Genomic DNA, 111,267 nt, shown 5'->3' on the forward strand with positions numbered 1-111,267 from the left:
CTAGGGCATGAACGGGGAAAGGGACATCAACAGGAAGAAGGGGAATCCCTAAAGCTAAACAAAACTTCTTATCAATAAAATTCCCAGCCGCGCCTGAATCTACCAGCGCCTTATGCTGGGAATGAGGTGCTACCTGTGGAAAACTCACAGGCATACAGAAATGTGTAGCAGAGAGCTCTGGGTGAGTGGGGCGCCTACTCACCTGGAAGGAATCCCCAGTGCGGGACCTGTCGTCATCTCCCTTAGGAGGCCATCCCCAGCACCTAGCCGCGGTGTGTCCTCCCCGACCACACTTGGTGCAGGGGATGGACCCCCTAGTAAGCCGACCCCTCCTCTCTCTAGCGCCAGCGCCCCCGAGCTCCATGGGGCACGGCTCGGAGGCGCTGGAGGGTGAAATGGACGGACTCCCCTCGGGACGTCCGCGGGTAGCTAGCAGGTTATCCAGCCTGATGGACATGTCGACCAACTGGTCGAACGTGAGGCTGGTGTCCCTACAGGCCAGCTCCCGACGGACGTCCTCTCGTAGACTACATCTGTAGTGATCGACGAGAGCCCGATCATTCCACCCTGCATCCGCCGCTAGAGTACGAAATTCGAGAGCGAACTCCTGGGCACTCCTCCTCCCCTGCCGGAGGAAGACCAGACGCTCCCCCGCCGCTTTCCCCTCCGGGGGATGGTCAAACACCGCCCTGAAGCGGCGGGAGAACTCGTCGTAGGTTATAGTGTCCGCGTCGATCCTCCTCCCCTCCGCGTTGGCCCATGCCAACGCCTTCCCGGACAGGCAGGAGATCAGGGCGGACACGCTCTCATGTCCCGAGGGCGCCGGGTGCACGGTGGCCAGGTACAGCTCCACCTGGAGAAGGAAACCCTGGCACCCGGCCGCGGTCCCATCGTAAGCCCTCGGGAGCGAGAGTCGGACTCCTCGAGGTTCCGGTGCGGGAATGGGCTGACTGGCCGATGGTGCTGGCAGGGAGGGTGGTGGTGGCGGCGTTCCCCAGCCTCTGATGGTAGTGATCACCTCCTGCAATGCGGTCCCCATCTGCTGGATCTGGTCGCCTTGTTGGAGGACCCTGTCCTCCAGCGTCGCCTGGGCTGCAGCGGCTCCTGCTGATTCCATACTGGGTGTGTTATTCTGTCAAGGTTGGCTGTAGGTGGGTGTATGGGTGGAATCAAGCGCAAGGACACCGAAGTCAATAATCCAAAAGACTTTAGTCAAAATTACCAATAAGGCAAACAGGAAAACTCGCCCGAAGGCGGAACGACGCACGTAGGCGACCAAAACAAAGGCGCACGAAACAGGTGCGTAAATACGCTCCAGCGCAGTGGAGTAGTAAGCTCAACCGAGCGAAATAGTCAAACGACCAGCAACTACGACAGTACACGAAACAATAACACACAACACCTGACAAACACAACGAGAACTAAATAGGACACTAATGACACTAAATGATAACAGGTGTGAAAACAATCAGACAAAAGCAAACGAACATGAAACATACAACGGTGGCTGCTAGTATTCCGGAGACAACGAACGCCGAAGCCTGCCCGAACAAGGAAGAGAGGCAGCCTCGGCCGAAACCGTGACAAACTTGCACAATTGGTGGCTGATAAATAGTTTTTTCCCCCACTGTACTCATCTGCCCTTCTTTGTGAGGCATTGGAAAACCTCCCTAGTTTTTGTGGTTGAATCTGTGTTTGAAATTCACTGCTCGACTGAGGACCTTACAGATAATTGTGGGGTACAGAGATGAGGTAGTGCAACTTATTACATTTACATTTACATTTTAGTCATTTAGCAGACGCTCTTATCCAGAGCGACTTACAGTAGCGAGTGCATACATTTTCATTCGTAATGGTCCCCCATGGGAATCGAATCAACAACCCTGGCGTTGCAAGTGCAATGCTCTACCAACTGAGCCGGACGGGTATATATAATCATGAGCCTTAAAAATACTTGACATTTTGCAAGACAATATGCCTTAACCTTATGCACAGCTTTTTCAAAGACATTCTATAGCTCTACATGCAGTGTACTGTAAGAAATACTATAGGACTGTTACATTTTACTCCAGCTATTTAACCTTCACCAGAATAGCCTTCTGTTAAATCAAGTACTGATTTTCTATAAGTCAACTACAATGTGTGTACTTCAAAATGTCTCTTCAAATAAATAATCTCGTGATACCTGTCAGAATTAAATGAATGGGTGGACGGGATGAGTCTCCATCTCAGGAGTGGATTGAGTGTTGCTCCAGAGGTTGTAGTGCATCAGCACTTGTAGCTTGTGAGGAAGTGGTTCAGTAGGTTTGTTGCATAACCAGTGCTTGCTAGAATTGTCAATGAGACATGAAATCCATATCATTTATCTCTCAGCTCCTCGCTGATGACCATAGCCAGTCTTCACGTTTTCTACCTAAAAAGATGGAAGACCTTGTTAAGCACATTTTTACTCCTGAACTAATTTAGGCTTGCCATAACAAAGAGGTTGAATACTTATTGACAAGACATTTCAGCTTTTTATAAATAAATAACAATTCTAGCCAGTGATAAAAAAAACTACTCAATTTAATCCATTTTAAATTCAGGCTGTAACACAACATGTGGAAAAAGTCAACGGGTGTGAAAACTTTCTGAAGGCACACACACTCTTACTGCACCATATCTTCCTTTGAACATGAGTATGAAAAAAACCTTGACATGCCTTCTCCCCTACCCCCCTCCTCCAGACCAAGGTGAAGATCCTGAAGCAGATGTCGGTGATGCTCCAGAGGGTTTCTAGGACACTTGAAAAAGGAGAGCCTCACACTCTAGGAGCTCAGATGTAATAATTTAATAACCATCAGTGACAACACCACTTCCTGTCCCTCTGACCTATAAGGTCACTCGTTAACCAGTCACTGACCAATCAGAACCTTTACAGCAGGAAAGGAAAACATTTGGTGAAGACTGGGATGGTGATGTTGATTGATGATGATCTTCCTCTCTCTATGGAGTGAGATCAACTGTTTGCTGGTGGGGTTTGGTCAACAGGTGTGTCTACCTGTCAATCCTCTCTGTTCTGTGTGTCTGAACCAGCACAGCTGCCCCTCCGCCCACCAAGCCTCCCCAGCCAAGAGGCCTAAAGCTGGGTCACCTCGCTCCACTCCAGGGTCAAGCTGGAGCCTGGTTCTTTTGGTTTGGGGTTATCAGCCCCCTCCTCAGCCACACTGGTCAAAGAGGAACCTCTGGCTACCCCCCTCTCCCCTCCTCTGCTGCCCAGAAAAAGGAAGTCCAAAACATTCTCTACATGATACGACAGAAGGGGATGGCATCCCTATAGAGATACTGTCCCAATTCTCTCTTCTTCCTCCCAAAGTGTACACTTGTCACTTCCCTTGACTGATTTGAAATGACTGGTCCAAGAAATATGTTGGTAACTCCCACTAGCCCAGTGGTATTCAAACTTTTTTAGCGGGGACACCATTCTTTCAGACAGAATTTCTGTGGACCCCATTTATTTTGCCAGAATTTCTCACGACCCCACCCCAAAATAACCTTAATCGGTGCATTTTGATTTTTACATTAACTATTAACCAATTCATTATACAGTTGAAGTCGGAGGTTTACATACACCTTAGCCAAATACATTTCAACTCAGTTTTTCACAATTCCTGAAATTTAATCCTAGTAAAAAATTCCCTGTCTTAGGTCAGTTAATAATAGAGAGAATGATTTATTTCAGGTTTGATTTCTTTCATCAAATTCCCAGTGGGTCAGAAGTTTACATACACTCAATTAGTGTTTGGTAGCATTGCCTTTCAATTGTTTAACTTGGGTCAAACGTTTTGGGTAGCCTTCCACAAGCTTCCATTCCTCCTGACGGAGCTGGTGTAACTGAGTCAGGTTTGTAGGCCTCCTTGCTCGCACACGCTTTTTCAGTTCGGCCCACACATTTTCTATAGGATTGAGGTCAGGGCTTTGTGATGGCCACTCCAATACCTTGACTTCGTTGTCCTTAAGCCATTTTGCCACAACACCCATTTGCGACCAAGCTTTAACTTCCTGACTGATGTCTTGAGATGTTGCTTCAATATATCCACATCATCTTCCTTCCTCATGATGCCATCTATTTTGTGAAGTGCACCAGTCCCTTCTGAAGCAAAGCACCCCAACAGCATGATGCTGCCACCCCCGTGCTTCACGGTTGGGATGGTGTTCTTCAGCTTGCGAGCATCCCCCTTTTTCCTCCAAACACAACGATGGTCATTATGGCCAAACAGTTCTATTTTTGTTTAATCAGACCAGAGGACATTTCTCCAAAAAGTATGATCTTCAAATCAAATCAAATCGTATTTGTCACATACACGTGTTTAGCAGATGTTATAGCGGGTGTAGCGAAATGCTTGTGCTTCTAGCTCCGACAGTGCAGTAATATCTAACAAGTAATATTTAACAATTCACAACATATACTTATACACACAAAACTAGTAAGGAATGGAATTTAAGAAAATATACATATATGGACAAGCAATGACAGAGCGGCATGGACTAAGATACAGTAGAATATTATAGAATAGAATGCAGTATATACATATGAGATGAGTAGTGCAATATATGTAAACATTATTAAAGTGACTGTAAACATTATTAAAAAGTGACTAGTGTTCCATTTCTTAAAGTGGCCAGTGATTTCAACAGGCAGCAGCAGCCTCTAATGTGCTACTGATGGCTATTTAACAGTCTGATGGCCTTGAGATAGAAGCTGTTTTTCATTCTCTCAGTCCCAGCTTTGATGCACCTGTACTGACCTCGCCTTCTGGATGATAGCGGGGTGAACAGGCAGTGGCTCGGGTGGTTGATGTCCTTGATTATCTTTTTGGCCTTCCTGTGACATCGGGTGCTGTAGGTGTCTTGGAGGGCGGGTAGTTTGCCCCAGATAATGCGTTTCGGCAGACTGCACCACCCTCTGGAGAGCCCTGCGGTTGCGGGCGGTGCAGTTGCCGTACCAGGTGGTGATAAAAGCTTTTCACCTTCTCCACTGCGGTCCCGTTGATGTGGATAGGGGGTTCACCCTCTGCTGTTTCCTGAAGTCCGCAATCATCTCTTTTGTTTTGTTGACGTTGAGTGAGAGGTTATTTTCCTGGCACCACACTCCCAGAGCCCTCACCTCCTCCCTGTAGGCGGTCTCGTCATTGTTGGTAATTAAGCCTACTACTGTTGTGTCGTCTGCAAACTTGATGATTGAGTTGGAGGCGTGCTTGGCCACGCAGTCATGGGTGAACAGGGAGTATAGGAGGGGGCTGAGCACGCACCCTTGTGGGGCCCCAGTGTTGAGGATCAGCAAAGTGGAGATGTTGTTTCCTACCTTCACCACCTGGGTGCGGCCCGTCAGGAAGTCTAGGACCCAGTTGCAGACCCAGGGCCTCGAGCTTGATGATGAGCTTGGAGGGTACTATGGTGTTGAATGCTGAGCTATAGTCAATGAACAGCATTCTCACACAGGTATTCCTCTTGTCCAGATGGGATAGGACAGTGTGATTGCGATTGCATCGTCTGTGGATCTATTGGGACGGTAAGCAAATTGAAGTGGGTCTAGGGTGACAGGTAAGGTAGAGGTGATATGATCCTTGACTAGTCTCTCAAAGCACTTCATGATGACAGAGGTGAGTGCTACAGGGCGATAGTCATTTAGTTCAGTTACCTTTGCTTTCTTGGGTACAGGAACAATGGTGGCCATCTTGAAGCATGTGGGAACAGCAGACAGGGAAAGGGAGAGATTGAATATGTCCATAAACACACCAGCCAGCTGGTCTGCGCATGCTCTGAGGACGCGGCTAGGGATGCCGTCTGGGCCGGCAGCCTTGCGGGGGTTAACATGCTTAAACGGCTGCTTAGGGCGGCAGGTAGCTTAGTGGGTAAGAGCGTTGTGCTAGTAACCGAAAGGTCGCTGGTTCTAATCCTCGAGCTGACTAGGTGAAAAATCTGTCGATGTGCCCTTAAGTAAAGCACTTAACCCTAATTGCTCCTGTAAGTCGCTCTGGATAAGAGCGTCTGCTAAATGACTAAAATATAAAATATATAATATAAACGTCTTAATCACGTCGGCCACGGAGAAGGAGAGGCCACAGTCCTTGGTAGAGGGCCTCGTCAGTGGCACTGTGTGATCCTCAAAGCGGGCGAAGAAGGTGTTTAGCTTGTCTGGAAACGAGGTGTCGGCGACGTGGCTGGTTTTCCTTTTGAAGTCCGTGATTGTCTGTAGACCCTGCCACATACGTCTCGTGTCTGAGCCGTTGAATTGCGACTCCACTTTGTCTCTATACTGATGTTTTTCCAGTTTAATTGCCTTGTGGAGTGAGTAGCCACATTCCTAGTCACCTTGCCATGGTTGAATGCGATGGTTCGCGCTTTCAGATTGGCACGAATGCTGCCATCTATCCACGGTTTCTGGTTAGGGTAGGTTTTAATAGTCACAGTGGGCACAACATCACCTATGCACTTCCTGATAAACTCAGTCACCGTTTCAGTGTATTCGTCTAAATTATTTTCGGAAGCTACCCGGAACATATCCCAGTCCGCGTGTTCAAAACAATCTTGAAGCGTGGATTCCGATTGGTCAGACCAGCGTTAAATAGTCCAAAAAGTACGATCTTTGTCCCCATGTCAGTTGCAAACCGTAGTCTGGCTTTTTTATGGCGGTTTTGGAGCAGTGGCTTCGTCCTTGCTGAGCAGCCTGTTAGGTTATGTCGATATAGAACTTGTTTTACTGTGGATATAGATACTGTTGTACCTGTTTCCTCCACCATCTTCACAAGGTCTTTTGCTGTTGTTCTGGGATTGATTTGCACTTTTCGCACCAAAGTACGTTCATCTCTAGGAGACAGAACGCGTCTCCTTCCTGAGCGGTATGACGGCTGCGTGGTCCCATGGTGTTTATACTTGCATACTATTGTTTGTACAGATGAACGTGGTACCTTCAGGCGTTTGGAAATTGCTCCCAAGGATGAACCAGACTTGTGGAGGTCAACATTTTTTTTTCTGAGGTCTTGGCTGATTTCTTTTGATTTTCCCATGATGTCAAGCAAAGAGGCACTGAGTTTGAAGGTAGGCCTTGAAATACATCCACAGGTACACCTCCAATTGACTCAAATGATGTCAATTAGCCTATCAGAAGCTTCTAAAGCCATGATGTCATTTTCTGTAATTATTCAAGCTGCACAGTCAATTTAGTGTATGTAAACTTCTGACCCACTGGAATTGTGATACAGTGAATTATAAGTGAAATAATCTGTCTAAACAATTGTTGGAAAAATTACTTGTGTCATGCACAAAGTAGATGTCCTAACCGACTTGCCAAAACCATAGTTTGTTAACAAGAAATTTGTGGAGTGGTTGAAAAACAAGTTTTAATGACTAAGTGTATGTAAACTTCCGACTTACATTTAAGTCATTTAGCAGACGCTCTTATCCAGAGCGACTTACAGTTAGTGAATACATGTTTTTTTATACTGGCCCCCCGTGGGAATCGAACCCACAACCCTGGCGTTGCAAACGCCATGCTCTATCAACTGAGCTGCATCCCTGCCGGCCATTCCCTCCCCTACCCTGGACGACGCTGGGCCAATTGTGCGCCGCCCATGAGTCTCCCGGTCGCGGCCGGCTGCGACAGAGCCTGGATTCGAACCAGGATCTCTAGTGGCACAGTTAGCACTGCGATGCAGTGCCTTAGACCACTGCGCCACTCAGGAGAATTCAACTGTATTTTCATATATTCTCAAACTGTAAAGAAACCAATAAATGTACTCCATAAAATTGTATTTTTCAAATGTTCTCAAACACGTTTGTATATTGTCCTATACAATAATCGGCACTTAAATGTTTTGTGCCCAAACCAAATAGCGACCTGACAACACCACTGATGTAATCCTTTCAGATCAACCAGAATGCCTAGGATGTGTAGGGGCCAGAGGTCCATTTGGGATTAACAATGGGAGTGTACGACACCCCTGGGACTCAGCGCCACATGTGATTGAGTACCCCAAGGAGACTACAGGGTGGTTTGTTGACCACTGCATTACTAGATCCAACTGACTGTCACAGTCCTAATCGGAGTTTGAGCTGTTGGATAGAATGCACTTTATCATTCTACCCATAAGTACCACTGAAGTGGGTGTGATATGTATCCATTGATCTTTAATATACTGATCAAAAATATAAATGCAACAACGATTTTACAGTTCAAATAAGGAAACCAGTCAGTTGAAATAAATTAGGCCCTTATCTATGGATTTCACATGACTGGGCAGGGCATAGGCCCAGCCAATCAGAAATACTTTTCCCCCACAAAAAGCCTTTACTACAGACAGAAATACTCCAGTTTCATCAGCTGTTCGGGTGGCTGGTCTCAGACAATCCCGCAGGTGAAGCCACCGGATGTGGAGTTCCTGGGCTGGCGTGGTTACACGTGGTCTGTGGTCGAGGCCGGTTGGCCGTACTGGCAAATTCTCTAAAATGACATTAGACACAGCTTATGGTAGAGAAATGAACATTCAATTCTGGCAACAGCTCGTGTGGACATTGCTGCAGTCAGCATGACAATTGCACGCTCCCTGAAAACTTGACTGTGTTGCGTGCAGGGGCGGTGTGTTCAATAGGGCGATATGGGCGACGCACTGCCAAACGGGAAAAGGAAGGGATTTTTTTTCTAATCAATTATATCACGGCAACAGTAGTTATCAGTGTTGTAATCTAGACGTCTGGTCTGATCTGCCACTAAATGTCCAATCAGGCTAAAGTCGTGCTTCAAATGCCCCCCCCCCCCTTTTGGGGCGATTTCAGTCAGGTTGAAAATCGCCCAGAAGTCTGTCATAGACTCCCATGTAAAATCTATTTTTTTCAAATATCAGAGCTTTCAATACAATCTCTATGGGTTTCTGAGGGCTTGCACTTACGCGCTTTCGTCATACGTAACGTAACCATGAACGTAACTAAGAAAAGAGCGGGTAGCAGCGTCAATCAATTCACGTACTACTGGTAAGATTGCTATAGCGTTCAGTGCAACTCGATTGTCTCTTTGAAATAAGTTACTTTTTGTCGGCGAACAAATCAAGATAAATTGGCAACGAAACAATTAGGACCTCCCAGACCAAATTTAATAATTCAACAGGTTTCTACTAAAGGCGGAAAGTCCTACACCCGAGGATTTTCCAAAAATTAGTACGAACGAAAAACCTGGCTAGCAGGCTGCGATGTAGCTAATGCAGTCTTCTGCTACCCCCCACTCTTTCACCCTGAAGGCGGCACGGCAGACAGCACCGCTTGGACAGCGACTGGTGTGTAACGGACATGCACCATCTTTCAGGAAAGATTAAGAAACATGAGCTGTCAAAGACCCACATGGATAGCTGTTTGAGATGGTCTGCTTTGGGGAGTGAACATTGCCACTCAACTGGATAAGGGATACAGGCTAGCTGTCCGCCGCCACAACGATGAGGTTAGTGTTGATAATCACAAGTTTACTGGAGAACCGAGACCAATTAGAGACTTTGGACAGGGTGGATATGGTATAATAAAGGCAGTTTATTCAGAGGTAAAGATATCTGGAATCGCGTGCACGGACCCGTTCGTTATCTGAAGACAATGTTTCATTGTGTGCAGACATTTTATGCAATAAATGAAGTAAGTTGAATCTAGTAGTTCTGATCTTCTGATTGGTCCTGATGAGTTGGGCGAGGTCACCTCCAGGCTAGTGTCACTGTTGCATTGGCTCTGAGTCGGGTTCTCTGTCTTCAAATGTTCAGCCTAAGAGAGGGGATTTTTGTGTGTGTGTGTGTGTGTGTGTTTAACAGTGATGATGTGTGTGTGTGTGTTTAACAGTGATGATGTGTGTGTGTGTGTGTGTCCTCAGAGAAAGAACTCGTGAGTTGGAAGAACTGAGAGGCCTATGGCGTGGGTGTTGTCCTTGGCCACCTGCTGACAAGGCTGACAAGATAGGACCCTTTTGTCCATTGTTATTGGATAGGAACAGAACTTATAACCAGCTCCTGACCTAAATAGATCTTAGCACAACATTTTACTCAACATATCATATTCCATATTCACTATAACAAATATATTTACTACGACATTAGCAAGAACCGCCACATCCTCAGCCGGCTAATCCAGTGTGTGAAGTTTTGCGGAGTGTTTGAGTTAGCTTTGCGAGGCAAAGATGAAACTGAGGGCTCCACCAACCCTGGTAAGCCAACACTTTTGAGATCAGTCAATAAATGCTTCTGGTATTGACTTATATGCTGCCCCTGTCTTCATGTTGTTGCTGGACATATCTTTTTTAAAATGTGTGTAGGTCACCTAAATCATCAGAAAAATTGCCCCCCCTGAGAATTTTTTCAGGAGCCGCCACTGGTTGCGTGACAAAACTGCACATTTTAGAGTGGCCTTATTGCCCCAAGCACATGGTGTACCTGTAATGATCATTCTCTAATCAGCTTCTTGATATGCCCCACCTGTGAGGTAGATCATCTTGGCAAAGGAGAAATGCTCACTAACAGGGGGTGTAAACAAATGTGCACAAAATGAGAGAAGCTTTGTTTATGGAACATTTCTGGGATCTTTTATTTCAGCTCATGAAACACTTTACATGTTGCGTTTATTTTGGGTCACTATAGTTTAAGAATTCCTGAGCACTGTCCAATCAAGAGGGCTTGTTACATCTTCTCTGAACTAAAGCAGAACATCTGGCATTGTACTGGTCATGAGTCTCAATGCTTTTCACAGCACACTCTTGTTCATAATCCCAGTATGTTTGCATACATTACTTTCATATAGTTTAGTGAGTCGTGTCGTCAACAGGGCTCTATAGTACCCATTGTGTGCGTCTCATGTCGATGGTTCTGTTCATCTAATTGATTTGTGAGGTATGTATGACCACATCTTTCCTGTGGTGTCCACACCATCTAATGGAGATTAAAGACAGGACTCATTCCTTTGGAAGATGTGTTTATATAATTTAGTGGTAAAATGTTCTGAGCCCATTCCCTGATGAGGAATAAAAGAACCTACAGGGGTCCATGACAGACTGCAGAACAGAAAGTGAGAAACCAAAGCTGTGTACAAAATTGAGCGATAACATTTCCACCTTTGTAGAGCTGGCATCCCTGCTTAACAGCAGCTCTCTGGAGGTATAGTTTGTTAACTGAACCCCAATGACATTCTGCTCTGTCCATGAGTTCCCAGTACCCCCTGTGGCAAGGCCAGGTTCCCTCAAGTAGTAGAACCACTGCCTTACAACATTGACCTCAGCACTCACTGCTTATCAGTGTGACAATCTTTAAAACAAACACTCCAGAAAAGGGTTATAATGAAAAACTTTATTTCCAGTTACATCATTTATTTACTTCAGCACTTGAAAAGAGGTCTGAAGGGTTGCAGGTGTGACCTCAATGTCATCTTACAGCTGCAGAAGAGCAAATAAATTAAATGTAACAGACCAGCAATTAGATTAAAGAATACAGGCTCCCAAATCATTTATACTACATGTATAGTTGAGTCAGCTAGAAAATTATTCATCACCAATTATTCTAGATTTAAAAATAGCTCACCAGCTTGGAACTCCTACTTGCAAGGGAAGACATATTCTGTCTCAGCCTGGTCACCTGTAACCATAGTACATGTTAGTCTCAGTAAATGAACACAAGTCGACCAAAAATGTTAGTTAAACCATGGAAAAGGAGGTTTTGGGGCGGGTTAGTAAATCAACTTGCTTGGCTGGTAGTAGTCGTAGATCTTGACCACCGCTGGCTTTAGATTCTGTACTGGGAGCTCCTGTATGATGTCCAGGGTGATGGTGAAAGGAAATAGTGATGTTAACTGTTGGGAGAAAAACAAACATATTGGTCATTAAATGATCTAAGCAGAAGTTACATTTCAGCTTTGCTGACATGTCACCACAAGTACATCTATATATATTATTTTGAAATAACACCCATTATATTATTGCAGAGTGCTATGTGGACCATTTCAAACTGATGGGTGGTTTTCACCTCACCTCTGTCAAGTACGTTAACACATGGTCATCTTTGGTATCAACACGATCCACTTGACTTGAACCCCTCAGCTGTGAAGACAAGCCATTCATATTGCATGGACAAAAACAGTCAGTGTTAGAAAGGGTCACAGATGAGGCAAGACCTCCATGGATAAAGGTCACACAAAAACTCACCCTCCCCAAAGAGTCTGGATCTGGGGAAAACCCAGAGAGCATTTTCAAATCCACTATAATCATATTGGTGGTCAGCTCCTTTCCATGATATCTGTGAAAACAAAGAGATTATTGATAAAGTTGGATTTTGACAAGCGCTTGTAATAATCAAATGAATGGATCCTTGGATTATTTTAGCCATAACCTCTACAGGATCGGTGTCCCTATACTGGGACGGTTGTTGCTAGTGTGACTAGAATGACGTTGTAAGTAACTTTCCAGGACAGACATGTCTTATCTGGTCAGAAAGCTTTACATTATTGTTAATCTGACTGCACTGTCCAATTTATAGTAGCTATTACAGTGACAAAATACCATGCTATGGTTTGAGGAGAGTGCACAACAACTTCACGCAACTTGGATTATTTTAGCCATAAAGACCAGGCTGCCAGATACATCTTATTGTTACTTATCCAAGCCTAGGTATCAACTGGAAGGTCAATAACAATTCATTTGGGTCAAATCCATTCTGTAAGACACGCTCCAAAATAACACTGAACTGTCAACATTTAAAAGAATGCTGTGAAGACAAAACGGGTCCTTCATTCTTACTGAGACTGGAGTTTCAGCGTGACTCTGGGTCGCAAAGACTTGCTGTTGCAGTCTACCTCTGGAGTCACCTGGATACTGAGCGTTGTGCTTTTGGTAGGAGTAGGGATGTTGTAGTGGAGCGCCACCTGGGACAGAGAAGAGGAAGTCAGGGAAACCATCCTGTCCAAAAACAAACATTTTATAAGCTAGAATAAACACATATTTAATGAACTAAAAATCAAGCCAGAAGAAGCTTCTTATAGGTTTGACCTTCCCAATAATGTATATTAAAGCACATCTTACACCACAGGACTGGAAGGAGAGATGTGTATTCACTGACCTGCACTGAGGCACAAGCGCTGCCCTTCACTTCAATGCTGTACTTCCCTTCTGTGTCCTGCAGCGCCCTCTCCTGGTACAGAAGCTTGTTGTTTTGGTTCACATAGAAGAGGTACTGATGCCCACTGGGAGACTGTACTGTCACTGTGCTGGCTCCTCCTCTACTGAACACCCTGGTGGAGTAGAGAGCCAGGGCCTGGAGGGCCACCACCGTGTCCTAAACAGACCACAGGGAAAAATCACTTCAAAATTAAAGAGCCCATTTTACAGAAAGGGTTGATTTTTACATTGAACAGTTCCTAAAGTGACCATTTCCCAATTCCATGGCTCTGTATCAGTGGAAGTTAGCCTCACCAGGCTGGACATGAAGAGCACATGCCTGTGGTCTGATAGAAGTCAAAGTAATAATGTCTCTACTAGTGCACAGCACAGGGTGCCATTTCAGACCAATGTGTTTGGGAAGTCTACCTGTGTGGAGGAGAAGCCTCCGTAGGCGTTCTGCTGCCTCACCAGCCACCTGACGATGCGGGAAGCGTAGCCCAGGTCAGAGGTAGACAGAGGAGAGGCACTGAGGGACGCCAGTAGAACGTAGGCGCTGGTCTCCACCTCAAGGGATGGTGAGGTCTCTGAGGAGGACTGGGACCAGTGCAGGAGACCCCCTGAGGGCCGAGGAGAGCGCACAAGTCAGAATAAGGACTGCTTATTCAGCATAATACAAAGTTCTGACCTCCCCAATTCATTTTATGCCCAAAACAACTGACAGTCAGTTCAAAGTGTATTTTTGTTCTTAAAAACACTTTTACTGGCCGTTTGATTGGGCCTATCTGGAGTGCTAGACGGGCCGAGGGTTTGCACTTTTAGGAGTAATCCATTGTCCAGGCAAGCTCAATCAAGGCAGCACTAACAGATCTTGGACCAGGATATAGCTCACCCTCTTGTAATGAGATGGTGTTGAGGTGCTGCAGAAGCTGGGCCCGTGTCTCCATGTCCCCTGCCAGGGCGAAGGTGTAGGCCAGCAGAGCAGTAGTGTAGGTGTTGGACAAATCACCGGTCGAGTTCTTCAGGCAAGACAAGCTGCGGTCCACAACAGGATGCTGGAGCACAGAATAACAGCAGCACATTGAGACACTTCATAGTAGCATATTGAGTCTAATATCAATAGTAGCAGAACTATACCATTCAGATGTGTTCATGGTAAAGCCCATTCTTTGTCATTTCATAGGCTACTTTCAAAGAAATAACAATTCCCCTGTAACTCACTACATTGTATAATCTGTAAGATGTATACAGACTTCATACAGGAAGCTAAATTAGTAGCCTGTAACAATGTTGCTGGAGTGAGAATCAATGTTTATATGGAGTGAGGTTACTTACCGACACTGACATGTCGAGCTCCAGCATTGAAGCAGTGACGTAAGCAGTCAGTGTGACTTCATCCGTCACGCCACCCTATAAAACAATGTCAAAATACTAACTGTATCTAGCCTGATACAATTGTTGAAATCAAACTTTATGACTGGTCTGCCGAAACAGACTACGTCTAACATCGTTCAGTTTATTAGCAATATAAATACCTTCATTCTGTTGTTAAAGAGTTTCCCCAAAATTCTGAAACAGCCATGTTTGCCTTGTTGACTTTCCAACCAAGTCTTGGATTGCTCCATTTTTGCCGGGTCAATATAGATGAAAGACTGTGCTTTGCCAAAGGATCTCAAGACAAAAGCAGTCAGCCTGAAGAAAGAACTTGATTTAAAAGCAGTCATAATATCCACATAAGATGGTCATAAAAGTGACTTAGAGCTTCACATTACATAGCCATGGTCTCCCTGCCAGAGACGATGCCATTTGATTGGCCACTACTTCAATGAAACAGACAGTTGTTTACAAGCCAAGTACTCACCAAGTGTTCCCCAAGCCTTGTCCAAAGGTGCTGTATGCACCGTCAGCATTCTTGTAGTTCAGCTGCCTTTGGTAACCTGTCGGTGGGTTTTTAGAGTGAACCGTGACCAAGTGGTTTTTATAGTCACTGGGTTTGTGCCCCAAATGGCTCTCTATATCAGGGCTCTTCAACCCTGTTCCTGGAGAGATACCCTCCTGTAGGTTCACACCAACCCAAGTTGTAATTAACCCCATTCAACTCATCAACCAGCTAATTATTTTAAAAAGGTCAGTTAGAGTAGGGTTGAGTGAAGCCTTACAGGACAGTATCTCTCCAGGAACAGGGTTGAGTCCTGCCCTATATAGTGAACTACTTGAGACAGGAAAATAGTGCACTATGTAAGCAATAGGCTGCCATTTGGGACAGAGTGTCAATATTCTACGATCAAATGATTTCAGTGAGAAACCATGTGGAAGTCCCTCCATGTGTTGGGTCAGTGATGTCATCTGTACTGTAGCTCCATCATTTACATGACAACAGGGTCCTAGTCATTAGGGCACACTGGAGAAACCTTTTACTGGACAAATCCAGCCCTGTTTCAGTAAGTTTGTCTATAATAAATATTAGCCAGATTCAAAAGGGACACTCCTACCACTAGTGAGGAACTTGGTTGCCTTGTCTAGGATGGCTGGGGTGAGCTGCCCTGTGTTCCTCAGGTACTCCAGGATGTAGATATTGGGGGAGAGGAGGGCCATATTCTGCTCTCCACACCCATACGGCATCTGCAACAGTCCATCCTGGTGGTTGAGGGCCCGACCCAGGATGTCCCCTACAGAGAAACAAGGGACTTCTGTAAGGCGGTCCTCTTCAGCAAACAGCAGCATTATCACTGGAGAAGGGTTGTCTTCCCACCACTACACCTCTAAACAAACCATAGTTTATTTTACCCAGAACGGTGAGGGAAATTCTATCAGATCCATCCACCACATTCTGGGGGAGTTGCAGTTCCACCTCCTCTGTCAGAGTTTCTCCTGTGGACACAAAGATGATAAGATGAATGGCGAAGAGCACGTCGAACAACCGTGAACATTCATTCATTACTGACCAGTTGGACACAGCAACCAGTTGTAGGTGTCGGTCTTCTCTGTTCCCTCAGCCTGGAGGACAGGAGAGGGATTCTTTTCAGAGGCAGTTACACTAGACAATCTGTGCAACCTAACGGTTAGTTCCCAGCAGCAAACTACATACCGTCACCAGCAGGCTCCGTGTGACTGTGTCAACGCGTCCTCTCTCCGGTACGTTCACAATCTCATGGTCACACGCAGTGTGGGAATGGACAGCCTCTGCACTAACGGACACGTTCAAAACCCCTACACACATTGGCAGACACCACAGGTTACACAACATCCAACACAGTGACAGTACACAACTCAGGTTGACATCCATTCTGCTGTTTGAACGGTTGACGGGAGACTTACCCAGGACAGAGGGAGCCATTGTCCAACTGAAGGTCTTTCGTCCATTGGCACACAAGCATGAGGAGTAGTGGACGTCATTCAAGGGTGTGAGAGTGTAGTCTGGGGAGAGAGCCGGAGTCACAGAAACCTGCCGAAGAGGAACACTTTGTAAGATAACATGGTCTGACAAAAACTAAATACGATCCTGGTGCAGTGCTGTACCATGATGCACTTGGAGAGGTAGTTGAACACAGTGGCCTTCAGCTCAAAGTGCTCTCCCCGGATGACTGAGTAGGGCAGGGTGAGCTCCAGGAAAAACGGCTGGAAGACCGTGAGCTCCACCAGAGGAGCCAGACCAAAGCCACTGGGGGCCAGGCAGAAGACCTCCGTCTCCCAGGTGGTGATGGTGTCTGGGACTGTCAGGGGGACGTCTGCTGATCCAGACTCCCTGGAATACAGAGGTTAGAGTTTAAACAGAAAGCCACCAAGTGTCCAACAGAGCGTGGAGTAGGACTGTACCAATTATATGAACACCGTTTCGAATGCATTTAGCTTTATCTAACCAGGGAGACCCATTGAGGTTAAAGGAGCTCTTTCCTAAGAGAAACCTGGCCTACTCTGTACTACAGTTTAAATAGGTTCAGGTTCCTAATCTAGCTAAGAGGGTTTTCACCCAAGGCTAACCTCACTGTGCAGAGCACTTACCCAACTTCCACAAGATCCCAAATCCATGTCTCAGGGAAGAATGTACGGACCGTCTGTATGGGTGGCGGATGTCTTGGGGCAACTCCACCAGGTATAGCCATTTCAAGTCTAGGACCCGCTGATCCAGGCCAGGCCATAGGTCTGTAAGCTACTAACACAAATCATGCACATTATTCTCAAGTTAAAATGGACTGAATGCTTTGCTCAACAGTGAGCGCATGCAGCGTTCTGACCCCTTTAACCAGGCTGTGTTAGTAATCCATTTCCCAAGATTCATTGAAGACTTCTAGCAATGAGAATAAGGGTTGGTTAGGACATCTCACCATAGGAGCGATAGTACTGGTTCCCCTGGTAACTGAGGCAGGAAGGTATTCTTATATCCAGATTAGTCGCCAGCTTCAGTCCCAGTGCCTATGAAATGCCATCAAATTATTTAAAAAGTTGTATTTGTCACTGTACATGTGTTCTAGCCTCAGGCTATTTTAGCAATGTAACCTGTAAGTTGAACACATCGTAACGGTATGGTGACTGATTCTTCCCAGAGCAATAAAGAGGCTTCAAAAGTTGAGAACAGGGCAGAAGTATTTACCTGAAAAACTGCATAAGGATCATTTGTCTCCCCAGACGTTCCATCTGGGTACGGCATTATGGATCTCCTTGGTCTCACACGGAAACATGCTACTGAATCTTCAAGCTCGTAGGGAATATAGGTTGTCTCCTTGACTGGTAACAAATCAAATATCTGGAATGGGACAATATGGGAAGGAGTGAAATGACATTCTTGGGGACCAAACAGAACAGACTGAAACAGAGAGGGACTACTTGGACTAAGAAGAACCTCCATTTTGTTTCCCCATTGCCAAACGTCTAGAAAAGTGTCCTGATGAACACAACCCAGAATATTACCTCATTATGTAACAATAGTGAGGTGATTTCCAGTCAATAGAAAGAGGGCCTCAAGCCAGAGAATAAGTCCCATTACCTTTGATAAAAGCACACCAAATGACCAACAGTGAACAGACCCATTCCATGTCTGCTGTGGTCAATGGTTCTTCCCCTGAGGCTGGTTGTATTCCCAGCACCACCAAAACAGTCGGTATGGTGGTAGGACTGTTGTTCACGTCAGTGAGCTCTGTTACCTTATCAGCATCCAGCCTCTTCCCTGGCTCCATGATGCCAACACTCTGGTCCACAGTGCTGAGGCCACAGAGGGAACCGGGCTGGGCAGAGAGATGCAGGGTGTTCTCCTCCCCTGGGACCGCATTGGAGGGGGAGAACTCCACCAACACCTGGCATACACATTATACACTTTTACTGCAGGTATGATACAGTATCTATGTGCATGGAAATAATTGACACTTTATACCCAACATAAAATGAGAACAATGTTTGTGATGTGCACACCTTGTTCCTGAAGCATTTCTCAGTGGGGAAGTTCATGCTGTGGGCGATGACAGTCTCACTGGGTAGCATACTGTACACCAGGAGCTGAACCACCGGCGCCATCTCTGGAACCACTGCCAACTTCAAGGTGACTTCACCCTCAGCTACTGCAACGCAAGAGCAGGTCACACTGCCATCAAGCGCCTTCCAGAACGTTCAGAATCACTTAATGAAACTCACTCACCAGGACTGTCCTGCTGCACAGTAACGTTCTTGTGTCCATGCTGAACTATCACCCCTCTGGATAAGGCCTGGAGAGAAAGGGGGAAACAGTGGTCATCAACTCAGAAAGGAGATGATGCAACCTGGACTCAAGGGGTAGACGTGGTAAACAAATCCAGGACACAGTAATTAGTATGATGTTATGTGGATGTCCATCCATTTCGTATAGGTTACGAGATGTATGATATGTTACGAAGTCCAATTTGCTGTGGCTTATGTTATCGAGGTGGCTAATACTAAGGTTTAGGCTGGATGATTAGGAGTTTGTGTTGTATAGGAACATCCTTTTGAAAAGTGCGAGGCTTGGGCAATGTCTGAAATGATCCTGGTCAAAAGTAGTGCAACTAGGAAATATGGTTCCATTTGGGAGCCACCCTGGGTTTGGAAGTTGTCAACTAGTTCCTGGGTTCTACTCACCAGGTAGAGGACATCCACAGAGCCCTTTGGGACGGTCTCCCCTACGATGGCATAGTGGATGGTGATTGACACTTCCTCCCCACATGCCAGTGGTTTCTCCATCTTCTGAATAGCCAGGGAGCTGGAGGGTTTACTGTCAGGGGCAGCGGGCTGGATCAGGGAGAGGACGTGACGCCCTCTGTTGAAATAGGGGACCCTGTATCCTCGGTACTCCACTTGTGGGGTGTCACTTACCTGTAAAGGAACAAGAGGAGGAGTCTAAAGGACCAATCCTAAATCAACCCCTAGACCCGATGTTCTACATACAGTGGTGATATGAGGGGAGGACAGATGTAAGCAATATGGTAACAGATCCACCTTACCCTCTGATAGGCTTGGTGGAAGTTCCACCATGCTAATATTACCAATTCAATCTCCTCAGATCCCCACAAGACCATGATAGGCCTTAGGGTAGCGTTTCCCCAACTCTGTCCTGGGGACCCCAAGCGGTGCACATTTTGTTTTTTGCCCTAGCACTACACAGCTAACTCAAATCTTGATAAAGAGTCAGTTATTTGAAATCAGCCGTGTAGTACTATGGCAAAATTCAAAACATGCACCCCTTGGGGTCCCCAGGACAGTTAGGGAAACGCTGGCGTAGGATCAAGGGCTGAGTTGGTCTTGAGCATAAAGAGGCTGTCAAAACCTAGAAGGAATCATACTTACTATGAGGTTAATATTCTCTTTGGGCATACTGGTTGTGTTTAGGGAGAACCTGGCAATACCACGACTGTCCGTGGTTAGGTTCTGTAGTTGTAGATATGAGGACCAGCCCTTCTCCTCCAACAGGTAGACTAACATGTCAGAGATGGGTGTGTGGTTGAAGTGAACAGCATATATCTGAGGAAAAGGGGGGAGTTGTATGAATGAAGTGACGCTACATGTGATTAACTAACACATACTGGTAGTTCAGCAAGCAGGGCAAAGAACAAATGGCCTCCACAATGCAACAGAAACACTGTATTTGGACTTACCTTGCCCTCAATAATTGATCCATGCTCATAGATTTGGGGCGTGTCGACAAACGAGAGTTCTCCAATCACATAGGAGAGCGCTATGCGTTTTTCCTCTGACCGTGTAATACCTGTCAAAGGAAAATAAATTATAATAGGATGGTATATTTCACAATTACCAGAGCCAACACAATGCACAATGGCAGTTCAAAACGCAGAAACTGAATTGCAGTACAGCAGGATATTATAAACAGACGACAATAAAACAGCCTTCAATAAAACAACGCTGCAGCACCAAAGGTCAAACAGCTCATTCTTGCCAATCTTCATGATCTAACGCAGAGTTCCTCCAACTCAGTCCCGGGGTCCCCCGTGGGTGCATGTTTAGGTTTTTTGCCATAGCACTACAGCGGATTCAAATAATCAAAGCGTCATGATGAGTTGGTTATTTGAGTCAGCTGTGTAGTGCTAGGGCAAAAACCAAAACGTGCACCCAGGGTGGGCCCCAGGACAGAGTTTGGGAAAACCCTGATCTAATGAAACATGCACTAGTTAATTCATGTCATTTACTCAATAAAACACATCATTTGACAGCAATGTTACCAGTGATTGTGATAATACTAACCTGTCCCCTCCTCCTGTACTTCTGCATGGAAACTAAACACGTCTCCCAGCAATTTCTCTCCTAAATTCTTTGTGAAAATTGCCATGTTGAAGACATAGGAAGCACAGCCGGTTTGGTCCATCTGGGAAAAGCAAGCAGAACCAAACACACTGAGAACAGATTTAAATTAATTCAATCAAACATTAAGAACCAAGTTAAATAAATTACAATGTAATATGTTGGTATAAACAGTCCTACTAATGATGGTTTTATGAAAGCATACAGACCTCTATTGACTCTTTGTGGCAGGGAGGTGTGTAATCAGGAACTCCTTGTGGATGTTTCTCATCAATTGTTATCGGTATCACTACATTGTCCCCCAAGAGTCGGCACAACTTTAACCCTGCTTTACCAGGTACAGGCTGTCCATACGTGTACCTGATTTCAATTCATAAGACAAAAAGAATCAAACCATCTCCTACGTCGACAATCACCATCTTAAAAACCTAATACGAGACAAAGGTTTGTGCATACCTGTAGGCTTAAGTCAAGTGTTCAACATGGCCAATGAATCTGGACCCACATTCATTAAGACTCTCAGAAAGGGATCAGTTTGAACTTTAGGATCATAATGAACAAGGTCACATGTCATGGGGGGGGACCGGATCCTAGAGCAGCAATCCCAATCTGGGATGCTTTATGAATACAGAACCAGCTGTTCATGTAAATGCCACTGTAGCAAACGTTTGAAGTGTCAGGGATTAATAGCAGCAGTTCAGGACATTGAGCAGTAGCATTGTAGGTCTTCAATTAGCCTGTGTCATTAGTGAAGACCTGGGTTCAAGTAGCTTACATGCATATTGAAGTATTTGTATTTTAAATCATTATTAATATAATATTATTTTCAAATACTTTCCAAGTGTTTATCCAAATACCTTCAATGACTTTTATTTTCAAAGAAAGAATAACCAAATACTTAAAATCTTTTCACATTTCAAAGTATTACAATTACTTATTAGAACCCAGGTCTGCATTAGCACAATGCGATTATTAGATCATTCCATTTAGTGGAGTTACACATCACCTTGTAACTACAGTGCATTGACATCTCCGTTAGCGTTTACTCACTTGGCACACACTTCCACTTCATACTCTTCTTGAACAATGCTGATCTCGTCGGTGAGGTTCATTTTGATCTCAAACTTTGGCAGAACTACAGATAAAAGAACAGCAGTCAACTCTAGAATGTTCCAGGATTGTGATGCATTGATTCAACTGCCAGAGCCATAACATTACCTAGCATGACAGGTAAAAGAAAAAAGCTCAACCTACCATACTTTTCTACCTTGAAGTTCTGGTATATTTTGTCTTGACCAATCCACACTACAATGGCATAGGATCCTACAGGTGCTTCAGAGTTCAGGGGGTGAGAAAGCTGCAAAATGTTGCCACTGGATGTAGTGTTGAGCCACTGTCCAATCCTGTTCTGATTTACATCCTGTTGGTTCATAGAACAAGATAACAGTATACAGGAGTCAGCTCTTTTCATGACATTTCCATCTGCAACATTGGCCTACTGAAGGGGGCCCAGAACACACACAAAGCTGATTGGAAGTATTTAGCTAACTTCTACAGTAGGTGGAAATTAATGACGCCCTAGCTAGCGGGTGGAGTCCTAATGTTGCAGTATTTACAGTGACAGTCATCATAAAGTTAGACTTGTAAGGGTCTTACCTCAAGTTCCACAATGTTGTACTGTGAAGGGCAAAGACAAGAGATGGTTCATGGTTCATGAATAACTCCAAAACATCAGAGGAGCATAACGGTCTACAACTATAGGAACTAGACAGGTGATTGGCTTAGTGGGACTAATGTCAATTTAGTACATGAATTCAGTCTCAGGAAAAGATGATCCCATACATTCCAATCTGACCTATATGAATGGAAACCCCATGTCCTGACTGGTTGATTGCTGTACCTTGTGTTACATAATACTTGATTGCTATGCCCATCAGTTGTGATACTTCTGTATCCGTATTTTGGTTTGAAATAGTAGACACCGATCTGAAGGACTGTTTTCAATATTACATTTGCAACACTCACCAGCTGATTGACAGGGCTAAAATTGGTATCCAAGGTGACGACTCTAAAATGCACTGTAAAAAGCCGAAGACAAGAAAATGAGAATTTTAGAAGCATCATGTCGGACAACTGAAAATTCCAAGGTTTCCAGAAATCCTGGTTGGAGGATTCCCATCCTGATTCCAGGAATCTTTCACCCGGCATTTCTGGAAAACCAGGGAAACTGGTGAAGTAAGCAGAACTTGTCACAGCTACTCTGGATAATATTTTACACTGTTGGTACTAAGGCCCCAATTCAATCAATTGCAGATGAAGGAAAACTGCACTGCGAGTTCTGAATATATTTACACTATCCAATTATGTCCATGAGAGGAACATCTCGTAACATGTGGCATGTCGGTTCAAACTCCGTTCCAGTGTACATATCCTGAGTGACCCCACAGTGGGTTTTTTCCTGTATCTGCACTCCATTCCTGAATGAAGCTTTTCAGGCGTCCGTTTCCCTCTCCAATGTTCATAAGCCACGCATGACTTGTTAGAACAGAGTGGACAGGACCAGGCCCCAAATCAGACTGGGGGAAGATCATTAACAATGTGTTCTTTTCTACACAGAAGATCATACAACTATTGCCTGATTATCTTCTGAAGTTCCCAATACCTTCCAATCACTTCAAACCATACTCCCTTCAGATTGTAATATACTGTCATAGCCCCAAATAAAGAAAGGGAACATGGTGGGGTCATGGAAAGTTGATATCAAAATGGGGTCTGGGGCCCAAAAAGTTTTGGAACTCCTGGAGTAAACCATTCTAGAACATGACATCACCTAATTGTCCTGTTTCTTAGCAACCAGACTAAAGGTGTCCTGGCTCTAACATCACCTGTTTGTCCTGGGTTATAGATTGGTTTGTCCGTTTGGATGAATGTCATGGGGCGGTAGGGTTTGATCATGACCTTCCTCTCCTCTGTTGATAGAAACGTGTCACCTCGAACCTCCACCTTGAAGTTTTGCACTTTGTCACTCTTCACATGAGGGGCCTGTCAGGGAGGAAGAGCGCAACACTGGTGAACTAATGGACCAACAACATAGGACATTAAGATGTGGTGCCGTGTGGCCCAGTTGGTAAGAGAGTGCCACTAGCAACTTCAAGGTAGAGCGTTTAACTCCTGCAGGGATCACATTATGCACTCCCCTTATTGGAAGTTGCTTTGGAGAAGTGTCATATATCAATTGTCTAGATAGTATATAGTAGCATTCAATCAAAACCTGGTACAAATTTGAGCCTGAATCCCAGAAAAGTTCTGGTAGGCCACCACATTGATATTTCCCATAAACTAAGCTGGCATTGCACCAAGAAACTAAGAGATTCAAAGCTGAGAAGTCCAGTCCACTCTTATTGGAATGGTTGTGGATGTCCACCAGTGCTGGGCTGACCTGAAACTGGAAGCAGCGATGAAACTCTTGGTCAGAACTCTTGTGGAGAAGTATATTGTTCTGCCCGTCGGCCATCAGAGATATGGTCATGACCAGGGTCTCGTTGGGCTGCAGAAGGCTGGCACAAAGCTTGGCCTCTGAGCCTGCCTGGATCACTGCAGGAATGGCTACCATATAAACCCTACAGAGAACACAGGAAAATCAGTACCTAATGAGATGATACCTCTAAACACAAACCTAGGTGAAAAATACTGTGGAGATAAAGATCTGCAGAAAAATTGCTCTAAATCTGCTCCAACAGAGAGAGAGTGTTAAACCAAGACGAGAGACTTAAGTGTGATGACTAAATTCTAACTTCTGTGACTGCAGATTTACTTACGGTCCTGCAGTTTCTTGACAGACACAAATCCAGTGAATGCAGGCAAAGAGTATCCATCTCCAAACCTGAAGCCCAGGAAGAACCATGACTAAAGGAGAAGAATAAACCAAGCCAGTTATGACTCTGTATTCCTCCTGGGAAGACCTCCCTACTGCACTGCCTAGAGGTTGTCTAGCTGGGATACAGATTGTCAATTGACTTTAACTATAAGGTAAAGAGAATTAGGTTAAGGTTAGGAAATTGGTTAGCTAATAAAATAAAAATCTACCGGGGGAGGTGGTACTTAACAACATCTGAAATTATTTCCTGGGGATGCAAACCATCCATTCCTTATCAGAACTGTCCATCCACTGATATACAGGCAGAAGCATCCACAAACAGGCACCAACCTGGTCTCAGAGCATTTCGTATTATTCTGTATGTAAAACCAAGACTCCCCATTAAGTAAATGTTACATTTCGTATGGTATGTATTACATTTGTGGATGTCAGTCATCCATTTTGTATGGTATGTTACAAATTCCAATTTGTTGTGGCCAACGTTAGCTAGATAATGTTAGACAATAAGCTAAGTATGCCCAAAGTAGTAAGTAGTTGAAGTTGCTTATTACCCAAAATGTTAAAGTCATCAGCGTTATACGCCCACCCCAAACATTAACTATTTTGGTTTTGGCTTAAGTAACGGTCAGTCTTATGTAACAGTACCAAACATAACATACTACACTACAGTGTCCCGGATTTACTTTTACTATGTTACATCTAGTCCATGAGACCAGGCTGTAGACACAGGTCGGTAAAAAGGCTCAATTCTATTTAGGTTATTGTTTTACTTCTAGACTGAGATACAATATATCGGTCTAGAAACAGGGCGCCAAACACAGATTGCAGATGTTTGTCTAGCGTGCACATACATAAGCAATTCTGTTGCTAAACCCTTTTGGATTGCATTTGGTATAGCCTGTAAAAGACCAGATGCAAGTAGAAATGTTAGGCACTAACTTTTTAAAACTTAATCGCCGACCTGTTGTTATAGGTATAAGATTGCGCAACAAATTGCCATAACACCTGTGGCCTAGGCATACTCACCACCGCGGATTGTTTGTGGACTCAGTAGAACGGAAATATCGACTGTCGGTCACGTCCCTATAAATATCCTTAGTTCCGGACTTTTTTCTAATTACTAAACGCTCGCACCTGCTGGATATTCAGGGAGTTCGATTAGACTGAACGCCCATTTCAAATGGCGGATCATATTGTCAACAATGCAGCATGGTGCATATTTCAAGAACAACAACATGCTTTTCCATAAAATGTTTGCCTGTATCTTTGTAGTGACTGGGTGTATTAACACACCATCCAAAGTGCAATGAATAACTTCACCATGTTGAAAGGGATATTCATCTACCTACTCATCTGCCCTTCTTTGTGAGGCATTGGAAAAGCTCCCTAGTTTTTGTGGTTGAATCTGTGTTTGAAATTCACTGCTCGACTGAGGACCTTACAGATAATTGTGGGGTACAGAGATGAGGTAGTGCAACTTATTACATTTACATTTACATTTTAGTCATTTAGCAGACGCTCTTATCCAGAGCCACTTACAGTAGCGAGTGCATACATTTTCATTCGTACTGGTCCCCCATGGGAATCGAATCCACAACCCTGGCGTTGCAAGTGCAATGCTCTACCAACTGAGCCGGACGGGTATATATAATCATGAGCCTTAAAAATACTTGACATTTTGCAAGCCAATATGCCTTAACCTTATGCACAGGTTTTTCAAAGACATGCTATAGCTCTACATGCAGTATACTGTAAGAAATACTATAGGACTGTTACATTTTACCTCAGCTATTTAACCTTCACCAGAAAAGCCTTCTGTTAAATCAAGTACTGATTTTCTATAAGTCAACTACAATGTGTGTACACAGTAAATTTTGAAGTGTTAAAGTAACACTTAAAGAGTTAAATTTAACACTATTTCTGAGTGTATATGGTCCCACCCTGAAATAGTGTTAATTTGACTCTTTTCATAGTGTTAACATTTTAGAGTTAAATTAACTCTAAATAGAGTAAAAATTTAACACTCGCTTACACTGAATAGTGTTATTTTAATTTTACACTAAAGGTTAAATAACACTGGAGAGTGTAAATATTACCCTTGGAAGAGTTAATCATTTACTCTTCTAAAATAACAAATCAACTCTGATTGAGTTTGATTCCAGTCCAGTTTAACACTGCATGGAGTTGACACTCAAGGTTAAAATAACTCTGATAAGTGTTGATGTTACACACTATTGTGTTGATAATTGACTATCTTGCAGTGAAAAACAAGCTCAAATAGAGTCAAATTCTAACACCGTATAGTGTCACGGAAATAAATCTCAGCAGTATTCATTTTACACTTTTTTAGTGTCAAATTACACCAAATACTCCATTAAGTGAGTAAAAATCACAACTTACCACAAAATAATGCATTTCAAATTTTTATTAACAGCTCAACTATGTCAGGCTAAAATATATTAAGAATACAAATCCCTTTTTAAAACATTGACCTTAGGTTTCCATAAAATGGCAATAGGGAACAACATACAAGGAGGAATCTGTCGTTCCATACTTCATTTGAACATCAAAAGGTTTAAAGTAACACAGTTCAGTAATGTTGATCACCTTTTGAACCCTGTCTGGATGCATCCTGACCTTAAAGGCATAGTAATGGTAATCAAAACACACTGTTTCCATCAGTTTTCCACAGAGCAATACACAGTCATCTTTCACAGCAATAATTTTGATTTTACAAAATACAGGCATCTCAAATGCTACCTCAGTACAGATAATGAAGTCACGGCGGTACTCTGTACCATGATGTTTGATCCACTTGGCAGAAAACACACTGGTAGACAATACAGACCCAAATTTTAAAGCAATCTCGGGACCTTCTTTGAGCTCACTAAGTGTTACCATCTTCCCCGAACCTAAAGTTAATCTTTCCTTGCTAAAGGACTCTCGATACATTGCCATACAACTTTGGTGCTTTTTGGCTAATGTTTTTGTTACATTTTTAAAGCTTTTTAATTGCTTCTTAAAAAAATTATGTTTAGCTTCATAACGCATGCACCACATGTGCAGAACTGGGCCGATGTTTTTTATATTACGAGGGTAATGAATCATGAAGTGATGCTTTGGTAAGAGATTGATTGCAGGAAACAACTGCTTGAAGAGCTGATGATGATCAATGATTAAATGTTTGAGGTAAATGGTCATGCCTTCTGTAAGGACTGGGGAAAATACAATGTTAACAATGTGTAGAAGCAAAAGTAGAAGATGCCAGTGCTGGTCATCTGACTGTATTAAATCACCAAATAGCAAAGGCATATTACGTAATAAGCACCAAGACTGTATAGCATTCAACCCCAAATCATTACTTCCATCAAACAACTTTACTCTAGGTGGACGGTTTCGCTGCTGATTGTATCCATAGTCAAAAGCATGTATTCTACCAGCCAGTTGTTCAGCATTTAGGAAGTTTTCCTTAATGTACTGCAGGACAAGTTTGACTTCAAACTGAGCAACTCCTTCTAAAATATCGTGCATTATATCTACAGAAAAATTGTTGGCTGTATTAAAATACTGTAGTGAATTCAGCAGACAAATGCGTTTGACACCATAGATATGAGGTAGTGTAGGATCTGTTTGTAAAGTTTGACAGTGCAGTTTGTGCATCTCGATAGTTCGTAGTACAACTTTTGGATCATCTTCACAGAACACAGTTTGAAAACAATCTTTCTCAAGGAGACAGAAACGACAACAATACCTTGCCCCAAATGACTCCACAAAGCCAAATAAACCATGCAACCCAAGATTATCACCAGTGACCTGAACTATGGTACCGTGAATCACATCTTTCAATCTGGGAACTTTAAGTCCCTCTGTCTCGAGTACTTTAAGATCACTGACAAGTGGCTCAAGTATCAAATTAAAACCATAACGCTTGATGTCCTGCGCATGGAAAAGAGCACCCAAATGAATATTTATCAATGATGAATTAAAGATTGGGGGAAAATTCCTTAATGTAAAGTATATAGCACCTAATTTGTGTATACCCTTTTTAGACCCCAAGGGGTTTGCTGTTTCAAAGTCGTCATAAAATAGCTGGATCTGTATGGCATCTTTTTCTATAGAGAATAAGGGACTTTTTTTAAAATAGGCGGCATCTCTCAAGTCTGCATACACACCTTCCTTGGGCATGTGCCTGGGCTTGAACATGTCTGCAAGTTCTGGGTTTTGAAAAATGGCCTTTAGTGTTTCTAAAATAGGAATATATGCAAACTTGTCAGTTACAACGACCTGATCGTATGTCCCAGTTGTTTTGTTTCTTCTGCTGTCAAATCTTGTGCCAAGCACCTTTTCAACAGGTTCTACGATTCCCCATTTCTCTTTGAAGTGTTTATTTCGTTTAGCTTCTGAATTTAAGGGTGTGAAAGGGTTTTCCAACTTTTGCAAAGATTGTTCTATTCTGTTCTTATTTTCAGTTTCCTGTGGAGATAAGCACTGCAAAGCTGCATCTGTAGCTTGACTTTGAATCTCAAAAAACACTTCTTCCATGGAGGAAACAAAACTATTTACAGTAGATTGACTTAATCCAGCTGCTTTTAGTTGTGCAACAGCAGAGGCACACATATCTAGAGTGCTCCTGTTGGACTTTTTCAACAGAGTAGATGTGGCTACCTCGTGTTCATTAACTGTCCGTGACGTTGTAGCTGTCTCCTCTACATTAGTGGTCACTGCCTCTCCAATGCTGCTTAAATAAACATCAGGGTCAACCTGTTGGTCAATATACTCAGTGTGTTTTGTGTTTAAATGTTTCCTAAAACCAGAAAACGTACCAAACGCACAGCCACATCCAGTCTGAGCACATTTAAGCCGGAGATTTTTTCCAGGCAAGTAACCGTGAACTAATCGTAAATGCCTAACAAGCATATTTGAACTCGATAACTCAGCCTGACAAACAAAACACTTCATGTTCGAGGAGAAACTTCAAGCACTAATGAAGTAACCTCGCCCTGATTTCAGCAACACGAGGGCTCTCTTTGACCTTGCCAGCATCGATGCTGTACACTGTAGTTTGGATGAAAGTGTACATGTTGTGGAGCATGGTGTTGTAGGATGTGCCAAACACAAAATGTGCCTTAAGTAGTTCGTCAAAAGCAACAAGAGAAGAGGTTGACCTGCAAGGTATGGCATTCTTGTCGATAATGATGAAGAACTGGTGGATTGCATTCTTCTTAACTCCAACAGCTAGGAGATAGGGCTGAGCGCTAGTAGTGATGGCATCGAGATGCTCTTGAATGTTTGTTCCGGTCTGCGAAGACAAATGAGGGAAAACTGTAGTTAATGGCCAAGTAGTTGTAGAATATGCAGAAAGAGCCAATACACTACTCTTATTGAATATGAATATTGAATGAATACTTGTAGCCTAATATTAGGTGTTCATACCACAAATTAGAAAAAATACAAACCTTCTTGAATACCACAAGATGTTTCTCTGCTTGGGATGCGGAAACCTTTCCTGGTCTCTTCCGACCCTGAGCGGAGGGTGGAATCAGGTGTATAAGCAGTAAAACCGATGACAGATCACTGTCCCAACCTGTAACAACACAAGTTCAATGTTAACACACTTCAGTTACGTTGTTTTCTTTACAAAAGACCCCCCAGACAGACAGCAGTTCTACATCACAAGAAGTTCTCTAACTAAAACATCCACAGGGCTGAGTCAAATCTCAAAAGTTTTGTTCAATATACTGCTACAGAACGTACTCGTAAATCTTTCACAGATCCAGCTTCTTAGTATTATGTTGATATTTAAATGTTTACACATAATGTTGATATTGCAATACAACACAAAAGGTAGGCTTACAAGCATCTTACCAAAGTCAACATCCAATTCAGTGCCATCCTCAGGAGGATCAGCTGCCAGCAAGAGTTCTTCAAGCTCACTTGTGGATGGAAGCTTTCTGCATTGTTTGATGATCTTTTTCTTGAACGTGACCGGCCACCTTTCCAGAAGCTTGCTTGAGGTATCCTCTCCGAACATTAGAACAAAATCCTGTTCAACCTGGAGTGGGGTGGTGTTGGTGACAATTTCAGTTATTTGACAGCCAATCAAATTGTATTGCGTGCTAGTTTAGCTAGCTAGTATCACTACAATGTCTTACAAAACAATTCACTTGTCATAGTATTTTCAAAATAACATAATTACCAAGCTTTTGACGTCTTTAAAACGTGGAAACTCAGACAGTATGTTGCTTGACTGCTGGGGGTCGAGGATCATTTTGCGGCGATACACAGACGTCAGTTCCATTTTCTTCTTGATTGTGTCTGCATCAGCAGAATGTTTCATCAGTGAGATTGCTTTGTTGCACTCATCATCAGTCAGGGCAGTCTCTGGAACAAACTGGGATTCTCGTCTGACAGTCGGTCCTCCAGACATGTCTTCACCAGTTGATCCTTTGGCTGATTCTACACAACACGGGAAAATTTCAATCATGTCAAAAGTTTTAGTAGCCTGGCTAACTTTTAAAGGAAGTACTCCACTGTAAAATATACTTTTTGAGCTGTAAACTAAATGATATGAATGATATGTTTGATGCTAGGGAGTGTGGCAAGCTGGTTTAGCCAAGGCCAAATGGGAAGAAGGCCAAATTACAGGTGTTGGCCATCTGAGGGGCAGAGGACAGCAAAGGGGGGGGGTGGTTACATGATATATATGAATGTATATGGAGCGTGATAAAAAGGTGACCTTGAAATTGTGGCGTTAATGGCGACGCAAGGAAAAAATTTGGGTGCACCTACATTTTGTGCTGGTGCACCTAAATAAAAAAGTTAGGCGCACAAGTGCAACCAAGACAAAAAGTTAGTGTGGAGCCCTGCATCAATGCTGGTGTTAATATTGACATTATTTCTTCACAATTTATGAAATCTGCAGTTTGTGGGTTGAAAAATGTATGAAAATGCCATCTACTGGTTTAAATCACCCTAAAGTTTGCAAGGCCAGTTTGCCAGGGGTTGCCTCGACCAGTCAGTGTCGAGGCAACCCCCCCTTATGTCACAGTCCTTTGTAGGTCTCTGATGCATATTTTCTTTAAATTTGCTAAGAGGGAGGGAGCTAGCAGAATTGAAGGATGTAGTTACACATTATACTATATGTCTGAGAAATAGTGCAACAAATGCAATTATTGATCTAGCAACTGTTTTGTTCCATACATTTTCCAGTATTACCTCCGAATGATGATCGCCTGTCTTTGGCGGTGCCTCTCTGAATAGTTTTAATCCTCCAGGCCAAGTACCCAGTTCCACTCTCGCCATCATAATAATGCTCCTTGAAGGATGAAAGGATAACAAAAATGGATACTTCATTGAAAACAACATGGTCTGGTAGGATTCAAAAACTTCCAATAGCATTTAACATTACAACTATTACTGTGTGCAACTCACATAGCCATTCTTAGAGAATGGGTCACTGAGGTACGGGAATAAGGTCACTATTCCTTTGGCATACATTTCTTTCACCTGTCTGGGTGGAGATGTACTGCAAAATTGAAGAAGAAAGGATTGTGCAGTCATATTCACTTAGATTCAGATTTAGATTTACAGATTGAGAACACAAGGACTATTAACAAATTACCCATTCTTTTCTGTCATGTCAGCTGCCAGCATGTTCACCATTTTGCGTCTTGTTTCATCCGTCAAGGACTTGGTTCGGTTGTATTCATTTATTATACGTTCCCCACCGGTTTTGTTGGTAAGAGCTGATTCCACCAACTTAAAACAAAATGCATAACAATTCTGCATGTTATGTCCACTGCAAATAAACTGGAAATAAACTAATATGATGTCAGAGGATGTCCCGATCCAATCTCAAAGATTGCAAGTGCTACAAAAATCCAATGAAAAAGCCAATAATGGTAAGAAACTCCCTCCAGACAGCGACAATAACTTGAATGTACTCGAAGTGTGCACTGTATTATCAATAAATAAATAAAAGTATCTGATCAGGACTCAATATCAGCAGATACTTTTTTTAATCGGATAGGGCGCTTAAAAAAACTTGATCGGGACATCCCTAATCAGGACTTCAAAAATGTTTTGAAACCATGTAATTTACAATGTATATTAATGTAATTTTAATTCTCTGAGAACAGATTCAAGAACAGAATTTAAAATGTCAGAATTGTCTTACTTGCTTGGCTTCTGTATCCAGCCTCTGGCGTTTTCTGGAGGGGCTATCTGAAATAATGACTGTATCCTCAGAGTCCAAGGTATCAAGGGATGATGGTTGGGATTGCTCAGAAGAGGCCACCATGGAGACAGATTCTAACCATGATTTTTAGAAGAAAAATAATTATATATAGTTCCCTCATAATCTAAGACACTTATTTAATAGACACCATGAACTTCATAAAACAAAGAAATAACGTATTCATTAATTAGTCTAATTAACTGAAACAAACCTGAGTCATATTTGATGGTTAGCACCCCAGTTGAGGGATCCTTTATAATATCCTCAAAAACATCATCATCCAATTCAGTCCCTGAACTGTCAACAATTTTCACACCTTCTGTTACAGCTGGGACACCAAACTTTGCAAATGCTAGAAAAAACAGGGATAAAAGCTTGTGTAAACAAAAGTAAATCATTATTTATATAATAATTTCACTGTGTACACCTACCTTACCCTATAAAATAGGTTTTAAACAAACACTATTAAGTGATTAAAATGTTTTTTTTTGTAGCATCATAACTATACCTTAAGCAATGCATCCACAATTAAAGTGTAGTTACCAAGGGCAAAACAGAAGAAATTTAGACGTACAAAAATGGACCAGTTCCAAAAACCTGAGAACTTAACATGTCCCATCATTTTAGGAATATTCCAGTATATCAATTTTAAACAGCTAAATTCAGACAGTTATTACTAACATTGTCAAATTCTTACCTGCAATCAAAAAGTCTTTCAGATTTGGCTCAGTTATTCTGACAAATTTTTGGACATCTCCAAGTTTAGCTTTAAGCAGCATGCTCCCTGCAAATAGTATCAGTACAATTTCTCACAGTTAAAAAGTTGATGGTCTTATTTTAGCAGTATTTCCTCAAATATAAGAAAAAATATTGTTTCAAGCCACCAAAGTGCTGAGAAATGATCAGCACTTTTGCAGAAATGGCCAGTTAAATTGAAGTTACTGTCAAACACATTAAAAAGGATAACGTCTGATTTTCATCCTTGTAACATTAATGTTACCGCCTTGCCCGCACAATTACTGCAATTGTTGGGTCTTGGTATATTATAGAGTGTGGTCTAGACCTACTCTGTCTGTAAAGTGTCTTGAGATAACTCTTGTTATGATTTGACAATATAAATAACATTGAATTGAATAATGTTAGCTAAACGTTACACCATAAGTGTGTGCTAAGATAGTGCTTAAGTATTTTAACAGTACTGCTGCTGCTTTGAAACCCGAAAGTCATTTTGTATAATATCCAGGAAAAAAATAAAGGCACACCGCTTAAGCAGTGTCCAAGGTTAATGTCTACCCGCCGTTAACATAATAAATCCATGCCACCCGCACATAGTTAGCCAGTCAAGCTAACGTAGCTAACTGTAGCTAGTTTAGCCAACTCCCCTTAGTCTTTGCTATGTTCCTGTAATATCTGAACGTTAACAAGAAGTACACAATCCCCCCTCCACGTTGTATTAACATAACTTACAATAAATCGGGCTGACATTGTCTAGTTTGAACGTTATGTTCGTCAGTTAATGTTAATTAACGTTAGCTTAATACTGCTGGCACATGGACTGGACAGAAGTCAGTCACAACATGTTAACGTTAGCCTTTTTAAAATTCGACATTTTAAGACCTAAAACCAACTAGAGTGCACTGTTAGCAACGATATAAAGTAATTCTTAAATGCTGCTTCTGTTAAAATGACAAATAATGTGTGTATAGTCGCTTAGGACAAACTTACCGCAGTCATTCCACATGAAGAAAATGGCGCCGTGAAAATGTGTGGTCCGTTTGAGACGAGTCGTAGGTGGGCGGAGCTTTCCAGAGTACGTCTGACACTGCGTCTTTTAACAACGTACTTTTTCACCAACACTGGGCGGTATCTTACTCCAACTGTTGTAGTAATAACTCTGTAAGAGTCAATGTACTTTGACACTGCATATTTAACACTATGGAATTTACTGTGTACTTCAAAATGTCTCTTCAAATAAATAATCTCGTGATACCTGTCAGAATTAAATGAATGGGTGGACGGGATAAGTCTCCATCTCAGGAGTGGATTGAGTGTTGCTCCAGAGGTTGTAGTGCATCAGCACTTGTAGCTTGTGAGGAAGTGGTTCAGTAGGTTTGTTGCATAACCAGTGCTTGCTAGAATTGTCAATGAGACATGAAATCCATATCATTTATCTCTCAGCTCCTCGCTGATGACCATAGCCAGTCTTCACGTTTTCTACCTAAAAAGATGGAAGACCTTGTTTAGCACATTTTTACTCCTGAACTAATTTAGGCTTGCTATAACAAAGAGGTTGAATACTTATTGACATGACATTTCAGCTTTTTATAAATAAATAACAATTCTAGCTAGTGATAAAAATAACTACTCAATTTAATCCATTTTAAATTCAGGCTGTAACACAACATGTGGAAAAAGTCAACGGGTGTGAAAACTTTCTGAAGGCGCAGACACTCTTACTGCACCAAGTCTTCCTTTGAACATGAGTATGAAAAAAACCTTGACATGCCTTCTCCCCTACCCCCCTCCTCCAGACCAAGGTGAAGTTCCTTGACATGCCTTCTCCCCTACCCCCTCCTCCAGACCAAGGTGAAGTTCCTTGACATGCCTTCTCCCCTACCCCCCTCCTCCAGACCAAGGTGAAGTTCCTTGACATGCCTTCTCCCCTACCCCCTCCTCCAGACCAAGGTGAAGATCCTTGACATGCCTTCTCCCCTACCCCCCTCCTCCAGACCAAGGTGAAGTTCCTTGACATGCCTTCTCCCCTACCCCCCTCCTCCAGACCAAGGTGAAGCTCCTTGACATGCCTTCTCCCCTACCCCCTCCTCCAGACCAAGGTGAAGTTCCTTGACATGCCTTCTCCCCTACCCCCCTCCTCCAGACCAAGGTGAAGTTCCTTGACATGCCTTCTCCCCTACCCCCCTCCTCCAGACCAAGGTGAAGTTCCTTGACATGCCTTCTCCCCTACCCCCCTCCTCCAGACCAAGGTGAAGTTCCTTGACATGCCTTCTCCCCTACCCCCCTCCTCCAGACCAAGGTGAAGTTCCTTGACATGCCTTCTCCCCTACCCCCCTCCTCCAGACCAAGGTGAAGTTCCTTGACATGCCTTCTCCCCATCCCCCCTCCTCCAGACCAAGGTGAAGTTCCTTGACATGCCTTCTCCCCTACCCCCCTCCTCCAGACCAAGGTGAAGTTCCTTGACATGCCTTCTCCCAAACCCCCCTCCTCCAGACCAAGGTGAAGTTCCTTGACATGCCTTCTCCCCTACCCCCCTCCTCCAGACCAAGGTGAAGATCCTGAAGCAGACGTCGGTGATGCTCCAGAGCGTTTCTAGGACACTTGAAAAAGGAGAACCTCACACTCTAGGAGCTCAGATGTAATAATTTAATAACCATCATTTGGACAGACAAGCTGTCTTCATCAGGGTATGATGACAAACACCGCGGGTCACTCGTTTATATAGTTTGGAAGGACACATAGGTGTCTGTAATCACGGCCGGGTGCCGGCTTGATGTCATTGGTTGTGCATGAATGGATAACATACGATCATAGATACAATTTGGCTACATAGGCCCACAAACAAACAAAATCACAAGAATCACAAGATTGGCTTCAGATCAAAGTCTAGGTTAAATGAAAGATCCATGCCGCCTCTCGTAGGCGTGGACACACACGTCCACCGTATCTCCAACAGGCTGGGATGGATGAGAGGTGGGATCAAGAACCCAGAGGAGACACGCAAGGCCCTGGAAGACTGGTTACCAAGGTGACAACACCACTTCCTGTCCCTCTGACCTATCAGGTCACTCGTTAACCAGTCACTGACCAATCAGATCCTTTACAGCAGGAAAGGAAAACATTTGGTGAAGACTGGGATGGTGATGTTGATCGATGATGATCTTCCTCTCTCACAGGGATCTATGGAGTGAGATCAACTGTTTGCTGGTGGGGTTTGGTCAACAGGTGTGTCTACCTGTCAATCCTCTCTGCTCTGTGTGTCTGAACCAGCACAGCTGCCCCTCCGCCCACCAAGCCTCCCCAGCCAAGAGGCCTAAAGCTGGGTCACCTCGCTCCCCTCCAGGGTCAAGCTGGAGCCTGGTTCTTTTGGTTTGGGGTTATCAGCCCCCTCCTCAGCCACACTGGTCAAAGAGGAACCTCTGGCTACCCCCCTCTCCCCTCCTCTGCGGCCCAGAAAAAGGAAGTCCAAAACATTCTCTACATGATACGACAGAAGGGGATGGCATCCCTATAGAGATACTGTCCCAATTCTCTCTCCTTCCTCCCAAAGTGTACACTTGTCACTTCCCTTGACTGATTTGAAATGACTGGTCCAAGAAATATGTTGGTAACTCCCACTAGCCCAGTGGTATTCAAACCTTTTTAGCGGGGACACCATTTTTTCAGACAGAATTTCTGTGGACCCCATTTATTTTGCCTGAATTTCTCGCGACCCCACCCCAAAATAACCTTAATCTGTATGTAGTATCTGAGGAATTTCTGACTTTGTTAATGTTTGCAAATGGTAGCTTAGAGAATGTTGATTTAGCCCATGGAGACATCTGGGGAGCAGTTTTAGAGGGGCACCCTAAAGCAGAGGAAGTCTGTTAGGTGACCTCCTGGGATTGGTCTGTAGGGGAAACACCCATATCAGATTACATAGGATATATACTTGGTGAAGACAAAGGACGGACAGAACAACTTATTCTTTTGGGTCGCTATTCTCCAGATGCCTGCAGGTATCTGTAAATCGACGCTGAAATCCTTTGTTATGAATAAACCTTTATAATCAAAGTACAGTGTCAGCGGATCTCCTTGTCCTCCACAGCATGATTAGCAACATGGTTTCAGACACAACAGGTACATTTTGATTTTTACATGAACTATTAACCAATTCATTATACAGTTGAAGTCAGAGGTTGTCATACACCTTAGCCAAATACATTGAAACTCCGTTTCACAATTCCTGATATTTAATCCAAGTAAAAATTCCCTGTCTTAGGTCAGTTAGGATCACCACTTTATTTTAAGAATGTGAAATGTCAGAATAATAGTAGAGAGAATGATTTATTTCAGCTTTTATTTCTTTCATCACATTCCCAGTGGGTCAGAAGTTTACATACATTCAATTAGTATTTGGTAGCATTGCCTTTCAATTGTTTAACTTGGGTCAAACGTTTCGGGTAGCCTTCCACAAGCTTCCCACAATAAGTTGGGTGAATTTTGGCCCATTCCTCCTGACGGAGCTGGTGTAACTGAGTCAGGTTTGTAGGCCTCCTTGCTCGCACACGCTTTTTCAGTTGGGCCCACACATTTTCTATAGGATTGAGGTCAGGGCTTTGCGATGGCCACTCCAATACCTTGACTTCGTTGTCCTTAAGCCATATTGCCACAACTTTGGAAGTATGCTTGGGGTCATTGTCCATTTGGAAGACCCATTTGCGACCAAGCTTTAACTTCCTGACTGATGTCTTGAGATGTTGCTTCAATATATCCACATAATTTTCCTTCCTCATGATGCCATCTATTTTTTGAAGTGTACCAGTCCCTCCTGCAGCAAAGCACCCCCACAGCATGATGCTGCCACCCCCGTGCTTCACGGTTGGGATGGTGTTCTTCGGCTTGCGAGCATCCCCCTTTTTCCTCCAAACATAATGATGGTCATTATGGCCAAACAGTTTTATTTTTGTTTCATCAGACGAGAGGAAATTTCTCCAAAAAGTACGATCTTCAAATCAAATTGTATTTGTCACATACACGTGTTTAGCAGATGTTATAGCGGGTGTAGTAAAATGCTTGTACTTCTAGCTCCGACAGTGCAGTAATATCTAACAAGTAATATCTAACAATTCACAACATATACCTAATACACACAAAACTAGTAAGGAATGGAATTTAAGAAAATATACATATATGGACAAGCAATTACAGAGCGGCATGGACTAAGATACAGTAGAATATTATAGAATAGAATGCAGTATATACATATGAGATGAGTAGTGCAAGATATGTAAACATTATTAAAGTGACTGTAAACATTATTAAAAAGTGACTAGTGTTCCATTTCTTAAAGTGGCCAGTGATTTCAATAGGCAGCAGCAGCCTCTAATGTGCCAGTGATGGCTATTTAACAGTCTGATGGCCTTGAGATAGAAGCTGTTTTTCATTCTCTCAGTCCCAGCTTTGATGCACCTGTACTGACCTCGCCTTCTGGATGATAGCGGGGTGAACAGGCAGTGGCTCGGGTGGTTGATGTCCTTGAGGATCTTTTTGGCCTTCCTGTGACATCGGGTATGTATCTTGGAGGGCGGGTAGTTTGCCCCCGATAATGCGTTTGGCAGACCGCACCACCCTCTGGAGAGCCCTGCGGTTGAGGGCGGTGCAGTTGCCATAACAGGTGGTGATACAGCCCGACAGGATGCTCTCAATTGTGCATCTGTAAAAGTATGTGAGGGTTTTAGGTGCCAAGCCAAATTCCTTCAGCCTCCTGAGGTTGAAGAGGCTCTGTTGCGCCTTCTTCACCACACTGTCTGCGTGGGTGGACCATTTCAGTTTGTCGGTGATGTGTACGCCATGGAACTTGAAGCTTTCCACCTTCTCCACTGCCGTCCCGTCGATGTGGATAGGGGGGTGCACCCTCTGCTGTTTCCTGAAGTCTGCGATCATCTCCTTTATTTTGTTGACATTGAGTGAGAGTTTATTTTCCTTTTCAATTGAGTTGGAGGCGTGCTTGGCCACGCAGTCATGGGTGAACAGGGAGTACAGGAGGGAGCTGAGCACGCACCCTTGTGGGGCCCCAGTGTTGAGGATCAGCGAAGTGGAGATGTTGTTTCCTACCTTCACCACCTGGGGGCAGGACCCAGTTGCACAGGGCAGGGTTCAGACCCAGGGCCTCGAGCTTGATGATGAGCTTGGAGGGTAATATGGTGTTGAATGCTGAGCTATAGTCAATGAACAGCATTCTCACATAGGTATTCCTCTTGTCCAGATGGGATAGGGCAGTGTGCAGTGTGATGGCGATTGCATCGTCTGTGGATCTATTGGGGCGGTAAGCAAATTGAAGTGGGTCTAGGGTGGCAGGTAAGGTAGAGGTGATATGATCCTTGACTAGTCTCTCAAAGCACTTCATGATGACAGAGGTGAGTGCTACAGGGCGATAGTCATTTAGTTCAGTTACCTTTGCTTTCTTGGGTACATGAACAATGGTGGCCATCTTGAAGCATGTGGGAACAGCAGACTGGTCTGCGCATGCTCTGAGGACGCGGCTAGGGATGCCGTCTGGGCCGGCAGCCTTGCGGGTGTTAACATGCTTAAACGTCTTAATCACGTCGGCCACGGAGAAGGAGAGGCCACAGTCCTTGGTAGTGGGCCTCGTCAGTAGCACTGTGTTATCCTCAAAGCGGGCGAAGAAGGTGTTTAGCTTGTCTGGAAGCGACGTGGCTGGTTTTACTTTTGTAGTCTGTGATTGTCTGTAGACCCTGCCACATACGTCTTGTGTATGAGCCGTTGAATTGCGACTCCACTTTGTCTCTATACTGATGTTTTGCCAGTTTCATTGCCTTGCGGAGTGAGTAGCTACACTGTTTGTATTCTGTCATATTCCCAGTCACATTGCCATGGTTGAATGCGGTGGTTTGCGCTTTCAGATTGGCACGAATGCTGCCATCTATCCACGGTTTCTGGTTAGGGTAGGTTTTAATAGTCACAGTGGGCACAACATGACCTATACACTTCCTGATAAACTCAGTCACCGTTTCAGTGTATTCGTCTAAATTATTTTCGGAAGCTACCCGGAACATATCCCAGTCCGCGTGATCAAAACAATCTTGAAGCGTGGATTCCGATTGGACAGACCAGCGTTGAATAGTCCAAAAAGTACGATCTTTGTCCCCATGTGCAGTTGCAAACCGTAGTCTGACTTTTTTATGGCGGTTTTGGAGCAGTGGCTTCTTCCTTGCTGAGCGGCCTTTCAGGTTCTGTCGATATAGGACTTGTTTTACTGTGGACATAGATACTTTTGTACCTGTTTCCTCCAGCATCTTCACAAGGTCCTTTGCTGTTGTTCTGGGATTGATTTGCACTTTTCGCACCAAAGTACGTTCATCTCTAGGAGACAGAACGCGTCTCCTCCCTGAGCGGTATGACGGCTGCGTGGTCCCATGGTGTTTATACTTTCGTACTATTGTTTGTACAGATGAACGTGGTACCTTCAGGCGTTTGGAAATTGCTCCCAAGGATGAACCAGACTTGTGGAGGTCTACCATTTTTTTCTGAGGTCTTGGCTGATTTCCCCATGATGTCAAGCAAAGAGGCACTGAGTTTGAAGGTAGGCCTTGAAATAATCCACAGGTACACCTCCAATTGACTCAAATGATGTCACCTCCAATTGACTCAAATGATGTCAATTAGCCTATCAGAAGCTTCTAAAGCCATGACATCATTTTCTGGGATTTTTCAAGCTGTTTAAAGGCACAGTCAATTTAGTGTATGTAAACTTCTGACCCATTGGAATTGTGATACAGTGAATTATAAGTGAAATAATCTGTCTGTAAACAATTGTTGGAAAAATTACTTGTGTCATGCACAAAGTTGATGTCCTAACCGACTTGCCAAAACCATAGTTTGTTAACAAGAAATGTGTGGAGTGGTTGAGAAACGAGTTTTAATGACTCCAACCTAAGTGTATGTAAACTTCCGACTTCAACTGTATTTTCATATATTCTCAAACTGTAAAGAAACCAATAAATGTACTCCATAAAATGGTATTTTTCAAATACGTTTGTATATTATCCTATACAATAATCGGCACTTTAATGTTTTGTTCCCAAACCAAATAGCGACCTGACAACACCACTGATGTAATCCTTTCAGATCAACCAGAATGCCTAGGATGTGTAGGGGCCAGAGGTCCATTTGGGATTAACAACGGGAATGTACGACACCCCTGGGACTCATCGCCACGTGATTGAGTACCCCCAGGAGACTACAGGGGGGTTTGTTGACCACTGCATAACTGGATCCAACTGATTGTCGCAGTTCTAATCGGAGTTTGCGCTTTTGGATAGAATGCACTTCATTCTACCCATAAGTGACCACTGAAGTGGGTGTGATATGTATCCATTGATCTTTAATATACTGATCAAAAATATAAATGCAACAATGATTTTACAGTTCAAATAAGGAAACCAGTCAGTTGAAATAAATTAGGCCCTTATCTATGGATTTCACATGACTGGGCAGGGACGCAGCCATGGGTAGGCATAGGCCCAGCCAATCAGAAATACTTTTTCCCCACAAAAAGCCTTTACTACAGGCAGAAATACTCCAGTTTCATCAGCTGTTTGGGTGGCTGGTCTCAGACAATCCCGCAGGTAAAGCAACCGGATGTGGAGATCCTGGGCTGGCGTGGTTACACGTGGTCTGCGGTTGAGGCCGGTTGGCCGTACTGGCAAATTCTCTAAAATGACGTTAGACACAGCTTATGGTAGAGAAATGAACATTCAATTCTGGCAACAGCTCGTGTGGACATTCCTGCAGTCAGCATGACAATTGCACGCTCCCTGAAAACTTGAGACATTGTGTTGAGTGACAAAACTGCACATTTTAGAGTGGCCTTATTGCCCCAAGCACATGGTGTACCTGTAATGATCATTCTCTTTAATCAGCTTCTTGACATGCCCCACCTGTCAGGTAGATCATCTTGGCAAAGGAGAAATGCTCACTAACAGGGGTGTAAACAAATGTGCACAAAATGAGAGAAGCTTTGTTTATGGAACATTTCTCAGATCTTTTATTTCAGCTCATGAAACACTTTACATGTTGCGTTTATTTTGGGTCACTATAGTTTAAGAATTCCTGAGCACTGTCCAATCAAGAGGGCTTGTTACATCTTCTCTGAACTAAAGCAGAACATCTGGCATTGTACTGGTCATGAGTCTCAATGCTTTTCACAGCACACTCTTGTTCATAATCCCAGTATGTTTGCATACATTACTTTCATATAGTTTAGTGAGTCGTGTCGTCAACAGGGCTCTATAGTACCCGTTGTGTGCGTCTCATGTCGATGGTTCTGTTCATCTAATTGATTTGTGAGGTATGTACGACCACATCTTTCCTGTGGTGTCCACACCATCTAATGGAGATTAAAGACAGGACTCATTCCTTTGGAAGATGTGTTTATATAATTTAGTGGTAAAATGTTCTGAGCCCATTCCCTGATGAGGAATAAAAGAACCTACAGGGGTCCATGACAGACCGCAGAACAAAAAAACAAAACAAAGCTGTGTACAAAATTGAGCGATAACATTTCCACCTTTGTAGAGCTGGCATCCCTGCTTAACAGCAGCTCTGGAGGTATAGTTTGTTAACTGAACCCCAATGACATTCTGCTCTGTCCATGAGTTCCCAGTACCCCCTGTGGCAAGGCCAGGTTCCCTCCAGTAGTAGAACCACTGCCTTACAACATTGAACTCAGCACTCACTGCTTATCAGTGTGACAATCTTTAAAACAAACACTCCAGAAAAGGGTTATAATGAAAAACTTTATTTCCAGTTACATCATTTATTTACTTCAGCACTTGAAAGAGGTCTGAAGGGTTGCAGGTGTGACCTCAATGTCATCTTACATCTGCAGAAGAGCAAATAAATTAAATGTAACAGACCAGCAATTAGATTAAAGAATATAGGCTCCCAAATCATTTATACTACATGTATAGTTGAGTCAGCTAGAAAATTATTAATCACCAATTATTCTAGATTTAAAAATAGCTCACCAGCTTGGAACTCCTACTTGCAAGGGAAGACATATTCTGTCTCAGCCTGGTCACCTGTAACCATAGTACATGTTAGTCTCAGTAAATGAACACAAGTTGACCAAAAATGTTAAACCATGGAAAAGGAGGTTTTGGGGCGGGTTAGTAAATCAACTTGCTTGGCTGGTAGTAGTCGTAGATCTTGACCACCGCTGGCTTTAGATTCTGTACTGGGAGCTCCTGTATGATGTCCAGGGTGATGGTGAAAGGAAATAGTGATGTTAACTGTTGGGAGAAAAAACATATTGGTCATTAAATGATCTAAGCAGAAGTTACATTTCAGCTTTGCTGACATGTCACCACAAGTACATCTATATATATATATTACACTGCTCAAATAAATAAAGGGAACATTAAAACACATCCTAGATCTGAATGAAATAATCTTATTAAATACTTCTTTACATAGTTGAATGTGCTGACAACAAAATCACACAAAAATTATCAATGGTAATCAAATGTATCAACCCATGGAGGTCTGGATTTGGAGTCACACTCAAAATTAAAAGTGGAAAACCACTCTACAGGCTGATCCAACTTTGATGTAATGTCCGTAAAACAAGTCAAAATGAGGCTCAGTAGTGTATGACCTCCCTACAACGCCTGGGCATGCTCCTGATGAGGTGGCGGATGGTCTCCTGAGGGATCTCCTCCCAGACCTTGACTAAAGCATCCGCCAACTCCTGGACAGTCTGTGGTGCAACGTGGCATTGGTGGATGGAGCGGGACATGATGTCCCAGATGTGCTCAATTGGATTCAGGTCTGGGGAACGGGCGGGCCAGTCCATAACATCAATGCCTTCCTCTTGCAGGAACTGCTGACACTCCAGCCACATGAGGTCTAGCATTGTCTTGCATTAGGAGGAACCCAGGGCCAATCGCACCAGCATATGGTCTCACAAGGGGTCTGAGGATCTCATCTCGGTACCTAATGGCAGTCAGGCTACCTCTGGCGAGCACATGGAGGGCTGTGCGGCCCCCCAAAGAAATGCCACCCCACACCATGACTGACCCACCGCCAAACCGGTCATGCTGGAGGATGTTGCAGGCAGCAGAACGTTCTCCACGGCGTCTCCAGACTGTCACATGTGCTCAGTGTGAACCTGCTTTCATCTGTGAAGAGCACAGGGTGCCAGTGGCGAATTTGCCAATCTTGGTGGTGTTCTCTGGCAAATGCCAAACGTCCTGCACGGTGTTGGGCTGTAAGCACATCCCCCACCTGTGGACGTCGGACCCTCATGGAGTCTGTTTCTGACCGTTTGAGCAGACATGCACATTTGTGGCCTGCTGGAGGTCATTTTGCAGAGCTCTGGCAGTGCTCCTCCTTGCACAAAGGCGGAGGTAGCAGTCCTGCTGCTGGGCTGTTGCCCTCCTACACGTCTCATGATGTACTGGCCTGTCTCCTGGTAGCGCCTCCATGCTCTGGACACTAGGCTGACAGACACAGCAAACCTTCTTGCCACAGCTCGCATTGATGTGCCATCCTGGATGAGCTGCACTACCTGAGCCACTTGTGTGGGTTGTAGATTCAGTCTCATGCTCCCACTAGAGTGAAAGCACCGCCAGCATTCAAAAGTGACCAAAACACCAGCCAGGAAGCATAGGAACTGAGAAGTGGTCACCACCTGCAAAACCAGTCCTTTATTGGGGGTGTCTTGCTAATTGCCTATAATTTCCACCTGTTGTCTATTCCATTTGCACAACAGCATGTGACATTTATTGTCAATCAGTGTTGCTTCCTAAGTGGACAGTTTGATTTCACAGAAGTGTGATTGACTTGGAGTTACATTGTGTTGTTTAAGTGTTCCCTTTATTTTTTTTAACGGTGTATATTATTTTTAAATGACACTCATTATATTGCAGAGTGCTATGTGGACCATTTCAAACTGATGGGTGGTTTTCGCCTCACCTCTGTCAAGTACGTTAACACATGGTCATCTTTGGTATCAACCCGATCCACTTGACTTGAACCCCTCAGCTGTGAAGACAAGCCATTCATATGGCATGGACAAAAACAGTCAGTCAGTGTTAGAAAGGGTCACAGATGAGGCAATACCTCCATGGCTAAAGGTTACAAAAACTCACCCTCTCCAAAGAGTCTGGATCTGGGGAAAACCCAGAGAGCATTTTCAAATCCACTATAATCATATTGGTGGTCAGCTCCTTTCCATGATATCTGTGAAAGCAAAGAGCTGATTGATAAAGTTGGATTTTGACAAGCGCTTGTAATAATCAAATGAATGGATCCTTGGATTATTTTAGCCATAACCTCTACAGGATCGGTGTCCCTATACTGGGACGGTTGTTGCTAGTGTGACTAGAATGACCTTGTAAGTAACTTTCCAGGACAGACATGTCTTATCTGGGCAGAAAGCTTTACATTCTTGTTAATCTAACTGCACTGTCCAATTTATAGTAGCTATTACAGTGACAAAAGACCATGCTATTGTTTGAGAAGAGTGCACAACAACTTCACGCAACTTGGATTATTTTAGCCATAAAGACCAGGCTGCCAGATACATCTTATTGTTACTTATCCAAGCCTAGGTATCAACTGGAAGGTCAATAACATATACACCGGTATAATGAAACTAATTCATTTGGGTCAAATCCATTCTGTAAGACACGCTCCAAAATAAACACTGAAGTGTCAACATTTAAAAGAATGCTGTGAATGCAAAAACGGGTCCTTCATTCTTACTGACACTGGAGTTTCAGCGTGACTCTGGGTCGCAAAGACTTGGTGTTGCAGTCTACCTCTGGAGTCACCTGGATACTGAGCGTTGTGCTTTTGGTAGGAGTAGGGATGTTGTAGTGGAGCGCCACCTGGGACAGAGAAGAGGAAGTCAGGGAAACCATCCTGTCCAAAAACAAACCTTTTATAAGCTAGAATAAACACATATTTAATGAACTAGAAATTCAAGCCAGAAGAAGCTTCTTATATGTTTGACCTTTCCAGTAATGTATATTAAAGCACATCTTACACCACAGGACTGGGAGGAGAGATGTGTATTCACTGACCTGCACTGAGGCACAAGCGCTGCCCTTCACTTCAATGCTGTACTTCCCTTCTGTGTCCTGCAGCGCTCTCTCCTGGTACAGAAGCTTGTTGTTTTGGTTCACATAGAAGAGGTACTGATGCCCACTGGGAGACTGTACTGTCACTGTGCTGGCTCCTCCTCTACTGAACACCCTGGTGGAGTAGAGAGCCAGGGCCTGGAGGGCCACCACCGTGTCCTAAACAGACCACAGGAAAATCACTTCAAAATTAAAGAGCCCATTTTACAGAAAGGGTTGATTTTTACATTGAAGAGTTCCTAAAGTGACCATTTCCATGGCTCTGTATCAGTGGAAGTTAGCCTCACCAGGCTGGACATGAAGAGCACATGCCTGTGGTCTGATAGACGTCAAAGTAATAATGTCTCTACTAGTGCACAGCACAGGGTGCCATTTCAGACCAATGTGTTTGGGAAGTCTACCTGTGTGGAGGAGAAGCCTCCGTAGGCGTTCTGCTGCCTCACCAGCCACCTGACGATGCGGGAAGCGTAGCCCAGGTCAGAGGTAGACAGAGGAGAGGCACTGAGGGACGCCAGTAGAACGTAGGCGCTGGTCTCCACCTCAAGGGATGGTGAGGTCTCTGAGGAGGACTGGGACCAGTGCAGGAGACCCCCTGAGGGTCGAGGAGAGCGCACAAGTCAGAATAAGGACTGCTTATTCATCATAATACAAAGTTCTGACCAATTCATTTTATGCCAAAAACAACTTTATGACAGTCAGGTCAAAGTGTATTTTTGTCCTTAAAACACTTTTACTGGCCGTTTGATTGGGCCTATCTGGAGTGCCAGACGGGCCGAGGGCTTGCACTTTTAGGAGTAATCCATTGTCCAGGCAAGCTCAATCAAGGCAGCACTAACAGATCTTGGACCAGGATATAGCTCACCCTCTTGTAATGAGATGGTGTTGAGATGCTGCAGAAGCTGGGCCCGTGTCTCCATGTCCCCTGCCAGGGCGAAGGTGTAGGCCAGCAGAGCAGTAGTGTAGGTGTTGGACAAATCACTGGTCGAGTTCTTCAGGCAAGACAAGCTGCGGTCCACAACAGGATCCTGGAGCACAGAATAACAGCAGCACATTTCCTCACTTCATAGTAGCATATTGAGTCTAATATCAATAGTAGCAGAACTATACCATTCAGATGTGTTCATGGTAAAGCCCATTCTTTGTTATTTCATAGGCTACTTCCAAAGAAATAACAATTCCCCTGTAACTCACTACATTGTATAATCTGTAAGTGACAGTTGATGTAAGATGTATACAGACTTCATACAGGAAGCTAAATTAGTAGCCTGTAACAATGTTGCTGGAGTGAGAATCAATGTTTATATGGAGTGAGGTTACTTACCGACACTGACATGTCGAGCTCCAGCATTGAAGCAGTGACGTAAGCAGTCAGTGTGACTTCATCCGTCACACCACCCTATAAAACAATGTCAAAATACTAACTGTATCTAGCCTGATCCAATTGTTGAAATCAAACTTTATGACTGGTCTGCCGAAACAGACTACGTCTAACATCGTTCAGTTTATTAGCAATATAAAAACCTTCATTCTGTTGTTAAAGAGTTTCCCCAAAATTCTGAAACAGCCATGTTTGCCTTGTTGACTTTCCAGCCAAGTCTTGGATTGCTCCATTTTTGCCGGGTCAATATAGATGAAAGACCGTGCTTTGCCAAAGGATCTCAAGACAAAAGCAGTCAGCCTGAAGAAAGAACTTGATTTAAAAGCAGTCATAATATCCACATAAGATGGTCATAAACATGACTTAGAGCTTCACATTACATAGCCATGGTCTCCCTGCCAGAGACGATGCCATTTCATTGGCCACTACTTCATTGAAACAGACAGTTGTTTACAAGCCAAGTACTCACCAAGTGTTCCCCAAGCCTTGTCCAAACGTGCTGTATGCACCGTCAGCATTCTTGTAGTTCAGCTGCCTTTGGTAACCTGTCGGTGGGTTTTTAGAGTGAACAGTGACCAAGTGGTTTTTATAGTCACTAGGTTTGTGCCCCAAATGGCTCTCTATATCAGGGCTCTTCAACCCTGTTCCTGGAGAGATACCCTCCTGTAGGTTCACTCCAACCCAAGTTGTAATTAACCCCATTCAACTCAACAACCAGCTAATTATTTAAAGAAGGTCAGTTAGAGTAGGGTTGAGTGAAGCCTTACAGGACAGTATCTCTCCAGGAACAGGGTTGAGTCCTGCCCTATATAGTGAACTACTTGAGACAGGAAAATAGTGCACTATGTAAGCAATAGGCTGCCATTTGGGACAGAGTGTCAATATTCTACGATCAAATGATTTCAGTGAGAAACCATGTGGAAGTCCCTCCATGTGTTGGGTCAGTGATGTCATCTGTACTGTAGCTCCATCATTTACATGACAACAGGGTCCTAGTCATTAGGGCACACTGGAGAAACCTTTTACTGGACAAATCCAGCCCTGTTTCAGTAAGTTTGTCTATAATAAATATTAGCCAGATTCAAAAGGGACACTCCTACCACTAGTGAGGAACTTGGTTGCCTTGTCTAGGATGGCTGGGGTGAGCTGCCCTGTGTTCCTCAGGTACTCCAGGATGTAGATATTGGGGGAGAGGAGGGCCATATTCTGCTCTCCACACCCATACGGCATCTGCAACAGTCCATCCTGGTGGTTGAGGGCCCGACCCAGGATGTCCCCTACAGAGAAACAAGGGACTTCTGTAAGACGGTCCTCTTCAGCAAACAGCAGCATTATCACTGGAGAAGGGTTGTCTTCCCACCACTACACCTCTAAACAAACCATAGTTTATTTTACCCAGAACGGTGAGGGAAATTCTATCAGATCCATCCACCACATTCTGGGGGAGTTGCAGTTCCACCTCCTCTGTCAGAGTTTCTCCTGTGGACACAAAGATGATAAGATGAATGGCGAAGAGCACGTCGAACAACCGTGAACATTCATTCATTACTGACCAGTTGGACACAGCAACCAGTTGTAGGTGTCGGTCTTCTCTGTTCCCTCAGCCTGGAGGACAGGAGAGGGATTCTTTTCAGAGGCAGTTACACTAGACAATCTGTGCAACCTAACGGTTAGTTCCCAGCAGCAAACTACATACCGTCACCAGCAGGCTCCGTGTGACTGTGTCAACGCGTCCTCTCTCCGGTACGTTCACAATCTCATGGTCACACGCAGTGTGGGAATGGACAGCCTCTGCACTAACGGACACGTTCAAAACCCCTACACACATTGGCAGACACCACAGGTTACACAACATCCAACACAGTGACAGTACACAACTCAGGTTGACATCCATTCTGCTGTTTGAACGGTTGACGGGAGACTTACCCAGGACAGAGGGAGCCATTGTCCAACTGAAGGTCTTTCGTCCATTGGCACACAAGCATGAGGAGTAGTGGACGTCATTCAAGGGTGTGAGAGTGTAGTCTGGGGAGAGAGCCGGAGTCACAGAAACCTGCCGAAGAGGAACACTTTGTAAGATAACATGGTCTGACAAAAACTAAATACGATCCTGGTGCAGTGCTGTACCATGATGCACTTGGAGAGGTAGTTGAACACAGTGGCCTTCAGCTCAAAGTGCTCTCCCCGGATGACTGAGTAGGGCAGGGTGAGCTCCAGGAAAAACGTCTGGAAGACCGTGAGCTCCACCAGAGGAGCCAGACCAAAGCCACTGGGGGCCAGGCAGAAGACCTCAGTCTCCCAGGTGGTGATGGTGTCTGGGACTGTCAGGGGGACATCTGCTGATCCAGACTCCCTGGAATACAGAGGTTAGAGTTTAAACAGAAAGTCACCAAGTGTCCAACAGCGAGTGGAGTAGGACTGTACCAATTATTTGAACACCGTTTCGAATGCATTTAGCTTTATCTAACCAGGGAGACCCATTGAGGTTAAAGGAGCTCTTTCCTAAGAGAAACCTGGCCTACTCTGTACTACAGTTTAAAGAGGTTCAGGTTCCTAATCTAGCTAAGAGGGTTTTCACCCAAGGCTAACCTCACTGTGCAGAGCACTTACCCAACTTCCACAAGATCCCAAATCCATGTCTCAGGGAAGAATGTACGGACCGTCTGTATGGGTGGCGGAGGTGTTGGGGCAACTCCACCAGCTATAGCCATTTCAAGTCTAGGACCCGCTGATCCAGGCCCGGCCATAGGTCTGTAAGCTACTAACACAAATCATGCACATTATTCTCAAGTTAAAATGGACTGAATGCTTTGCTCAACAGTGAGCGCATGCAGCGTTCTGACCCCTTTAACCAGGCTGTGTTAGTAATCCATTTCCCGAGAATCATTGAAGACTTCTAGCAATGAGAATAAGGGTTGGTTAGGACATCTCACCATAGGAGCGATAGTACTGGTTCCCCTGGTAACTGAGGCAGGAAGGTATTCTTATATCCAGATTAGTCGCCAGCTTCAGTCCCAGTGCCTATGAAATGCCATCAAATTATTTAAAAAGTTGTATTTGTCACTGTACATGTGTTCTAGCCTCAGGCTATTTTAGCAATGTAACCTGTAAGTTGAACACATCGTAACGGTATGGTGACTGATTCTTCCCAGAGCAATAAAGAGGCTTCAAAAGTTGAGAACAGGGCAGAAGTATTTACCTGAAAAACTGCATAAGGATCATTTGTCTCCCCAGACGTTCCATCTGGGTACGGCATTATGGATCTCCTTGGTCTCACACGTAAACATGCTACTGAATCTTCAAGCTCGTAGGGAATATAGGTTGTCTCCTTGACTGGTAACAAATCAAATATCTGGAATGGGACAATATGGGAAGGAGTGAAATGACGTTCTTGGGGACCAAACAGAACAGACTGAAACAGAGAGGGACTACTTGGACTAAGAAGAACCTCCATTTTGTTTCCCCATTGCCAAACGTCTAGAAAAGTGTCCTGATGAACACAACCCAGAATATTACCTCATTATGTAACAATAGTGAGGTGATTTCCAGTCAATAGAAAGAGGGCCTCAAGCCAGAGAATAAGTCCCATTACCTTTGATAAAAGCACACCAAATGACCAACAGTGAACAGACCCATTCCATGTCTGCTGTGGTCAATGGTTCTTCCCCTGAGGCTGGTTGTATTCCCAGCACCACCAAAACAGTCGGTATGGTGGTAGGACTGTTGTTCACGTCAGTGAGCTCTGTTACCTTATCAGCATCCAGCCTCTTCCCTGGCTCCATGATGCCAACACTCTGGTCCACAGCGCTGAGGCCACAGAGGGAACCGGGCTGGGCAGAGAGATGCAGGGTGTTCTCCTCCCCTGGGACCGCATTGGAGGGGGAGAACTCCACCAACACCTGGCATACACATTATACACTTTTACTGCAGGTATGATACAGTATCTATGTGCATGGAAATAATTGACACTTCATAACCAACATAAAATGAGAACAATGTTTGTGATGTGCACACCTTGTTCCTGAAGCATTTCTCAGTGGGGAAGTTCATGCTGTGGGCGATGACAGTCTCACTGGGTAGCATACTGTACACCAGGAGCTGAACCACCGGCGCCATCTCTGGAACCACTGCCAACTTAAAGGTGACTTCACCCTCAGCTACTGCAACGCAAGAGCAGGTCACACTGCCATCAAGCGCCTTCCAGAACATTCAGAATCACTTACTGAAACTCACTCACCAGGACTGTCCTGCTGCACAGTAATGTTCTTGTGTCCATGCTGAACTATCACCCCTCTGGATAAGGCCTGGAGAGAAAGGGGGAAACAGTGGTCATCAACTCAGAAAGGAGATGATGCAACCTGGACTCAAGGGGTAGACGTGGTAAACAAATCCAGGACACAGCAATTAGTATGATGTTATGTGGATGTCCATCCATTTCGTATAGGTTACGAGATGTATGATATGTTTACGAAGTCCAATTTGCTGTGGCTTATGTTATCGAGGTGGCTAATACTAAGGTTTAGGCTGGATGATTAGGAGTTTGTGTTGTATAGGAACATCCTTTTGAAAAGTGCGAGGCTTGGGCAATGTCTGAAATGATCCTGGTCAAAAGTAGTGCAACTAGGAAATATGGTTCCATTTGGGAGCCACCCTGGGTTTGGAAGTTGTCAACTAGTTCCTGGGTTCTACTCACCAGGTAGAGGACATCCACAGAGCCCTTTGGGACGGTCTCCCCTACGATGGCATAGTGGATGGTGATTGACACTTCCTCCCCACATGCCAGTGGTTTCTCCATCTTCTGAATAGCCAGGGAGCTGGAGGGTTTACTGTCAGGGGCAGCGGGCTGGATCAGGGAGAGGACGTGACGCCCTCTGTTGAAATAGGGGACCCTGTATCCTTGGTACTCCACTTGTGGGGTGTCACTTACCTGTAAAGGAACAAGAGGAGGAGTCTAAAGGACCAATCCTAAATCAACCCCTAGACCCGATGTTCTACATACAGTGGTGATGAGGGGAGGACAGATGTAAGCAATATGGTAACAGATCCACCTTACCCTCTGATAGGCTTGGTGGAAGTTCCACCATGCTAACATTACCAATTCAATCTTCTCAGATCCCCACAAGACCATAGGCCTTAGGGTAGCGTTTCCCCCAACTCTGTCCTGGGGACCCCAAGCGGTGCACATTTTGTGTTTTGCCCTAGCACTACACAGCTAATTCAAATTAATCAAAACTTGTTAAAGAGTCCGTTATTTGAAATCAGCCGTGTAGTGCTATGGCAAAATTCAAAACATGCACCCCTTGGGGTCCCCAGGACAGTTAGGGAAACGCTGGCGTAGGATCAAGGGCTGAGTTGGTCTTGAGCATAAAGAGGCTGTCAAAACCTAGAAGGAATCATACTTACTATGAGGTTAATATTCTCTTTGGGCATACTGGTTGTGTTTAGGGAGAACCTGGCAATACCACGACTGTCCGTGGTTAGGTTCTGTAGTTGTAGATATGAGGACCAGCCCTTCTCCTCCAACAGGTAGACTAACATGTCAGACATGGGTGTGTGGTTGAAGTGAACAGCATATATCTGAGGAAAAAGGGGGGAGTTGTATGAATGAAGTGACGCTACATGTCATTAACTAACACATACTGGTAGTTCAGCAAGCAGGGCAAAGAACAAATGCCCTCCACAATGCAACAGAAACACTGTATTTGGACTTACCTTGCCCTCAATAATTGATCCATGCTCATAGATTTGGGGCGTGTCGACAAATGAGAGTTCCCCAATCACATAGGAGAGCGCTATGCGTTTTTCCTCTGACCGTGTAATACCTGTCAAAGGAAAATAATAGGATGGTATATTTCACAATTACCAGAGCCAACACAATGCACAATGGCAGTTCAACATGCAGAAACTGAATGTCAGTACAGCAGGATATTATAAACAGACGACAATAAAACAGCATTCTATAAAACAACGCTGTAGCACCAAAGGTCAAACAGCTCATTCTTGCCAATCTTCATGATCTAACGCAGAGTTCCTCCAACTCCGTCCCGGGTCCCCCGTGGGTGCATGTTTAGGTTTCTTGCCATAGCACTACAGCTGATTCAAATAATCAAAGAGTCATGATGAGTTGGTTATTTGAGTCAGCTGTGTAGTGCTAGGGCAAAAACCAAAACGTGCACCCAGGGTGGGCCCCAGGACAGAGTTTGGGAAACCCTTATCTAATGAAACATGCACTAGTTATTTCATGTCATTTACTCAATAAAACACATCATTTGACAGCAATGTTACCAATGATTGTGATAATACTAACCTGTCCCCTCCTCCTGTACTTCTGCATGGAAACTAAACACGTCTCCCAGCAATTTCTCTCCTAAATTCTTTGTGAAAATTGCCATGTTGAAGACACAGGAAGCACAGCCAGTTGGGTCCAGCTGGGGAAAGCAAGCAGAACCAAACACACTGAGAACAGATTTAAATTAATTCAATCAAACATTAAGAACCAAGTTAAATAAATTCAAATGTAATATGTTGGTATAAACAGTCCTACTAATGATCGTTTTATGAAAGCATACAGACCTCTATTGACTCTTTGTGGCAGGGGGGTGTGTAATCAGGAACTCCTTGTGGATGTTTCTCATCAATTGTTATCGGTATCACTACATTGTCCCCCAAGAGTCGGCACAACTTTAACCCTGCTTTACCAGGTACAGGCTGTCCATACGTGTACCTGATTTCAATTCATAAGACAAAAGAATCAAACAATTTCCTACGTCGACAATCACCATCTTAAAAACCTAATACGAGACAAAGGTTTGTGCAAACCTGTAGGCTTAAGTCAAGTGTTCAACATGGCCAATGAATCTGGACCCACATTCAGAAAGTCTCTCAGAAAGGGATCAGTTTGAACTTTAGGATCATAATGAACAAGGTCACATGTCATGGGGGGGACCGGATCCTAGAGCAGCAATCCCAATCGGAGATGCTTTATGAATACAGAACCAGCTGTTCATGTAAATGCCACTGTAGCAAACGTTTGAAGTGTCAGGGATTAATAGCAGCAGTTCAGGACATTGAGCAGTAGCATTGTAGGTCTTCAATTAGCATGTGTCATTAGTGAAGACCTGGGTTCAAGTAGCTTACATGCATATTGAAGTATTTGTATTTTAAATCATTATTAATATAATATTATTTTCAAATACATGCCAATACTTTCCAAGTGTTTATCCAAATACCTTCAATTACTTGTATTTTCAAAGAAAGAATAACCAAATACTTAAAATCTTTCACATTTCAAACTATTAAAATTACTTATTAGAACCCAGGTCTGCATTAGCGTAATGCGATTATTAGATCATTCCATTTAGTGGAGTTACACATCACCTTGTAACTGCAGTGCATTGAAATCTCCGTTAGCGTTTACTCACTTGGCACACACTTCCACATCATACTCTTCTTGAACAATGCTGATCTCGTCGGTGAGGTTCATTTTGATCTCAAACTTTGGCAGAACTACAGATAAAAGAACAGCAGTCAACTCTAGAATGTTCCAGGATTGTGATGCATTGATTCAACTGCCAGAGCCATAACATTACCTAGCATGACAGGTAAAAGAAAAAAGCTCAACCTACCATACTTTTCTACCTTGAAGTTCTGGTATATTTTGTCTTGACCAATCCACACTACAATGGCATAGGATCCTACAGGTGCTTCAGAGTTCAGGGGGTGAGAAAGCTGCAAAATGTTGCCACTGGATGTAGTATTGAGCCACTGTCCAATCCTGTTCTGATTAACATCCTGTTGGTTCATAGAACAAGATAACAGTATACAGGAGTCAGCTCTTTTCATGACATTTCTATCTGCAACATTGGCCTACTGAAGGGGGCCCAGAACACACACAAAGCTGATTGGAAGTATTTAGCTAACCTCTACAGTAGGTGGAAATTAATGACGACCTAGCTAGCGGGTGGAGTCCTAATGTTGCAGTATTTACAGTGACAGTTATCATAAAGTTAGACTTGGAAGGGTCTTACCTCAAGTTCCACAATGTTGTACTGTGAAGGGCAAAGACAAGAGATGGGTTCATGGTTCATGAATAACTCCAAAACATCAGAGGAGCATAACGGTCTACAACTATAGGAACTAGACAGGTGATTGGCTTAGTGGGACTAATGTCAATTTAGTACATTAATTCAGTCTCAGGAAAAGATGATCCCATACATTCCAATCTGACCTATATGAATGGAAACCCCATGTCCTGACTGATTGCTGTACCTTGTGTTACATAATACTTGATTGCTATGCCCATCACAGTTGTGATACTTCTGTATCCGTATTTTGGTTTGAAATAGTAGACACCGATCTGAAGGACTGTTTTCAATATTACATTTGCAACACTCACCAGCTGATTGACAGGGCTAAAATTGGTATCCAAGGTGACGACTCTAAAATGCACTGTAAAAAGCCGATGACAAGAAAATGAGAATTTTAGAAGCATCATGTCGGACAACTGAAAATTCCAAGGTTTCCAGAAATCCTGGTTGGAGGATTCCCATCCTGATTCCAGGAATCTTTCACCCGGCATTTCTGGAAAACCAGGGAAACTGGTGAAGTAAGCAGAACTTGTCACAGCTACTCTGGATAATATTTTACACTGTTGGTACTAAGGCCCCAATTCAATCAATTGCAGATGAAGGAAAACTGCACTGCGAGTTCTTAATATATTTACACTATCCAATTATGTCCATGAGAGGAACATCTCGTAACATGTGGCATGTCGGTTCAAACTCCGTTCCAGTGTACATATCCTGAGTGACCCCACAGTGGGTTTTTTCCTGTATCTGCACCCCATTCCTGAATGAAGTTTTTCAGGCGTCCGTTTCCCTCTCCAATGTTCATAAGCCACGCATGACTTGTTAGAACAGAGTGGACAGGACCAGGCACCAAATCAGACTGGGGGAAGATCATTAACAATGATGTGTTCTTTTCTACACAGAAGATCATACAACTATTGCCTGATTATCTTCTGAAGTTCTCAATACCTTCCAATCACTTCAAACCATACTAAAGGTGTACTGGCTCTAACATCACCTGTTTGTCCTGGGTTATAGATTGGTTTGTCCGTTTGGATGAATGTCATGGGGCGGTAGGGTTTGATCATGACCTTCCTCTCCTCTGTTGATAGAAACGTGTCACCTCGAACCTCCACCTTGAAGTTTTGCACTTTGTCACTCTTCACATGAGGGGCCTGCCAGGGAGGAAGAGCGCAACACTGGTGAACTAATGGACCAACAACGTAGGACATTAAGATGTGGTGCCGTGTGGCCCAGTTGGTAAGAGAGTGCCACTAGCAACTTCAAGGTAGAGCGTTTAACTCCTGCAGGGATCACATTATGCACTCCCCTTATTGGAAGTTGCTTTGGAGAAGTGTCATATATCAATTGTCTAGATAGTATATAGTAGCATTCAATCAAAACCTGGTACAAATTTGAGCCTGAATCCCAGAAAAGTTCTGGTAGGCCACCACATTGATATTTCCCATAAAATAAGCTGGCGTTGCACCAAGAAACTAAGAGATTCAAAGCTGAGAAGTCCAGTCCACTCTTATTGGAATGGTTGTGGATGTCCACCAGTGCTGGGCTGACCTGAAACTGGAAGCAGCGATGAAACTCTTGGTCAGAACTCTTGTGGAGAAGTATTTTGTTCTGCCCGTCGGCCATCAGAGATATGGTCATGACCAGGGTCTCGTTGGGCTGCAGAAGGCTGGCACAAAGCTTGGCCTCTGAGCCTGCCTGGATCACTGCAGGAATGGCTACCATATAAACCCTACAGAGAACACAGGAAAATCAGTACCTAATGAGATGATACCTCTAAACACAAACCTAGGTGAAAAATACTGTGGAGATAAAGATCTGCAGAAAAGGTCAACGAAAAATTGCTCTAAATCTGCTCCGACAGAGAGAGTGTTAAACCAAGACGAGAGACTTAAGTGTGATGACTAAATTCTAACTTCTGTGACTGCAGATTTACTTACGGTCCTGCAGTTTCTTGACAGACACAAATCCAGTGAATGCAGGCAAAGAGTATCCATCTCCAAACCTGAAGCACAGGAAGAACCATGACTAAAGGAGAAAAATAAACCAAGTCAGTTATGACTCTGTATTCCTCCTGGGAAGACCTCTCTACTGCCTAGAGGTTGTCTAGCTGGGATACAGATTGTCAATTGACTTTAACTATAAGGTAAAGAGAATTAGGTTAAGGTTAGGAAATTGGTTAGCTAATAAAATAAAAATCTACCGGGGGAGGTGGTACTTAACAATAAGATCTGAAATTATTTCCTGGGGGATGCAAACCATCCATTCCTTATCAGAACTGTCCATCCACTGATATACAGGCAGAAGCATCCCCAAACGGGCACCAACCTGGTCTCAGAGCATTTCGTATTATTCTGTATGTAAACCCAAGACTCTCCATTAAGTAAATGTTACATTTCGTATGGTATGTATTACATTTGTGGATGTCAGTCATCCATTTCGTATGGTATGTTACAAATTACAAGTTGTACGATATGTTACAAACTTGCCTAATGTACAACATCTTACAAATTCCAATTTGTTGAGGCCAACGTTCGCTACATAATGTTAGCTAAACATTAGGGGTTAAGGTTAGACAAGAAGCGAAGTATGTCCAAAGTAGCTAAACAGTAGTAAGTAGTTGAAGTTGCTTATTACCCAAAATGTTAAATTCGTCAGCGTTATACGCCCACCCCAAGCATTAACTATTTTGGCTTAAGTAATGGTCGGTCTTATTTAACAGTACAGTGTCCCGGATTTACATTTACTATGTTACATCTAGTCCATGAGACCAGGCTGTAGACAGGTCGGTAAAAAGGCTCAACTGCATTTAGGTTATTGTTTTACTTATATATCGGTCTAGAAACTGGGCGCCAAACACAGATTGCAGATGTTTGTCTAGCGTGCACATACATAAGCAATTCTGTTGCTAAACCCTTTTGGATTGCATTTGGTATAGCCTGTAAAAGACCAGATGCAAGTAGAAATGTTAGGCACTAACTTTTTAAAACTTAATCGCCGACCTGTTGTTATAGGTATAAGATTGCGCAACAAATTGCCATAACACCCGTGGCCTAGGCATACTCACCACCGCGGATTGTTTGTGGACTCAGTAGAACGGAAATATGGACTGTCGGTCACGTCCCTATAAATATCCTTAGTTCCGGACTTTTTTATAATTACTAAACGCTCGCACCTGCTGGATATTCAGGGAGTTCGATTAGACTGAACGCCCATTTCAAATGCAGGATCATATTGTCAACAATGCAGCATGGTGCATATTTCAAGAACAACAACATGCTTTTCAATAAAATGTTTGCCTGTATCTTTGTAGTGACTGGGTGTATTAACACACCATCCAAAGTGCAATGAATAACTTCACCATGTTGAAAGGGATATTCAGTGTCTGCTTTTTTATTTTTACCCATCTACCTACTCATCTGCCCTTCTTTGTGAGGCATTGGAAAACCTCCCTAGTTTTTGTGGTTAAATCTGTGTTTGAAATTCACTGCTCGACTGAGGACCTTACAGATAATTGTGGGGTACAGAGATGAGGTAGTGCAACTTATTACATTTACATTTACATTTTAGTCATTTAGCAGACGCTCTTATCCAGAGCCACTTACAGTAGCGAGTGCATACATTTTCATTCGTACTGGTCCCCCATGGGAATCGAATCCACAACCCTGGCGTTGCAAGTGCAATGCTCTACCAACTGAGCCGGACGGGTATATATAATCATGAGCCTTAAAAATACTTTACATTTTGCAAGACAATATGCCTTAACCTCATGCACAGCTTTTTCAAAGACATTCTATAGCTCTACATGCAGTATACTGTAAGAAATACTATAGGACTGTTACATTTTACCTCAGCTATTTAACCTTCACCAGAAAAGCCTTCTGTTAAATCAAGTACTGATTTTCTATAAGTCAACTACAATGTGTGTACTTCAAAATGTCTCTTCAAATAAATAATCTCGTGATACCTGTCAGAATTAAATGAATGGGTGGACGGGATAAGTCTCCATCTCAGGAGTGGATTGAGTGTTGCTCCAGAGGTTGTAGTGCATCAGCACTTGTAGCTTGTGAAGAAGTGGTTCAGTGGGTTTGTTGCATAACCAGTGCTTGCTAGAATTGTCAATGAGACATGAAATCCATATCATTTATCTCTCAGCTCCTCGCTGATGACCATAGCCAGTCTTCACGTTTTCTACCTAAAAAGATGGAAGACCTTGTTAAGCACATTTTTACTCCTGAACTAATTTAGGCTTGCTATAACAAAGAGGTTGAATACTTATTGACAAGACATTTCAGCTTTTTATAAATAAATACAAATTCTACCCAGTGATTAAAAAAAAAACTCAATTTAATCCATTTTAAATTCAGGCTGTAACACAACATGTGGAAAAAGTCAACGGGTGTGAAAACTTTCTGAAGGCACACACACTCTTACTGCACCATGTCTTCCTTTGAACATGAGTATGAAAAAAACCTTGACATGCCTTCTCCCCTACCCCCCTCCTCCAGACCAAGGTGAAGTTCCTTGACATGCCTTCTCCCCTACCCCACTCCTCCAGACCAAGGTGAAGTTCCTTGACATGCCTTCTCCCCTACCCCCCTCCTCCAGGCCAAGGTGAAGTTCCTTGACATGCCTTCTCCCCTACCCCCCTCCTCCAGGCCAAGGTGAAGTTCCTTGACATGCCTTCTCCCCTACCCCCTCCTCCAGACCAAGGTGAAGATCCTGAAGCAGACGTCGGTGATGCTGCATGAATGGATAACATACGATCATAGATACAATTTGGCTACATAGGCCCACAAACAAACAAAATCACAAGAATCACAAGATTGGCTTCAGATCAAAGTCTAGGTTAAATGAAAGATCCATGCCGCCTCTCGTAGGCGTGGACACACACGTCCACCGTATCTCCAACAGGCTGGGATGGATGAGAGGTGGGATCAAGAACCCAGAGGAGACACGCAAGGCCCTGGAAGACTGGTTACCAAGGTGACAACACCACTTCCTGTCCCTCTGACCTATCAGGTCACTCGTTAACCAGTCACTGACCAATCAGATCCTTTACAGCAGGAAAGGAAAACATTTGGTGAAGACTGGGATGGTGATGTTGATCGATGATGATCTTCCTCTCTCACGGGGATCTATGGAGTGAGATCAACTGTTTGCTGGTGGGGTTTGGTCAACAGGTGTGTCTACCTGTCAATCCTCTCTGCTCTGTGTGTCTGAACCAGCACAACTGCCCCTCCGCCCACCAAGCCTCCCCAGCCAAGAGGCCTAAAGCTGGGTCATCTCGCTCCCCTCCAGGGTCAAGCTGGAGCCTGGTTCTTTTGGTTTGGGGTTATCAGCCCCCTCCTCAGCCACACTGGTCAAAGAGGAACCTCTGGCTACCCCCCTCTCCCCTCCTCAGCTGCCCAGAAAAAGGAAGTCCAAAACATTCTCTACATGATACGACAGAAGGGGATGGCATCCCTATAGAGATACTGTCCCAATTCTCTCTCCTTCCTCCCAAAGTGTACACTTGTCACTTCCCTTGACTGATTTGAAATGACTGGTCCAAGAAATATGTTGGTAACTCCCACTAGCCCAGTGGTATTCAAACTTTTTTAGCGGGGACACCATTTTTTCAGACAGAATTTCTGTGAATCCCATTTATTTTGCCAGAATTTCTCGCGACCCCACCCCAAAATAACCTTAATCGGTATGTAGTATCTGAGGAATTTATGACTTTGTTAATGTTTGCAAATGGTAGCTTAGAGAATGTTGATGTAGCCCAGGGAGACATCTGGGGAGCAGTTTTAGAGGGGCACCCTAAAGCAGAGGAAGTCTGTTAGGTGACCTCCTGGGATTGGTCTGTAGGGGAAACACCCATATCAGATTACATAGGATATATACTTGGTGAAGACAAAGGACGGACAGAACAACTTATTCTTTTGGGTCGCTGTTCTCCAGATGCCTGCAGGTATCTGTAAATCGACACTGAAATCCTTTGTTATGAATAAACCTTTATAATCAAAGTACAGTGTCAGCGGATCTCCTTGTCCTCCACAGCATGATTAGCAACATGGTTTCAGACACAACAGGTACATTTTGATTTTTACATGAACTATTAACCAATTCATTATACAGTTGAAGTCAGAGGTTGTCATACACCTTAGCCAAATACATTGAAACTCAGTTTCACAATTCCTGATATTTAATCCAAGTAAAAATTCCCTGTCTTAGGTCAGTTAGGATCACCACTTTATTTTAAGAATGTGAAATGTCAGAATAATAGTAGAGAATGATTTATTTCAGCTTTTATTTCTTTCATCACATTCCCAGTGGGTCAGACGTTTACATACATTCAATTAGTATTTGGTAGCATTGCCTTTCAATTGTTTAACTTGGGTCAAACGTTTCGGGTAGCCTTCCACAAGCTTCTCACAATAAGTTGGGTGAATTTTGGCCCATTCCTCGTGACGGAACTGGTGTAACTGAGTCAGGTTTGTAGGCCTCCTTGCTCGTACATGCTTTTTCAGTTGGGCCCACACATTTTCTATAGGATTGAGGTCAGGGCTTTGCGATGGCCACTCCAATACCTTGACTTCGTTGTCCTTAAGCCATATTGCCACAACTTTGGAAGTATGCTTGGGGTCATTGTCCATTTGGAAGACCCATTTGCGACCAAGCTTTAACTTCCTGACTGATGTCTTGAGATGTTGCTTCAATATATCCACATCATTTTCCTTCCTCATGATGCCATCTATTTTGTGAAGTGCACCAGTCCCTCCTGCAGCAAAGCACCCCCACAGCATGATGCTGCCACCCCCGTGATTCACGGTTGGGATGGTGTTCTTCGGCTTGCGAGCATCCCCCTTTTTCCTCCAAACATAACGATGGTCATTATGGCCAAACAGTTCTATTTTTGTTTCATCAGACGACAGGAAATTTCTCCAAAACGTACGATCTTCAAATCAAATTGTATTTGTCACATACACGTGTTTAGCAGATGTTATAGCGGGTGTAGTGAAATGCTTGTACTTCTAGCTCCGACAGTGCAGTAATATCTAACAAGTAATATCTAACATTTCACAACATATACCTAATACACACAAAACTAGTAAGGAATGGAATTTAAGAAAATATACATATATGGACAAGCAATTACAGAGCGGCATGGACTAAGATACAGTAGAATATTATAGAATAGAATGCAGTATATACATATGAGATGAGTAGTGCAAGATATGTAAACATTATTAAAGTGACTGTAAACATTATTAAAAAGTGACTAGTGTTCCATTTCTTAAAGTGGCCAGTGATTTCAATAGGCAGCAGCAGCCTCTAATGTGCCAGTGATGGCTATTTAACAGTCTGATGGCCTTGAGATAGAAGCTGTTTTTCATTCTCTCAGTCCCAGCTTTGATGCACCTGTACTGACGTCGCCTTCTGGATGATAGCGGGGTGAACAGGCAGTGGCTCGGGTGGTTGATGTCCTTGAGGATCTTTTTGGCCTTCCTGTGACATCGGGTATGTATCTTGGAGGGCGGGTAGTTTGCTCCCGATAATGCGTTTGGCAGACCGCACCACCCTCTGGAGAGCCCTGCGGTTGAGGGCGGTGCAGTTGCCGTACCAGGTGGTGATACAGCCCGACAGGATGCTCTCAATTGTGCATCTGTAAAAGTATGTGAGGGTTTTAGGTGCCAAGCCTAATTCCTTCAGCCTCCTGAGGTTGAAGAGGCTCTGTTGCGCCTTCTTCACCACACTGTCTGCGTGGGTGGACCATTTCAGTTTGTCGGTGATGTGTACGCCATGGAACTTGAAGCTTTCCACCTTCTCCACTGCGGTCCCGTCGATGTGGATAGGGGGGGTGCACCCACTGCTGTTTCATGAAGTCCGCGATCATCTCCTTTGTTTTTTGACGTTGAGTGAGAGGTTATTTTCCTGGCACCACTCTCCCAGAGCCCTCACCTCCTCCCTGTAGGCGGTCTCGTCATTGTTGGTAATCAAGCCTACTACTGTTGTGTCGTCTGCAAACTTGATGATTGAGTTGGAGGCGTGCTTGGCCACGCAGACATGTGTGAACAGGGAGTACAGGAGGGAGCTGAGCACGCACCCTTGTGGGGCCCCAGTGTTGAGGATCAGCGAAGTGGAGATGTTGTTTCCTACCTTCACCACCTGGGGGCGGGACCCAGTTGCACAGGGCGGGGTTCAGACCCAGGGCCTCGAGCTTGATGATGAGCTTGGAGGGTACTATGGTGTTGAATGCTGAGCTATAGTCAATGAACAGCATTCTCACATAGGTATTCCTCTTGTCCAGATGGGATAGGGCAGTGTGCAGTGTGATTGCGATTGCATCGTCTGTGAATCTATTGGGGCGGTAAGCAAATTGAAGTGGGTCTAGGGTGACAGGTAAGGTAGAGGTGATATGATCCTTGACTAGTCTCTCAAAGCACTTCATGATGACAGAGGTGAGTGCTACAGGGTGATAGTCATTTAGTTCAGTTACCTTTGCTTTCTTGGGTACAGGAACAGTGGTGGCCATCTTGAAGCATGTGGGAACAGCAGACTGGTCTGCGCATGCTCTGAGGACGCGGCTAGGGATGCCGTCTGGGCCTGCAGCCTTGCGGGTGTTAACATGCTTAAACGTCTTAATCACGTCGGCCACGGAGAAGGAGAGGCCACAGTCATTGGTAGTGGGCCTCGTCAGTAGCACTGTGTTATCCTCAAAGCGGGCGAAGAAGGTGTTTAGCTTGTTTGGAAGCGACGTGGCTGGTTTTACTTTTGTAGTCTGTGATTGTCTGTAGACCCTGCCACATACGTCTTGTGTCTGAGCCGTTGAATTGCGACTCCACTTTGTCTATACTGATATTTTGCCAGTTTCATTGCCTTGCGGAGTGAGTAGCTACACTGTTTGTATTCTGTCATATTCCCAGTCACATTGCCATGGTTGAATGCGGTGGTTTGCGCTTTCAGATTGGCACGAATGCTGCCATCTATCCACGGTTTCTGGTTAGGGTAGGTTTTAATAGTCACAGTGGGAACAACATGACCTATACACTTCCTGATAAACTCAGTCACCGTTTCAGTGTATTCGTCTAAATTATTTTCGGAAGTTACCCGGAACATATCCCAGTCCGCGTGATCAAAACAATCTTGAAGCGTGGATTCCGATTGGACAGACCAGCGTTGAATAGTCCAAAAAGTACGATCTTTGTCCCCATGTGCAGTTGCAAACCGTAGTCTGGCTTTTTTATGGCGGTTTTGGAGCAGTGGCTTCTTCCTTGCTGAGCGGCCTTTCAGGTTCTGTCGATATAGGACTCGTTTTACTGTGGACATAGATACTTTTGTACCTGTTTCCTCCAGCATCTTCACAAGGTCCTTTGCTGTTGTTCTGGGATTGATTTGCACTTTTCGCACCAAAGTACGTTCATCTCTAGGAGACAGAACGCGTCTCCTCCCTGAGCGGTATGATGGCTGCGTGGTCCCATGGTGTTTATACTTTCGTACTATTGTTTGTACAGATGAACGTGGTACCTTCAGGCGTTTGGAAATTGCTCCCAAGGATGAACCAGACTTGTGGTCTACCATTTTTTTTTTTTCTGAGGTCTTGGCTGATTTCCCCATGATGTCAAGCAAAGAGGCACTGAGTTTGAAGGTAGGCCTTGAAATAATCCACAGGTACACCTCCAATTGACTCAAATGATGTCAATTAGCCTATCAGAAGCTTCTAAAGCCATGACATCATTTTCTGGGATTTTTCAAGCTGTTTAAAGGTACAGTCAACTTAGTGTATGTAAACTTCTGACCCACTGGAATTGTGATACAGTGAGTTATAAGTGAAATAATCTGTCTGTAAACAATTGTTGGAAAAATTACTTGTGTCATGCACAAAGTTGATGTCCTAACCGACTTGCCAAAACCATAGTTTGTTAACAAGAAATGTGTGGAGTGGTTGAGAAACGAGTTTTAATGACTCCAACCTAAGTGTATGTAAACTTCCGACTTCAACTGTATTTTCATATATTCTCAAACTGTAAAGAAACCAATAAATGTACTCCATAAAATGGTATTTTTCAAATACGTTTGTATATTGTCCTATACAATAATCGGCACTGAAATGTTTTGTTCCCAAACCAAATAGCGACCTGACAACACCACTGATGTAATCCTTTCAGATCAACCAGAATGCCTAGGATGTGTAGGGGCCAGAGGTCCATTTGGGATTAACAATGGGAGTGTACGACACCACATGTGATTGAGTATCCCCCAGGAGACTACAGGGGGGTTTGTTGACCACTGCATAACTGGATCCAACTGACTGTCGCAGTCCTAATCGGAGTTTGAGCTGTTGGATAGAATGCACTTGATATCATTCTACCCATAAGTGACCACTGAATTGGGTGTGATATGTATCCATTGATCTTTAATATACTCCAAAATATAAAACGCAACAATGATTTTACTTTTTAGGAACATATTTATGGTTTTCACGACTGGGTAGGGACGCAGCCATGGGTGGGCATAGGCCCACCCACTGGGGAGCCAGGCCCAGCCAATCAGAATGAGTTTTTCCCCACAAAAAGCCTTTATTACAGACAGAAATACTCCAGTCTCATCAGTTGTACGGGTGGCTGGTCTCAGACGATCCCGCAGGTGGAGTTCCTGGGCTGGCGTGGTTACACGTGGTCTGCGGTTGAGGCCGGTTGGCAAATTCTCTAAAATGACGTTAGACGCAGCTTATGGTAGAGAAATGAACATTCAATTCTGGTGGACATTCCTGCAGTCAGCATGACAATTGCGCGCTCCCTGAAAACTTGACATTGTGTTGCGTGACAAAACTGCACATTTTAGAGTGGCCTTATTGCCCCAAGCACATGGTGTACCTGTAATGATCATTCTCTTTAATCAGCTTCTTGATATGCCCCACCTGTCAGGTAGATCATCTTGGCAAAGGAGAAATGCTCACCAACAGGGGTGTAAACAAATGTGCACAAAATAAGAGAAGCTTTGTTTATGGAACATTTCTGGGAGCTTTTATTTTAGCTCATGAAACATGGGACCAACACTTTACATGTTGCGTTTATATTTTGGGTCACTATAGTTTATGAATTCCAAAGCAATGTCCAATAAAGAGGGCTTGATACATCTTCTCTGAACTAAAACAGAACATCTGGCAGTCTCACTGCTTTTCAAAGGTTTTCACATCTTCTCTGAACATCTGGCATTGTACTGGTCATGAGTCTCACAGCTTTTCAAAGGTTTTCACAGCACACTCTTGTTCATAATCCCAGTATGTTTGCATACATTACTTTCATATAGTTTAGTGAGTCGTGTCGTCAACAGGGCTCTATAGTACCCGTTGTGCGCGTCTGTCATGTCGATGGTTCTGTTCATCTAATTGATTTGTGAGGTATGTACGACCACACCTTTCCTGTGGTGTCCACACCATTAGGCTATCGTAATGGAGATTATAGACAGGACTCATTCCCTTGTAAGATTTGTTCATATAATTGTGGTATAATGTTTCCGAGCCCATTCCCTGATGAGGAATAAAAGAACCTTCACAACTACAGGGGTCCATGACAGACTGCAGAACAGAAAGTGAGAAACCAAAGCTGTGTACAAAATTGAGCAATAACATTTACACCTTTGTAGAGCTGGCAACCCTGCTTAACAGCAGCTCTCTGGAGGTATAGTTTGTTAACTGTCCCCAATGACATTCTGCTCTGTCCATGAGTTCCCAGTACCCCCTGTGGCAAGGCCAGGTTCCCTCCAGTAGTAGAACCACTGCCTTACAATATTCACCTCAGCACTCACTGCTTATCAGTGTGACAATCTTTAAAACAAACACTCCAGAAAAGGGTTATAATGAAAAACTTTATTTCCAGTTACATCATTTATTTACTTCAGCACTTGAAAGAGGTCTGAAGGGTTGCAGGTGTGACCTCAATGTCATCTTACATCTGCAGAAGAGCAAATAAATTAAATGTAACAGACCAGCAATTAGATTAAAGAATACAGGCTCCCAAATCATTTATACTACATGTATAGTTGAGTCAGCTAGAAAATTATTCATCACCAATTATTCTAGATTTAAAACAGCTCACCAGCTTGGAACTCCTACTTGCAAGGGAAGACATATTCTGTCTCAGCCTGGTCACCTGTAACCATAGTACATGTTAGTCTCAGTAAATGAACACAAGTTGACCAAAAATGTTAGTTAAACCATGGAAAAGGAGGTTTTGGGGCGGGTTAGTAAATCAACTTGCTTGGCTGGTAGTAGTCGTAGATCTTGACCACCGCTGGCTTTAGATTCTGTACTGGGAGCTCCTGTATGATGTCCAGGGTGATGGTAAAAGGAAATAGTGATGTTAACTGTTGGGAGAAAAACAAACATATTGGTCATTAAATGATCTAAGCAGAAGTTACATTTCAGCTTTGCTGACATGTCACCACAAGTACATCTATATATATTATTTTGAAATAACACCCATTATATTATTGCAGAGTGCTATGTGGACCATTTCAAACTGATGGGTGGTTTTCACCTCACCTCTGTCAAGTACGTTAACACATGGTCATCTTTGGTATCAACACGATCCACTTGACTTGAACCCCTCAGCTGTGAAGACAAGCCATTCATATTGCATGGACAAAAACAGTCCGTGTTAGAAAGGGTCACAGATGAGGCAAGACCTCCATGGATAAAGGTCACAAAAACTCACCCTCCCCAAAGAGTCTGGATCTGGGGAAAACCCAGAGAGCATTTTCAAATCCACTATAATCATATTGGTGGTCAGCTCCTTTCCATGATATCTGTGAAAACAAAGAGATTATTGATAAAGTTGGATTGGAAGGTCAATAACAATTCATTTGGGTCAAATCCATTCTGTAAGACACGCTCCAAAATAACACTGAACTGTCAACATTTAAAAGAATGCTGTGAAGACAAAACGGGTCCTTCATTCTTACTGAGACTGGAGTTTCAGCGTGACTCTGGGTCGCAAAGACTTGCTGTTGCAGTCTACCTCTGGAGTCACCTGGATACTGAGCGTTGTGCTTTTGGTAGGAGTAGGGATGTTGTAGTGGAGCGCCACCTGGGACAGAGAAGAGGAAGTCAGGGAAACCATCCTGTCCAAAAACAAACATTTTATAAGCTAGAATAAACACATATTTAATGAACTAAAAATCAAGCCAGAAGAAGCTTCTTATAGGTTTGACCTTCCCAATAATGTATATTAAAGCACATCTTCCGCCACAGGACTGGGAGGAGAGATGTGTATTCACTGACCTGCACTGAGGCACAAGCGCTGCCCTTCACTTCAATGCTGTACTTCCCTTCTGTGTCCTGCAGCGCCCTCTCCTGGTACAGAAGCTTGTTGTTTTGGTTCACATAGAAGAGGTACTGATGCCCACTGGGAGACTGTACTGTCACTGTGCTGGCTCCTCCTCTACTGAACACCCTGGTGGAGTAGAGAGCCAGGGCCTGGAGGGCCACCACCGTGTCCTAAACAGACCACAGGGAAAAATCACTTCAAAATTAAAGAGCCCATTTTACAGAAAGGGTTGATTTTTACATTGAACAGTTCCTAAAGTGACCATTTCCCAATTCCATGGCTCTGTATCAGTGGAAGTTAGCCTCACCAGGCTGGACATGAAGAGCACATGCCTGTGGTCTGATAGAAGTCAAAGTAATAATGTCTCTACTAGTGCACAGCACAGGGTGCCATTTCAGACCAATGTGTTTGGGAAGTCTACCTGTGTGGAGGAGAAGCCTCCGTAGGCGTTCTGCTGCCTCACCAGCCACCTGACGATGCGGGAAGCGTAGCCCAGGTCAGAGGTAGACAGAGGAGAGGCACTGAGGGACGCCAGTAGAACGTAGGCGCTGGTCTCCACCTCAAGGGATGGTGAGGTCTCTGAGGAGGACTGGGACCAGTGCAGGAGACCCCCTGAGGGCCGAGGAGAGCGCACAAGTCAGAATAAGGACTGCTTATTCAGCATAATACAAAGTTCTGACCTCCCCAATTCATTTTATGCCCAAAACAACTGACAGTCAGTTCAAAGTGTATTTTTGTTCTTAAAAACACTTTTACTGGCCGTTTGATTGGGCCTATCTGGAGTGCTAGACGGGCCGAGGGTTTGCACTTTTAGGAGTAATCCATTGTCCAGGCAAGCTCAATCAAGGCAGCACTAACAGATCTTGGACCAGGATATAGCTCACCCTCTTGTAATGAGATGGTGTTGAGGTGCTGCAGAAGCTGGGCCCGTGTCTCCATGTCCCCTGCCAGGGCGAAGGTGTAGGCCAGCAGAGCAGTAGTGTAGGTGTTGGACAAATCACTGGTCGAGTTCTTCAGGCAAGACAAGCTGCGGTCCACAACAGGATGCTGGAGCACAGAATAACAGCAGCACATTGAGACACTTCATAGTAGCATATTGAGTCTAATATCAATAGTAGCAGAACTATACCATTCAGATGTGTTCATGGTACAGCCCATTCTTTGTCATTTCATAGGCTACTTTCAAAGAAATAACAATTCCCCTGTAACTCACTACATTGTATAATCTGTAAGATGTATACAGACTTCATACAGGAAGCTAAATTAGTAGCCTGTAACAATGTTGCTGGAGTGAGAATCAATGTTTATATGGAGTGAGGTTACTTACCGACACTGACATGTCGAGCTCCAGCATTGAAGCAGTGACGTAAGCAGTCAGTGTGACTTCATCCGTCACGCCACCCTATAAAACAATGTCAAAATACTAACTGTATCTAGCCTGATACAATTGTTGAAATCAAACTTTATGACTGGTCTGCCGAAACAGACTACGTCTAACATCGTTCAGTTTATTAGCAATATAAAAACCTTCATTCTGTTGTTAAAGAGTTTCCCCAAAATTCTGAAACAGCCATGTTTGCCTTGTTGACTTTCCAACCAAGTCTTGGATTGCTCCATTTTTGCCGGGTCAATATAGATGAAAGACCGTGCTTTGCCAAAGGATCTCAAGACAAAAGCAGTCAGCCTGAAGAAAGAACTTGATTTAAAAGCAGTCATAATATCCACATAAGATGGTCATAAAAGTGACTTAGAGCTTCACATTACATAGCCATGGTCTCCCTGCCAGAGACGATGCCATTTGATTGGCCACTACTTCATTGAAACAGACAGTTGTTTACAAGCCAAGTACTCACCAAGTATTCCCCAAGCCTTGTCCAAACGTGCTGTATGCACCGTCAGCAGTCTTGTAGTTCAGCTGCCTTTGGTAACCTGTCGGTGGGTTTTTAGAGTGAACAGTGACCAAGTGGTTTTTATAGTCACTGGGTTTGTGCCCCAAATGGCTCTCCATATCAGGGCTCTTCAACCCTGTTCCTGGAGAGATACCCTCCTGTAGGTTTTCACTCCAACCCAAGTTGTAATTAACCCCATTCAACTCATCAACCAGCTAATTATTTAAAAAAGGTCAGTTAGAGTAGGGTTGAGTGAAGCCTTACAGGACAGTATCTCTCCAGGAACAGGGTTGAGTCCTGCCCTATATAGTGAACTACTTGAGACAGGAAAATAGTGCACTATGTAAGCAATAGGCTGCCATTTGGGACAGAGTGTCAATATTCTACGATCAAATGATTTCAGTGAGAAACCATGTGGAAGTCCCTCCATGTGTTGGGTCAGTGATGTCATCTGTACTGTAGCTCCATCATTTACATGACAACAGGGTCCTAGTCATTAGGGCACACTGGAGAAACCTTTTACTGGACAAATCCAGCCCTGTTTCAGTAAGTTTGTCTATAATAAATATTAGCCAGATTCAAAAGGGACACTCCTACCACTAGTGAGGAACTTGGTGGCCTTGTCTAGGATGGCTGGGGTGAGCTGCCCTGTGTTCCTCAGGTACTCCAGGATGTAGATATTGGGGGAGAGGAGGGCCATATTCTGCTCTCCACACCCATACGGCATCTGCAACAGTCCATCCTGGTGGTTGAGGGCCCGACCCAGGATGTCCCCTACAGAGAAACAAGGGACTTCTGTAAGACGGTCCTCTTCAGCAAACAGCAGCATTATCACTGGAGAAGGGTTGTCTTCCCACCACTACACCTCTAAACAAACCATAGTTTATTTTACCCAGAACGGTGAGGGAAATTCTATCAGATCCATCCACCACATTCTGGGGGAGTTGCAGTTCCACCTCCTCTGTCAGAGTTTCTCCTGTGGACACAAAGATGATAAGATGAATGGCGAAGAGCACGTCGAACAACCGCGAACATTCATTCATTACTGACCAGTTGGACACAGCAACCAGTTGTAGGTGTCGGTCTTCTCTATTCCCTCAGCCTGGAGGACAGGAGAGGGATTCTTTTCAGAGGCAGTTACACTAGACAATCTGTGCAACCTAACGGTTAGTTCCCAGCAGCAAACTACATACCGTCACCAGCAGGCTCCGTGTGACTGTGTCAACGCGTCCTCTCTCCGGTACGTTCACAATCTCATGGTCACACGCAGTGTGGGAATGGACAGCCTGTGCACTAACGGACACGTTCAAAACCCCTACACACATTGGCAGACACCACAGGTTACACAACATCCAACACAGTGACAGTACACAACTCAGGTTGACATCCATTCTGCTGTTTGAACGGTTGACGGGAGACTTACCCAGGACAGAGGGAGCCATTGTCCAACTGAAGGTCTTTCGTCCATTGGCACACAAGCATGAGGAGTAGTGGACGTCATTCAAGGGTGTGAGAGTGTAGTCTGGGGAGAGAGCCGGAGTCACAGAAACCTGCCGAAGAGGAACACTTTGTAAGATAACATGGTCTGACAAAAACTAAATACGATCCTGGTGCAGTGCTGTACCATGATGCACTTGGAGAGGTAGTTGAACACAGTGGCCTTCAGCTCAAAGTGCTCTCCCCGGATGACTGAGTAGGGCAGGGTGAGCTCCAGGAAAAACGTCTGGAAGACCGTGAGCTCCACCAGAGGAGCCAGACCAAAGCCACTGGGGGCCAGGCAGAAGACCTCAGTCTCCCAGGTGGTGATGGTGTCTGGGACTGTCAGGGGGACGTCTGCTGATCCAGACTCCCTGGAATACAGAGGTTAGAGTTTAAACAGAAAGCCACCAAGTGTCCAACAGAGCGTGGAGTAGGACTGTACCAATTATATGAACACCGTTTCGAATGCATTTAGCTTTATCTAACCAGGGAGACCCATTGAGGTTAAAGGAGCTCTTTCCTAAGAGAAACCTGGCCTACTCTGTACTACAGTTTAAATAGGTTCAGGTTCCTAATCTAGCTAAGAGGGTTTTCACCCAAGGCTAACCTCACTGTGCAGAGCACTTACCCAACTTCCACAAGATCCCAAATCCATGTCTCAGGGAAGAATGTACGGACCGTCTGTATGAGTGGCGGAGGTCTTGGGGCAACTCCACCAGGTATAGCCATTTCAAGTCTAGGACCCGCTGATCCAGGCCCAGCCATAGGTCTGTAAGCTACTAACACAAATCATGCACATTATTCTCAAGTTAAAATGGACTGAATGCTTTGCTCAACAGTGAGCGCATGCAGCGTTCTGACCCCTTTAACCAGGCTGTGTTAGTAATCCATTTCCCGAGAATCATTGAAGACTTCTAGCAATGAGAATAAGGGTTGGTTAGGACATCTCACCATAGGAGCGATAGTACTGGTTCCCCTGGTAACTGAGGCAGGAAGGTATTCTTATATCCAGATTAGTCGCCAGCTTCAGTCCTAGTGCCTATGAAATGCCATCAAATTATTTAAAAAGTTGTATTTGTCACTGTACATGTGTTCTAGCCTCAGGCTATTTTAGCAATGTAACCTGTAAGTTGAACACATCGTAACGGTATGGTGACTGATTCTTCCCAGAGCAATAAAGAGGCTTCAAAAGTTGAGAACAGGGCAGAAGTATTTACCTGAAAAACTGCATAAGGATCATTTGTCTCCCCAGACGTTCCATCTGGGTACGGCATTATGGATCTCCTTGGTCTCACACGGAAACATGCTACTGAATCTTCAAGCTCGTAGGGAATATAGGTTGTCTCCTTGACTGGTAACAAATCAAATATCTGGAATGGGACAATATGGGAAGGAGTGAAATGACGTTCTTGGGGACCAAACAGAACAGACTGAAACAGAGAGGGACTACTTGGACTAAGAAGAACCTCCATTTTGCTTCCCCATTGCCAAACGTCTAGAAAAGTGTCCTGATGAACACAACCCAGAATATTACCTCATTATGTAACAATAGTGAGGTGATTTCCAGTCAATATAAAGAGGGCCTCAAGCCAGAGAATAAGTCCCATTACCTTTGATAAAAGCACACCAAATGACCAACAGTGAACAGACCCATTCCATGTCTGCTGTGGTCAATGGTTCTTCCCCTGAGGCTGGTTGTATTCCCAGCACCACCAAAACAGTCGGTATGGTGGTAGGACTGTTGTTCACGTCAGTGAGCTCTGTTACCTTATCAGCATCCAGCCTCTTCCCTGGCTCCATGATGCCAACACTCTGGTCCACAGCGCTGAGGCCACAGAGGGAACCGGGCTGGGCAGAGAGATGCAGGGTGTTCTCCTCCCCTGGGACCGCATTGGAGGGGGAGAACTCCACCAACACCTGGCATACACATTATACACTTTTACTGCAGGTATGATACAGTATCTATGTGCATGGAAATAATTGACACTTCATACCCAACATAAAATGAGAACAATGTTTGTGATGTGCACACCTTGTTCCTGAAGCATTTCTCAGTGGGGAAGTTCATGCTGTGGGCGATGACAGTCTCACTGGGTAGCATACTGTACACCAGGAGCTGAACCACCGGCGCCATCTCTGGAACCACTGCCAACTTCAAGGTGACTTCACCCTCAGCTACTGCAACGCAAGAGCAGGTCACACTGCCATCAAGCGCCTTCCAGAACGTTCAGAATCACTTAATGAAACTCACTCACCAGGACTGTCCTGCTGCACAGTAACGTTCTTGTGTCCATGCTGAACTATCACCCCTCTGGATAAGGCCTGGAGAGAAAGGGGGAAACAGTGGTCATCAACTCAGAAAGGAGATGATGCAACCTGGACTCAAGGGGTAGACGTGGTAAACAAATCCAGGACACAGCAATTAGTATGATGTTATGTGGATGTCCATCCATTTCGTATAGGTTACGAGATGTATGATATGTTACGAAGTCCAATTTGCTGTGGCTTATGTTATCGAGGTGGCTAATACTAAGGTTTAGGCTGGATGATTAGGAGTTTGTGTTGTATAGGAACATCCTTTTGAAAAGTGCGAGGCTTGGGCAATGTCTGAAATGATCCTGGTCAAAAGTAGTGCAACTAGGAAATATGGTTCCATTTGGGAGCCACCCTGGGTTTGGAAGTTGTCAACTAGTTCCTGGGTTCTACTCACCAGGTAGAGGACATCCACAGAGCCCTTTGGGACGGTCTCCCCTACGATGGCATAGTGGATGGTGATTGACACTTCCTCCCCACATGCCAGTGGTTTCTCCATCTTCTGAATAGCCAGGGAGCTGGAGGGTTTACTGTCAGGGGCAGCGGGCTGGATCAGGGAGAGGACGTGACGCCCTCTGTTGAAATAGGGGACCCTGTATCCTTGGTACTCCACTTGTGGGGTGTCACTTACCTGTAAAGGAACAAGAGGAGGAGTCTAAAGGACCAATCCTAAATCAACCCCTAGACCCGATGTTCTACATACAGTGGTGATGAGGGGAGGACAGATGTAAGCAATATGGTAACAGATCCACCTTACCCTCTGATAGGCTTGGTGGAAGTTCCACCATGCTAACATTACCAATTCAATCTTCTCAGATCCCCACAAGACCATAGGCCTTAGGGTAGCGTTTCCCCCAACTCTGTCCTGGGGACCCCAAGCGGTGCACATTTTGTGTTTTGCCCTAGCACTACACAGCTAATTCAAATTAATCAAAACTTGTTAAAGAGTCCGTTATTTGAAATCAGCCGTGTAGTGCTATGGCAAAATTCAAAACATGCACCCCTTGGGGTCCCCAGGACAGTTAGGGAAACGCTGGCGTAGGATCAAGGGCTGAGTTGGTCTTGAGCATAAAGAGGCTGTCAAAACCTAGAAGGAATCATACTTACTATGAGGTTAATATTCTCTTTGGGCATACTGGTTGTGTTTAGGGAGAACCTGGCAATACCACGACTGTCCGTGGTTAGGTTCTGTAGTTGTAGATATGAGGACCAGCCCTTCTCCTCCAACAGGTAGACTAACATGTCAGACATGGGTGTGTGGTTGAAGTGAACAGCATATATCTGAGGAAAAAGGGGGGAGTTGTATGAATGAAGTGACGCTACATGTCATTAACTAACACATACTGGTAGTTCAGCAAGCAGGGCAAAGAACAAATGCCCTCCACAATGCAACAGAAACACTGTATTTGGACTTACCTTGCCCTCAATAATTGATCCATGCTCATAGATTTGGGGCGTGTCGACAAATGAGAGTTCCCCAATCACATAGGAGAGCGCTATGCGTTTTTCCTCTGACCGTGTAATACCTGTCAAAGGAAAATAATAGGATGGTATATTTCACAATTACCAGAGCCAACACAATGCACAATGGCAGTTCAACATGCAGAAACTGAATGTCAGTACAGCAGGATATTATAAACAGACGACAATAAAACAGCATTCTATAAAACAACGCTGTAGCACCAAAGGTCAAACAGCTCATTCTTGCCAATCTTCATGATCTAACGCAGAGTTCCTCCAACTCCGTCCCGGGTCCCCTGTGGGTGCATGTTTAGGTTTTTTGCCATAGCACTACAGCTGATTCAAATAATCAAAGAGTCATGATGAGTTGGTTATTTGAGTCAGCTGTGTAGTGCTAGGGCAAAAACCAAAACGTGCACCCAGGGTGGGCCCCAGGACAGAGTTTGGGAAACCCTTATCTAATGAAACATGCACTAGTTATTTCATGTCATTTACTCAATAAAACACATCATTTGACAGCAATGTTACCAATGATTGTGATAATACTAACCTGTCCCCTCCTCCTGTACTTCTGCATGGAAACTAAACACGTCTCCCAGCAATTTCTCTCCTAAATTCTTTGTGAAAATTGCCATGTTGAAGACACAGGAAGCACAGCCAGTTGGGTCCAGCTGGGGAAAGCAAGCAGAACCAAACACACTGAGAACAGATTTAAATTAATTCAATCAAACATTAAGAACCAAGTTAAATAAATTCAAATGTAATATGTTGGTATAAACAGTCCTACTAATGATCGTTTTATGAAAGCATACAGACCTCTATTGACTCTTTGTGGCAGGGGGGTGTGTAATCAGGAACTCCTTGTGGATGTTTCTCATCAATTGTTATCGGTATCACTACATTGTCCCCCAAGAGTCGGCACAACTTTAACCCTGCTTTACCAGGTACAGGCTGTCCATACGTGTACCTGATTTCAATTCATAAGACAAAAGAATCAAACAATTTCCTACGTCGACAATCACCATCTTAAAAACCTAATACGAGACAAAGGTTTGTGCAAACCTGTAGGCTTAAGTCAAGTGTTCAACATGGCCAATGAATCTGGACCCACATTCAGAAAGTCTCTCAGAAAGGGATCAGTTTGAACTTTAGGATCATAATGAACAAGGTCACATGTCATGGGGGGGGACCGGATCCTAGAGCAGCAATCCCAATCGGAGATGCTTTATGAATACAGAACCAGCTGTTCATGTAAATGCCACTGTAGCAAACGTTTGAAGTGTCAGGGATTAATAGCAGCAGTTCAGGACATTGAGCAGTAGCATTGTAGGTCTTCAATTAGCATGTGTCATTAGTGAAGACCTGGGTTCAAGTAGCTTACATGCATATTGAAGTATTTGTATTTTAAATCATTATTAATATAATATTATTTTCAAATACATGCCAATACTTTCCAAGTGTTTATCCAAATACCTTCAATTACTTGTATTTTCAAAGAAAGAATAACCAAATACTTAAAATCTTTCACATTTCAAACTATTAAAATTACTTATTAGAACCCAGGTCTGCATTAGCGTAATGCGATTATTAGATCATTCCATTTAGTGGAGTTACACATCACCTTGTAACTGCAGTGCATTGAAATCTCCGTTAGCGTTTACTCACTTGGCACACACTTCCACATCATACTCTTCTTGAACAATGCTGATCTCGTCGGTGAGGTTCATTTTGATCTCAAACTTTGGCAGAACTACAGATAAAAGAACAGCAGTCAACTCTAGAATGTTCCAGGATTGTGATGCATTGATTCAACTGCCAGAGCCATAACATTACCTAGCATGACAGGTAAAAGAAAAAAGCTCAACCTACCATACTTTTCTACCTTGAAGTTCTGGTATATTTTGTCTTGACCAATCCACACTACAATGGCATAGGATCCTACAGGTGCTTCAGAGTTCAGGGGGTGAGAAAGCTGCAAAATGTTGCCACTGGATGTAGTATTGAGCCACTGTCCAATCCTGTTCTGATTAACATCCTGTTGGTTCATAGAACAAGATAACAGTATACAGGAGTCAGCTCTTTTCATGACATTTCTATCTGCAACATTGGCCTACTGAAGGGGGCCCAGAACACACACAAAGCTGATTGGAAGTATTTAGCTAACCTCTACAGTAGGTGGAAATTAATGACGACCTAGCTAGCGGGTGGAGTCCTAATGTTGCAGTATTTACAGTGACAGTTATCATAAAGTTAGACTTGGAAGGGTCTTACCTCAAGTTCCACAATGTTGTACTGTGAAGGGCAAAGACAAGAGATGGGTTCATGGTTCATGAATAACTCCAAAACATCAGAGGAGCATAACGGTCTACAACTATAGGAACTAGACAGGTGATTGGCTTAGTGGGACTAATGTCAATTTAGTACATTAATTCAGTCTCAGGAAAAGATGATCCCATACATTCCAATCTGACCTATATGAATGGAAACCCCATGTCCTGACTGATTGCTGTACCTTGTGTTACATAATACTTGATTGCTATGCCCATCACAGTTGTGATACTTCTGTATCCGTATTTTGGTTTGAAATAGTAGACACCGATCTGAAGGACTGTTTTCAATATTACATTTGCAACACTCACCAGCTGATTGACAGGGCTAAAATTGGTATCCAAGGTGACGACTCTAAAATGCACTGTAAAAAGCCGATGACAAGAAAATGAGAATTTTAGAAGCATCATGTCGGACAACTGAAAATTCCAAGGTTTCCAGAAATCCTGGTTGGAGGATTCCCATCCTGATTCCAGGAATCTTTCACCCGGCATTTCTGGAAAACCAGGGAAACTGGTGAAGTAAGCAGAACTTGTCACAGCTACTCTGGATAATATTTTACACTGTTGGTACTAAGGCCCCAATTCAATCAATTGCAGATGAAGGAAAACTGCACTGCGAGTTCTTAATATATTTACACTATCCAATTATGTCCATGAGAGGAACATCTCGTAACATGTGGCATGTCGGTTCAAACTCCGTTCCAGTGTACATATCCTGAGTGACCCCACAGTGGGTTTTTTCCTGTATCTGCACCCCATTCCTGAATGAAGTTTTTCAGGCGTCCGTTTCCCTCTCCAATGTTCATAAGCCACGCATGACTTGTTAGAACAGAGTGGACAGGACCAGGCACCAAATCAGACTGGGGGAAGATCATTAACAATGATGTGTTCTTTTCTACACAGAAGATCATACAACTATTGCCTGATTATCTTCTGAAGTTCTCAATACCTTCCAATCACTTCAAACCATACTAAAGGTGTACTGGCTCTAACATCACCTGTTTGTCCTGGGTTATAGATTGGTTTGTCCGTTTGGATGAATGTCATGGGGCGGTAGGGTTTGATCATGACCTTCCTCTCCTCTGTTGATAGAAACGTGTCACCTCGAACCTCCACCTTGAAGTTTTGCACTTTGTCACTCTTCACATGAGGGGCCTGCCAGGGAGGAAGAGCGCAACACTGGTGAACTAATGGACCAACAACGTAGGACATTAAGATGTGGTGCCGTGTGGCCCAGTTGGTAAGAGAGTGCCACTAGCAACTTCAAGGTAGAGCGTTTAACTCCTGCAGGGATCACATTATGCACTCCCCTTATTGGAAGTTGCTTTGGAGAAGTGTCATATATCAATTGTCTAGATAGTATATAGTAGCATTCAATCAAAACCTGGTACAAATTTGAGCCTGAATCCCAGAAAAGTTCTGGTAGGCCACCACATTGATATTTCCCATAAAATAAGCTGGCGTTGCACCAAGAAACTAAGAGATTCAAAGCTGAGAAGTCCAGTCCACTCTTATTGGAATGGTTGTGGATGTCCACCAGTGCTGGGCTGACCTGAAACTGGAAGCAGCGATGAAACTCTTGGTCAGAACTCTTGTGGAGAAGTATTTTGTTCTGCCCGTCGGCCATCAGAGATATGGTCATGACCAGGGTCTCGTTGGGCTGCAGAAGGCTGGCACAAAGCTTGGCCTCTGAGCCTGCCTGGATCACTGCAGGAATGGCTACCATATAAACCCTACAGAGAACACAGGAAAATCAGTACCTAATGAGATGATACCTCTAAACACAAACCTAGGTGAAAAATACTGTGGAGATAAAGATCTGCAGAAAAGGTCAACGAAAAATTGCTCTAAATCTGCTCCGACAGAGAGAGTGTTAAACCAAGACGAGAGACTTAAGTGTGATGACTAAATTCTAACTTCTGTGACTGCAGATTTACTTACGGTCCTGCAGTTTCTTGACAGACACAAATCCAGTGAATGCAGGCAAAGAGTATCCATCTCCAAACCTGAAGCACAGGAAGAACCATGACTAAAGGAGAAAAATAAACCAAGTCAGTTATGACTCTGTATTCCTCCTGGGAAGACCTCTCTACTGCCTAGAGGTTGTCTAGCTGGGATACAGATTGTCAATTGACTTTAACTATAAGGTAAAGAGAATTAGGTTAAGGTTAGGAAATTGGTTAGCTAATAAAATAAAAATCTACCGGGGGAGGTGGTACTTAACAACATCTGAAATTATTTCCTGGGGGATGCAAACCATCCATTCCTTATCAGAACTGTCCATCCACTGATATACAGGCAGAAGCATCCCCAAACGGGCACCAACCTGGTCTCAGAGCATTTCGTATTATTCTGTATGTAAACCCAAGACTCTCCATTAAGTAAATGTTACATTTCGTATGGTATGTATTACATTTGTGGATGTCAGTCATCCATTTCGTATGGTATGTTACAAATTACAAGTTGTACGATATGTTACAAACTTGCCTAATGTACAACATCTTACAAATTCCAATTTGTTGAGGCCAACGTTCGCTACATAATGTTAGCTAAACATTAGGGGTTAAGGTTAGACAAGAAGCGAAGTATGTCCAAAGTAGCTAAACAGTAGTAAGTAGTTGAAGTTGCTTATTACCCAAAATGTTAAATTCGTCAGCGTTATACGCCCACCCCAAGCATTAACTATTTTGGCTTAAGTAATGGTCGGTCTTATTTAACAGTACAGTGTCCCGGATTTACATTTACTATGTTACATCTAGTCCATGAGACCAGGCTGTAGACAGGTCGGTAAAAAGGCTCAACTGCATTTAGGTTATTGTTTTACTTATATATCGGTCTAGAAACTGGGCGCCAAACACAGATTGCAGATGTTTGTCTAGCGTGCACATACATAAGCAATTCTGTTGCTAAACCCTTTTGGATTGCATTTGGTATAGCCTGTAAAAGACCAGATGCAAGTAGAAATGTTAGGCACTAACTTTTTAAAACTTAATCGCCGACCTGTTGTTATAGGTATAAGATTGCGCAACAAATTGCCATAACACCCGTGGCCTAGGCATACTCACCACCGCGGATTGTTTGTGGACTCAGTAGAACGGAAATATGGACTGTCGGTCACGTCCCTATAAATATCCTTAGTTCCGGACTTTTTTATAATTACTAAACGCTCGCACCTGCTGGATATTCAGGGAGTTCGATTAGACTGAACGCCCATTTCAAATGCCGGATCATATTGTCAACAATGCAGCATGGTGCATATTTCAAGAACAACAACATGCTTTTCAATAAAATGTTTGCCTGTATCTTTGTAGTGACTGGGTGTATTAACACACCATCCAAAGTGCAATGAATAACTTCACCATGTTGAAAGGGATATTCAGTGTCTGCTTTTTTATTTTTACACATCTACCTACTCATCTGCCCTTCTTTGTGAGGCATTGGAAAACCTCCCTAGTTTTTGTGGTTAAATCTGTGTTTGAAATTCACTGCTCGACTGAGGACCTTACAGATAATTGTGGGGTACAGAGATGAGGTAGTGCAACTTATTACATTTACATTTACATTTTAGTCATTTAGCAGACGCTCTTATCCAGAGCCACTTACAGTAGCGAGTGCATACATTTTCATTCGTACTGGTCCCCCATGGGAATCGAATCCACAACCCTGGCGTTGCAAGTGCAATGCTCTACCAACTGAGCCGGACGGGTATATATAATCATGAGCCTTAAAAATACTTTACATTTTGCAAGACAATATGCCTTAACCTCATGCACAGCTTTTTCAAAGACATTCTATAGCTCTACATGCAGTATACTGTAAGAAATACTATAGGACTGTTACATTTTACCTCAGCTATTTAACCTTCACCAGAAAAGCCTTCTGTTAAATCAAGTACTGATTTTCTATAAGTCAACTACAATGTGTGTACTTCAAAATGTCTCTTCAAATAAATAATCTCGTGATACCTGTCAGAATTAAATGAATGGGTGGACGGGATAAGTCTCCATCTCAGGAGTGGATTGAGTGTTGCTCCAGAGGTTGTAGTGCATCAGCACTTGTAGCTTGTGAAGAAGTGGTTCAGTGGGTTTGTTGCATAACCAGTGCTTGCTAGAATTGTCAATGAGACATGAAATCCATATCATTTATCTCTCAGCTCCTCGCTGATGACCATAGCCAGTCTTCACGTTTTCTACCTAAAAAGATGGAAGACCTTGTTAAGCACATTTTTACTCCTGAACTAATTTAGGCTTGCTATAACAAAGAGGTTGAATACTTATTGACAAGACATTTCAGCTTTTTATAAATAAATACAAATTCTACCCAGTGATTAAAAAAAAAACTCAATTTAATCCATTTTAAATTCAGGCTGTAACACAACATGTGGAAAAAGTCAACGGGTGTGAAAACTTTCTGAAGGCACACACACTCTTACTGCACCATGTCTTCCTTTGAACATGAGTATGAAAAAAACCTTGACATGCCTTCTCCCCTACCCCCCTCCTCCAGACCAAGGTGAAGTTCCTTGACATGCCTTCTCCCCTACCCCACTCCTCCAGACCAAGGTGAAGTTCCTTGACATGCCTTCTCCCCTACCCCACTCCTCCAGACCAAGGTGAAGTTCCTTGACATGCCTTCTCCCCTACCCCCCTCCTCCAGGCCAAGGTGAAGTTCCTTGACATGCCTTCTCCCCTACCCCCTCCTCCAGACCAAGGTGAAGATCCTGAAGCAGACGTCGGTGATGCTGCATGAATGGATAACATACGATCATAGATACAATTTGGCTACATAGGCCCACAAACAAACAAAATCACAAGAATCACAAGATTGGCTTCAGATCAAAGTCTAGGTTAAATGAAAGATCCATGCCGCCTCTCGTAGGCGTGGACACACACGTCCACCGTATCTCCAACAGGCTGGGATGGATGAGAGGTGGGATCAAGAACCCAGAGGAGACACGCAAGGCCCTGGAAGACTGGTTACCAAGGTGACAACACCACTTCCTGTCCCTCTGACCTATCAGGTCACTCGTTAACCAGTCACTGACCAATCAGATCCTTTACAGCAGGAAAGGAAAACATTTGGTGAAGACTGGGATGGTGATGTTGATCGATGATGATCTTCCTCTCTCACGGGGATCTATGGAGTGAGATCAACTGTTTGCTGGTGGGGTTTGGTCAACAGGTGTGTCTACCTGTCAATCCTCTCTGCTCTGTGTGTCTGAACCAGCACAACTGCCCCTCCGCCCACCAAGCCTCCCCAGCCAAGAGGCCTAAAGCTGGGTCATCTCGCTCCCCTCCAGGGTCAAGCTGGAGCCTGGTTCTTTTGGTTTGGGGTTATCAGCCCCCTCCTCAGCCACACTGGTCAAAGAGGAACCTCTGGCTACCCCCCTCTCCCCTCCTCAGCTGCCCAGAAAAAGGAAGTCCAAAACATTCTCTACATGATACGACAGAAGGGGATGGCATCCCTATAGAGATACTGTCCCAATTCTCTCTCCTTCCTCCCAAAGTGTACACTTGTCACTTCCCTTGACTGATTTGAAATGACTGGTCCAAGAAATATGTTGGTAACTCCCACTAGCCCAGTGGTATTCAAACTTTTTTAGCGGGGACACCATTTTTTCAGACAGAATTTCTGTGAATCCCATTTATTTTGCCAGAATTTCTCGCGACCCCACCCCAAAATAACCTTAATCGGTATGTAGTATCTGAGGAATTTATGACTTTGTTAATGTTTGCAAATGGTAGCTTAGAGAATGTTGATGTAGCCCAGGGAGACATCTGGGGAGCAGTTTTAGAGGGGCACCCTAAAGCAGAGGAAGTCTGTTAGGTGACCTCCTGGGATTGGTCTGTAGGGGAAACACCCATATCAGATTACATAGGATATATACTTGGTGAAGACAAAGGACGGACAGAACAACTTATTCTTTTGGGTCGCTGTTCTCCAGATGCCTGCAGGTATCTGTAAATCGACACTGAAATCCTTTGTTATGAATAAACCTTTATAATCAAAGTACAGTGTCAGCGGATCTCCTTGTCCTCCACAGCATGATTAGCAACATGGTTTCAGACACAACAGGTACATTTTGATTTTTACATGAACTATTAACCAATTCATTATACAGTTGAAGTCAGAGGTTGTCATACACCTTAGCCAAATACATTGAAACTCAGTTTCACAATTCCTGATATTTAATCCAAGTAAAAATTCCCTGTCTTAGGTCAGTTAGGATCACCACTTTATTTTAAGAATGTGAAATGTCAGAATAATAGTAGAGAATGATTTATTTCAGCTTTTATTTCTTTCATCACATTCCCAGTGGGTCAGACGTTTACATACATTCAATTAGTATTTGGTAGCATTGCCTTTCAATTGTTTAACTTGGGTCAAACGTTTCGGGTAGCCTTCCACAAGCTTCTCACAATAAGTTGGGTGAATTTTGGCCCATTCCTCGTGACGGAACTGGTGTAACTGAGTCAGGTTTGTAGGCCTCCTTGCTCGTACATGCTTTTTCAGTTGGGCCCACACATTTTCTATAGGATTGAGGTCAGGGCTTTGCGATGGCCACTCCAATACCTTGACTTCGTTGTCCTTAAGCCATATTGCCACAACTTTGGAAGTATGCTTGGGGTCATTGTCCATTTGGAAGACCCATTTGCGACCAAGCTTTAACTTCCTGACTGATGTCTTGAGATGTTGCTTCAATATATCCACATCATTTTCCTTCCTCATGATGCCATCTATTTTGTGAAGTGCACCAGTCCCTCCTGCAGCAAAGCACCCCCACAGCATGATGCTGCCACCCCCGTGATTCACGGTTGGGATGGTGTTCTTCGGCTTGCGAGCATCCCCCTTTTTCCTCCAAACATAACGATGGTCATTATGGCCAAACAGTTCTATTTTTGTTTCATCAGACGACAGGAAATTTCTCCAAAACGTACGATCTTCAAATCAAATTGTATTTGTCACATACACGTGTTTAGCAGATGTTATAGCGGGTGTAGTGAAATGCTTGTACTTCTAGCTCCGACAGTGCAGTAATATCTAACAAGTAATATCTAACATTTCACAACATATACCTAATACACACAAAACTAGTAAGGAATGGAATTTAAGAAAATATACATATATGGACAAGCAATTACAGAGCGGCATGGACTAAGATACAGTAGAATATTATAGAATAGAATGCAGTATATACATATGAGATGAGTAGTGCAAGATATGTAAACATTATTAAAGTGACTGTAAACATTATTAAAAAGTGACTAGTGTTCCATTTCTTAAAGTGGCCAGTGATTTCAATAGGCAGCAGCAGCCTCTAATGTGCCAGTGATGGCTATTTAACAGTCTGATGGCCTTGAGATAGAAGCTGTTTTTCATTCTCTCAGTCCCAGCTTTGATGCACCTGTACTGACGTCGCCTTCTGGATGATAGCGGGGTGAACAGGCAGTGGCTCGGGTGGTTGATGTCCTTGAGGATCTTTTTGGCCTTCCTGTGACATCGGGTATGTATCTTGGAGGGCGGGTAGTTTGCTCCCGATAATGCGTTTGGCAGACCGCACCACCCTCTGGAGAGCCCTGCGGTTGAGGGCGGTGCAGTTGCCGTACCAGGTGGTGATACAGCCCGACAGGATGCTCTCAATTGTGCATCTGTAAAAGTATGTGAGGGTTTTAGGTGCCAAGCCTAATTCCTTCAGCCTCCTGAGGTTGAAGAGGCTCTGTTGCGCCTTCTTCACCACACTGTCTGCGTGGGTGGACCATTTCAGTTTGTCGGTGATGTGTACGCCATGGAACTTGAAGCTTTCCACCTTCTCCACTGCGGTCCCGTCGATGTGGATAGGGGGGGTGCACCCACTGCTGTTTCATGAAGTCCGCGATCATCTCCTTTGTTTTTTGACGTTGAGTGAGAGGTTATTTTCCTGGCACCACTCTCCCAGAGCCCTCACCTCCTCCCTGTAGGCGGTCTCGTCATTGTTGGTAATCAAGCCTACTACTGTTGTGTCGTCTGCAAACTTGATGATTGAGTTGGAGGCGTGCTTGGCCACGCAGACATGTGTGAACAGGGAGTACAGGAGGGAGCTGAGCACGCACCCTTGTGGGGCCCCAGTGTTGAGGATCAGCGAAGTGGAGATGTTGTTTCCTACCTTCACCACCTGGGGGCGGGACCCAGTTGCACAGGGCGGGGTTCAGACCCAGGGCCTCGAGCTTGATGATGAGCTTGGAGGGTACTATGGTGTTGAATGCTGAGCTATAGTCAATGAACAGCATTCTCACATAGGTATTCCTCTTGTCCAGATGGGATAGGGCAGTGTGCAGTGTGATTGCGATTGCATCGTCTGTGAATCTATTGGGGCGGTAAGCAAATTGAAGTGGGTCTAGGGTGACAGGTAAGGTAGAGGTGATATGATCCTTGACTAGTCTCTCAAAGCACTTCATGATGACAGAGGTGAGTGCTACAGGGTGATAGTCATTTAGTTCAGTTACCTTTGCTTTCTTGGGTACAGGAACAGTGGTGGCCATCTTGAAGCATGTGGGAACAGCAGACTGGTCTGCGCATGCTCTGAGGACGCGGCTAGGGATGCCGTCTGGGCCTGCAGCCTTGCGGGTGTTAACATGCTTAAACGTCTTAATCACGTCGGCCACGGAGAAGGAGAGGCCACAGTCATTGGTAGTGGGCCTCGTCAGTAGCACTGTGTTATCCTCAAAGCGGGCGAAGAAGGTGTTTAGCTTGTTTGGAAGCGACGTGGCTGGTTTTACTTTTGTAGTCTGTGATTGTCTGTAGACCCTGCCACATACGTCTTGTGTCTGAGCCGTTGAATTGCGACTCCACTTTGTCTATACTGATATTTTGCCAGTTTCATTGCCTTGCGGAGTGAGTAGCTACACTGTTTGTATTCTGTCATATTCCCAGTCACATTGCCATGGTTGAATGCGGTGGTTTGCGCTTTCAGATTGGCACGAATGCTGCCATCTATCCACGGTTTCTGGTTAGGGTAGGTTTTAATAGTCACAGTGGGAACAACATGACCTATACACTTCCTGATAAACTCAGTCACCGTTTCAGTGTATTCGTCTAAATTATTTTCGGAAGTTACCCGGAACATATCCCAGTCCGCGTGATCAAAACAATCTTGAAGCGTGGATTCCGATTGGACAGACCAGCGTTGAATAGTCCAAAAAGTACGATCTTTGTCCCCATGTGCAGTTGCAAACCGTAGTCTGGCTTTTTTATGGCGGTTTTGGAGCAGTGGCTTCTTCCTTGCTGAGCGGCCTTTCAGGTTCTGTCGATATAGGACTCGTTTTACTGTGGACATAGATACTTTTGTACCTGTTTCCTCCAGCATCTTCACAAGGTCCTTTGCTGTTGTTCTGGGATTGATTTGCACTTTTCGCACCAAAGTACGTTCATCTCTAGGAGACAGAACGCGTCTCCTCCCTGAGCGGTATGATGGCTGCGTGGTCCCATGGTGTTTATACTTTCGTACTATTGTTTGTACAGATGAACGTGGTACCTTCAGGCGTTTGGAAATTGCTCCCAAGGATGAACCAGACTTGTGGTCTACCATTTTTTTTTTTTCTGAGGTCTTGGCTGATTTCCCCATGATGTCAAGCAAAGAGGCACTGAGTTTGAAGGTAGGCCTTGAAATAATCCACAGGTACACCTCCAATTGACTCAAATGATGTCAATTAGCCTATCAGAAGCTTCTAAAGCCATGACATCATTTTCTGGGATTTTTCAAGCTGTTTAAAGGTACAGTCAACTTAGTGTATGTAAACTTCTGACCCACTGGAATTGTGATACAGTGAGTTATAAGTGAAATAATCTGTCTGTAAACAATTGTTGGAAAAATTACTTGTGTCATGCACAAAGTTGATGTCCTAACCGACTTGCCAAAACCATAGTTTGTTAACAAGAAATGTGTGGAGTGGTTGAGAAACGAGTTTTAATGACTCCAACCTAAGTGTATGTAAACTTCCGACTTCAACTGTATTTTCATATATTCTCAAACTGTAAAGAAACCAATAAATGTACTCCATAAAATGGTATTTTTCAAATACGTTTGTATATTGTCCTATACAATAATCGGCACTGAAATGTTTTGTTCCCAAACCAAATAGCGACCTGACAACACCACTGATGTAATCCTTTCAGATCAACCAGAATGCCTAGGATGTGTAGGGGCCAGAGGTCCATTTGGGATTAACAATGGGAGTGTACGACACCACATGTGATTGAGTATCCCCCAGGAGACTACAGGGGGGTTTGTTGACCACTGCATAACTGGATCCAACTGACTGTCGCAGTCCTAATCGGAGTTTGAGCTGTTGGATAGAATGCACTTGATATCATTCTACCCATAAGTGACCACTGAATTGGGTGTGATATGTATCCATTGATCTTTAATATACTCCAAAATATAAAACGCAACAATGATTTTACTTTTTAGGAACATATTTATGGTTTTCACGACTGGGTAGGGACGCAGCCATGGGTGGGCATAGGCCCACCCACTGGGGAGCCAGGCCCAGCCAATCAGAATGAGTTTTTCCCCACAAAAAGCCTTTATTACAGACAGAAATACTCCAGTCTCATCAGTTGTACGGGTGGCTGGTCTCAGACGATCCCGCAGGTGGAGTTCCTGGGCTGGCGTGGTTACACGTGGTCTGCGGTTGAGGCCGGTTGGCAAATTCTCTAAAATGACGTTAGACGCAGCTTATGGTAGAGAAATGAACATTCAATTCTGGTGGACATTCCTGCAGTCAGCATGACAATTGCGCGCTCCCTGAAAACTTGACATTGTGTTGCGTGACAAAACTGCACATTTTAGAGTGGCCTTATTGCCCCAAGCACATGGTGTACCTGTAATGATCATTCTCTTTAATCAGCTTCTTGATATGCCCCACCTGTCAGGTAGATCATCTTGGCAAAGGAGAAATGCTCACCAACAGGGGTGTAAACAAATGTGCACAAAATAAGAGAAGCTTTGTTTATGGAACATTTCTGGGAGCTTTTATTTTAGCTCATGAAACATGGGACCAACACTTTACATGTTGCGTTTATATTTTGGGTCACTATAGTTTATGAATTCCAAAGCAATGTCCAATAAAGAGGGCTTGATACATCTTCTCTGAACTAAAACAGAACATCTGGCAGTCTCACTGCTTTTCAAAGGTTTTCACATCTTCTCTGAACATCTGGCATTGTACTGGTCATGAGTCTCACAGCTTTTCAAAGGTTTTCACAGCACACTCTTGTTCATAATCCCAGTATGTTTGCATACATTACTTTCATATAGTTTAGTGAGTCGTGTCGTCAACAGGGCTCTATAGTACCCGTTGTGCGCGTCTGTCATGTCGATGGTTCTGTTCATCTAATTGATTTGTGAGGTATGTACGACCACACCTTTCCTGTGGTGTCCACACCATTAGGCTATCGTAATGGAGATTATAGACAGGACTCATTCCCTTGTAAGATTTGTTCATATAATTGTGGTATAATGTTTCCGAGCCCATTCCCTGATGAGGAATAAAAGAACCTTCACAACTACAGGGGTCCATGACAGACTGCAGAACAGAAAGTGAGAAACCAAAGCTGTGTACAAAATTGAGCAATAACATTTACACCTTTGTAGAGCTGGCAACCCTGCTTAACAGCAGCTCTCTGGAGGTATAGTTTGTTAACTGTCCCCAATGACATTCTGCTCTGTCCATGAGTTCCCAGTACCCCCTGTGGCAAGGCCAGGTTCCCTCCAGTAGTAGAACCACTGCCTTACAATATTCACCTCAGCACTCACTGCTTATCAGTGTGACAATCTTTAAAACAAACACTCCAGAAAAGGGTTATAATGAAAAACTTTATTTCCAGTTACATCATTTATTTACTTCAGCACTTGAAAGAGGTCTGAAGGGTTGCAGGTGTGACCTCAATGTCATCTTACATCTGCAGAAGAGCAAATAAATTAAATGTAACAGACCAGCAATTAGATTAAAGAATACAGGCTCCCAAATCATTTATACTACATGTATAGTTGAGTCAGCTAGAAAATTATTCATCACCAATTATTCTAGATTTAAAACAGCTCACCAGCTTGGAACTCCTACTTGCAAGGGAAGACATATTCTGTCTCAGCCTGGTCACCTGTAACCATAGTACATGTTAGTCTCAGTAAATGAACACAAGTTGACCAAAAATGTTAGTTAAACCATGGAAAAGGAGGTTTTGGGGCGGGTTAGTAAATCAACTTGCTTGGCTGGTAGTAGTCGTAGATCTTGACCACCGCTGGCTTTAGATTCTGTACTGGGAGCTCCTGTATGATGTCCAGGGTGATGGTAAAAGGAAATAGTGATGTTAACTGTTGGGAGAAAAACAAACATATTGGTCATTAAATGATCTAAGCAGAAGTTACATTTCAGCTTTGCTGACATGTCACCACAAGTACATCTATATATATTATTTTGAAATAACACCCATTATATTATTGCAGAGTGCTATGTGGACCATTTCAAACTGATGGGTGGTTTTCACCTCACCTCTGTCAAGTACGTTAACACATGGTCATCTTTGGTATCAACACGATCCACTTGACTTGAACCCCTCAGCTGTGAAGACAAGCCATTCATATTGCATGGACAAAAACAGTCCGTGTTAGAAAGGGTCACAGATGAGGCAAGACCTCCATGGATAAAGGTCACAAAAACTCACCCTCCCCAAAGAGTCTGGATCTGGGGAAAACCCAGAGAGCATTTTCAAATCCACTATAATCATATTGGTGGTCAGCTCCTTTCCATGATATCTGTGAAAACAAAGAGATTATTGATAAAGTTGGATTGGAAGGTCAATAACAATTCATTTGGGTCAAATCCATTCTGTAAGACACGCTCCAAAATAACACTGAACTGTCAACATTTAAAAGAATGCTGTGAAGACAAAACGGGTCCTTCATTCTTACTGAGACTGGAGTTTCAGCGTGACTCTGGGTCGCAAAGACTTGCTGTTGCAGTCTACCTCTGGAGTCACCTGGATACTGAGCGTTGTGCTTTTGGTAGGAGTAGGGATGTTGTAGTGGAGCGCCACCTGGGACAGAGAAGAGGAAGTCAGGGAAACCATCCTGTCCAAAAACAAACATTTTATAAGCTAGAATAAACACATATTTAATGAACTAAAAATCAAGCCAGAAGAAGCTTCTTATAGGTTTGACCTTCCCAATAATGTATATTAAAGCACATCTTCCGCCACAGGACTGGGAGGAGAGATGTGTATTCACTGACCTGCACTGAGGCACAAGCGCTGCCCTTCACTTCAATGCTGTACTTCCCTTCTGTGTCCTGCAGCGCCCTCTCCTGGTACAGAAGCTTGTTGTTTTGGTTCACATAGAAGAGGTACTGATGCCCACTGGGAGACTGTACTGTCACTGTGCTGGCTCCTCCTCTACTGAACACCCTGGTGGAGTAGAGAGCCAGGGCCTGGAGGGCCACCACCGTGTCCTAAACAGACCACAGGGAAAAATCACTTCAAAATTAAAGAGCCCATTTTACAGAAAGGGTTGATTTTTACATTGAACAGTTCCTAAAGTGACCATTTCCCAATTCCATGGCTCTGTATCAGTGGAAGTTAGCCTCACCAGGCTGGACATGAAGAGCACATGCCTGTGGTCTGATAGAAGTCAAAGTAATAATGTCTCTACTAGTGCACAGCACAGGGTGCCATTTCAGACCAATGTGTTTGGGAAGTCTACCTGTGTGGAGGAGAAGCCTCCGTAGGCGTTCTGCTGCCTCACCAGCCACCTGACGATGCGGGAAGCGTAGCCCAGGTCAGAGGTAGACAGAGGAGAGGCACTGAGGGACGCCAGTAGAACGTAGGCGCTGGTCTCCACCTCAAGGGATGGTGAGGTCTCTGAGGAGGACTGGGACCAGTGCAGGAGACCCCCTGAGGGCCGAGGAGAGCGCACAAGTCAGAATAAGGACTGCTTATTCAGCATAATACAAAGTTCTGACCTCCCCAATTCATTTTATGCCCAAAACAACTGACAGTCAGTTCAAAGTGTATTTTTGTTCTTAAAAACACTTTTACTGGCCGTTTGATTGGGCCTATCTGGAGTGCTAGACGGGCCGAGGGTTTGCACTTTTAGGAGTAATCCATTGTCCAGGCAAGCTCAATCAAGGCAGCACTAACAGATCTTGGACCAGGATATAGCTCACCCTCTTGTAATGAGATGGTGTTGAGGTGCTGCAGAAGCTGGGCCCGTGTCTCCATGTCCCCTGCCAGGGCGAAGGTGTAGGCCAGCAGAGCAGTAGTGTAGGTGTTGGACAAATCACTGGTCGAGTTCTTCAGGCAAGACAAGCTGCGGTCCACAACAGGATGCTGGAGCACAGAATAACAGCAGCACATTGAGACACTTCATAGTAGCATATTGAGTCTAATATCAATAGTAGCAGAACTATACCATTCAGATGTGTTCATGGTACAGCCCATTCTTTGTCATTTCATAGGCTACTTTCAAAGAAATAACAATTCCCCTGTAACTCACTACATTGTATAATCTGTAAGATGTATACAGACTTCATACAGGAAGCTAAATTAGTAGCCTGTAACAATGTTGCTGGAGTGAGAATCAATGTTTATATGGAGTGAGGTTACTTACCGACACTGACATGTCGAGCTCCAGCATTGAAGCAGTGACGTAAGCAGTCAGTGTGACTTCATCCGTCACGCCACCCTATAAAACAATGTCAAAATACTAACTGTATCTAGCCTGATACAATTGTTGAAATCAAACTTTATGACTGGTCTGCCGAAACAGACTACGTCTAACATCGTTCAGTTTATTAGCAATATAAATACCTTCATTCTGTTGTTAAAGAGTTTCCCCAAAATTCTGAAACAGCCATGTTTGCCTTGTTGACTTTCCAACCAAGTCTTGGATTGCTCCATTTTTGCCGGGTCAATATAGATGAAAGACCGTGCTTTGCCAAAGGATCTCAAGACAAAAGCAGTCAGCCTGAAGAAAGAACTTGATTTAAAAGCAGTCATAATATCCACATAAGATGGTCATAAAAGTGACTTAGAGCTTCACATTACATAGCCATGGTCTCCCTGCCAGAGACGATGCCATTTGATTGGCCACTACTTCATTGAAACAGACAGTTGTTTACAAGCCAAGTACTCACCAAGTATTCCCCAAGCCTTGTCCAAACGTGCTGTATGCACCGTCAGCAGTCTTGTAGTTCAGCTGCCTTTGGTAACCTGTCGGTGGGTTTTTAGAGTGAACAGTGACCAAGTGGTTTTTATAGTCACTGGGTTTGTGCCCCAAATGGCTCTCCATATCAGGGCTCTTCAACCCTGTTCCTAGAGAGATACCCTCCTGTAGGTTTTCACTCCAACCCAAGTTGTAATTAACCCCATTCAACTCATCAACCAGCTAATTATTTAAAAAAGGTCAGTTAGAGTAGGGTTGAGTGAAACCTTACAGGACAGTATCTCTCCAGGAACAGGGTTGAGTCCTGCCCTATATAGTGAACTACTTGAGACAGGAAAATAGTGCACTATGTAAGCAATACGCTGCCATTTGGGACAGAGTGTCAATATTCTACGATCAAATGATTTCAGTGAGAAACCATGTGGAAGTCCCTCCATGTGTTGGGTCAGTGATGTCATCTGTACTGTAGCTCCATCATTTACATGACAACAGGGTCCTAGTCATTAGGGCACACTGGAGAAACCTTTTACTGGACAAATCCAGCCCTGTTTCAGTAAGTTTGTCTATAATAAATATTAGCCAGATTCAAAAGGGACACTCCTACCACTAGTGAGGAACTTGGTGGCCTTGTCTAGGATGGCTGGGGTGAGCTGCCCTGTGTTCCTCAGGTACTCCAGGATGTAGATATTGGGGGAGAGGAGGGCCATATTCTGCTCTCCACACCCATACGGCATCTGCAACAGTCCATCCAGGTTGTTGAGGGCCCGACCCAGGATGTCCCCTACAGAGAAACAAGGGACTTCTGTAAGACGGTCATCTTTAGCAAACAGCAACATTATCACCGCAGAAGGGTTGTCTTCCCACCACTACACCTCTAAACAAACCATAGTTTATTTTACCCAGAACGGTGAGGGAAATTCTATCAGATCCATCCACCACATTCTGGGGGAGTTGCAGTTCCACCTCCTCTGTCAGAGCTTCTCCTGTGGACACAAAGATGATAAGATGAATGGCGAAGAGCACGTCAAACAACCGTGAACATTCATTCATTACTGACCAGTTGGACACAGCAACCAGTTGTAGGTGTCGGTCTTCTCTGTTCCCTCAGCCTGGAGGACAGGAGAGGGATTCTTTTCAGAGGCAGTTACACTAGACAATCTGTGCAACCTAACGGTTAGTTCCCAGCAGCAAACTACATACCGTCACCAGCAGGCTCCGTGTGACTGTGTCAACGCGTCCTCTCTCCGGTACGTTCACAATCTCATGGTCACACGCAGTGTGGGAATGGACAGCCGCTGCACTAACGGACACGTTCAAAACCCCTACACACATTGGCAGACACAGGTTACACAACATCCAACACAGTACACAACTCAGGTTGACATCCATTCTGCTGTTTGAACGGTTGACGGGAGACTTACCCAGGACAGAGGGTGCCATTGTCCAACTGAAGGTCTTTCGTCCATTGGCACACAAGCATGAGGAGTAGTGGACGTCATTCAAGGGTGTGAGAGTGTAGTCTGAGGAGAGAGCCGGAGTCACAGAAACCTGCCGAAGAGGAACACTTTGTAAGATAACATGGTCTGACAAAAACAAAATACAATCCTGGTGCAGTGCCGTACCATGATGCACTTGGAGAGGTAGTTGAACACAGTGGCCTTCAGCTCAAAGTGCTCTCCCCGGATGACTGAGTAGGGCAGGGTGAGCTCCAGGAAAAACGGCTGGAAGACCGTGAGCTCCACCAGAGGAGCCAGACCAAAGCCACTGGGGGCCAGGCAGAAGACCTCAGTCTCCCAGGTGGTGATGGTGTCTGGGACTGTCAGGGGGACGTCTGCTGATCCAGACTCCCTGGAATACAGAGGTTAGAGTTTAAACAGAAAGCCACCAAGTGTCCAATAGAGAATGGCATAGGACTGTACCAATTATATGAACACCGTTTCGAATGCATTTAGCTTTATCTAACCAGGGAGACCCATTGAGGTAAAAGGAGCTCTTTCCTAAGAGAAACCTGGCCTACTCTGTACTACAGTTTAAAGAGGTTCCGGTTCCTAATCTAGCTAAGAGGGTTTTCACCCAAGGCTAGCCTCACTGTGCAGAGCACTTACCCAACTTCCACAAGATCCCAAATCCATGTCTCAGGGAAGAATGTACGGACCGTCTGTATGGGTGGCGGAGGTGTTGGGTCAACTCCACCAGCTATAGCCATTTCAAGTCCAGGACCCGCTGATCCAGGCCTGGCCATAAAGCTGTAAGCTACTAACAAATCATGCTCAAGTTAAAATGGACTGAATGCTTTGCTCAACAGTGAGCGCATGCAGCGTTCTGACCACTTTAACCAGGCTGTGTTAGTAATCCATTTCCCAAGATTCATTGAAGACTTCTAGCAATGAGAATAAGGGTTGGTTAGGACATCTCACCATAGGAGCGATGGTACTGGTTCCCCTGGTAACTGAGGCAGGAAGGTATTCTTATATCCAGATTAGTCGCCAGCTTCAGTCCCAGTGCCTAGAAAATGCCATCAAATTATTTAAAAAGTTGTATTTGTCACTGTACATGTGTTCTAGCCTCAGGCTATTTTAGCAATGTAACCTGTAAGTTGAACACATCGTGACGGTATGGTGACTGATTCTTCCCAGAGCAATAAAGAGGCTTCAAAAGTTGAGAACAGGGCAGAAGTATTTACCTGAAAAACTGCATAAGGATCATTTGTCTCCCCAGACTTTCCATCTGGGTACGGCATTATGGATCTCCTTGGTCTTACACGGAAACATGCTACTGAATCTTCAAGCTCGTAGGGAATATAGGTTGTCTCCTTGACTGGTAACAAATCAAATATCTGGAATGGGACAATATGGGAAGGAGTGAAATGACGTTCTTGGGGACCAAACAGAACAGACTGAAACAGGGAGGGACTACTTGGACTAAGAAGAACCTCCATTTTGTTTCCCCATTGCCAAACGTCTAGAAAAAAGTGTCCTGATGAACACAACCCAGAATATTACCTCATTATGTAACAATAGTGAGGTGATTTCCAGTCAATAGAAAGAGGGCCTCAAGCCAGAGAATAAGTCCCATTACCTCTGATAAAAGCACACCAAATGACCAACAGTGAACAGACCCATTCCATGTCTGCTGTGGTCAATGGTTCTTCCCCTGAGGCTGGTTGTATTCCCAGCACCACCAAAACAGTCGGTATGGTGGTAGGACTGTTGTTCACGTCAGTGAGCTCTGTTACCTTATCAGCATCCAGCCTCTTCCCTGGCTCCATGATGCCAACACTCTGGTCCACAGCGCTGAGGCCACAGAGGGAACCGGGCTGGGCAGAGAGATGCAGGGTGTTCTCCTCCCCTGGGACTGCATTGGAGGGGGAGAACTCCACCAACACCTGGCATACACATTATACACTTTTACTGCAGGTATGATACAGTATCTATGTGCATGGAAATAATTGACACTTCATAACCAACATAAAATGAGAACAATGTTTGTGATGTGCACACCTTGTTCCTGAAGCATTTCTCAGTGGGGAAGTTCATGCTGTGGGCGATGACAGTCTCACTGGGTAGCATACTGTACACCAGGAGCTGAACCACCGGCGCCATCTCTGGAACCACTGCCAACTTCAAGGTGACTTCACCCTCAGCTACTGCAACGCAAGAGCAGGTCACACTGCCATCAAGCGCCTTCCAGAACGTTCAGAATCACTTAATGAAACTCACTCACCAGGACTGTCCTGCTGCACAGTAACGTTCTTGTGTCCATGCTGAACTATCACCCCTCTGGATAAGGCCTGGAGAGAAAGGGGGAAACAGTTGTCATCAACTCAGAAAGGAGATGATGCAACCTGGACTCAAGGGGTAGACGTGGTAAACAAATCCAGGACAGAGCAATTAGGATGTTATGTGGATGTCCATCCATTTCGTATAGGTTACGAAGTCCAATTTGCTGTGGCTTATGTTATCGAGGTGGCTAATACTAAGGTTTAGGCTGGATGATTAAGAGTTTGTGTTGTATAGGAACATCCTTTTGAAAAGTGCGAGGCTTGGGCAATGTCTGAAATGATCCTGGTCAAAAGTAGTGCAACTAGGAAATATGGTTCCATTTGGGAGCCACCCTGGGTTTGGAAGTTGTCAACTAGTTCCTGGGTTCTACTCACCAGGTAGAGGACATCCACAGAGCCCTTTGGGACGGTCTCCCCTACGATGGCATAGTGGATGGTGATTGACACTTCCTCCCCACATGCCAGTGGTTTCTCCATCTTCTGAATAGCCAGGGAGCTGGAGGGTTTACGGTCAGGGGCAGCGGGCTGGATCAGGGAGAGGACGTGACGCCCTCTGTTGAAATAGGGGACCCTGTATCCTTGGTACTCCACTTGTGGGGTGTCACTTACCTGTAAAGGAACAAGAGGAGGAGTCTAAAGGACCAATCCTAAATCAACCCCTAGACCCTATGTTCTACATACAGTGGTGATATGAGGGGAGGACAGATGTAAGCAATATGGTAACAGATCCACCTTACCCTCTGATAGGCTTGGTGGAAGTTCCACCATGCTAATATTACCAATTCAATCTCCTCAGATCCCCACAAGACCATGATAGGCCTTAGGGTAGCGTTTCCCCCAACTCTGTCCTGGGGACCCCAAGCGGTGCACATTTTGTTTTTTGCCCTAGCACTACACAGCTAATTCAAATCTTGATAAAGAGTCCGTTATTTGAATCAGCAGTGTAGTGCTATGGCAAAAATCAAAACATGCACCCCTTGGGGTCCCCAGGACAGTTAGGGAAACGCTGGCGTAGGATTAAGGGCTGAGTTGGTCTTGAGCATAAAGAGGCTGTCAAAACCTAGAAGGAATCATACTTACTATGAGGTTAATATTCTCTTTGGGCATACTGGTTGTGTTTAGGGAGAACCTGGCAATACCACGACTGTCCGTGGTTAGGTTCTGTAGTTGTAGATATGAGGACCAGCCCTTCTCCTCCAACAGGTAGACTAACATGTCAGAGATGGGTGTGTTGTTGAAGTGAACAGCATATATCTGAGGAAAAGGGGGGAGTTGTATGAATGAAGTGACGCTACATGTCATTAACTAACACATACTGGTAGTTCAGCAAGCAGGGCAAAGAACAAATGGCCTCCACAATGCAACAGAAACACTGTATTTGGACTTACCTTGCCCTCAATAATTGATCCATGCTCATAGATTTGGGGCGTGTCGACAAATGAGAGTTCTCCAATCACATAGGAGAGCGCTATGCGTTTTTCCTCTGACCGTGTAATACCTGTCAAAGGAAAATAAATAATAGGATGGTATATTTCACAATTACCAGAGCCAACACAATGCACAATGGCAGTTCAAAACGCAGAAACTGAATTGCAGTACAGCTTACACAGGATATTATAAACAGACGACAATAAAACAGCATTCTATAAAACAACACTGTAGCACCAAAGGTCAAACAGCTCACTCTTGCCAATCTTCATGATCTAACACAGAGTTCCTCCAACTCAGTCCCGGGGTCCCCCGTGGGTGCAGGTTTAGGTTTTTTGCCATAGCACTACAGCTGATTCAAATAATCAAAGCGTCATGATGAGTTGGTTATTTGAGTCAGCTGTGTAGTGCTAGGGCAAAAACCAAAACGTGCACCCAGGGTGGGCCCCAGGACAGAGTTTGGGAAACCCTGATCTAATGAAACATCATTTGACAGCAATGTTACCAATGATTGTGATAATACTAACCTGTCCCCTCCTCCTGTACTTCTGCATGGAAACTAAACACGTCTCCCAGCAATTTCTCTCCTAAATTCTTTGTAAAAATTGCCATGTTGAAGACATAGGAAGCACAGCCAGTTAGGTCCATCTGGGAAAAGCAAGCAGAACCAAACACACTGAGAACAGATTTAAATTAATTCAATCAAACATTAAGAACCAAGTTAAATAAATTAAAATGTAATATGTTGGTATAAACAGTCCTACTAATGATCGTTTTATGACAGCATACAGACCTCTATTGACTCTTTGTGGCAGGGAGGTGTGTAATCAGGAACTCCTTGTGGATGTTTCTCATCAATTGTTATCGGTTTCACTACATTGTCCCCCAAGAGTCGGCACAACTTTAACCCTGCTTTACCAGGTACAGGCTGTCCATACGTGTACCTGATTTCAATTCATAGGACAAAAGAATCAAACAATTTCCTACGTCGACAATCACCATATTAAAAACCGAATACGAGACAAAGGTTTGTGCATACCTGTAGGCTTAAGTCAAGTGTTCAACAAATCTGGACCCACATTCATAAAGACTCTCAGAAAGGGATCAGTTTGAACTTTAGGATCATAATGAACAAGGTCACATGTCATGGGGGGGACCGGATCCTAGAGCAGCAATCCCAATCTAGGATGCTTTATGAATACAGAACCAGCTGTTCATGTAAATGCCACTGTAGCAAACGTTTGAAGTGTCAGGGATTAATAGCAGCATTTCAGGACATTGAGCAGTAGCATTGTAGGTCTTCAATTAGCATGTGTCATTAGTGAAGACCTGGGTTCAAGTAGCTTACATGCATATTGAAGTATTTGTATTTTAAATCATTATTAATATAATATTATTTTCAAATACTTTCCAAGTGTTTATCCAAATACCTTCAACTACTTGTATTTTCAAAGAAAGAATAACCAAATACTTAAAATCTTTCACATTTCAAAGTATTAAAATTACTTATTAGAACCCAGGTCTGCATTAGCGTAATGCGATTATTAGATCATTACATTTAGTGGAGTTACACATCACCTTGTAACTACAGTGCATTGGAATCGCCATTAGCGTTTACTCACTTGGCACACACTTCCACTTCATACTCTTCTTGAACAATACTGATCTCGTTGGTGAGGTTCATTTTGATCTCAAACTTTGGCAGAACTACAGATAAAAGAACAGCAGTCAACTCTAGAATGTTCCAGGATTGTGATGCATTGATTCAACTGCCAGAGCCATAACATTACCTAGCATGACAGGTAAAAGAAAAAAGCTCAACCTACCATACTTTTCTACCTTGAAGTTCTGGTATATTTTGTCTTGACCAATCCACACTACAATGGCATAGGATCCTACAGGTGCTTCAGAGTTCAGGGGGTGAGAAAGCTGCAAAATGTTGCCACTGGATGTAGTGTTGAGCCACTGTCCAATCCTGTTCTGATTAACATCCTGTTGGTTCATAGAACAAGATAACAGTATACAGGAGTCAGCTCTTTTCATGACATTTCCATCTGCAACATTGGCCTACTGAAGGGGGCCCAGAACACACACAAAGCTGATTGGAAGTATTTAGCTAACTTCCACAGTAGGTGGAAATTAATGACGACCTAGCTAGCGGGTGGAGTCCTAATGTTGCAGTATTTACAGTGACAGTCATCATAAAGTTAGACTTGTAAGGGTCTTACCTCAAGTTCCACAATGTTGTACTGTGAAGGGCAAAGACAAGAGATGGGTTCATGGTTCATGAATAACTCCAAAACATCAGTGGAGCATAACGGTCTACAACTATAGGAACTAGACAGGTGATTGGCTTAGTGGGACTAATGTCAATTTAGTACATGAATTCAGTCTCAAGAAAAGATGATCCCATACATTCCAATCTGACCTATATGAATGAAAACCCCATGTCCTGACTGGTTGATTGCTGTACCTTGTGTTACATAATACTTGATTGCTATGCCCATCAGTTGTGATACTTCTGTATCCGTATTTTGGTTTGAAATAGTAGACACCGATCTGAAGGACTGTTTTCAATATTACATTTTCAACACTCACCAGCTGATTGACAGGGCTAAAATTGGTATCCAAGGTGACGACTCTAAAATGCACTGTAAAAAGCCGATGACAAGAAAATGAGAATTTTAGAAGCATCATGTCGGACAACTGAAAATTCCAAGGTTTCCAGAAATCCTGGTTGGAGGATTCCCATCCTGATTCCAGGAATCTTTCACCCAGCATTTCTGGAAAACCAGGGAAACTGGTGAAGTAAGCAGAACTTGTCACAGCTACTCTGGATAATATTTTAAACTGTTGGTACTAAGGCCCCAATTCAATCAATTGCAGATGAAGGAAAACTGCACTGCGAGTTCTGAATATATTTACACTATCCAATTATGTCCATGAGAGGAACATCTCGTAACATGTGGCATGTCGGTTCAAACTCCGTTCCAGTGTACATATCCTGAGTGACCCCACAGTGGGTTTTTTCCTGTATCTGCACCCCATTCCTGAATGAAGCTTTTCAGGCGTCCGTTTCCCTCTCCAATGTTCATAAGCCACGCATGACTTGTTAGAACAGAGTGGACAGGACCAGGCACCAAATCAGACTGGGGGAAGATCATTAACAATGATGTGTTCTTTTCTACACAGAAGATCATACAACTATTGCCTGATGATCTTCTGAAGTTCCCAATACCTTCCAACCATACTTCCTTCAGATTGTAATATACGGTCATAGCCCCAAATAAAGAAAGGGAACATGGTGGGGTCATGGAAAGTTGATATCAAAATGGGGTCTGGGGCCCAAAATGTTTTGGAACTCCAATCACCTAATTGTCCTGTTTCTTAGCAACCAGACTAAAGGTGTACTGGCTCTAACATCACCTGTTTGTCCTGGGTTATAGATTGGTTTGTCCGTTTGGATGAATGTCATGGGGCTGTAGGGTTTGATCATGACCTTCCTCTCCTCTTTTGATAGAAACGTGTCACCTCGAACCTCCACCTTGAAGTTTTGCACTTTGTCACTCTTCACATGAGGGGCCTGTCAGGGAGGAAGAGCGCAACACTGGTGAACTAATGGACCAACAACATAGGACATTAAGATGTGGTGCCGTGTGGCCCAGTTGGTAAGAGCGCGCCACTAGCAACTTCAAGGTAGAGCGTTTAACTCCTGCAGGGATCACATTATGCACTCCCCTTATTGGAAGTTGCTTTGGAGAAGTGTCATATATCAATTGTCTAGATATTATATAGTAGCATTCAATCAAAACCTGGTACAAATTTGAGCCTGAATCCCAGAAAAGTTCTGGTAGGCCACCACATTGATATTTCCCATAAAATAAGCTGGCATTGCACCAAGAAACTAAGAGATTCAAAGCTGAGAAGTCCAGTCCACTCTTATTGGAATGGTTGTGGATGTCCACCAGTGCTGGGCTGACCTGAAACTGGAAGCAGCGATGAAACTCTTGGTCAGAACTCTTGTGGAGAAGTATATTGTTCTGCCCGTCGGCCATCAGAGATATGGTCATGACCAGGGTCTCGTTGGGCTGCAGAAGGCTGGCACAAAGCTTGGCCTCTGAGCCTGCCTGGATCACTGCAGGAATGGCTACCATATAAACCCTACAAAGAACACAGGAAAATCAGTACCTAATGAGATGATACCTCTAAACACAAACCTAGGTGAAAAATACTGTGGAGATAAAGATCTGCAGAAAAATTGCTCTAAATCTGCTCCAACAGAGAGAGTGTTAAACCAAGACGAGAGACTTAAGTGTGATGACTAATTTCTAACTTCTGTGACTGCAGATTTACTTACGGTCCTGCAGTTTCTTGACAGACACAAATCCAGTGAATGCAGGCAAAGAGTATCCATCTCCAAACCTGAAGCCCAGGAAGAACCATGACTAAAGGAGAAAAATAAACCAAGTCAGTTATGACTCTGTATTCCTACTGGGAAGACCTCCCTACTGCACTGCCTAGAGGTTGTCTAGCTGGGATCCAGATTGTCAATTGACTTTAACTATAAGGTAAAGAGAATTAGGTTAGGAAATTGGTTAGCTAATAAAATAAAAATCTACCAGGGGAGGTGGTACTTAACAATAACATCTGAAATTATTTCCTGGGGGATGCAAAACATCCTTATCAGAACTGTCCATCCACTGATATACAGGCAGAAGCATCCCCAAACAGGCACCAACCTGGTCTCAGAGCATTTCGTATTATTCTGTATGTAAACCCAAGACTCTCCATTAAGTAAATGTTACATTTCGTATGGTCAAGACTCTCCATTAAGTAAATGTTACATTTCGTATGGTATGTATTACATTTGTGGATGTCAGTCATCCATTTCGTACGATATGTTACAAACTTGCCTAATGAACATCTTACAAATTCCAATTTGTTGTGGCCAACGTTAGCTAGATAATGTTAGCTAAGTATTAGGGGTTAAGGTTAGACAAGAAGCTAAGTATGTCCAAAGTAGCTAAACAGTAGTAAGTAGTTGAAGTTGCTTATTAACCAAAATGTTAACGTCGTTAGCGTTATACACCCACCCAAAACATTAACTATTTTGGTTTTGGCTTAAGTAACGGTCGGTCTTATGTAACAGTACCAAACATAACATACTACATTTCAATGTCCCGGACTTACATTTACTATGTTACATCTAGTCCATGAGACCAGGCTGTAGACACAGGTCGGTAAAAAAGGCTCAATTGCATTTAGGTTATTGTTTTACTTATATATATCGGTCTAGAAACTGGGCGCCAAACACAGATTGCAGATGTTTGTCTAGCGTGCACATACATAAGCAATTCTGTTGCTAAACCCTTTTGGATTGCATTTGGTATAGCCTGTAAAAGACCAGATGCAAGTAGAAATGTTAGGCACTAACTTTTAAAAGTTAATCGCCGACCTGTTGTTATAGGTATAAGATTGCGCAACAAATTGACATAACACCCGTGGCCTAGGCATACTCACCACCGCGGATTGTTTGTGGACTCAGTAGAAAGGAAGTACAGACTGTCGGTCACGTCCCTATAAATATCCTTAGTTCCGGACTTTTTTCTAATTACTAAACGCTCGCACCTGCTGGATATTCAGGGAGTTCGATTAGACTGAACGCCCATTTCAAATGCCGGATCATATTGTCAACAAGGCAGCATGGTGCATATTTCATGAACATAGGCCTACATCATGTTTTTCCATAAAATGTTTGAATTTTCAAACACTTGGAAGGCAGCTGAAGCACATATGGGGATTTTATCAAGACCAAACACTTAGGCCTATGCATATGAAAACTCAGAATCCTAAATCATTACTCTGCATGCTTGACCAAGATCACTTTGTTTTGAGTCAATTTCATCTGCTTTTAAAGGGGCACCTGGCTCATGCCCCAGAGGCATCCAGGCCACGGCAAACTCCTCCCACCGGGGTAACGTGGGCCAGATAATTTAATCCCCTCCCATCACGCCATTAAACTCTGTAGCTATTTTAAAGTCACCATTGGCCTCATGGTAAAATCCCTGAGCAGTTTCCTTCCTCTCCGGCAACTGAGTTGGGAAGGACGCCTGTATCTTTGTAGTGACTGGGTGTATTAACACACCATCCAAAGTGCAATGAATAACTTCACCATGTTGAAAGGGATATTCAGTGTCTGCTTTTTTATTTTTACCCATCTACCTACAGTGGGGAAAATATGTATTTAGTCAGCCACCAATTGTGCAAGTTCTCCCACTTAAAAAGATGAGAGAGGCCTGCAATTTTCATCATAGGTACACGTCAACTATGACAGACAAAATGAGAAAAAAAAATCAAGAAAATCACATTGTAGGATTTTTAATGAATTTATTTGCAAATTATGGTGGAAAATAAGTATTTGGTCAATAACAAAAGTTTCTCAATACTTTGTTATATACCCTTTGTTGGCAATGACACAGGTCAAACGTTTTCTGTAAGTATTCACAAGGTTTTCACACACTGTTGCTGGTATTTTGGCCCATTCCTCCATGCAGATCTCCTCTAGAGCAGTGATGTTTTGGGGCTGTCGCTGGGCAACACGGACTTTCAACTCCCTCCAAAGATGTTCTATGGGGTTGAGATCTGGAGACTGGCTAGGCCACTCCAGGACCTTGAAATGCTTCTTACGAAGCCACTCCTTCGTTTGCCGGGCGGTGTGTTTGGGATCATTGTCATGCTGAAAGACCCAGCCACGTTTCATCTTCAATGCCCTTGCTGATGGAAGGAGGTTTTCACTCAAAATCTCACGATACATGGCCCCATTCATTCTTTCCTTTACACGGATCAGTCGTCCTGGTCCCTTTGCAGAAAAACAGCCCCAAAGCATGATGTTTCCACCCCCATGCTTCACAATAGGTATGGTGTTCTTTGGATGCAACTCAGCATTCTTTGTCCTCCAAACACGACGAGTTGAGTTTTTACCAACAAGTTCTATTTTGGTTTCATCTGACCATATGACATTCTCCCAATCCTTTTCTGGATCATCCAAATGCACTCTAGCAAACTTCAGACGGGCCTGGACATGTACTGGCTTAAGCAGGGGGACACATCTGGCACTGCAGGATTTGAGTCCCTGGCGGCGTAGTGTGTTACTGATGGTAGGCTTTGTTACTTTGGTTCCAGCTCTCTGTAGGTCATTCACTAGGTCCCCCCGTGTGGTTCTGGGATTTTTGCTCACCGTTCTTGTGATCATTTTGACCCCACAGGGTGAGATCTTGCGTGGAGCCCCAGATCGAGGGAGATTATCAGTGGTCTTGTATGTCTTCCATTTCCTAATAATTGCTCCCACAGTTGATTTCTTCAAACCAAGCTGCTTACCTATTGCAGATTCAGTCTTCCCAGCCTGGTGCAGGTCTACAATTTTGTTTCTGGTGTCCTTTGACAGCTCTTTGTTCTTGGCCATAGTGGAGTTTGGAGTGTGACTGTTTGAGGTTGTGGACAGGTGTCTTTTATACTGATAACAAGTTCAAACAGGTGCCATTAATACAGGTAACGAGTGGAGGACAGAGGAGCCTCTTAAAGAAGAAGTTACAGGTCTGTGAGAGCCAGAAATCTTGCTTGTTTGTAGGTGACCAAATATTTATTTTCCACCATAATTTGCAAATAAATTCATTAAAAATCCTACAATGTGATTTTCTAGATTTTTTTTTCTCAATTTGTCTGTCATAGTTGACGTGTACCTATGATGAAAATTACAGGCCTCTCTCATCAATTTAAGTGGGAGAACTTGCACAATTGGTGGCTGATAAATACTTTTTCCCCCCACTGTACTCACCTGCCCTTCTTTGTGAGGCATTGGAAAACCTCCCTAGTTTTTGTGGTTGAATCTGTGTTTGAAATTCACTGCTCGACTGAGGACCTTACAGATAATTGTGGGGTACAGAGATGAGGTAGTGCAACTTATTACATTTACATTTTAGTAATTTAGCAGACGCTCTTATCCAGAGCGACTTACAGTAGCGAGTGCATACATTTTCATTCGTACTGGTCCCCCATGGGAATCGAATCCACAACCCTGGCATTGCAAGTGCAATGCTCTACCAACTGAGCCGGACGGGTATATATAATCATGAGCCTTAAAAATACTTGACATTTTGCAAAACAATATGCCTTAACCTTATGCAGTTTTTTCAAAGACATGCTATAGCTCTACATGCAGTGTACTGTAAGAAATACTATAGGACTGTTACATTTTACTCCAGCTATTTAACCTTCACCAGAATAGCCTTCTGTTAAATCAAGTACTGATTTTCTATAAGTCAACTACAATGTGTGTACTTCAAAATGTCTCTTCAAATAAATAATCTTGTGATACCTGTCAGAAGTAAATTAATGGGTGGACGGGATAAGTCTCCATCTCAGGAGTGGATTGAGTGTTGTCTTCCTTTGAACATGAGTATGAAAAAAACCTTGACATGCCTTCTCCCCATCCCCCCTCCTCCAGACCAAGGTGAAGTTCCTTGACATGCCTTCTCCCCATCCCCCCTCCTCCAGACCAAGGTGAAGTTCCTTGACATGCCTTCTCCCCTACCCCCCTCCTCCAGACCAAGGTGAAGTTCCTTGACATGCCTTCTCCCCTACCCCCCTCCTCCAGACCAAGGTGAAGTTCCTTGACATGCCTTCTCCCCTACCCCCCTCCTCCAGACCAAGGTGAAGTTCCTTGACATGCCTTCTCCCCTACCCCCTCCTCCAGACCAAGGTGAAGATCCTGAAGCAGACGTCGGTGATGCTCCAGAGCGTTTCTAGGACACTTGAAAAAGGAGAGCCTCACACTCTAGGAGCTCAGATGTAATCATTTAATAACCATCATTTGGACAGACAAGCTGTCTTCATCAGGGTATGATGACAAACACCGCGGGTCACTCGTTTATATAGTTTGGAAGGACACATAGGTGTCTGTAATCACGGCCGGGTGCCGGCTTGATGTCATTGGTTGTGCATGAATGGATAACATACGATCATAGATACAATTTGGCTACATAGGCCCACAAACAAACAAAATCACAAGAATCACAAGATTGGCTTCAGATCAAAGTCTAGGTTAAATGAAAGATCCATGCCGCCTCTCGTAGGCGTGGACACACATGTCCACCGTATCTCCAACAGGCTGGGATGGATGAGAGGTGGGATCAAGAACCCAGAGGAGACACACAAGGCCCTGGAAGACTGGTTACCAAGGTGACAACACCACTTCCTGTCCCTCTGACCTATCAGGTCACTCGTTAACCAGTCACTGACCAATCAGATCCCTTGCAGCAGGAAAGGAAAACATTTGGTGAAGACTGGGATGGTGATGTTGATCGATGATGATCTTCTTCTCTCACAGGAATCTATGGAGTGAGATCAACTGTTTGCTGGTGGGGTTTGGTCAACAGGTGTGTCTACCTGTCAATCCTCTCTGCTCTGTGTGTCTGAACCAGCACAGCTGCCCCTCCGCCCACCAAGCCTCCCCAGCAAAGAGGCCTAAAGCTGGGTCACCTCGCTCCCCTCCAGGATGAAGCTGGAGCCTGGTTCTTTTGGTTTGGGGTTATCAGCCCCCTCCTCAGCCACACTGGTCAAAGAGGAACCTCTGGCTACCCCCATCTCCCCTCCTCTGCTGCCCAGAAAAAGGAAGTCCAAAACATTCTCTACATGATACGACAGAAGGGGATGGCATCCCTATAGAGACCTTGTCCCAATTCTCTCTCCTTCCTCCCAAAGTGTGCACTTGTCACTTCCCTTGACTGATTTGAAATGACTGGTCCAAGAAATATGGCATTCAAACGTTCTTAGCGGGGACACAATTTTCAGACAATTTCTGTGGACCCCATTTATTTTGCCAGAGTTTCTTACGACCCCACCCCAAAATAACCATAATCGATACATTTTTATTTTTACATATCTTATCAAAATGAAAAGAAACCAATAAATGTACTAAATAAAATTGTATTTTTCAAATGTTCTCAAACACGTTTGTATATTGTCCTATACAATAATCTGCACTTACATGTTTTGTTCCCAAACCAAATAGCGACCTGACAGATCTACCAGAGTGCCTAGGATGTGTAGGGGCCAGAGGTCCATTAACAATGGGAGTGTACGACACCCCTGGGACTCATCGCCACGTGATTGAGTACCCCCAGGAGACTACAGGGGGGGTTTGTTGACCACTGCATAACTGGATCCAACTGATTGTCGCAGTTCTAATCGGAGTTTGCGCTTTTGGATAGAATACACTTTATCATTCTACCCATAAGTGACCACTGAAGTGGGTGTGATATGTATCCATTGATCTTTAATATACTGATCAAAAATATAAATGCAACAACGATTTTACAGTTCAAATAAGGAAACCAGTCAGTTGAAATAAATTAGGCCCTTATCTATGGATTTCACATGACTGGGCAGGGACGCAGCCATGGGTGGGCATAGGCCCAGCCAATCAGAAATACTTTTTCCCCACAAAAAGCCTTTACTACAGGCAGAAATACTCCAGTTTCATCAGCTGTTTGGGTGGCTGGTCTCAGACAATCCCGCAGGTGAAGCAACCGGATGTGGAGTTCCTGGGCTGGCGTGGTTACACGTGGTCTGCGGTTGAGGCCGGTTGGCCGTACTGGCAAATTCTCTAAAATGACAGACACAGCTTATGGTAGAGAAATGAACATTCAATTCTGGCAACAGCTCGTGTGGACATTCCTGCAGTCAGCATGACAATTGCACGCTCCCTGAAAACTTGAGACATTGTGTTGCGTGACAAAACTGCACATTTTAGAGTGGCCTTATTGCCCCAAGCACATGGTGTACCTGTAATGATCATTCTCTTTAATCAGCTTCTTGATATGCCCCACCTGTCAGGTAGATCATCTTGGCAAAGGAGAAATGCTCACTAACAGGGGTGTAAACAAATGTGCACAAAATGAGAGAAGCTTTGTTTATGGAACATTTCTGGGATCTTTTATTTCAGCTCATGAAACACTTTACATGTTGCGTTTATTTTGGGTCACTATAGTTTAAGAATTCCTGAGCACTGTCCAATCAAGAGGGCTTGTTACATCTTCTCGGAACTAAAACAGAACATCTGGCAGTCTCACTGCTTTTCAAAGGTTTTCACAGCACACTCTTGTTCATAATCCCAGTATGTTTGCATACATTACTTTCATATAGTTTAGTGAGTCGTGTCGTCAACAGGGCTCTATAGTACCCGTTGTGTGCGTCTCATGTCGATGGTTCTGTTCATCTAATTGATTTGTGAGGTATGTACGACCACATCTTTCCTGTGGTGTCCACACCATTAGGAGATCATCTAATGGAGATTAAAGTCAGGACTCATTCCTTTGGAAGACTTGTTTATATCATTTAGTGGTAAAATGTTCTGAGCCCATTCCCTGATGAGGAATAAAAGAACCTACAGGGGTCCATGACAGACTGCAGAACAGAAAGTGAGAAACCAAAGCTGTGTACAAAATTGAGCGATAACATTTACACCTTTGTAGAGCTGGCATCCCTGCTTAACAGCAGCTCTGGAGGTATAGTTTGTTAACTGTCCCCAATGACATTCTGCTCTGTCCATGAGTTCCCAGTACCCCCTGTGGCAAGGCCAGGTTCCCTCCAGTAGTAGAACCACTGCCTTACAATATTCACCTCAGCACTCACTGCTTATCAGTGTGACAATC

The 111,267-nt window shown here is 43.9% G+C and overlaps 5 protein-coding genes across 5 annotated transcripts; all 5 read right to left on the reverse strand.

Annotated features, from left to right (window-relative positions):
• Window positions 1-11,589: 11,589 nt before the first annotated feature.
• On the reverse strand, window positions 11,590-24,806 carry LOC311115100 (alpha-2-macroglobulin-like; the record flags this gene model as incomplete). Its single annotated transcript, XM_084190307.1, has 35 exons — window positions 11,590-11,630; window positions 11,739-11,844; window positions 12,023-12,091; window positions 12,197-12,287; window positions 12,788-12,912; window positions 13,107-13,322; window positions 13,574-13,764; window positions 14,037-14,199; window positions 14,480-14,554; window positions 14,680-14,836; window positions 15,006-15,081; window positions 15,637-15,813; window positions 15,932-16,015; window positions 16,090-16,141; window positions 16,233-16,354; window positions 16,463-16,589; window positions 16,664-16,889; window positions 17,147-17,297; window positions 17,470-17,557; window positions 17,736-17,888; window positions 18,286-18,435; window positions 18,551-18,696; window positions 18,774-18,840; window positions 19,229-19,462; window positions 19,934-20,107; window positions 20,242-20,351; window positions 20,846-20,966; window positions 21,112-21,262; window positions 21,953-22,037; window positions 22,157-22,322; window positions 22,559-22,579; window positions 22,928-22,980; window positions 23,788-23,944; window positions 24,342-24,522; window positions 24,721-24,806. 35 exons carry the CDS (start codon window positions 24,804-24,806, stop codon window positions 11,590-11,592), a joined length of 4,392 nt encoding a protein of 1,463 aa, XP_084046433.1.
• Window positions 24,807-30,350: 5,544 nt separating this feature from the next.
• LOC311115095 (uncharacterized protein) lies at window positions 30,351-34,937 on the reverse strand (the record flags this gene model as incomplete). Its single annotated transcript, XM_084190303.1, has 8 exons — window positions 34,741-34,937; window positions 33,227-33,367; window positions 32,956-33,089; window positions 32,401-32,537; window positions 32,211-32,304; window positions 31,995-32,094; window positions 31,013-31,235; window positions 30,351-30,363 (listed from the first exon to the last, which is right to left on the reverse strand). Exons 1-8 carry the CDS (start codon window positions 34,754-34,756, stop codon window positions 30,351-30,353), a joined length of 858 nt encoding a protein of 285 aa, XP_084046429.1. The 5' UTR covers window positions 34,757-34,937.
• An 8,857-nt stretch (window positions 34,938-43,794) lies between these two features.
• LOC311115089 (alpha-2-macroglobulin-like) lies at window positions 43,795-58,389 on the reverse strand (the record flags this gene model as incomplete). The annotated part of the gene is made up of 35 exons (XM_084190298.1): window positions 43,795-43,835; window positions 43,940-44,045; window positions 45,730-45,798; window positions 45,906-45,996; window positions 46,522-46,646; window positions 46,842-47,057; window positions 47,300-47,490; window positions 47,761-47,923; window positions 48,220-48,294; window positions 48,420-48,576; window positions 48,746-48,821; window positions 49,377-49,553; window positions 49,672-49,755; window positions 49,830-49,881; window positions 49,973-50,094; window positions 50,203-50,329; window positions 50,404-50,629; window positions 50,887-51,037; window positions 51,210-51,297; window positions 51,476-51,628; window positions 52,026-52,175; window positions 52,291-52,436; window positions 52,514-52,580; window positions 52,970-53,203; window positions 53,680-53,853; window positions 53,989-54,098; window positions 54,584-54,704; window positions 54,850-55,000; window positions 55,698-55,782; window positions 55,902-56,067; window positions 56,304-56,324; window positions 56,672-56,724; window positions 57,361-57,517; window positions 57,915-58,095; window positions 58,304-58,389. The coding sequence occupies 35 exons, from the start codon at window positions 58,387-58,389 to the stop codon at window positions 43,795-43,797; spliced, it is 4,392 nt and encodes a 1,463-aa protein (XP_084046424.1).
• A 10,073-nt stretch (window positions 58,390-68,462) lies between these two features.
• LOC311115092 (alpha-2-macroglobulin-like) lies at window positions 68,463-81,178 on the reverse strand (the record flags this gene model as incomplete). Its single annotated transcript, XM_084190300.1, has 35 exons — window positions 68,463-68,503; window positions 68,612-68,717; window positions 68,896-68,964; window positions 69,068-69,158; window positions 69,315-69,439; window positions 69,634-69,849; window positions 70,101-70,291; window positions 70,564-70,726; window positions 71,007-71,081; window positions 71,207-71,363; window positions 71,533-71,608; window positions 72,166-72,342; window positions 72,461-72,544; window positions 72,619-72,670; window positions 72,762-72,883; window positions 72,992-73,118; window positions 73,193-73,418; window positions 73,676-73,826; window positions 73,999-74,086; window positions 74,265-74,417; window positions 74,815-74,964; window positions 75,080-75,225; window positions 75,303-75,369; window positions 75,758-75,991; window positions 76,468-76,641; window positions 76,777-76,886; window positions 77,372-77,492; window positions 77,638-77,788; window positions 78,487-78,571; window positions 78,691-78,856; window positions 79,093-79,113; window positions 79,461-79,513; window positions 80,150-80,306; window positions 80,704-80,884; window positions 81,093-81,178. 35 exons carry the CDS (start codon window positions 81,176-81,178, stop codon window positions 68,463-68,465), a joined length of 4,392 nt encoding a protein of 1,463 aa, XP_084046426.1.
• A 10,070-nt stretch (window positions 81,179-91,248) lies between these two features.
• Window positions 91,249-103,999, reverse strand: LOC311115098 (alpha-2-macroglobulin-like; the record flags this gene model as incomplete). The annotated part of the gene is made up of 35 exons (XM_084190305.1): window positions 91,249-91,289; window positions 91,398-91,503; window positions 91,682-91,750; window positions 91,854-91,944; window positions 92,101-92,225; window positions 92,420-92,635; window positions 92,887-93,077; window positions 93,350-93,512; window positions 93,793-93,867; window positions 93,993-94,149; window positions 94,319-94,394; window positions 94,952-95,128; window positions 95,247-95,330; window positions 95,405-95,456; window positions 95,548-95,669; window positions 95,769-95,895; window positions 95,970-96,195; window positions 96,453-96,603; window positions 96,765-96,852; window positions 97,031-97,183; window positions 97,583-97,732; window positions 97,848-97,993; window positions 98,071-98,137; window positions 98,504-98,737; window positions 99,209-99,382; window positions 99,517-99,626; window positions 100,084-100,204; window positions 100,350-100,500; window positions 101,179-101,263; window positions 101,383-101,548; window positions 101,785-101,805; window positions 102,155-102,207; window positions 102,983-103,139; window positions 103,537-103,717; window positions 103,914-103,999. 35 exons carry the CDS (start codon window positions 103,997-103,999, stop codon window positions 91,249-91,251), a joined length of 4,392 nt encoding a protein of 1,463 aa, XP_084046431.1.
• Between the last annotated feature and the right edge of the window lie 7,268 nt (window positions 104,000-111,267).

Source organism: Coregonus lavaretus, assembly GCF_964263955.1.
Source record: "Coregonus lavaretus genome assembly, contig: HAP1_SCAFFOLD_326, whole genome shotgun sequence".
Taxonomy (NCBI): domain Eukaryota; kingdom Metazoa; phylum Chordata; class Actinopteri; order Salmoniformes; family Salmonidae; genus Coregonus; species Coregonus lavaretus.